This window comes from Chelon labrosus (assembly GCF_963514085.1).
Source record: "Chelon labrosus genome assembly, chromosome: 5".
Lineage (NCBI taxonomy): Eukaryota > Metazoa > Chordata > Actinopteri > Mugiliformes > Mugilidae > Chelon > Chelon labrosus.
In genome coordinates this window covers 26,501,684-26,631,349 of record NC_140341.1, presented here as the reverse complement: position 1 = coordinate 26,631,349, position 129,666 = coordinate 26,501,684, and the positions used below count along the sequence as shown (strand labels likewise).

At 41.9% G+C, this 129,666-nt stretch overlaps 1 protein-coding gene across 1 annotated transcript; it reads right to left on the bottom strand.

Moving 5' to 3' along the window:
* Positions 1–13,684: 13,684 nt before the first annotated feature.
* On the bottom strand, positions 13,685–126,146 carry tmeff2a (transmembrane protein with EGF-like and two follistatin-like domains 2a; the record flags this gene model as incomplete). The annotated part of the gene is made up of 10 exons (XM_084545054.1): positions 13,685–14,249; positions 17,649–17,807; positions 23,809–23,935; positions 24,146–24,202; positions 25,906–26,054; positions 35,559–35,655; positions 68,993–69,019; positions 81,632–81,761; positions 114,737–114,846; positions 125,957–126,146. 10 exons carry the CDS (start codon positions 126,144–126,146, stop codon positions 14,153–14,155), a joined length of 1,143 nt encoding a protein of 380 aa, XP_084401180.1. The 3' UTR covers positions 13,685–14,152.
* Positions 126,147–129,666: the final 3,520 nt, after the last annotated feature.

The following is a 129,666-nucleotide window of genomic DNA, read 5'->3' as shown; positions in this document are numbered from 1 at the left end:
CCATTCCACTCTGAGCATGCCTGGGTGCATTTGCAAACAATGTGTGAAAGCTACTCTTGTTCACTGCGCTCGCTGCTGGTGTGTGTTTGTTTCGTGCCAAATTACGCTGGACTCTCTACTGAACTGGACAAAACACTAAAAGGACAATTAAACTGTGCTACACATCATTTGGGGCCGCTTCCTGTGTTTTCTCACACGCTGTAGGCTGCGACAGGCGCTGCTTTCTTTAAGCCAGGGACCAGGCCACGTGTGTTTTTTTTTCGTGGTGCCTGTGCTCACATGTTGTATGTGGCGCATTGGGGTGTGTTGCGTGTCCCATGTGTGCCCCCTTTTCCTCCCCGCTCTTGTTTTCGAGCTGTGTGTCGTGGCATGGGGCACACAGACATGGAAATGTGGAAATCCCTGTTTCAACAATGAGCTCATCGGTGCCCTGGCATGCAGCCCCGGCCTCTCTCTTTCTCTCACTGTAAATCTTTTATTCACAGTCGCTTTCTTAGCCTAATTTTAAAGTAAATATGGCGTTTACCTGGAATTTGTCACTGTGACGCAGTAAAAGTTCCTGGGTGTCTGCACATTTTACATAATGTGTTTTTTTTTTGTGAGCGATTCAGAAAGCACAGTGCATTAGTGGTATGACAAGTTTTTTTTCTACTTAACTCACTTGCACCACAGACCATGAAGAACATTCAAGCCTTAATAAATGATCTGGATTCCTCGTCCATTGTCTCATCTAAGATCTGGAAAGAGTAGCCACACCCCTAAACCCAGAGAAGACTGTTTACAAGGCCTACAAGTGGCACACACAGAAACGCCACACCTTAGAACAATATTAAAACATGTCAGTAGAGGCCACAGTCCTCCTCAGATCCAAATCACCAGCCTGGAAGCCAGACTAACTCCCCCAGTTTCTTTTTTGTGGCGGAAAGTTGGTCTGGAACCGCTCCGTTGGGAGCTGATTATGAATTTGATTCGTTTGGGTGGGCTTAATTGGGTGAAGGAAAGGAGAGTGACACCAACATATGTGCCATATTTTTTTCTTTGTATCAATTGAAACATGTCCTATTATGAAATTCAAATGGAGTGTTACCAGACTCATATTTGAATGAGAACTGAGTCTGGCTACACCTGGCGACCCAATCACACCCATCAATAAGAACCAGTGCTTTGATGTGATGTGATTTTGTTTTGCTGGCCTCAGCGGTAGCAGCTCATACTGTACATTCCTGCCAATTTAAACAAAATGTCTATTCTTTTCAAACAGACCAACGCCTAGGGGATTGTCAGCTTCTCTTAGTGCATGCAAAGACTGCAAACAATTGTCACTTCTACAATATGTTAATAAAAACACACAGAGTTATGGGAATATGTTTTCACAACTACACAAGATCATGAATGTATTTATAAAAACTGTACAAACAGTACAGACAGTAGTGGAATATTTGTCATGCAAGTTCCTTCTTGGCTAAAAGTGGCTTGTGCAGTGTTTGGGGAGTTTGTGGTCATATGGGAGGCTATTTTGGGGAGGTTAGTGAGTCTTTGGAGCAGGGACAGTGGTGAGAGTGTTCAGGGTTCTGATTGACCTGGGGGAGGAAGCTGTTGCTAAGTCTGAGACTCAACTCATAGAGCAATACCAGCAGCAACCACTAGAGGACAACACGACACAGCAACTTCTCCTTAAACTACTAACTTTACAGTATTTGTAAACAGCTACATCCCAGTATTAATGGTCACTGTCCATAATGAGTTTGAATCTGCAGTAAACATTCCACAGTTATCACAGATGGGTCGAACATTTATCAGTTCAGCGCCTGGATGTAAACGCAACTACTTTAGTATTAATCACAAATAAAACATGGTCCTTACACTCGGTACATCACATTTCATGATAGGTGCAGCAAATCTTAAATAAAGAACAGCAACATTGGGGTTGATAACATCCAACAGAATAAAACATCAAAACATTTACAACTGAATCAGGCACACGACTATTTAAATTAGAGTACTCGCATTCAAACGTTGGTTGTCTCTGCTTCAAATCAGGCTGCTCCTGGCTAGTTCCCTCTCCATGGAAAGCGTGACCAGTGCATCACACACTTTCTGTGGACAGGAATGTCTTGATCACTAGTTAACAAACAAACAAAAAAAATGTATGATCAAAGCATGTTAGGGCAAGCCCTCCTGGAACCCAATCAGATTGTATCCCAGCATCTGTAATTAAAAAAGAACTTCCGCAATATAGGAGTCTGTGGGAATAATCTGGGCAGTTTACAACCACACTGAAATCCTTTAAAAGAGGCAGGCCTGTAGTACTCCATGGAACGCTGCTTTACCCTGATTGCACTGTATTTAAAGGCATGAGGACAAAATGCCTGCAGTGACAGTCACAGTGACAGCTAGCCAGACACTGTGGTTTAACGTGTTTGGGAAAAAATTCCTTTCTTTCCATCTTTGATGGTGCATCGCCTGAGGGGCAAGCCACTCATGCTTGTTCGTTAGTCTAATGAAATCACTGTGTAAAAAAGACACCATGAGGTTTTATGGGGGAGGTTGTGGGCCTACATTTGGCGGGTTTAGTAGCCTCCTTTTTTTACACTAGGTCTTATATAGACTGCATGCGATGTGCTAATTAAGAAGCTTTAAAGGCACTCTTTGAAGTATTATGTTATATTTGGTTCTACCAGGTTAGCTCTTTCCATCTTGCTGCTGTTTATGCTAAGCTAAGCTAATTATGCTGGCAGTCTTTAAATGTATCTGAAACAATGGAACTGTAGAGTTTCCAAAATGTTTCTTCTTTCTTTTCATATCAGTTTGGGTGACTTCATCAGGAAGTGGCTGAATCTGGGCATTCACTTTTAACTGTACGTCTATTGAAAGGTTTCAGCATCAGCCATGGTGGTTATAGGCCTATGTTATGCTATTTTAGCAAATCCTATTATACTCAGATTTAAAAGAGTATCATAACAGCGTATAATGTTAGATTTCCACTGGTAAAATATACTAATAGGATCCCATTAATTTACTTGGCTGAAAATGTGAAGAAAGTAATATAGTAATGTAATGTAATGTAGTTGGAAGTGGCCATGGCTACGGCTTGATACCAAAATTGAGGTGAAATCAGAAAGGCAAACAATCCCACTGTCTGACTTCTAGCATGTGCTCAGTGCACTCTGTGCACAAAAGGAATCAGTGAAGGCAGCAGTGTTGTTAATGCCCTGCTGGCACACTGTCAGGCAGACATATGCAAACAGAAAGTGGCCACAATCATCACAACACAAAGTGTCTCATAGTTGGGCAGAAAGGAGAACCTAGTCGCAGCAAACCCCAAAGCAGCTGAAGATCGAGGAACATGCTACATCGGAGCTGCCTACCTGCTGTGTGTGTGATTGGATATCCAATACACAGGAGGATACCTTTGTGTGTGGACCAAAAACAAATCAGCAAATCTTCACTTCAGCAACAACATCCAGCAGGTGTTTGACACTGTGTCTTGAAAAATACATTTAAACATTAAACAACACAGTTGCAGATTTGCAAATGTGAAGTTTAATCAATAACTGTAAATCATTTTATCCAGTCCAATGGTGAAACTGATGTTATATTACATTCCATGTGTCAGGAACTATTCTCAAAATATCTTCACATGAAAGCTGACAGCTTTCACAGCGAGAAGCACTTTTATTTTCTTAAATTAAAACATAAAAGCGTGTGCTAGTTAACACCTGTTTGTCTATTATTATCTGTAGAATTTCTTAGCACAGGCCTTCATCTCATGGTGGCGCTGTATTACATGCTTCCATTTAGTGTTTGTTCTTTCCGACTTAGGGCAGCTCTCTGTTTTTTCACCTCGGACTCTTTCTGATAGGGGCTGATATCTTTATTGACATAAGTTTACTGCTCTGCCTTTCCACCACCAGTGTAAATGCCCCTGACCAACTTGCCCCTGTCAACATCCAAGGCTAACACCTCTTCTTGAAGTTACTCGCCCAATAAGCTTCAAAGCTGGAGTGGAAGTGTCAGGCATGCGCTCGCCCAAATGTCCCTTCCTCTGTCTGAAAACCCCAGTGTTTCTAACCTCTCTTTCTCTCTGGAGACACTTTTGTCAACATAAAAGTGTGACCTCTTGTTCCTAGCTTTTGACCTCCAACTTTTCCCACTTTCACCCTTGGGTTAGAGTGGCACTCCCATCCTGTCGTTTTTCCAACTGTCCCCCTCTGTTCCTTTGCCGTCCTTTCCTCTGTCCCCCTTTCTCGCCGTTCCTCCTTCCCCCATCTTCCTCTCTCTGTAACTTATCTTACGCTTTCCTGAATTCTTGCAGTGCTCCTGATGGCCTGGTGCATGTTCCACATATTCCCAGTGTTATGTCAAGGAATGCTGCCTTCCCCCTGCCTATTTTGTAACAACACTGTCTGTTTAGTTAAGGATCCTTTCTGCTGTTAACTTTCCTACAGTATTATAGAATATGCTGCAAAAACAATTATGTCATGGACACCTGCTGCTATAGAGAAGTGTTTAAAAGGCAGCCTGGTCGATGGACATCTTTTTAAGTCAGCTGTAAGACACAGATCTATTTGCCCTCTGGAGGCTATGAACTGCAAGTGCATGACTCTATGCTGAGAGTTAAATGTGCCTCTGCTAAAGAGGCCGTTATCGTATTTTTTTTTTTTTCTTTTCACTGAAAGGAAGAGGCACAGTTTCAGTTTGTTATTTTCTCAACTTACTAAAGAAAGCTTGGTCAAATCTTCTACTGTTAAAAAACAGGAAACAAGTTGTGGCTGAAACTGCAGCAGCATGCAGAAACAACAACCATCATATTCCATCATTTCATCAAACGTGCCAGCGCAAGTTGCTTCTATTGAATGAGCTTTGTTTCCTGGGAAACCCACCTGGGGTTACTTCAGAACCTTCAGCAGGAGGTGTGGCGTTGCTGCAACCGTTGGCTGTTGGCACGGTCTCTGGGTGGTTGAGTGATTTTCCAAAAACAGTTGATGAACAGGTTTGTTGAATATGAAATGCAATCTCTTGCACTGGAGGGTTAATTAAAGTAATTTTGCATAAAACTAAGTTATTTCTGTTGTCCTTCCCGTCTCCAAAGGCAGCCCAACCAGTTTATTTTAATGCATTTTAGATGTAGTGTTAGTCACCAGCACAGCTCCTACATGTCCTGGTCATTACTCACACGGGTGCCATCCTCTTCTATGTTGATCCTGCGTGTGTGTTTATCCAAGTGCGTGCTTGATGTGGATACAAGAATGCAAATGAGACACCCCGGGGCAGGCTTCACAGCGACTTTAATGATGGCTTCACACACGGGCGGAGACATCAGGCTCTAATGTCAAAGAGGAAATACTCGTGTGGAAAACTGACGTCTGCAGTTTCGCTTATAATTCCTTCTCTGAAGCTCCTGCTTTATTGTACTCTGTGTTACGGGTTGTTACATTCACAGTTTAGTCCCATTTAAAGGTGAATGAATGGATTTGTTTTTTTTGGGGGGGAACTTTGGCAACAGATTAGGCACAAAACAAAACACTAAGCCCTGTTCAGACTGGGTATTAACATGCATTCTGAGTGAACAGATCACGAGTATCCGGCTTTTAGTACGTGTGTTGACACTTGGCTTGAACATGTGAATCCACGTTTCGAGCTAACACTTGAGATCTCAGTTTGACGCTGTATGCAAATAAACAACATTCACATCACTGTTATTTATTTATTTATTTCTCTGACGTGAGTTATTTTAGGCAGCAGTGGCTACCTACTGCTCCAAGTGTGCTCATTGTGTGTACAACTACACGAGTGAAATGCATTGAAAAATCTTCCCATTGTGGGGTCAAAAATACCTCTGCACTTAATTTGATAGCCCTCCAGCTAATCAGAGCTATTTTGTTGTGAATGAATACAACTGCACGGTCCTCGGATGATGTGTATGTCTATGTCACTGTTACTCTTCTGCCCATCATACAGTATCTGCACCCAAACAATTTGATTGGCAGATATTTGCCAGAGGTTCCAGACCAACTCTCCATCACAAAAAGATAGGGAAGTTCATCTGACTACCAGGCTATAGCTTACACATATTCAGGTTTTTAATTTGCTAATTTGCTAATTGTAAAAAATGCATGCAAATGGGGTCAGCTGAGGAGGAGGTCCATCAATGTGACCATCTCCAAATGTGGCCTGAGTGAAATAATTTTTACAAGCATCCTCCATAAATCACAGATCACTCAGGAAGCGCGTTAGTAACTGGTTTGACCAGGGCCTGATTCATCAACTTATAAACGTGTCAGCACCAGCAACATGGGCTAAGGCCAAGATTCAAGCTTCTATTAGCTCAGTGTTTGGTCTCTACATGATGGAGATATCTGGTTCAGTGGCTCTTAATGTGATGCAGGGCATTTTGCTGTGCCTCCCGCTGATGAGAGTGACAGGCCTCATCAGACAGGCATGAAAATCAAAACGACATCAAACGTAAAAAATGTCCATGTGCTGCAAGCCAATTAAGAGCCAATTAATTTTGGGTGTTTATTTATTTATTTGTTTTGAAAGCACAAGTGAGCGTGTATAAATCAAACTCAGAAACTCCAAGGTAGTATTTCTGAACTAATCACCCACCTGCTTCCTCGTGCCTCCTGGTTTAATAGTGTCATCTGTTAATGTGATATCTGCAAGAGACACAACAAACAGGCTCCCTGATCAGTGTTTAAATGGGATCCCTAAGGTTTGTGATTACCGGCAACAGCCCCGCACAGGTGGTCATATGTATGATGATACAATAGATGCCCGGCAGCGTTTGATTTGTATAACCAGCTCAGGCCGGATGTCTGGTCGCACAGTGCGAAGGAAGGAAGCAGTGGCGCCCTTTTGTTGCTAAATCAAAGGCCCCCACAGAGAAGAAAATGGCATGCTGGGACCAAAACAGATGGCGATGGATCTTTAAATGACCCTTTTTCACAGCCCAGCGTGTGTTAGACACACGCTCACTTAAAGGTGGCCTTGTACGTTGCTGCAGTGTGTGCGCGCGCGCGTGTTTTCTGTGGTGTGTCATTTCTGTGACGCTATCAATTCTGGAGCTAATGGACCAATTTTTGAGGTGTTGAGCTTTTCCACACGCGCGCTCAGAATGTGAGGAAGTGCCTAGTGTGTGAGCACTTGTTTGTCGGTGAGAGTGTGTATGTTTTGATGTGCACCGCACCATCAATTTTCCAACCAATGGGCCAATTCTTCCCTGTGAGAAGAGCCGAGGTGCAGTTTGCTGATTGTAAAATCAATGCGAGGGTTCTCCTGGCCAGTCATTCAGTTTGATGGTTCCCAAAGTGAGGATTCCTGAAAGACAGCTACGTGCCTCCCAGCAAAATGGTTTGATTGTTGCTATTATTCATCCCTTGTACTGTTCTGCACACCCTAAGTAGTTTCTCAGAGGTGACGGATTAAGTGCCAGAAGTTTTTATTATGTAGTGGCATGTACATTATCTATACTTGAATGCCTTGGAAAACAAGCCCGCACGTTCAAACATGCTTCAATAATGAGGAGCTAGATAAGGTAAGCGATGCAGTTCTAGGAAAAGTGTCAGATTTCTGTGCTGAGTGTGTACCAGCTGGGTTCGGTAGTTCTTGAGTTGGGAGCGAAAAACTGAAGCTGCATCCATGTATATATGATATTAGCATGGCGTGTTCCTCCTCCACTGTTACCTCCCTGGCTCAGGGGAAAGTAGATAGATAGATAGATAGATAGATAGATACTTTATTAATCCCGAGGGAAATTCAAGTAGCATGAAGCAGCAGTCATGACTTGGAGTGAGACAGAAAAAGAGAGAGAATATGGAGGGTGGTCCTTTTAAAGCCCTGTTGGTAGTGAACAAGCAGCTATCCTCTGGGCTGAAAAATAAAATGAAGTCAATGCGCTAGCGCCAGAAAGGGCAGTTTCTCAAATCGCCACTGGAGGCAAATCCTAAAAGTAAATCAGTCCTCTTAGACTTCCGTGTTTAAATGACCAACTTTACAGCAGCAGAGGCACGTTTGCAAGGCTGCTACCCATTCGAGACAACTGTACAAGGGGATCATTTTAACTGAAGCTTCAGTTTTATTGTTGTGCGTCGCTTCTGTGTGGGTATGGCATAGATCCAGACCCTACCCTGTAGCCTACAGCGCAACCTTACGTGCACCTCCCCAGAAAGGTTAACGAGCACAGCAAGTTCTCCTGTGTTCAGCCTCCTACACACCATCTACTCAGATGTTCTATGTTGCAGTGATCTCAGGGAGATTAACTGTTGATTCACATTTATTAACTTGAACTCCAACATAAGCCCACTTTTGAACTTCAGTCTGTACTTCACTTGTGTGAAGTACAGACTGAAACTCAGTGAATTGTTGCCCAGTAAGGTTTTAGTGGCAGAATGATGCAGACACACCAGCACACAGGTATACATGCTTTCACTGGCTTAGCCCCCTTCGCTGTAGGCCAGTAGGCCATAGAGCGGTACAAACCTAGCTTAACTTATTTCATTTAATTATGACAAGGAGTAAAGTTATCCATGATTAAGTACGTGGCCAGTTTGGGTGACTGTGTGGGTTGTTTGCAGGGGTGCACCCTCTGGAGAGGTAAACCAAGCAATTATTTGAGGACTCTGCGAACAAAATGAGAAACGGGCCCCCAAATGGCTATCTTTAGCATATTGTGCAATTCATTCATTCATTCATTCATTCATCTTCTGTAACCGCTTGTCCTGTGAAGGGTCGCGGGGGGCTGGAGCCTATCCCAGCTGTCATCGGGCGAGAGGCGGGGTACACCCTGGACAGGTCGCTAGTCTATCATAGGGCTCATTATGTGCAATGACAAACATAAAGCCCCTTAAACATAAGAAGGTGTTGCTTAAAAATGTTTGCGCCCAAAAGTACTGGCTTATTTTCCTGAATAAACTAATCCACAAGTAGCATCCACAAGCTTTTAAGTGGAACACTGTACTTCTTTGCCTGGGGCCTCCCAGAAACTGGGATTGCTAGCTGTCTGCCAAGGTACCACACATCGCCTCAGCTCCACTCACGCTCCACTTCTTAAGCAGTCAGGAACGGCAAAGATGGCTGCAGCCCCACTGAGCTTGAAAATTGCTCTTCAGGAATCCTGTGTGTGACGTCACAGAGGGTTTGTCTATTTTCATAAACAGACCACGGTTGTTAATAGTTAGCTTGATCTTACACATGCAGCAGAACTATTCTTCTACTACTGAATGTTTGTGAATAGAATCCAGCACCAGTTTCATTAAATAATCTTAAAGGTTTACTGACAGTCAAATGGGATTTTTGGGGACTGCTCAACTAGCAAAATTTATACAAAACTCTCTGCAGTATCCTGCCAAAAGGAATCGTTTCAAGTCTCGCTTGGCTGACGGTGCAGTAAAATTCAGGACAGTGCTCACTCAAGCTTTGCCTGACTCTGTTTAAACATGATCCTCCCAGTAAATGTTACACCCACTGATGGCAGACATAAGAATATGGCATGCTTACTGAAATCTTTCATTTCTGCAAACAAAGGTTGCACTTCCTATTTTAGCAGCAGATTATAGCCTCGTTGACAATGCGTGTTTTTTTCACAGCTTTAAGTGAAGTATCTGCGCATGACTAAACACAAAACCAGCACTAAGAGTGTGAACTTGTCTTGGAATAAGTAAAAGTATAACAAAGTTTAATCATTGTGAGGTGACCTTGTCGTTATCAGTGATTGGATTCACGGCATTCCAAGGACTCGGACGAGAGCAGATACTCAGACATTCACAGAAATTTCCTTCCTGCTCCTCCCTGGCCTCGAGCCCACTGGATTTGAACTGAAACCAGCAGGAGAAGACAGGAAACTGATAGGATTACACTCAGTGGGTCTGCTGGGTGCTGTGCAGACACACAACTACGTATACAAATATGGGTGTGCCCCGTAGTTAAACTGCAGGGGGCTGCGGATCCTTCATTTTTTTCTAATTTGGGGGAGGAATGAAAGTTAAAATATGCACTGTGGGAACAGACATTCACCAGTGGAGATGTCAGCTCAAACAACCTCACAAGCTCTTCCGTGGTGGTGTAAAGAGGTCAGGTACAAGGCTGTTGTGTCAAGTGAGAATTTGGAGGAAAAGAAAAATGTGTTATGCATTTCTAAATCGTCACTCACTGACTTAATATAAATGAATACTTTATATTCATTTATATTTCTTTAGTGCATGCAGGTGGACAGTAATTATTGAATGTGCACCATTTCCTGAAGGTTCTTAGTTAACCATTGCAAAGTCCTCTCATTAGGGTTAATAAACGTTGTGCCCTTCAGACACATACCTGTGCATTATGCCTAGGTCCTTTAAAGAGGCTGGGAACATTTTTACGTCTGCCAGACTGACCCATGCGTGAACCTGAGCACAATTCCAGAAACATGAACTTTTCCTTAATTATGATACTCTTGTGGTATTTCCCATTGTAATGCATCTTTGAAGTTGTTGCTGCACTGGGTGGCTGCAGGATGAAATGGTGAGCACTCTGGTACTTTGCATATTACTTGCTTAAGTCTTCAAATAATACAATCAACTCATTCCTTAAAGAGTAGCTTTAGGGTGGGTTTTATTAGTGCGTAACTGAGCAACATTCATTCATTTACTTCTGTGATAGAGCAGAATAACAGTACATGATCGGTACTTATTATGCACAAGGACCTCTTTTACATTTTTATGTAAATGCGTTCTTATTTTACTACTGACAAATGAATCCGTAGATAGTTGAATCTACAGGTACAGCTAGCTACTATCCATCCAGCCATTATCTTTAACCACTTATTCTTAGAGGGTGGTCAGGTTGCCAGTATATCAGAGAGCTAACACAGTAACATCAGTAGTTCAGTAGTAATTTGAAGTAAATATACCTATTGATCAATATTAAAAGTACTCAAAAGTTCAAGAAAGAGTGAAAATGCTTCTCATACAGCACATTCTCATACATTACTATATATTACTGGATTACGGGTGGTTGCATCCGGTGCTTTTATACTGTTAATATGAATGAGCCTCAGATTGTGCTGAAATAACTGCATATAGTTACAATGGAGTACTGAGTAAGAAAACTAAGACTGCAGGCTCAGCTCATTCTAAAAGCTCTACTGTTCTTAGCTTATATGAATATAAAAGAAGTGGAGGACTAAAATACATTTTATACCCAAAAGCGAAAATTCGTTGTCGGCAGGATTCGAACCTGCGCGGGGAGACCCCAATGGATTTCTAGTCCATCGCCTTAACCACTCGGCCACGACAACTGATGACGATGTTCCGGTGAATCTGTGACTGCAATTGTGTGATCGTAGAGAACACAGCACCACCTTGTGGCGGTTGATACCTGTTGCTGTGATCGACACACTGTGTCTCTATACTTGAACTAGTATATGGAGTATAAAGATGGTTAAAATGTGAGATCAAAAGTAGTCAATGCAGAAAATGTGTGTGTAGTCATGGATACATACATAATTCTGATGTGCTCAGCAGGTGTAGTGCAGTACAACCACTGTTTTAGCAGGTGAAACTCACCCCCAGAGTTGGTTATTTGATTTTTATTTGACTGTAGTTTTGAGACACTGATAAACATTAGTCACTGGCAAATCTTGGACTGATCAGTAAACATGATTCTTTTCTGTCATTCACTGTCACTCGTGTCTGATTTTACTCACATCAAGTGTTTGGCCTCGTTTCCCCTCCCGAGACGAGAATCTCTCAGTATCTGAGACACTACTAGACAGTCTCTTTGAATTTTGCTGTTTTTTTTTTCTTTTTTTTAAAAAAAAAATCTGATTCTGTATGAGCGATGAAGTGCATGTTTCAATCAGTCATGGAACAGAGTTTGATGTATTGATGTCTTGATGGGGCGGCCTCTTCTACCTGATCCAGCTCGGAATACAGCTGATGCCATGCACTGCCCTCTTAGAAACCTTCTGTCTAGCAGTGATTTGAGGCTGAGCAAGCTCCTCTTTACTTAGAATAACAATGTGACCTCAGATAGTCAGTTTTGCTGTCATGTGTTCCACTATCACAACACTACACAGTAAACAATGCTCTGCTGGAAACCTGAGGAAAGGTCATACATTTATTGCAGGTGATCAATGGCTCCAAGTTGATTTATTGAACAAGCCTCTGCTGCTGCAATGGGAGGGTCCAGTTGAAGGAAACCTGACCTATCATACAAAGGAGTTAACATGGCCAGCTGCTCATATTTGCATGGCAAAAACTCAAATGCTTCTTCATTTCGCATGTCAGAAATTCCTGTATTTCGAAATTAATTGTAAAGCATACGGTAAGATAAGATCATCCTTTAATTTATCCCACAGTGGGGAAGGAACGGTGCACAAGACAAGAAAAAGTGACCATTAAATAAAATAGCTTGGAAGCTGGGCGAACTTACCTGCTCACATTTCTTTTTTTTTTTTTTTTTTTTTTTCTGGTGGAAACTGGGGAACTGATTATAGTCCTGCAAAGATCTGCCAGGCCAATTAAGTCATTTGAGCAGGCTTTATGGAGTGACCTTTTCCTCAAAGAAAAATCACTACTAATGAGCAGAAAACAGACCACAAGTGTTGTCATTAGTAGGGAGAGCCTTTTAAGATATTTTGTCCTTTATATAGCTGTTATCTATACAATAAATATACCGATCAGGCATAACATTATAACCACCTTCCTAATATTGTGTAGGTCTCCCTTGTGCCTCCAAAACAGTTGTGACTCATCAGAGAATGGACATGGGCCTTCTGAGGGTGTCCTGTGGTGTCTGGCAACACAATGTTGTTAGTGGGGGCGTTTGGGTCCTATGGGTTGAGGGGAGGGGCCTCTGTGGATCATCCCACAGATACTTGATCAGTTTGGGATCTAGTGAATTTAGAGGCCAGGTCAACACCTTGTGCTGTTCTTCATGTTTTCTGAGTTGAGTTTTGTGTGTCTGTGTCAGGCTGCATCCTGCTGGGGATGGCTGCTGCCATCAAGGAGTGTCATTGCTATGGGGTGGGGATGCCTGGTCTGGTCGAGGTGGGTGCTACATGTCTAAGTAACATCCACATGAATGAAAGGTCCAGAGGTTTCCCAGAGGAACATTGGATTGTCACAAGATGGTCAATGTTATTTACTTGACATCACACTTCTCTGTTTCAGATGAAACTCTGCCAGTAAAGAAATCCAAATGGACAGTTTTTGTCCATCTCAAGTAATGGACTGTTTTTGTCCATCATTAAATTAGTGACATCCATTGTCCTTAAGATAAAGAATAAAATATAAGAGTTACAGATATATCTCATGGTACTGACATTTAAATTCTGTGTGATACAAACCAACACGACTGTGACATTGCTGAATATTAAGAGTCATTGTGGCAGCACAAACAAAGGCAGACGCAGCATGTTACACTTGGTGATATAAATTATTTATTTACATTTACAGAAAAATGACCCCATCAAGACAACGTAGTAATAACTATTGGAAATAGAACCCAAGATACAGTAGCTGACGTTATCGTCGTAACCGAACAGAGAGCTCTATAATAACATTGTGCCCTCTGTCAAAAGGTCTCCTATAACACAAGGTGCAAGGCATCACGTGTAGCCCCAAAACCCCACCCCACCCCCCTCCCAGACTGAACACACACCTCATTTAAAGCCCGTTACCCTGCTTTGCACTACCCCGATTTGCTCGCACCCCTCATCTACAAACGACAGACACCGGCTAGCCCGCCTCTACCATATAAGCGCACACATCTAATACACATTCACGCACGCACACATTCAGTGTCCTCAACGTCTCCCCCTCCTCCCAAGACCTCATGGTTCAGTTTTTCAGAAAGACCTTCAGAAAAAGGTGCAAGGAGACACATCGGCAGCTGGAAGTCGTGTGGGAAGGGGGGCTGGTGGCTGTGGTGACCGATGACAACGTTACCCCGAGTCCCACCACTGACTGGCGTGCCGGCTCTGTCTTTGCTACGCCACCGTCCTCCGTGGGCATTCTTCAAGTTCTTACTGGGAGAGAGGGCGAGGAGTGAGGGGAAGCAGATGCTAATTTTTCAGGGTTGGCCTACTAGGGGGGAGAACATCTAACGCCACAGCGCTCCGTAACGAGGACAAGGGGGGGTGGGTGGGGGACTCTGTCCGGTGTGTCTGGGCTCAGATAAGTCGAGTGGAGGCGCGCATCGTATTTTCCGTACTGAAGTGGACATTGTTCTGCTTCTGCCGGTTGATCCTGTTGGTCCGTGGGCACTTCCTGCACAGAGACAAAAAATAAAATGAGGCGAAAGCTAGCCAGAAAACATCACTTTAGATTGTGCTTCCATAATTGATGATTATACAAGAAAAACAGAAAGAAAAACATTACCATGAAAACCATGGTGGTGATAGTCTGAGGTACCTGTGCTTGTACTTGAGTATTTCCATTTATATTTTATACTCCACTACATTCCAGAGGGAAATATCACACTCTCTACTCCACTATATTTATCTGACAGCTTTGGTTAGTTTTAAGTTGAAGATTGCACCGGATGAATAATAAAACGAGTTTTGAAAATACACGTTAAAGTTTAAACTAGCGGCTTCTGGCAGTGATTTTTTCACCCCTAAAATTCCCACATGGTTTCATTTCAGCTGAAGTTCAAATGACCCCGTATCTCTGCAAAAAAAAAAAAAAAAAAGAAAAAAAAAAGAATATCAAAGAAAATCAAAGATTACCGTAACAGACACAAAACTAAAAGCAGATTTCTTCTTTCTCCTCTCATTAATCAGCTTGCAAAGCCTCAGGTTTATCTGCTGTCCCTGTGCATAAACCATTATTCAGTACTTTAAATTTGCTCCACTTGCAGCAGCTACAACACTAACATGCTGCGTAAACACTGACGCCTCAGTGTTAACTATCTAAAGATGCTATATATCACGATATATCAGTTAGATGGAGCAAACCAGCACTTTACTCTAATTCTTTAGCTCCATTTTAGCTGCTAATGCTTATTTACGTATAATTAAGTAAGATATTTCCTTACAATTAAGTATTTTTTTTACACTGCTTTTTGTGCACTGTTACCGAAGTACAGGACCTCAATAGTTCTTCCATCATTGTATGTAAATGATGCACTGGTAAAGCACAAGTCTTACTTAAAATCTTAAAAGCCTTTTAAAAGATGTTTTAAGATCCATAACCTGTACATGTAGGGATGTGAATTATATTTGTATATTTGTAATTATATTTGTATATATTTATTTTTGTATTTTAATACGTAATCCCATTTGTTCATGTAACATTTGTTAGCAAATTACAGAGCAATTTTTTTTACGAAGGAACCAGTGGGTTTAGATTCTGTTGCGAGCTGCACAACCAAATCATCCCCGTTAGCGTTTTGATATATTTTTTGAACCCTTGATGGCAGAAGGAGGAGAGGCTATCGATTTGTTTGCACATCTTCTTACAAAGCCATTTTCACGGCGTACTTTCCAGGAAAACCTGGATATTGTGAGGAAAGGCCAAGAGCTAGCTAGCCTGACCCAGCTGGGGAAACGTTCAGGACAGCGACTATGAGCGCTACCCTTGGTTGACAGGCTCAGAGGAGAACTCTAAATTATTCCTTAAGTTCTGCTAAGTAAATTGAATTATATCTACATCTATTATGTATATTTTTACCATTTTATTGGGTCAACAGTGATGCGTCTGCTGGATTTCATGGTGCTGGTGTGCAGTCGTAGCGTGGCTGTGGCTGTAGTGAGTGAGAGGAGTCTCTGTGAATTGTTCTAAGTGAGTTTCTGTAATAGTGGCATTCATCTTGCTATGAGACAAAACATCCTGTTTTAATGCGTATCCGTATGATGTTGATGGTTTCTATAGCAGTGGCGTCATAATGATTGTATTAAGAGGTGTTTTGAATAAGGTTGGAGGTCATTGAAGGCCTAGGTGGAAAATGCACGGCCCACCACTAGTTTTAAAATACAAATACTTGTCCCATTCCTTTTATACTGTATGGTAGCAGAGTATAAAAATAAGGAATAATGTGTTAACGACATGGTGCGATGCAGGCCGGTCCTTTCAAACGGACCGTTTCCCAGATGTGACAGAACGCCACACGCGCGAAGCAAAGCATACAGATGGCATTTTCCACTCCCACCTGTTTGTCCTTTGAGTGAACGGTAAATCTATGTAATATAAGCAGCGATCTGTATGAGCAAACTCCAGCAGTGTTTATAAAACGCATTATATCAACAACAAGTTCACCATGTTCAGTGGAGGTGGAGCACAAAGGGGAGTGAGTCACTAGTAACTGAAATGCACGTCTGTGTAGATTTATTCTAATACAAGTACCTTCAGGTGTAAGATCAGGGACAAGAAAGGGACGGGGACAACACAAAGGATACAAAGGATCAGGGAAATTATAAACATCTATATACTAAAGGCGGGGGGTTGTAGGTGGTGTGTATAAGTGTGTACCTGGTTTGAAAGAAAGTATATGGAAGAGTGAGAGAGAAGAAATGGTTATTTAGAGATATTAATGCTCATAATACTATTCAGGAAGACTACGATCAGGGCAATGGATGTGGTGGAAAAGGTAAAATCCATAATAATGTGTAAGCGTTTAGTAATATACCTGTGTAACATGAGAGCAGTTAGCAATACAATTGTAGTGTAATATTACAGTGATGTAGACCAACTCCACCCGTCCACAGGGAGTCTGGAACAGCTCTGTAGGGAACTGATTATGCTCTGGCCAAGATCTGTCGTACCGGTCATATAGTTTGGGGGCTTTATGCAACACACTATGACTCTTACTTTAAGACTATGCAGTGGCGTGCAGAGGTGTTTTTTATTTTTTTTGTATCTGGTGAAACACGTGTTATCAGACTAGGTCAAGCTAAGAATGACAGGTCTTGTTAAAATAATAATACCAATAGGTGGTGATGGCATATGTGGTGTGTGACTGCATGAACAGACACACTCATTCAACACACTTCTGAACTGGAGGTCGTGTCTTGTGGAGTCAACTCCAACAAGGTTTTTTTTTTCTCCCTGTATTTTCAGTGTTAAATGGATATCGCTGAGCTGCAGGACACATTAGTGCTACTGTAGCTGTTATAAATCCTCCATCCTTCTTTATCTTCTCTCCTTACCCTCTCACTCTGCCCCTTTATAACCGCTCGCTCTCTCATTTCGTCCCTCCTCCTCCCTTCCTTTGCTCCAAGGAGCAGTTTTGTCTCGGCCAAAACTCTTTTAAAATCTTTTATTAAATGTCATAAATTGCTTAGGTCAGCCAGAGGCAGACAAGCTGCGGGCTAGATATGTCTCCGTGTGCGTGTGCTTGGGGTTTTGTGTGTGGGCGGGTTTTTACCGCGAATGCAAAATGCCTGTTAAAACACAAGAGTGTACGCTTGCCTACACAGATATCTCTGCGTATCTGTGCTTGCACTCGCACGCTGCGTGTTTCCAGACGCGTGTGCGTGCCCTCTGGGAAAGTGACAGTGCTTTCTCTCTCTGGTGGAAAGCTAGGTGACCTTTCAGCTGTTTCCTCGGGGCTCAGGAGACTGTGACTCCCAGATACACACAACATGGAAAATACAGCCCCGGGATCATTAGTAGGCTGTGTTTGTGTGTGTGTGCGTGTGCGTGTGTGTGTGTTAGGGCATGACTCACCGGGTAATGCAGAGCACCACCACACAGATGATGACCACCTGGAGTGCTCCAATGATAGAGGCGATGAGGACATAGTGCATTTTGCCAGAGCCAGGCACCACGTAGAGCACGTTGTACTCTTTGATGTCACACTGGGGACCCCTAAAACCAGTGTGACATCTGAGATCACACACACAGACACAGACACACACACACACACACACACACAAGGAGAAAGAGAGAGAAGGCGAGTCATTTCTCTGCACTGAGCGACAGGCTCATTATTTCCTGCGTTTCTAATTGAAACATCAGTACCTGCTTCATAAAGACATAGCGGTGGAACTCTGTATTTCTGTGACAGTGTGGTGACACTGCTTTCTCTTTGCTGTGACTGTTGAGACGAACATGACCGATACGGCTTGCAGTGGGAAACAGACAGAGGGAGAGTACGTTCGCTTAAAGCGGTTACAAAAGCATGATTTTCTCTCCGTTCTGGGCCTCTGGCTACACTAACGCTGCAATTATAGATGTGTGCTAAGTTGCTACAATGAACCTGTTCATGTAGCTGCCACAACCACACTGCAGGCCACCGCTGTGATAGTTCCGCTTGCCCCACAAGCTTCTGGGAAGAGGAGATTGTTAATAGTGACGTGGACAAGGAAATAAAGGGATGCAATGAGAGATACTGCAGGGACTATAATTAGAGCACAATGCAGCCTTATCATGCGTGATGCATCCATCTTGTGTTGCAGTGGCGCTAGCTATCAAAGGCTGAAATCCTACACTGAACTATAAATCAAACCGTATCGGTAAGGGTAGCTGTGGTGGAGCTGTCCCTATCAGCGGTAAGAATCCAGTGTTTTTGGCATTCACACACAGAGCTCTTTTGGAAACACTTTTCAGAGTGGGCACTGGAATTAAAACATAATAGCACAGATCAGTCAGAAACGTATTTAGAAGTAGTCTGTTAATGACGCATTCATCTCTCTCATGATACCCTCCTCTCCCAAACATGGTATTAAATGAGCTGCTTTCACTATTAAGTATTTGTATTCGGTGTGTTCATATTTGGCCAGCTTAGAGTGGATGTACTCAGAGAACGCGCGCACGTACGCACTCATGCACACATACACGCACGGACACAGAAAGAGAGACTAATGGAGATGATCTTTGTCCTCAGAGACGAGCTAAAATGGTCTCCCTTTTAATCTCCCTCTCTTCGTCTCTTTTTCTTTACCTGCTTTTCCTCTCTGGGGAGGTTGTTACCCACCAACACCTGCACATCCTTGTTTGGTACAAACACGCACACATAAACACACACACACACACACAGCCTCCTTCACGTGCTCTATTCCTTCGACCTGACAGTGTGGGAGATGAACGCCTCAACCTGGTTCTGTTTGGGGTTTGTGCTCTGTTTCCACACTTATGTGCACACACACACACGCGCGCGCGCGCGCAAACGATGAGAGACATACACCGCTCCCACAGAGACCATTGAGCTTCCCCTGCTCATTAGTGCGCAGCTTCTGATTCCCACAACCAGCAGGGGGCAGCAGAGACCCTCCACACGCCCTGTCTGATCGGCACTGCTCTGTATGCAAGGAGAACGCCTGACTGGGTGAGCTGGGACGATCGAGGTGAGAGAAAGGGGAGCGACGGAGGGAGGGAGAGACACCAAGACCCCCTGGCTGCTACACTATCAGGCTGTCAAAGACAGCAGACCTAAGCAGCACAAGTGCATATTCATTGTGTGTGTGGGCGGTGGGTTTTAATATCATCCCTCATTGCGCCTTTATGTAAATGTGTGTCTGTGCTGACTGTGTTCGAGTGTATTCTGTGTGTCTATGTGAATATATAGGGGCTATGTATGTGTTGCACATGTTTGGCTGCTCCTCAGTAAGTATAGCTGTGTGCATATATGTGAAGCGCATTTGTAAAACGTAAGGGCACTGTGAAGCTCCTGGCTTCCTTATAGCAGTGGTCCACAGCCACTGGGCCGTGGACCATACCGGCCCATGGGTTATTTGGCACTGGGCTGCACAGAAAGACTTCGTAATCTGTTATTTTCTTTTAATTGAATTTACTATTGGAGTCTGTAGAATGTTTTATTTTGAAAAGTGCCCTAAGATCAACACTCTGTGCCGTCTGTGCCTCTTTTTTTCCGGACTTCACCCTTTCGTGGTTTTCATGCCCGTTAGATTAAACTGTCAACCTAACCTCAGCCAAAATGAACAAAAAACAAACATCCCCGGAGAGCCTCTTGGAAAACATGGAAAGAACCAATGATGAGACAGCAGTAGACTGCAGCAAACACGATTAAGATTTGCTATGTGCACGATGACCATGGAAAATTGTTTTGCTTCAAATGCACGGTACATGGCGCAAAAAAAAGGGTTGGCGACCGCTGCCTTATAGGATTATCATCTTTTAAAGCTGATATGGCACATGTGTTAGCAGTTACATGCTGCACACAGCTCCAGCAGGCACAATGCGTCTTTCTTTTAGCATCAGGTTGAGTACTAGGTGGGGTTTTTCAGAACTGAAAACCATGCTGATGAGAGCAGTGTGTGAGAACGAACGGAATCAGTCACGATGTTTGTTAAGAAACCAAAATGATGAGCTCAAAGAGGCTAAAATGCTAAAAACCACAGAGAGAAACTCCAGTCAGTCGGGCTCACTACGTCTCGATGTAACGTACACTAGCCTCCAGCTTGCTGATATAAAAATGGCAATTACCGCAGACAGGAGGGTTTTTCAAATCAGGCAGCACAAAGTGACTTGTCGGCATTTCGTGCTGACGTCTCTGAAACATGCCTGTCACTCCTCTGCCACTTTTATCAACAGGAGCAAAACTAAATACTGGGAGCAAACATGCAGCAGTAAATCATTCAAACTAATCACTCTCCAGCCACTAGGTGCACTTAAGTCAGCGTCAGAAATAGACATTTGATGTAAACGCTGGGGCAGGAAAGTCTGTAAATCAGTCTGCATTTATCTATAATTGAATATGAGTGATTCTTACAGTATCTGCTTTAAGTTTCTGCTTCAGTTCATCAAAACCCTGCAGCCATCTGAAGGCAGCAGGACAGATATGTTGATAAATCTGTAGTCTCTGATTTGAGAGGAGGAACACCAGACTTGTGCAGCCATCACACACGCTTGTCCACAGTGTTTGCCTGTGTTACATCACATGCAAATGACATCAAATCCACACGCACAGGACGGTTAGGAGACGATGGATTAACTGGAAGGTTATTGCGGAGACGCTGGATTACAGCCTCCTTTCCGACATCTTTTGAGCAAGACTACCGCTATTTTCTTGAAATGTATCACGAAGCAAATGCCGCCGTGTTCACTCGTCACGATATGATACAGCAAATATAACGTGGGATACGGTACAATTAAACTGGAAACATTGATTAAATCATTATCTTTAAGCGCTTATCGTCTAGAGCAGAGATGTCAAACCCCTGTTCAACAGTTAATATAGTTCATTAAATGTAAACATTTTCATGGTGTATTTGTTCTTCTTTGCACTAAAACAAAGGGATAAATCTGGAGCTGTTGTTATTTATAGGTTATTATGCTATTATTTTACTGGTCCGACCCGCTTGAGATCAAGTTGGGTTGTGTGTGGCCCCTGAATTAAAATAAATTGGACACCTCTGCTGTAGAGGGTCGCGGGGGAGCTGGAGACAATCCTAGGTATCACTGGGCGAGAGGTGGGATACACCAGTCTATCATAGGTCTAACAAGCTCACGTTGTAGTGGAGTGTGTGGTGACCTGTAGAAAAATAGGCATCTCCACTTCTAGAATTCCAGGGATACAGTGGCGCCATCTTGTGAGTTCCGAGAGTTTGTGCAGCACTGGAGAAGCGTAATTGGTCACACTTCCTCTAGACACACCCGCATTTAATTACCTTAACTAAAACTGCTCTACCTCTGCCAGTTCCAAAGAAAAAAACTTTAGTGTTTTAGTTTGGTCTCAGTCTCATCCCCTAACACAGAGAAGGCGGAGCTTATGACCTATACTTCAGCCAGCCACCAGGGGGAGCTCCACGTGCTTTGGCTTCACTTTTAAGAAGCTCTCCTTGTGTCTACTTTTTTTTTTACAGTCTATTGTTCTAACTGTGCTTCCCAGCTATGACCCTCTCCCTGCATGGGTTTGCTCCGGCTTCCTCCCACAGTCTGAAAAACATGCTTGTTAGTTTAATTGGTGATTCTAAACTGGCCATAGTTTTTTTTATATATTTTAAGTTTCTGTCATCATTGTACCATCTCAATAATCCGCGCAATCCGCAGATAAGAGCCGCTGTGTGTTCACGGCCGCTCCGCACCAGCCAGCCAACAATAAGAGAAGTGTCTCGTTCTATTTGTTGAGCTGTTGTCATGCCTCTCAGTGACTGGCACAGTTGTTTCGGAGGAATGAAACAATGGCGGAGACTATTCATTCATTGCCGCTCTGATGTGAATGTATATTACACCTCACACTAGCCCTCTTTCTCTTGGTGAATGCACATGCAGTACAAAAACTACAACAGGACTTGTGACTGGAGACGCCCAGTCAGTGTGACACAGGCCCAAGATCGTAACGCGTGGGGATGACGCTCCAGCATCCACGTTAAGAACAGAGAAGACCAACATGAGATTAATTTGAAGCAGAGCAGAATATTTTTCCATTAAAAGAGGGAACCCCTTGCTTAGCACACTGACTTACATTTATTCAAGATAAACAAGCCCGATTAAGAAATAAATGGGACCCAGCACTTCTCTGGCTAAATTTTACAGCTGATTAGCAGCTTACACATTTTCTTTCAGTGTGAGATCACAGATAGAGAGGATCTACAAATTCTGTGGTCTTGCTATATTAGGTAAGGGTTGTTTTATTTTCAGTCTGCAGTGTGTTACACTGTAAAAAAAACTGTAACCTCGTGTTTAACAGGATTTACTATAGTTTCACTGCTACATAAGAACTGCCTATAATAGCTAAAATTAGTTATAAGTTACTGCTTAGTGCTAGTTATTTAAAATCCATGAAACCCTTCAGATCCTGCATCCGTTGGAAAGGACGTGGCGGGTTGTTGCCAGTAAACCAGTCGCTTTATTTACTGACAGTATCACAGATGTCCCAAATGGCTGAGACATCTGTGGACGTATTTTACTGCAAAAATGTGATTCCACCACATGTTTATTACTATAAATTTCAAATCAATCAAATAATATAAAAATAAATACTGTCAAAAAATGGTGAACTATCTAATAATACTGCTTGTATTTAGGAGTTGATGCAGATCATGAGACAAGGAGAGAGATATATGGTGCGTTTAGAAGTTCAAACTGCAATTGCCAAGAATTGCAATTCATGTAGTCGGAAGCTGGAATGGATACGAGCACTTCTGACCTTTTAGAAAAGTGGCAAACTCTAACCATGGGGAATATACTTGCTGTGTGGCAAAAGTGGGACATCCTGTGACTTCCTGATGCACCAAGGTGATACTATGGGGCTGTCAGAATGTTACAAGGAGCAACTGGGACTTGAAACTGCAGTCGTGTGCCACCTCAGCCGCTGCATCACCACATACAGTACAATGAGTTAGAGGTAACAGCAGAGAAGAAAAAATCCACAGCAAGAGACTGCTGTTCTGCAAAGCCACTACTAATGACTGATAAAGACATGTTAAGAGAGGCGCAGGATGATAGAATGGTCTGGTGATAGATCAGTCTTCATGGCTTCCAACTTTGTCGGTGCAAGTCATGCGAACGGGGTACAACCCTGGGACAAGAGGCAGAGCACGTATGTGGATGTCACCCTGTGAGATCTGGTAAGGCTCTCCAAAGAAGCAGTGGAGGGTGTAAACCTTCTGGATCAACTCCTCAATCTGTACAAAACTGCAGTTTCTGAATTAAGACTCAGTAGGCCATGTAGCTAGAGTATCATGATACAATTACACCATATTTAGGAGGGTTGGCTATTGTGCTTTTTTTCTTTTTTTTTCTTCAAACACTGCGGCATTTAACTTTACATAGTGTGTAACCATGGGATCTTTGGACTTATGAGGTTAGGATGTGACTGCACTGACCTCAGTTAAACTCTGGTTGGAAACCTTCACCTTGTAACATCAGTGTCATTTTCTGATTCGATTTTTTACTACATAGTTGTGTGTGTTTGCGTATTCACCTGCAGGAAGGCTGGGCCAGCATGCTGGGGAACTGACACTCTCCATGGATGCAGTAGTTTTTGTAGTGATCTGGACATGGGATGTACAAGCCGCGGGCCAATCCGTTCCTCGGGTCCTCTTTTTCCCCTACACACATGCAGGAACACACAAAACAAATAGTAACTGAGCATATGCTTGTGGCCACTTTTGCACAGCCATTGCTGCAGAATGAATTATAAAAAGTAAAAAGAACTAAGGAAAAATTGATAGAGACAAAAGCCTCTCTGAGGCTAGATTCAGCTTTGAGTGACAGCACACGTTATTTGCTAAACTGCCGCTATCACAGAAAGCACTCACCTGTGAGTTCGGTCCGTGCGAAGTGTCCATCTCCGCCTCTGTTCCCATTGGTGTCGCCTGGAAAGGCCAAAGACACATTAAAGCTGATCTCAGGGCAGCACATCCTCTCCTACTGCCCCAGCCTCCCTCCATTACGGGTCACACGTTCAAACAGATGCCAGCACAGGTAAAGACGGGTTGCCTGTGAATCATCATTTCAACAAAGGTTTCATGTGGTGTGTGCACCTGTGTGCCTAATGCGTATAAATGCGAACCATTCTCCGCAAGAGTCAGAACCCGTCTCCCCTCATGTATTATACCGCACGAGGAGCAGAGCGGAGCACAGGCGGGTGGGAGAGATCAGAGGGAATAATGTGTTTGCGCTCACCCTATTGACGCCGCATCGAATTCCTCTTTTCACAATGGCTAGACAAAATCTCCTTCAAATCATTAGCATTTTATTGCAATGGATTTTTCAGTGGATTTATCCCCCCCTGACTGCGAAGGCATTTACTAGATTTATGATGCAAGAACTGTGTCAAGAAATGTGCCAGAATACGCACCTTCCAGTTTATTATTAAATATGTTTCCTTTCTTTATTTAATAGCTTGTACAACACCTGAGGCGCAGTGAAAAAAGGAACAAAGGATCTTTTCAGGAAGGTCTGAAGCTTGTGTGTATGACAGCCACTTAAAACAGAAGGAATTTTTAAAACCATCCAGAGGTGAGAGGCTCCAAACTGAATTGCTTATGTTAAAAAAAAAATAAATAAATAAAATGTTTCATAATTGTGTAAAACAAATGACAAAAAAAATAGCAATCTAAGGTGTCCCTCTGAGTCCTGCCTTTAATGAGGTTTGCCTTTCTCTCAAATCCCTCATTTCAATGACATTTATCTCTCTCTCCACTTTCCATGATTGAAACAGAACGCACAGAAGAGTGATCAAATCGATCTGAGGTGGTCTGACCCACCGCCTATAACATGGGGGAATACAGATTTCTTTTCGTGTTCCAGAGCTAGTTAGCCCTGATTGCTCTACTCCCCACTGCTTCTTTAAAGACCCATTTGTCCCGTGTGGATGCAGAGCTGGCTAAATGCTTTCAAACGTAGTATTGGACAAGAAAGGCCACTAACAATTGAGAATTAGACATGTCCCTGAACTGAATGTCTGCTCCCCTCTCCACCAGATGAGCTTCGTTCAGACCGTAAAGCAGAATGAATGAAAAGGAGGAGAAGTTAAATTGCATGTGGAATAGACCTTAAACTAAATAAAATAAAGTAAAATTAAATGTAAAAAAAGAAGAAATCTTCTGCGCTTTTTTTCTCCTCCCACATGGATTAGCAATATGACTCAGTTTGGGGATTTAAGCGCAGAGATTAATAAAACAACGTTATCCTCGGAAATACTGCGCCATAATAAAAGATACCACACTAAAAAGAGGGGATTACCATTCAGTGAAATTATCAATATACATAGTTGTGAAGGCCAGTTTTGAGGATTATCTTTGTACACTACTCCAAAATATGACTGAGCGAAACTTTCTGCAGCTACATGATGTGGCTGGAAGTGCAGCAGGAGAGAGACATAGAATCCTAGACTCATGCTGTCTGCGTTTAGCTCCACAAGATGCCTCATTTGCCTCCGTGTATTCACTTCGCAGCGAAGCGAGCACCTGCTCAGACAGACAGACGGATTGACGGCTTCCGCTGTGCCCGTGAAAGGTGTTGATGTGCCTTTTGGAAGTGAACGCATGCGTGCGTGTGTGCTGGAGTGTCTGACCTTGGCAGTGGCCCAGGTATTTGACCTCGATGCGCTCCTGCTTCTGACAGGATGCCTCCTTCACCTGGCAGGGGTTGTCGTAGGAGCGGCCGTCCGAGGCGCACACCGGGTTGAAGCTTATGTGGGAACAGTCGATGTTGCAAACACACCTGAAGCAGAAGAAGAAATTACATGAGAGTGGATCATGGAATATGAGGCATAAATGAAAATGAGCACCTTTATGCGCGTGTTTGACTCTGAGAGATCAAAATTCATTCAGGGATTAAAAGTGCGACACAGGTTGCACCCAGTCAGAATGTTGGACCATGCACGGTAATCCTGTTCAAACCGGATTTTGGCTCATTCAGTTTCACACAATTGCGAATGGATTTAACTGTGCAAAAAGAGGAAGAGCTGCACCGAGGGCTTGATTGACAAACGATGTGCTCTTACAATGGCAGGAAGCAATTAATAATGAAATAACTGCAGATAACAATGCATTTTTGTGTTACAGGGGAAATAGCACATTTGTGGCAAAAACGCCATTCAAGCTGTCAGATGTGAAATCTATTTTTGATAAGATTGAAAATAGCCTAAATGGAAATAATAACTTTCAAGCTAATGCCATTATAGCGAACACTGATATAACAGCTTATTTCCGGTGTTAAACCATGCATTTATGGTGTCATCTAACAAAAACACCACATGGCTGAGAAATAAAAATGATCTCAATGAGCTACAGAAATCAGACCTTGAAGAAATAGTCAGGTTTTGGGGTCTTGGTGTACCTGCATTACGTTTAAATGTAAATTCTTTGTTATTGCAGTAAACATTTTACATCCACTGAGCTTGATAAACGTCAAGATTACAAATTTCAACAGATGCTTTCTTTAAGTGAGTTGTTATATTAGAAAACTGAGTGCAAGTCAAATTAAATCCGTGTTGTTCTGTTTTGGTAGCTGCCTCCATCAAGAACACTAAATTAGTCAGGTTTAGTCTTCTCTGTGTAATGAATCTGCTGCTGCCGCTGAGTTTTAGTGGCGAACTGTAATGCATTCATTTCTGAGCGAATCGGGAGCTGGCTTGATGCTCTCAGTTCTCGCAAATTAACCGGGCAATTTGCTGTCGCACCACAAATTTGCGATGAAATTTCAGAGAGAGGCATGCAGCGTTTGTGTGGCTGGGTGGGTTCCTGCATGCGTGACATCTGCATAAATGGCAGTGACGCTTAAAGACCATGAACACTTGCGTGCGCGTGAATATTTGTGTATGCGCTTTGCCATATGTGTAGTCTGACCCCATGGCAAGCCTGATCAGCAGAAATTACGCCCAGATTGCCTTCCCCAGACAGTTGCTGCTGAGTAGCACTGAACGCAAGATTCTGTAATTATAAATCTGTCATTATTCTCCAGGTCTTTTCATTTTTCCCCTGGTGCCAAGCGCTCGGTAATGCACGGGCATTCAGCTGTCTCACAGCTGCATCTGCATTCACGCCCACGTGGGCGCCCGCCAACACACAAACGTGGGGCCCCACACACACCTTAACAATCAGCCACGATGATTCGTACTGCTGACATTGATGTTGATTGAAATGCCGCGCAGCAAAGCGTAGCAGGCCTCAGCTACTGTTGTAATGATGGATCAGCAAAGTAAAAATTATGTGAAGAAAGGCTTCGTTATGCATCAGAGCGGACGCGGTTGTGTAAAGGCAGGCAATATCCAAAATCCCACATGACACTGAAGGTGAGCCGCCACAGTCATGAATGACCTGCCACTGCAGAAGGTTACGCAATAAGACTAACACTAACACCGTGACTTAGAACGTCATTGCACTCAGACAGGTAAACTTTTTTCCCCCCTTTCCAATTAGAGATGCAAAAATAACAGACCCGACAGAAAGTCTGTCAAAAAACTGTATTTTCTGGCGCGCTCTCAGTCTGCCGTTCCTGTGTGTGTGTATGTGTGCGTGTGTGTGTCTCTCAGTGCGCACCATCTAGCCCTCTCTTTTTTTTTTTATATATACGCAGAGTTTCCCGCTATAAATAAACTCTTAAACTGAAAGAAATGTCAGACTGCACCATTTAAAATAATGCTCCTCACACTGAATTAACTGTCAAAAATACACTGTGGCTTTATAAAATGCTCTGCGGAGTTTTATTCCTGACTATAATGTATTGTTAAAAGCACCAACGTTTAGGACATACACCGAGGAGGTAGACAAAACCCTGTTAGCAGCATTCGTATTTGAATACAGATGAAATAACAACCACTTTAAACTACCAAAAGTTCAGTCTTTACATTCTTGAAAACTATAGTATATACGATATAGCGGGGTATTCAACTAACCTTTAAAGAGGTCCAGTTAGAGAAGATTAGGACTAGTGAGCATCAAGGCCACTATCCAGAATGAAACATCAAAAATCCAAGATCCATGGCACGTACCACCGTCAAACTGAAGAAGTGGCTGATATCGAGAAGACCTACTAGTGGCTGGAAAAGGCTGGACTCAGAGACAGCACAGGGGCACTGATCATGGCAGCACAAGAACAGGCCCCAGGCACAAGAGCCATAGAGGCCAAGATCTACGAGAGTAGATCAGACCCAAGGTGCAGACTGTGCAAAGATGCCCCTGAGACAGTCCAGCACATAGTGGCGGATGCTAGCCGGGTCAGCGTACATGGAGAGGCACAACTAAGTGGCTGGAATAGTGTACAGGAACATCTGTACCCAGTATGTAACAGAAGTACCCAATTCCCAATGGGCCGCACCACAGAAGGTGGCTGAGAACAACAGGGCCAAGGTGCTGTGGGACTTCAGCTTCCAGACTGACAAACAGCTCCTGGCTAACCAACCGGACATAGTGGTGGTAGACAAAGAGCAGAAGAAGGCGGTGGTGATAGATGTGGCGATACCAGCTGACGCCAACATTAGAAAGAAGGAACACGAAAAGGTTGAAATGTACCAAGGGTTGAAAGAACAGCTGGAGCAGATGTGGAAGGTCAAGGCGAGCGTGGTCCCCGTGGTAGTAGGAGCACTCGGGGCAGTGAACCCCAAACTGGGAGAGTATATATATATGTATAGCATGCAATCAATACATGACTGTCAAATCAAATTAATTCAGTACAATAAGAAAACTTTTTGACAATATTTATTGTCACCTAACATTAGAACTGAATGTGTGTGTATATACTACCGACAGCTGTAATGGTTAATACAGAAGCGCCTCGTTTTAAACCGTAGCCTTCTGTTTTGGCTATAGGTCCGTATGTGACGGCTTCTGGGTCCGCCTGTTACGTGACCTACGCTATATAGTATAAAATAGTTTTACCTGTGTATCTAGTGTCAAATCCTCTAAACAGAAAACACAAGCCGTAACTCCCAATGAGTCAGTGGTTCCACAAACAGGCCTTTCGAAAGCCCATCAGAATTATCAGCATAGCGTAGACACCACTTGAGGCAAGTGAGAAGTTTTTATTTTTTTTGTAATTTGGGTTAACCTTTAAAGATTATACAACACGCACGCTTCAATTTTGCAAAAGCTACCCCGAAGACAAGATTAGGCGTACAATTAAAGTGTCTGCGTTATCATAAAAAGGATCTAAATGGGAACAGTTTTAGCATGAAAGGAGGCAGCGAGCAGAACTGAGGAACTGAGAATCAAAGCAAAAGCTTCGGAACCAAAAAGCAAATTTCCACGCACTGAAAGGAATATGATATAGGCCTTAACGTCACGTGTGTTCAAGCGTGCAAGGCGACGCCAATCTCTGATCATAGGAGAGCTTCTAGAGGCTTGTCCATCCCGCGAGGCCGCCGTTGGTCGCGGCTCCATTAATTTTTAATGAGGCCTCTCACTTTCTCCACAACAGGCACTATAGCACCGGGCTGCAGTGCGTCAACACATCCTGGTGCTACCCGCAGACGCGTGCGCTAACACCCGTATTGCCCTGTGATAATCCTTGTTTCCCCCCTTCTCTTCTCACACACTCACCTAATCATTCCTTCACACATTCTGCTGAGACGTACAGAGGGGTAGAGAAGTGCTAAATGAAAGTTAGCGGTGTGTGCGCGCGCACATGGGTGTACAACACCGGAGTGTGCGCGCGTGAGAATACTTTCTTAGCAGGATGTGTCGTATTGATTAGTTCCCTGCGATTTCCCTCCCATCAAAGCCTCCCCACCTCCAGACTGTCTGCGTGCTCCCAACTGAAAAGGCCACTTTACACACGTTTCAACACTTACACGCTCACACACATCGCAGCTGAGGCCAGCATATCCACTGACTGCCTCGCGTTGTGTACAAATCCTTAGCAGCAAACCTCATTGCAACTGAACATAGCATTGATTTTCATAATCCTTAGCCTCAAATTTCACTGTAATCCTTTGAAAAACTGAGTGAGAGGAAAAGAGACAAACAGGGAGAGGGGGGTAGAAGCATGGTGACACAGAGCACAAAACAACAACACTACTGTAGCAGGAAGAGAAGAAGGAGAGAGGAGAAATATATATAAAAAAAAAATAAAAATAAAAATAAAAATACACATAATGACCCATAATATTATAGCATCCGAAAAGTTCAGCAAAAAATCAGAAACCTTGTACACCAAGTCTGTCACATTTTATTATCGTGTTCACTGTGAAAATGGGTTTGTCAGGCAGTGAAGATGATTTTGTGGTCCTCTCACTTCTTGAAAGTAGAATTCATTGGGTTAATTGAAACCTGAGACAATATCAACTCTCCCTACAAGTAAGGAGAGCTGTAGCTCCCTTTAAAGGAGCTGTGGAATTATCTGGTTGGTTTCCAGGTCAATCTCAGGACAGCAGTGGTTCAGTTCAGTCGTAATACTACACATGAAAAAAAATACCACCAATTTCTGCAATTCAGTTGAAGGATGTGTCTTAAACTACTGTAGGTGTGCAAACATCACTGACGCAATGTAATGTTCTATTTATTCCTAAACGTGCTGCAGTTCCACGCAATAAATGTGGACTTGCTATGAAAACTCCTTCAGACTGCTGTCTGAGCAGAGCAGGATATCAGAGCCTGATACGCCCACAAAGGACAAAATATCGATGTATGAAAATAGCAAAAATACAGGTCGATAAATGAAAACACAGCTCCGTCCTATGGATTTTCGCCGGAGCTATCAGTACAGTGCAGAGACGGTTTCTCTGATCTTTACATAATAGGAGACAGGCACAGGGCCCCTGGGCCAGAGGCTCTTTTGACCTTCTCGAAAGGGGTGCAAAACAACTATAAAAGGAAAAAATGACTACAAATGCAAAACACACAGTTATATCTATCCAGGAAACCAAATGAAACTAATCAGCCGCTTAAACTCCAAGCATGCCTTAAAGACGTAAAGGCCAATACCACTACTACTACTACTATTACAATACTAGCTCCACACCACTACTCTGTGGTCCCGGTCTCGTCAACCTGCCCAGTCTTCATGGCCTGCAGTTACCCACTCCTACCTCAATGTATCATTCTCCAACCTCTAATATTCAATCATTATAGCAGCTAACTCAACTGTGATAGAAGAACTGCTGCCACAGCTTCATTTACATTAATTATCAAACTCTAATGCTATAGCTTGCATTTGTATCATGATTAGATTCTACATGTATGCTTTAGTCAGATGTATGTATGGTCTCATTGCTCCTCTCCACTCTTTGTCTGTCTCTACCTGGCTGGCCTCAAGCAGACTGGTCCCCATATATGAGCTGGGTTCTGCTCAAGGTTTCTTCCAGTTAAAAGGGAGTTTTTCCTTGTCACTTGTCACGTTCCTGCTTGCACTGGGGGTTTCAGGCCGGGTTTTGTAAAGCTCAAAACATCCACAAAAAGTGACAAAATAACTACAAGCAAATGCAAAACGAACACAAAGACTCAAAACCTTAGCAAAGACTTCCAAGACAACTACAAAGCTAACTATTCCCCTACCTTTCCCATGTAAAAGAACCACAGTGAGACAAATCAGCTACAAAGAGGCACACAGCAACCACAAAGACTACAAAGAACCACAAAGCCCTGGAAAACTACAAAGCCAGATAGTCTCCCATTCAGTTTCCAGTTTAAAATAACCAGAAAGAGACAAAACAACTGCAAAGAGACTCAAAATGGCCACAAAGAATAATAAGATGACTGCAAAAAATGGGAAACGACGACAAAAATGGAACACTTCTACCATGAGATGCAAAACAATGACCTGAATGCTGCAAAATGACTGCAAAGAGACATGAAGCAATTACAAAGAGATGCAAAAGCTCTGTAAACCCAGACGAACAAGTGCAGAACAGCTACAAAAGAAGTCAATCAGCAGAACGGCCATAAAGAAAAGCAGATGTACACGTTAATAATGATAATAGTGTGTCTTGTTCCCATGCTGAAAGAGTGTCGTGGGGACTGGCGTGTCCGATGGCTCACTGTTACATAAGCTGGCGTGAAAGGCTTCCATCGGATATTGTGTGTGTGTACAGTACGTGTGCGTGCATTGACTCAGTTTAAGGACATAAAGGCCGTCTCCGTCCTTGGTTGTTGGCCTTTGCCTTGCCATTTGTCTGGCTTTGCCTTTTGCTCTCCACAGACTGGGCCTCAATAAGGACACGAGTGCTGGCTTTGAAAAGCCCCTCACTCCTTTCTCACGAGGTCTAACCCCAGCGAATACACAGCAAGTGTCTGCGCTCCTCCTCTCCCCTAATTCTATCAACACCGACGGTGCTGTTGATGGGTTTGAAAGCATGGACTTTTGTGGGTAATTACAGTTTTACACCACAAATGGATCTAAATGGGTTTTTGTGACACTCTATTGATCCATCAAGGCCAAATTGGTCTTTCTGCTTGCTGCCAGCCTCCAGAGTACAGAGATGCTACAGCAGAGTGGAGGAGGCATACCAGGAATCTTTGCTGTAGTAGGGTCAATAGCAGTACAGTTCAACCAAAACAGGTTTACACGGCATCTCAGCATACATTATTTTGACCACACAGCTCCTCATGTGGACCCCTAAGAAGAGGAAAATGATTCATTCATGCTGAGTGGTAAATGATGGCAAATAGAATCAATGGGTCTTTGTCTGGGGAGAAAATGGGCTGAAATAGCAATTTTCTCCTGACTGCGGTGTTCTGAAAAAGTCAGAACCTCATTTCTGAGCACATTATGAAAATAACCCTTCATTGTGACACTGGAATGCATCCTTTGTGTGGCTAAATTATATAAAAATAATAATTAGCTTTTAAAAACAAATACATCAAAATTTAAAGAGCGTACCGATTATTATTTTTTTTTCAGTAGGTAACATCAAATATTATTGTCACTTTCAGTAGTTACAGTCTGTGTGTATTGAAGAGGTTTTTTAGAATCCTTTCAGTCTAGCCTGATTCCAGACCTCTGAATTGCCTCCCACATCTCAGATGTTTTCAGTGATTCACATAGCTTTAGTTTTGTATGTGATATCTGTCATTCATGAATGGTGTGGGTCATCTCGTCTGAACCTCATCAGAGAATGGACATGGGCCTTCTGAGGGTGTCCTGTGGTGTCTGGCAATATAATGTTATTAGTTGAGGTCTTTGGGTCCTATGGGTTGAGGGGAGGGGCCTCTGTGGATCACCCCACAGATACTTGATCAGTTTGGGATCTAGTGAATTTGGAGGCCAGGTCAACACCTTGTGCTGTTCTTCATGTTTTTTTGAGTTGTTCCTAAAGCGTTTTTGTGTGTATGCCTGTGTCAGGCTGTGTCCTGCTGGGGATGGCTGCTGCCATCAAGGAGTGTCATTGCTATGGGGTGGGGTGCCTGGTCTGGTCTAGGTGGGTGGTACAACTCTAAGTAACATCCACACGGATGCCAGGTCCAATGGGTCCTGGGTCAACTTAAACTGGAGGAAGAAAGTATACTGCCAGCCTGGCTCCGTCTAAAGATAAGAAAATCTGCCTAATAGCAATCTAAAGCTCACTATTTAACATGACAGTTTATTTTGTTCTTAAGTGTAAAAATGATGTCTAAAAGATGACAGACATGTGGATTTCACCAAATGTTGAACTACTCTGACGACCTGACAAACAGTCTTTGTTGAACATTCCACAGCAGCTTATGTTGGTTAAAAATAACACGGGCAGGGTGAAAAAGTCCAACATGTTAGCACAGCTACACGTCACATAGTGGCTAACAATTTACAGAAGAGCAGGATTCATTAATGCGCATTGTTTGTGTGACAATAAGAATAATGCTTAATTACAAACACACCACTTTGCGGTCACCTGGTCTTTGATTACAGTCAGCCCTCCACTCATTGTTTGATTAACTGACGGTTTGTTTGATTAAAAGTCAGCCGCCGCCTGATTGGAATAACCTGTCATTTTAATCAAAGTGATCCTAATGCTTCGCCAGTTGTTGGCTGCTGTTTGATGAAAATTACCTGCTGTTGCTTTGCAATTACCTCTCTGATTATTCGCCAGAACATTCTTATCAAAACACCTTGGGGCTTCTGAAAGATTAAAGGGTGCTTGTGGGTTCCGTTTTACAAGAAAGGACACTGAAATATTCATGTCTCTGTTTATGTCAACGACTATTTAAATGAGATGCATTATTGACTCTGGCTGCCTCTCTTGTCCACTGTCTCCTTATGCACTGTGCAACTGCCTCTATTTAAAGCTAAATAAGCTTCAGGCTCTATTTTCTGACCTGTCTTGTGCACAAACCATCGACAATGCTTTGTTGTGACCTTATGAATTTTCCCTTTGGTATTATAAAATTGAAAATGAATCCATTTCTGTGTTTTAGCAGAATGTGAAGGCGCATTTGTGGAAGTGGGTGGCATCGGGAGAAGAGGACTCCAGCTGTTTAGTATTTGCAACAAGGCTCAGAATCCATCATGAAGCCGTTCCTTGGCATTACGGTTATTGCACACCAGGGTACATTATCTTTCCATTACATCAAGCAGTTTGATAGAGTCATACTCTCAGGGCACTTCTAATTTCCAGCAGTGCGTCTGGGATTTCTTAGAAGTGCTGCCTTGCTTTTGCTGATATCGGCCAATGGTGTTCCAAACCAAATAAGCAGCGCCGGTTCATTTAAGCATCATTCATGCTGTTCAAAGCAAATACACCAATATTGGTGCTGGTTCACCAGTTGAGCCACCATCTAATTGGGTTCTGCGCACGCACATGTTTTTATGTACCCCCCGAGGATGTTTTTAGTGCTGCTTCCTTGCTAATGCACGTGGGCGAGCCAAAAACCCATTACCCGCATCCGTCTCATCTGCAATAAATGGTTAAATCTATGACAAACGTTATTTCATCACTGAACTAGTTTTTCTTGTGTGAGTCAAAGTCATTTTTGGCCTGACATTGCAGAGTCCTGTAAGGATTGTAATTGGATTTCCAGAATAAGCGAAAATCTCCTTTCTCTCCTGGCCCTGCTCTAGTAATTGAGGTTAAATGAAATGGTCAGCCATGCACCAAACCTCAGTGGGTGTTCAGCAGTGGGTGGGCGCAGGATAAAGAAGAGCTGTAATTTGAATTCTTTGTGTTCAAACAAAGTTGCAAAATGACAAATACGGGGAGCATTTTTTTTTGTATGAATTTTTTTTTTTAAATGTGTTGAAAGAAGATGAGAAGTCGCCGGACAAATAATGGCATGTTCGAGCATTCGGAGGGTGCGTCTGTGTGTGGAAACTAACCAAACATCCTCTGCGTCCACATCGCACTCCGCCCCAAACTGGCAGATGTCGCAGGTGGACGTCTCCTTCTGCCCAGTCTCTGCTGACCCCTCTCCACCTAAAAGTGACAGAAAGAGACACACGGAAAACATGTGAAGCCCGTTTCACCCGAGACTAGTTTGAAAATTGTTGTGTAAAATCCAACAGGTTCATAAGAAAGCCCACCTCTAGAACCCCACGCCTCACAAAGCAATGTGACCGTGAGAACTCGGACAGCTTAAGTGCATTTACATTCTGCCATATCCCGCCATAATCCCACCAAAGCTATCTCCTTCATCCATCCACTCTTACCCCCTTTCTCCACCTTCTTCTACTCCCTCGCCTGACTCTCATCTATCACTCTCAAATCCCTGCTGATCTTTTCCGAGTCCCTCTTTTATTTCACCGTGCTGATTTTCTCACACTGTGAGTGCGACGGCTCCTTGGCGGCGGTGTGGGTACTGGCGTCAGGCTTATTGCGGCTTAGGGACCCCACCGGTGCATATCACGCCTCATGAGCGGCCGAGGGGGAGAAGGAAGGGAAGAAAAAAAAAAAGAAGCAATCTGGCCAATCTCAAATTGCATTCTCCTACCACAGAGGACTCCTCCAGTCTCTGCACGCTTTCTCTCTTCTTCTACTTCCCCCCTCGGCCTGCTTCTCCATTAGACAAGCTCTATTTTTAAACTTACCAGGGCTCATGAGGACAACTTTAGAAAAGAAGACAAAGAGGTGGAACTTGGCATGATTTCCCCATGTCATATCTTTAATCTCCTCAACACACACACACACATGCATGGACACCCACATTGCTTCCACCATCCATTGCTCCCCTGTGTCGCGTCTTTCATTTTCCCTTCTGAAACTTTTGTTATTTCTTGTGATCCCTTGCGACACGCTGGATTGAATTGGAGGGGACTCCGCTAGAGAGGTTTAACCTGATTTTCCACTGCCGGGCTTACGTTGGGTTTTACTCTTGTTGTAAGGTCAAAGTCAGTCAAGTTTACTTTGCTTTTCTCGACTGTTTCAGTTAGCATGTGACCCGCCTCATCCGTAACTCTCGTAACAGATGAATTTGTCTCTTTTGCTTGTGTCTGAAACTACAACGCAGCCCACAGGAGTGAAAAGGTCCTTAGCTGAGGGTGTTAAGCTCCCTTCAAACATCCTGCCTTTTGCTTTCAGGGATTTATTTATTTTTTTCATTTTGAAGATGCGTCTGAGGCTGCAGGTGTTAGCCGTGATGGGGAGGCAGCCCGTCCACTGAATGCTGAACATTTGCAGCCACGTGAAAAGATATGCATTCTGTATTCACACTTTTACCTTCAGGGCGCAGGACTGGCAGGACTACAACGTGTGAAGCAGCTCTGGCACAGGGCCAGCCGGTGGAGGGCGAATGCTAAATCACATCAGTGCACATTTAGAAAATCTTTACAGCAATATTCCTAAATAGATTATAATCTAATCCATTTTAAAGGTCCACTGGAGCCAAATTTGGACCAAAAATTGGTAAAAATGTAATGTTATTACTAAAAGCATGCTGTAAAACATCATAAGTGGAATTCAGTAGATAAGCCTTTTTCTGTTTGTGACACAATGTATGATATGTGTACATTTATAAGTTTTGTTATTTTCTAGTTAAACTCGACTTACAATGTCTTATTTCTATTTTCAGACCTCTTAAGAAACTCTAACATGAGACATTTCAGCTGAATGAGGAGATGAATGAATGAAGTTCACCCAATATAAGAAAGAAACAGAAGAAGCCAGGGTGCATTGTTAGAGACTCTCTCTTTCTTTTCTTTTCAGAATGATGCAAACTGTTCTAACCACTATGAAATCTGGAGAATTCAGCCCCCACACCCACAGAGGCGATTCTAGAGTCTGTTGGGACCTTAGGCAAAATTTTTCAGCTAACTAATGTTAACCATCAAAGAAAGCACAAACTAAATAATGTGATAGTAGGGGAAGTTATTTTATACAAAATGTCTCTCCTCCATAATTAAGGCTAAACTAGCAGCTTTCAGTTCACTGTTTAGTATCAAGTATTATTTGATACTTGTCATACTAAACTAATTTAAAGAGTGATGCACATGGCATAGAATGGGAAACAGTGTGCAGAGTTGCATCAGCTGAGGGTCCCAGTTGAGGTCTCCTACTGTCTATTGAAAACTCAGCACATTGCCGCTGTAGTTTAAAGTTTGTCAGCCCTAGGGGGCCCCTTAATGGCCCCAAGCAGTTGTTGCACCTCAGTACACCTGTAGAAAACACGCTAACTGATCTCACTGTCACTGGGTGCACACTAGAAGGTTGTCTTTATACTGCTTAACAGTTTCTTTAAAAGAGGAAGGACAAGACTTTCAGGCAGTAAAATTGTAAGTTCAATAAACCAAAAAAAATATATATGTAAAAGAAATGATAAATATACAGAACAATCCTGTAGAACTCAAGACTATAAGCCAATTCTGTCCCACAATCTAGATTCTTCAAAGTAGTCACTGTCTGCCCTGAAGAGAACTTCCTGGAGGTCGTTCCCTGGAATGGTTTTCAGTTAACAGCCTTGTCAAACTAGATGAACAGATTCTTAAGGCCAGAAACAGAAGCACAGTAGATCAGGTGAAATCTGGACGAGTCCAAATGGGAGATTTTTAGGTCTGTCTGTCTTTGTCTTTGTCTTTGTGAGACACAGGGAAGACGAACGGACGGAACTTGAATGTCGGGTTATAGCGGCTTTGCAAAATTCAAGGAGACAGTTAATGAGCATTGCTACCATGCCACCCCATCAGTTTTAAGCTTAGTGGGGACACTTTTAAACAGGACAATGAGCCAAATCACACAGCCAGCCAATAATAAGGGCTGTTTGACAATTTGACAAGAAGCAGAGTAAAGGAAAACTGCGTCAGATGACTTGATATGTACAAACACCCAACTTAAACCCAGATGAGATGCTTTGGGATGAGTCAGACTACAGCATGAAGTAAAAAACAGTCAACAAGTAGAGATGTGAAAACTCCTGTAAGGCTTGAAAAAATCAGGTAACAACCTTACACCAATCAGCCACACAATTAAAACCACTGACAGGAGAAGTGAATAACTTTGACCATCTTGTGACAATCCAATGTTCTGCTGGGAAACTTTTGGATCTGGCATTCATGTGGATGGTACTTAGACATGAACCACCCACCTAGACCAGACCAGACACCCCCACCTCATAGCAATGACACTCCTTGATGGCAGCAGCCATCCCCAGCAGGATGCAGCCTGACACAGACACACACACAAAAACGCTTTAGGAACAACTAAAAAAACATGAAGAACAGCACAAGGTGTTGACCTGGCCTCCAAATTCACTAAATCCCAAACTGATCAAGTATCTGTGGGATGATCCACAGAGGCTCCTCTCTCCAACCCATAAGACTCCCACTAACAACATTCTGTTGCCAGACACCATAGGGTGAGACCTACACAATATTAAGCAGGTGGTCATAATGTTATGCCTGATCGGTGTATGAAGTTGTCATCAAAACAAAAGGGTGATACTTAAAACTGATTTTTCTTCCTGCATTAATTCAAATGTGTCATTTAATAGTGTTGATGTCGTACAATAAAAGGAATAATGAAACCTCTCGCATGAGTAGGCGTGTAGACTGGCTGAAACAGACAGTCCTGAAATAAGTCATTTACAGCGCCCGTGTTCAGTTTTAGTTGATACCGTTGTAGAGGGGTGTCGATTAAACCTCGTGATCTTTCCGGAGGCTGCAGTCTGTGCTCCTGTTCAACTGTACTGCATTGGATAGAGGGCTCTTTCTGTGGTTTAGTCTGTTCTCACCGATGCAAAAAGGTTGGTCAAAATATTTCTGTTGTGTTTTTCATCAGAATTATATTTGAGGTTACTCACATCGTCTTGCTTTCAGTTATTAGCATTGACTGTTATTTTGTCGTACAACAATACTTTTATCCTGTATTATCAGTCGAGGTCCAAATAATAATGAGGCTCAACAGCACATTTTAATTAGACCATCCTTTCCTTTGTAAATGCCATGTTTTCTGAACTCTATGTCATCCAGTTCGTAAGGCAGGCCGCATATACGGTTATTATTTCAGACTTTCCTCCTTAGCCACGGAGGAATTCTTGCAACGTACAGTTCTAGCTGAACACTCCAAGACTGGTGATGTAAAAATCTTAATATAAAAAAAATCTGCAATGTTTCCCCTTAAAACTCATTAACGCAGGCAGTTCTTGCAAATCCACGTCAAGTAAATCATACAATTCCAAGGACCGTCGTCTGTGTTGTTCTCATGCGTTCAACGGCGCATGACAGTTCAATTATATGGACATGTCCCCGATCAGAGTTTAGAGTACTGTCGGTGCCTGGATTGCAGCAGATTAAATTAGCCACTTGTGACTCTTTGACCAATGACGTAAATGTCATGTTTTTTTCTTACTTCCACCTGTCCTGTGTGTTGTGGTGTGTGAAATCCTCTCTGTCGCACGCACACACACACACACACACACACCCACACACGCTTGCACCTCACCAGTTCTCAGTTCTCTAAGGCATCAGAGCTAGCCAGCTACTCTGGCCTCTCAGCACTCTGTCAAATGATCAGCTGCACATAAAGGCTTGTGGGCAGGCAAGCATGTAAGCTCTCCCATGACTCTACTCTCCCACAATTGTACACGAGAGGAGGAGAGGGAGACAGTGAGGACCATGCACGTTCCTGTGTTGCGCGCCTGTAATTCCTTCGTGTGTGCGTGCACATGCCAAATGCCAACATTGTCTCCTCTCCCTGTTCTTTCTGTCCTTCTCTCCCTCACGCTGCAGCCGGCGCGTCGCGCACACACACCCAGATCTCCATTCACAGTATACTGCAGACACAAGTACCAAACGTGACTGGGGACAAGGCGGTGTTTTCCCCTCCTCAAATCCCCGATAGAGTCTCCCGTGGAACACTAACACAACATCTCCCCTGTTTCTATGTCTGCTAATCCCTGGAATCAGGAGACACGGCTGGGTAATGACTGAAATGATTAGCCCCTCTGCTGCCCCCACAATCACCCCCCGCCAGCTCCTACATCACCCAGTATCGATCCACGCCTGGGCCAAAGCGGTCGACCGGTCTCCTTCACAAGTACGGCTCTAGCCTCACCTTTATCTCTGACAAATCCTGTCCTCCCTCTGTTCTTTTTGCTTCAGTCAGTAACAGTTTGATAAACGCAACGTAACTTTGGGCGACTAGGGTAGTGAAGAAGAAGAAGAAAAAAGCGAGAGCAAAGGCATGTGGAATTTGGGATTAAGTTACTTGGCAGAAAAGAAGAGATTATAGTGAAATGGTGAGTTAAAGGGGAGATAAGCAGGATAAGAGCTTAAATGACAGAGGAGTGAAGAAGTGCTATGGACCTTCATCTGAGGTTAAAGACCACCTCTAATCCCCTCGCTGGCGTCTGGAGCCTGTTCACGCAATCACACAGATTCACACAGAGCACGACCGCATTCAAACGCGCGGTTCCGCTGCTTGCCATGCGTTCACATGGCTGCCGTAGAAAATGGAAAAGGGTTTGCAGCAGGGGAGGGAATAAAATAAAGAGAGGGCTCGCTTAACTGCAGCAGCTGGCTGAGGCACTACCGAGAGCAGGAGCTGGTCGTTTGACTCCTGTAACTCGTGAAACAGAACCTGTACGCAGCAAGCTGGAAAAATATTTTTGTTAGGATTTTGCAAATAACTTCAGGGAAGAGATTTGAGGTTGTGCACCTTTGAGGTTTGGCAAAAAAAATGCAACTTAATGAGCACATTATGACAAAAGATATATTACGGTGACCGCAATTAAGCAGATTTTCACTATTTGCTTATTCACCCTCAACAGCAAATGAATCAACAGTACAGATGCTGGATCCAGCTGTTAGCTAGCCACCAACCGAGCAGAGAGCTGCTTTGTGTGTGTGTTTCTGTGACTGCACCGACTCCTATTGATCGCTAATAACACTTTTCCTCCAGTTCACTCTCATTTTGTTTTTAGTTTTTTTGTTTTTTGTCTGCAGGCATCCATGAATCGGGGTCATAAAGCCTCGGCAAAAACACAACATTCAATCATTCCAGTTAAAACATTCTCAGTTCAATTCTATTCAAACCATTCACCGCAAATGGAAGTATGTTTATATCTGTCTGTGTTTTGTTTTTTTGCGCAAGAGTACCCCCTCCACAGTCAACTTTGCATTCAGGCTAAACACACTGATCATTTTGTTTCTCATCAGTTCTCTGATGCATGCATTCAGAGGGAAGGCTGAAATTGAGCTACACACCAGACGGCCTTTTAGGGTATGATAAGATAAGATAAGATAATCCTTTATTTATCCCACAGTGGGGAAATTTGCAGTGTTGCACCAGCACACAGTTTAAAGGACTGTGCACATAAGAGATAAAAAAAAAAAAGTAAACATTAAATAAATAAAAAAAAAACAGAACATGAAATACAATAGAGGTTAAATGTGTGTGGTCTATTGGGAGCAGGCTTGGTTGTACAGCCTCACAGCAGCAGGAAGGAAGGAAGGAAGGAAGGAAGGAGCTGTGGTAACACTCCTTCACACAGCGTGAGCGAAGAAGGAGGCAGCTGCTGAAGTCGCTGCCCAGTGCCGTTATAGCGCCATGAAGGGGGTGGGACTGGCTTTCCATCAAGGATGACAGGTTTGCTATCATTCTCCGATCACCGACCACCTCCACAGGCTCAAGAGGGCAGCCCAAAACGACAACGTTGCATTGGAGTGGAGAAAATTACAAGTATGCTGAATATTCTAAGGCCAAAGATTGAAAAAAGAAAAAGATATGCGACAAAGAACTTGCCTGAAAAACTATCAGCGCAAGAAGGGCACGGGTGAGGAGCCCATAACAAGTCCTTTGAGTGATTGAGTGAGCTACAAGGTTTCGTGGCTGAGTAGGGAGACGCTGATGCTGGCTGATACAGCCACTGAAAAAAAACCTCCCTTGACATCTGGGCTAGTATTTGGCAGAAGGCCGAGCTGGAGAGGGTTCTATAGTCTAGAGATCTATACTGATCTAAACAGGCCGGATAATGGTGGTCACAGTGTGACTGTAATGGATTAAAACAACCACCTCGGTCTCAATCCGATCAAGATTTCACAGTACTTCCTGCAACCTGACAGAGTTTAAGTCCTTTTCCAGAAAGGAATGGAGGGCAAACTGCAGTGACCAGATGTGCCAAGCAGATACAGACCTATCGATGTTGGCCAAAGGCGACAACTGCTGTCAAATGTGCATGTACTAACTATTGACTTGACTGGAGTGAATCTTCCTCCTTTTTTTTCCCAACACTATCACTTTCACACTCTCCCCCCATCTTGTGTATAACCGTAACAATGTTTTTTTTTTCTCTGCATGAGCATATAATGCACTGTACTGTTTGTACAAGGACACAAGCACTGTGCTGTTCTTTACGTAGATCCGTCAGTGAAATAAAAAGGAGTTTAAGAGAGAATAGAGACACAGGATCATTCTTTTGAGCGAGCATGTGGAGGAAACAAGAGACCATTTCTTTTCGGCGAGCACACACCAACATGCACGCACAAGGACACACACCCAAACACAGGCGGGAGATTTAGGGCACTCTGGTGCGCGGCTATCACACGGATGATGAATGAAGCCCACACACCCCTGGAAAACAGAGCAGGACCACTCCGACCTTGCTCGCAAACACACTGGGGAGAGGCGTAAAGGAGCGGAGAGGGATGAGAGAGGCGCGGCCTGACATATCCTACATATGGCTGCGTGTGGTTCGCTGAAACGGATACAGCGTAAAAACCCCGCACGGTTCACCACTGCTACTGAATCACCCTTCAGAAGGTTTTCACTTGGGGTGCTTATAGAGATTTATTCAAACTCCCTGGAGCGTTCTGCTAATTTGTTTGGCTAATATGGAAAAGTGTGTTGGCCATGTGCTGTATTACATAATTCAACATGCATGTAGTGCACATTGCACACTGATAAGGATGTTACACTCAATCAGAAGCAGTTAATTATTTGAAAAAAGGGCTCCTAACTTGCAGATTAACACGTATAGAAAGTTCTTATATGGTAGAATATGACGCTGAAATGACGATTTGCCGCACCGTCCTCATTAATAAATGAGCTGGACAAAATATCAAGAACATCTCTCAGCACTGGAAGCTGCTGCCTCCAAATACTTTATGTCGTGCAGTTGAATCAGCACTCTCTCAGGCTGAACATTACAACGTTCCTGAGGGGTGCATGGCTGTTATATTAGGCTGCATTAGCTTTAGCTGCGTGTATTTAATAAATTACTACATATAAATACACCCAGTTGAGTCGGAGTCATAAAGCCTTGGCAAAAACACAACATTCAATCATTCCAGTTAAAACATTCTCATTTCACTTCTATTCAAGCCCTTCAATGCCAATGGAAATCTGTTCATACCGGTCTGTATTTGTGTTTTTTGTGCAAGAGTAGCCGATCCAGAGTTAATTCTGCATGCAGGCTAAACACATTGATCATTTTCTTTAAAGAACCTATCAGTTCTCTGATGAAGGCTGAAATGGAGCTGCCCAACAGACGACCTTTTGCTATAGAGCATTCCTTTGGAATGGAAAAAAATTACAAACATGCTGAATATTCTCAGACCAAACACTAAAAGAAAAAAGAAATAGAAGAATTTGCCTGAAAAACTGTGAAGAGGCCATGAGTTCAATCAGCACTCTCTCTCAGGCTGAACATTACAACATCCATGAGGTTGCAAGGTTGTTATATTGGGCTGCATTAGTTTTAGCTGCTTGTATCTGATAAATTACTCCATGTAAATATCCTCAGTTGCACTGAGTCTTGTAAACAGAAGAGAAAATAAATGCACCACACCAGCAAAGCAAAATTATGCCTATTGGCAGGTGTGATAAATCTTACCGAAGGCTGTTTTCTTCCTGTAAAAGGACATGCGATCCATGAAAGGTGATACAGGAAGCAATGAACATGAGCCAAGTAGCTGATAATGGCCTGAGATGATGATACAGAATCTATCCTACAGTCACACTGTATCAGCATCACAGTGCAGCCGGCGCACACAGTTTGAACTCCGACTCATCTAAGATATAATCTCTCAGTTGTGTGGGGAGCGCCATTAAAATAAGGCCACGCTGACAATTAAACCATGAAAGCCATCAATCAAAATGACATTATCAACAGGCCGCTGCCCCGAGTGGCCGATCCGACAGGGTGAGCAGAGCCAGGGAACAGAAGACAGCCAAATAATCCATAAACATAATGGACATCAATATTGAAAAGATGACAGATGAGACTGCCGACAGAGGCCAGGATTCAATTTCTATTCTTTCTTTCTCTCTCTTTTTTTTTTTTTTTGCTGCAGGAGACCATATCACTTTTCACAAAGTCATTTGTCAGCCATAAGACCAACGAGGAGAAGCCAAGCTCCTCCAACATGTGAGCCAAGGGCGGTTGTTCCAGTGACGCAAATGACGAAATCAGTCAGGCCTGGGACAATAATGTCTACGCATAAATAATGACGCTATTGAAATGCTGAGGGAACACGAGTCACACATGGCATGTGGTAGTCGTACAGTTAACTAACTTAAGCACACACATAACTTATCATTTATCCTTCATATATGGATAGTGTATATTTCTGCAATTTCTTGCAGATTTGTACATATGCAAATCTTATATATATCGTATATATTCTGCTTTTTCTATTGTATTTGATCTATCTATCTATCTAACTATCTTATACCTATTTTACTTTTTATTAGTATTTATTTATTTATATGTGCAACAGCAACTGTGACCAAGCAATTTCCCTTGTGGATCAATAAAGTCTATCTAAGTCTATCAAGAGAGAGGTGGAAAATGAAGACATAGTGTTTTAATTAAAAGTACACAACAAACTTTACTGAAGGTGCCGTCTGGCTACAATTAGCTTTATAATAACTTAAATAACACATTTACTTTCAGTCACCTATTAATCCCCAGAGTACAAAATTCTTTATACCCCAGCCTGAGAAATGTGTACAAACTGACCTCTCATTCAGAAAAGACGGTTAATATTCTTGTTTATCCCCCATAGACAAAAAGCACACGCAGCAAAGAAGGCCCGATGTGTGTTTTACCACAATAAATGTTGCTTTGCCAAGTTTGGCTCAGACAAACTCAGACAGGGAGGATTTAATGCTGGCTGGCTCCCATGTTCTTACACGATCCAATTAGAAATGACAGCTATCATTTGTAACCGAGGAGATGATTGACATGCGTGGACATGATCCCAGCCGTTTGCGAGGAGATGGAAAATGACTTGTGATACTGCATTACTGCGATGACTCGACGAGCTCGGCGAAGGACCAGAGCTCCAAGTGTTTGGCAGTCTAGTCGTGTAGCCGGAGTTCTGACTGTTTATGTCTTCTACCTACTTCCTTTCTGATGCAACAAACCCAAATATTTCTGCAAATATGCACCTGTCAATAAGCGACGAAGTGGTCGGCCAATAGACTGGATCCTTTGGGGATGACTGATTGCGTTGTTTGTTGAGCTGAGAGCTCAGTGTGAGGCCGGACTAATTTGAAAGTAATTCAGTGGAACTTGCACAGGAGTAAATTCAGCAGAAAATTTTAATGTCTCAGAGGGACTGAATGAGTACCTGACAGCAGCTCATGCATTCTTACGCACAGTAGCCTAACCAACTTTGAAGAAGTTTGGGAAAATGTAGTTATTTAATTTCAAAGATATCTGCTGTCTCGGCAGGTAAGCCATGCAGCCACGTTTATTTCTTAAAAGGAACGCTATTAGTATTGAGAGGACAGGGGCAGGCAATTAAAACAACAGGGGATGGGTGAAGATAGATGACTAGCACGGCAAATTTTTGTTGCGTCAATAAATGTGTGCACAAACTCCCCCGTGGCGTGCACCAAATCAGCAAGCCGATATTCTAATTCAGACCTTACACGCGGTGACCTCTGCCTCAAATCCAACGAGAACGGGGGACCGCTTCAGCCAGGTACAACTATCATCATCAGTGGCAGTGCAGCTGTAACATAATCCATAAACAAGGTCTCCAACTGGGTCAGAGCCTTTCTGAATGGATTAAAAGGAGGAATTATGGCTCTAAAATTTCATCTTTTCCCGCTTTGAGAGGATTAGACTTGGCATTCTGTTCTCCTCTCGCCCCGGCGCTTCAGTGACTGTCACTTGCAGTATCTGCAGTCAACCACAACTCAGGAAAAGTGCATTCAGTTTGTTAAAAATAAATAAATAAAACTTCAGGGAAAGTGATCCGCAAAGAACACAGGTTATTTCTTCTCTAGCTCGTTCTTTCTCGCATACGCAACAGATTTAATTTTAAATCCAACAAAACTGCCTTTGGCACTCTGGTAGTCTGGTACTCTACATAAAACACAGTAAAAAATGAGTATTTAAGGAGAACAAAACCCAGACAGATGTCCTGTGCTGACTGGACTACAAAAGGTTAAAGACAGACACACACACACAGCAAAGGGCAGACCGAGGTGAGCTCCAATAAACATCCATCTACAGTCTCTTGACTGAGCCATGCAATCGTCCTGTTTTCTGCCGTATTCCGTTTATCAAAGTGGTCTCTGGGGTTGCTTCTTTATATAGTCCCTGGATTAGTCACAAGGCTTTACATGTGAAGCATACCATAAAGATTAGAATTCATACAGTAATGGAACTAGGAATAAAAAGCCTTTCACAGTGCACTGCCTTGCCAACAACAGGGCAGGGGAATGAGCTTTTGTGTCTTTTTTCCTCCGTATCTGCAATGGTTTCCGCAGAGCTTTTTCTTTTTTATTTGTGCATCACTTTCCTGTGTCGTGTCCCAGGCGAGGTTCTTGTGTTAATCCGGAAATACACTGAACTCGCCTAAAGCAAGTCACATTGGACACAGGGAGGAAACAGTGCAGGCTATTCCTCTCTAAAGAGGACACCCATCTATTTTAAGTCTGATTTTACTAATGCATCATGACAAAGCCACCGCTCTGGCCCACAGCACTCACTGTCTAATAAGCTGTAAAAAGATTTTTTTTTTTTTTTAAATCAACCACACTAAATCACTCTCGCTTATTGTTTCTGCTTAATTTCAAGTCCATTACATTTCATACAGATGTGGCATCCAAGCACCACCAAGACGAAGCGAAAGTGATTGTCATTATTAGGCCAACGTTTTTTTTTTCTTTGTCTATCTTTCCTTTACTCCATTACTTTATCCTCGTACACACGGCGCACAAGGATTTAAAATTTCCTATCCATATCTCGCATCAGCATGTTCGTTGGAAATTCAATTAATTTCCCCTCTCTGCTCACACTAGCAGCTGGGCCTCTCTAACCTTGCATATTTACTCTCCAAGCCCCAGCACAATGTGGAGAATATACAGGATTGAGCTGGCAGCAAGAAACAAACGCCGTCTCTTTCACCGTCTCTTTTTTTTCCTAGCCACTCTTGTGGAAAATTTTGATACGCTGTTGTTCGTGGAGTGGTCCTTATGCTCTTATGGAAAAAAACGTCCTGTCCCATGTGCCTTTCACGGGCCACAATGAGCCCACTTGGACCTATGCTACAGTGTGGATCCTCAGACACGATTTATAGCACTGTGAATTTATAGAAGCAACCATTTTCCAACATAGAGGTAAAATGAATAGGCACGTAAGTTGCTGTAAAAGTGTTAAAGGAACACCTACATGAGTCTTTTGATTATTCTGAGCCTCTGCTCAGGTTGATGTTGGGAATTACTGTATATCACTGCGAATTACACTACACGAATACATGTGTGAGTTCTCTTGGCTTGACAGGCAACAGAAAAAGAAAATCTAACAGGTCAAGTCAGGGAGATGTCCATCAAGCACAGTCGGTGCACTGGGAGGTGGTCAGATCAGGCGTGTTAAGTAAAAACACCTGTGGCTACAACGTCCGGCAGCAATACCAGTGAATGCAGTGACAGATGTTTTCTCAACATGTCATGTAACATGCAGGCAGCCTTCAGATGGAACTCATGACACTGACGTGGGAATTCGTGCACACAAAATGTTTCGTACTAAAGTGGGAACGTCAGGTGTAACTCATTAGAGAACGCCACTGCTAGGCAACTGCTGCTTTCTAGAAGCCACTGAGGCTAATAGTTTATACAGAGGTAACGACCGGGTAATTTAATACAGGAGATGCTTATAATGAAAAGATGTGGCCCTGGAAATATCATCAGTTTCCCCGCACGTATTCTAAAATTATGAAAACAACTCTATGTAAGTGAATTACCATATCCATCCATCTCGTTCATCTAACGCGTCAGAACTCGCGAACCCTGCCCTCACTTCAGCTGTGAGGTTGTGAACACCATAAGAGGAGGCTGGTCACATGCTGCTTTCAAACGGAACTTGCGAACTCGTGGTTATGACACGGGGAGGTCGTGTTCAAATAAAGGTTGGCACTCAAATGATAACACTGACCGTGTGTGCACACTAGGAGAGATTATCCGATTCAAGTAGAGCTATGCATTCATAAAATAAAAAAGATTATTTTTTTAAATACACGCCATTTCCTGCATTCCCTGGTTAGAAATCTCGTTGCAGTCTTGCAAGATGGGTTTTGCATGTTTTGCCAAAACATGACAGGAGCTGCAACACTGAGAGCACCACCAGGCCTGAAAACTTATTGGATTTAAAAAGTATCACAACAGAGAAGAGGTGCACAAAATCAAAGCCATACGCAAGATGTAAAATAATGTGGAAACGAAACAAATTCTGACACCAATAACAACAAAAACATTAGAGAAAGGCAACGGGACTTGTAGAGTTTCTTGAAGACGTTTCGCCACTCATCCTAGTAGCTTCTTCAGTTCTAAAGGACTGGTGGGGAGCTGGGGTTGAAACAGGAACATTTGTGGGTGTTAGCCATCAGAAACTTGCTTGACTAGATGATGGGTTATCAGTATCGATACCCAGACCTAGTTCACACTATGCTGCTGCGTCGACTGTGCTATTTGGAATGGGCTTTATATGTCCAATTTTTGCACGAGGCTGTGAACACCACAAAAGAGAGCCATTCATACACATTCCTAAACACATTAAACACAACGTAAACAGTATGTACATTTTAATTAACCTTAGATTCAATAGGTCAATTAGTACCTATTTTCAGGCTCGATGAAAAATATTCTACTTTAAAAAAAAAGTCACAAATTAAATTAAAAAACAAATACAAATCCAATTTTGTTTTACTAAAGTGGCAGCTGTAATATGTCAACGTTAAAAGAGATTTCTGTCATCAGGAAGCACTGCTGCTGTCGCTTTCACAAAATGCGAAGCCTTATCTGAAACCTGAGACAAACCCATATCCGTGTCCTGGCATTCAGCTGGCAACACACCAGACTGCTCTCCTTGCAAGACATGAGCCCACATGGCAAACCAACAAGACACCAGCTGACTAATGACAGCTTCTGTAAGCTAATGCTGGTTTGATCAGCAGAGTAATTACATGCCGTGTCACTTGTTGTACCTATTTCTGAAAGCCAGCCTTGGTGCAGCAACACAAGCGGCCTTTTTTGGTTGTTGATTAGCTAATAGTAGCAACGGCACATGATAAAAAGTCTGTTTTGCCCACATGCTTGCGTATATATATTGGCTTTTAACTATGATCTTGCAGCAAAGATGACTGCTTTAAGACATCTTTCCGGCGCTCAGTGCAATTTTCTGGATGTTTTATGCCTTTCGTTAAGCACTTGCCATAGACAAATAATTATATGATTCATGTTACAAAGCAGCAAAATGGCTCTGTAAACTGCCTACATGTATCCCTCAGACAAGAAAAGAAAGTGAGAGAAACCACACAAAATTACAGAGAGGGAGAAAGGAAAATGAAATGTGTGCTTTTGTTTTGTATGAATATCACAGCTAAAAACGAGATGACAGTAATCAATATGATTGAATGAATGATACCCCGGGTCTTATAACTGAGCTATACTGTTAAAGTTTGCATTGTGAGATTAGCATTATTTTCACTGCAGGTTGAATAAAACTGTTTTTACATGTGAATGTGATAGTTTGCATCTGCAAAGCAACACAAATACAGCCATGGATATAACTTAAAGGCACAGAATTAAAGACTCCAAAGAGGAAAACAAACAAACCAACATTATTATCCAGTCTGGAAATTCATTTATATGAACTATCATATATATAGAGAGATACATACTATGTGAATGTCAATGTTGCCAGTAGCTCTGGAGAAGATACACTGAATGCAGCTCTATAGGCCACTTGATAAAACATTTAGTCGTCCTAGTTAATTGTTAAAAAAAAACAACACCTTGTTCAACATCCACTGAACAAATTGAAACAGACTCTGTTAAAGGCCCGTGTGTAATAGCTGGTATGTTAATGACACCTGCTTTGACATTTTACTGGCATCTGTTCAGGATGATCAGCTAAAAAACTCAAAAATAAAAAAACACTCTTGTTGGCAGATGCCACTATTTTTTTGCTCACTTTCAGTATTTCACATTTTTTTTCCATTTTCATTTCATTACGAAAAACTCTAAAAACCTCTATCAGTCACTGGTATTATAACATCAATTTGCTGTGCGTATCCCTGAGAAATTAAATCATGCATTCACCAGGGCTTTACTGAGACAGAAAATATCTATAGGATCACTTTGGTGCACAGAGCTGCAACATTTTGGCTTGAGTACTTGGGAAATATTTGTATTGCATGATGTCTCTGACACACTGTCAGTAAGGCCCTTTGCTTGACAGGCCCAAGCAGATAATCACATCACCAGTGATGCTATTCTAAGCAAGTCATATGACAGTCATGTAGAAATGAAAGGCTCCTTCCAAATAAAATGCCCAAAACAAATGTGCTGCTGTTAGGGCATTAAGAGTAGGGTAGACGAGACAGTGAAGATGAGCATTCCTTTAGAAATGGAGGAAAGTACTGATGCTGAAAGTATACTCGACTGAATAAAACAGAATTAAATCTATGCTTATCTATGCTATTGACTCATTATTTTTTCATACGTATACTTTGCGATGCAACCTGACTCTCGTTAAAGTTGTCAGAGCACCAAGTAACAGCAGTCCAGCTTGGTAGGCTTCAAGATCCACAGAGGTGCATTGCAATCAGAATCCAATGGGCAGCTAAGAGTGATGTCTAGGCATAAATCTTTTCTGAAAAAGACTGTACAATTGTATCCAAATGTCAGCTGCACAGAATGCTTGCAAGCTTTCAGATCTCCTCAGACTGCAGACGGTTGGGTTTTTAGGTTCGGTGCTCCCAACAACTTCTGGATCATTGACCTGATTGGATGAAGTTAGTCAGCGATACACAGTGATAGACTGATAACGCATCACCGTACCCATATCCAGAAACTTCCAGAGACGTGCTAGCCCTTTTTGATCGACATGTCTTTCTGTGTAACTAACCGGACTGGAGCTTACAGTCCGAAATACCAGTTATATTAATGTTATCTCGTGCAAAGCGGCAATGACAAACATCTTCATATTAGATTTTGTAATACCTGTATAGACTGTAGCTCAACTTAGCTTTACAGAATGTTTCAAGGTTTCTCAGCTAAATCTTTTACATCCTCTGCCTTAAATTTTACCGGTTTACTTGGCAGCTGTTCTCTATGAGGTATGTATAATAAACTCCATGCACACTACCTGTCCAGTAACAGACAACATTAGCCACAGACAAGTGACCCAATATTTCCCTCAGGGACAAAGTTAGAAGCTGACTCATTATTGAACTTTTCTCAAGTGGAAAAAACAAGTGTACAACATCAAATTGATTATAATGCAACTCTCTCTGGATGTGCGAATAGGCAACAGTTAAAAGCTGATGCTGTAGAACAGTATGCAGTAAGTATGGATGACCAACACTGCCAAAATCAAACACTAAGAAACTAAAACTACTCAATAAATAAAGGAATACATCATTTAATGATCCAAGATGAGATTAAAGTCAAATGCAGACATTAGTTCATTTCTAAAATTTGCCATTGTTTAGCACTGTATTTTTATTTGTGGATTGCAGGTATTATTTCTCCAAACTTACATAATAAATAGGTAGAAGACTAAAACTAACTTTGGATGAGATTCACTTGACGTTATTACAGTGTAAACTGAAATGCAAATAATGTCAGGTAAATTATTTTTGGCAGCGGAGAGCATATGCACCCACACAAACACCTCTGAGCATGCATGCGGCTGACATTCTCCATCTAGTGACCCATCTTGCCTTGGGCAAAGACAGACATTGGTGATTTTGGCATGGCAGCGTCCCTTCTGTCCCCATCACCTGCTTGCTCCATTATGCAGCAGTGACAGATAATCTCAGGAAATGTCAGCTTTCAGCCTGCAACTACTCTGTGCCGATTTTACCGATGTCAGCTGGCTGCCCACAGAGCCCCGCCGTGCCACGTCTAATCTCGCCCCCAGCCTGTGGGGCCAATCTCGCACCGCTGAATGTTGGAGTGGAGCCTTGGACAGCCGGGTGGCGGGTGAGTGGTGGCAGGGTTTGGTCTCAGGGGCAGAGGAGGAAGAGCTAATGACTAATCTTGTGTGCACAAGACCACCACAGAGGATTGGCCAGGGCTAAAGAGAGAGATGCAGGGAATAGAGAACTGGGAACCAGACCAGGTGAGAGCTGGAACAAAATGGAGGAAGAGTCAGGTCGGGGTGTGGAGGATATCGAGGGTGGGAGACGGAGGACAAGAGCTGATGGACACTGGCTGATCTGACTGCACGAATTGCATGAAACTATGCAAACTATAGCAAACTATGTCTTATTCATATGCACAGCACATTGCGGACAACATTACCATTCATTTTGGGACGTGCTTCTTTGTGAGACATTGTGAAATGAACTCAGTGACCAAATGATGAAGCCCTCAGACAGACAGTTGTTCCCATTTTAAACTCTCTCTCTCTCTCTCTCTCTATATATATATATATATATATATATATATATATATATATATATATATATATATATATAAATATATATATAACTTAGTCACCAAGCTCAGATTTATAATCAATCTGACACTAGATGCCAGTCTGTCTATTCTCCTTGAACCAGTGCGTTACTCACAACTGGGACACACAACAGACCAGCATGAGGAGCTGATCAGATCCACTAGCAGAGAAAAACACTTTCAGCGCCTTTCACAGTGCTCACCTACACCACATGCAGAAGAAAAACAGCAGCAGAATTGATGGTATTTCTATGTTACCTTGTGACAGAAAATATCAACACAGTACAACAGAGGTTGCACACCACATTCAGACAAAGACGTAATTGTTTCAAGTTCCTAGTGAATGTTTTACCTTGAGACACATGGAGTTAAATATTCTATTTCCTATTCAATAGTTTCTGTAACTGTTCCTTCAGGTACAGGTTTGTTATTCGGCTTTAAAAAGTGATATGTTGTACGAGTTCAGTTTAATTCTTGACTGCATTTCGTAGAATACTATATTGCTTATTGACTGACTGAGTCGTCCATCAGCAAAGCACAATGAAAGGAACAACGTGCCGGCTTAAGTGCCAGGTTTTATGAACTTCTCGTGGAGCTTGCTTTTATGCGTTTTATTGCAACACGGGTTAATCACAGTAGAAGAAGCTGATGGAAGTAGTTCCAGGGGAGATGAGAATGTATTAATTGTGGCTTTACAGAAAGACTACTCAACACTTCCTCTCTCTGTGTTCCCTTCTCCTACTTTCTGAAACCCTGAAGGAAAAAAGATGAGGAAGTCAATGCTAATGTGTCACCTACAGTATGCAGCTTAAGCTGTGAAGCTTGTCCTGCAAAATGGCTATTAGTTCAAAAGTAAACAAATCAGCCGTTGCAAGTTTGTTTCTCAACCTCACTTCTCAAAGATCCAGACATTGTATCCAGTATATCTTTGTCAGTCAGTTTAATGTTAGCTTGTGAATGTAACCTGTGCACAGCTTGTGATTTTGTGTGGGAATATCTCCACAGACACCAAGTTCCAAATGCGGTTAATGCAAAGACGCTCATATAATTTCACCAGAGGGTCATACTACCTGCTCGGTCACCACTGTACCACTGTTACAGCCCAGTATTTCTGCCTCTGTGTGTGTCTAACCTGTCTGTCTATTAATGACGGCAGTGCGACACTGAAGCTTCGACACATGCTTCAAACAATGACCTACAATTTCATAGAAACCGCTGCTTCAAAACTTGCTTTGGCATAAAAACAAATCAAGTGACATCAAATGCTCACTGAGGTGTGTGTGTGTAATTAAAAGCCTCCTGTCCACCAACTGGCCTGCCTAATTTGACTGCAGCCTTGCACTTTGCCAGGAGAGGTCACTAATATTACTGAAGCTTCGAATAATGAACCGAAACAACTGGCTCAAGTGGTTCATTGTTTCACAAAAGCTTCATTTGCCCATCACTACCGTTTACGGCAATGGACCTGGGCAACTTCCTGTTCCGGATTGCTTTACTCTACTGAGTTGCTGCTTTTCCCCCTGATCCGCTGCCAACCTTTACTCATTTGTGTCAACAGCCACCAGTCGGACCGCCACCATCATCAGGACACCTGCTTGAAAGCCCTGTTCGTTTGCCATTTGAGACAGCTGTGTTGTGAATAGCTCACTTTGGTGTACCTTTGTCTTTGAGAATCTGGTTTTTAGTAGTGTTTTGATTAGAGCCTTTGTGCACATTTGTAAAAGCTAGTATTATTCTGTGCCTGTGCCACATTTGCTGTGCCAGGGCAAGGTTGCAGTTGTTCATTTGTTTTTTTTCAATACACCCGTCATTTTTTAAATCGTTTCACTTTGTAGCATTCACGTTGTGATTTAACATCTAGATACACTAGTTTTGGGGTGCTACCTTCTCCTCTTTTATGTTTGGGTCATTTTTAGGAGCTTAGACAGGGAACTTGGATTTTACTTTAGCTTAGAGAGCAGACACTTCTGTGAAGATCTTGTTTCATTTGTGCTATATTTATTCTTCTTGAATATTTTTTCTGTTTGTTAAATCTGCTCATATTAAACAATGAATCAACCATTTTAAGAATAAGTTGCCATCTGGTTCATTAACCACTAGCAAGCTGGGTCATAACATAAATTGGCACCTTGTCCAGGAGTCATTAGGTGACAGTGAATTCACAGACATTTATTTAAATGAAAAGGAAAAAACTACTTTAATACATGATTTAAGTTTTACTTTACTGTCAATTCTTGTAGTATTTACACAAGAAACTAAATGATGTTCCTCAGTGGATCCACTGAAGTGCAATAAACATCGATGTTTACATAAATACATAGACAGAATAGATAATAAAGATTGGCAACCAGCTTCTCCCTTTCTCTTTAAAAATTTACCATTATACATTTAGACTGAAAAGTTCATTTATTACCAGGTTGTCAAAGACGTGTTAAAAAGACAACGTCCTGACAGAACTGGAGTGTTGAGCTATGCAACACACTGAATGCTGAAGAACACTAAAGCCCGAAGGCCTCCTCTTCAAATGAAGAGCGCATTTTGAGTGTACATTATACACATCCTGCGGGAAGAGATGCAACAGAGCAGAGATACCGGATGCTCCAAAGAGAGAAATCTAAATAGATGTCTTTTAGGACTTGATCAAATGCTCACCGCCAAACTGTACGTATATGCAAATTACAGCTGAACACGCACCCTCTGGAGGTTTCTGAAATGTGTTTTGGAAAAGCATAAAAAAGCTAGACTGATTTTCCTTCCAAAAAATGTTTTTTCAGATGGCATGTAACTCGTGTAAGTGAGCCTTTTCTTACAATGCACTGAAGTATTTGTGAATAACATCTTTTCTTTGTTAGCCCTCACTTCATCATGCAGCACAAGCACTTTCTCACTGCTTCTGCAGATGTAATTTCAGTGAGAGAATAAACAAGGCTACTGTCCTTCTGCCAATCCACCATTACAACCCTCACAATCAGCTGTTTCTCTGATGTAAACAAACCGCCAGTCACGCTGGGCTTTGCCAAAGCACAACATATATAAGTTCTGCTCTCAAACACAGAGCCTTCAGCACGCACCAAGTCCCTCCCCCATCCCCCTTTTTCATTGCCACAAGGGATTCACCCAGCACCCATGAGACGAGTACCGAAGCCCACAAATAAACAGCCCTTAGATGTTTACATATGGAGTACAACGCTGTCGAAGGCCTCCAGGGAGTGAGTGGAAAGCTCATTTGCACTGTCAATTGGAAGAATCAGAAGTGGCTGCTTCGGTTTTATGATTAAGAGGTAAATATAACAGATGGGGAGGCAAAGGAAATGTTGAAGTGTGCTGGATTAACTGAATATTTACTTGATTTTTGAATGGCAACACTTTATATCCAAAAATTTTAACCACAATCCTGAGAATTTTTGACATTTCTACTCAAAAATGACTCAAATGTTCACCAGATTTTCACATAAGTCCTGAGAGTAGACAAAAGAAAACTCAAACTCAACAAATGAATTAGAAATAATATGCTTTTTTAGTTGTTTATCCAAGAAAATGAAAGATTTGTACATATATGTCAAGTGAAAAAGTGAGCGAACCCTGGATTGACCCTATGTGCAGTAATAACATCAACTAAACGTCTCCAGTAACTTCAGTCTTTACAGGGAGGGAATTTAGCCCATTCATTGGTAGAGATGTTGGTTGGTTTCCTCACATGAATTGCTTGCTTCAGGTCTTTCCACAACATTTCCAGTGGATTAAGGTCAGGACTTTGACTTGGCCATTACAAAATGTTAATTTTGTTCTTCTTTATCTATTCTTTTGTAGAACAATTTGTGTTCTTGGTGTTATCATCTTGCTGCATGACCCAGCTTCTCTTCATTTTCAGCTCACGGACAGATGTCCTGACATTTTTTGCTGGTATAATTCAAAATTCTTTGGTCCATCAATCACTGGCAAGCCTGTTCTGGCCCAGATGCAGCAAAACAGGCCCAAACAAGGACAATCCCACCCCCATGTTTCACTGACAGGATGAGGTTCAGATGCTGGGATGCAGTGTTATTTCATCTTTAGACATGACACCTCTTATTTAAATCAAATAATTCTATTTTCGTCTCATCAGTCCACAAAACATTTTCCCAATAGTCTTCTGGCTTGTCCACATGATGTTGATCAAACTGCAGAGGAGCAGAAATGTTCTTTTTTGAGAGCAGTGGCTTTGTCCTTCCCACTCTGTCATGTACACCATGGTACAAGATACCACAAATACAAAAGAATAATATTTCTGTTTCCTTTGTTTGACTGGGTTCTCTCTGTCTACTGTCAGGACTTATGTGACAATCTGCTAATGTTTTGACAAATTTTTATGCAGATATGTAGAAAATTCTGAGGGGCGGAAATACTTGTATGTGGCGCTGTAGCTGCAAAGCAGATATTACACCTTAGCTGTGAACATATGAGCAACTCCTTTTATAAAATTACCTGCTCTGGTTTACTGCTTAGCTGAGAACTGCTGCAATTATCTCCAAGCAAATAAGACAATCTTCTAGTCCCTGATAGAATGGCCCATAAAAGAAACCAATATTGTTACATTTCTTTCTTTCTTTTTTTCTTTCTTGACCTGAAATCGAGGCCAGCTTAGCTCCGTGAGCTCAAATTGCTTCGCTGGCATCATCCAAGCACACGCAGTCTCTAATGAGCTGTGCTCGCTTGCTGGTGACAAAGGAAATGACAGCTGGCGTGATTACAGAAATCTGGGACTTGACCAAACTGTAACTTGTGGAAAATGTTCTTGGGGAACTCAAAAAAGGGATGCCTATTGAGCTGCTCTGGCCACTATCTAGAAAAGGAAAGGAATAATAAATCTTACAATCATATCACCATAGTGACTGTAGAGCTTTGAAGTTAATGCCATTATAGTGGTAACGGTGCTAAAAAAAAACAAAAAAAAACAGTATTCTTTCAATCCAGACACAGAGGAGAGCAGAAAAGTGTTACTATATGATTACAAAGGTTTTTATCGGGCTTACATAAGAAGGCTTGACCTAAAATCCCCAGGGAAGGGCCAAAAGGGTGTGTGGATGTCTCCACTGCTGCTGCATGAAGGATTATGAGCCTTCACTTATCTCGGACATACTATGTTTCTCAGTCTTTACAGCCATGACAGTTACACTGTATGTCTGTGTGTACAGCAGATGGTTATGGCACAATATAACAGAATATCACTGAGCTGATGTATAGTATGCCAGGTTTCTGTGGAAGTTGGCGATACAAACTGTCATGTGGTTTTATCATCCACTGTGTTTTGATGTTATGAGATACGGCTGCTATATGTGCACTTTTACAATCTATTTTTCTCCAGTCAGACATGAATGTTCACAACTGCTGACTGTTGACTTACACACAAGCTGGAAGAGGCGGTTCACAACAGCAGCCATTCTAAATCCACGCCGCCTCGCACACACACGACACTGCTCACATTCTTTCCTAAAAGTGGCCGCCTGATTCCCCTGTTCCCTCTCTTAATCCCAGTCAAATCCTACCATTACAGAAAAAACCTCCAATCCTCCCATTTCTCTAACCCGATATCTGCCTATCCCTCCCCTTTTCCACGGGACTCAACTTGGCACAATCCTTCTCCCCTCCCGCGCCGCTCTCCGTCAGAGCTCCGTTCCATTATTTTCAGTGACAAAAAATATATGACAATAAAATCCCTGATGCCGGTGAGAGAGAGGGAGGGCTGGCCCAAAGGTGACCCTGCTATTCTCATCAGCCTCCGTCCCACTTTTCTCCCACCTCCGCTGATGGCTCTGACACACGGCGGCTGCCACTCGGCGTTTACATTCACTCCTCACATCAGATACTGTCTGGATCTCACTGCCGACCCAATCCAATTCATCTCGTTCAGAGCCCCCCGCTGTGCACATGAACGAACGCACGCACAATCACAATCACACTGGCAAAGGAAATTTCAATAATAATTTCAGAGTGGTATGATTGGATACGTTTCCATGGAGAGACGAACGAAGGAAAAGCAAACCAGCAGAGGTGAGAGATGGAAAAGGAGAGCCAGGGGGTGAGAGAGCGAGCGTGTGTGGATGAAGGGATATAACGACTTTGCCTCTATCTCATTTGCAGATCCTATCCCTCTAGGTCTAGATTACGTTGTTATCCCCATGCCAAAATAAAGGCTTATCGGCCGGCCTTTCTTATGTGCTCTGCCTGAGCGTATGCTCTGTGAGACCTGGAGATACTGTAGATGTGTTTTAATGTAGGCGCTATCTTGAACTGCATTACAGTGAACTCTTCCTTTCATGTACTGTACTCAATGAGAAATGAGCCTGTTTGTGCATGCAATGCGTTACCCTGAATAAAGAGTGTGATAGGCTGCTGTTTTAAATACATCATTTAAGGCTAAGGAATCTTTTGCACAAACTACGTCTATTGTTGACGATACCAGTTTTATTTTGAAATTGCATGGTCCATTTTTAGCAACTGTGTCCACAGCAAATAACAGATTATTCAGCATATTTATACACTGTAAATCATCAAACATGAAAGAGAACCAAAAACACAATCCTAAATCATGTAAGTACAGAATAGCGTTAAATTAGCAATTTTATGCTTTATGTCATTTTGAGATTGTCTTGCTGTGTTTGCAGTTTATCCAGTGTTTGAGGGTTTCCCCATCCTCAACTGTTCTAGACCAATAAACTGCATGAACACACACCTTTGCACCGAATTTTCAGCTGATCCCATTTTTATTGAGGTCATGAGAGGGTTCTGTGCTGTCCAGCTGTCCATTAAGACAGGCCACCAGTCAATCGCAGAGCTGACTCCAACCCAGAACTCTCTTGTGTAACAGTGCTAACCACTCTTGTGTACAGTAAACTGACCTGTAACTTAAATGTTAATTATATCAGTGTCAAAAATACAATACAATGTTGTGCTTTAGCTAGACTTTTTTTTTTTAAGTATTTAGTATGGAATCAAAGACTAAGAAAATAAAGACGAAGTTTTTTTTCTTTCATTTTTAACACCCTATAAGTTTGTACAGTAAATATGTTCCAAGGAACAATATAAATATCATTTGCCAGACAGCTTCTTTGATATTAAAACTGGACAACAGTGGGACTCGTAGTAGGAATCCGATGGCCGCATCTTGCCAAGAAACTATTATCTAGTAAAACAAAGTTTAGCATAGCAAGGCTGCTGAAGATTGATATGTAATTTTTGCAAGAAACAATGACTGCATTCCAGGCAAAAACCCCACTACCTATCTTGACATACATACAGTATGAATACATCACTATTGACCTCATGGGTGTCAACAAGGACGTTTGCCTTGTTTTGTAGTCACAGTTAGATGCATAGCTATAAGTACTATACTGTACATCATAATAAAAGTCAACCAGTGTTTTTCCCGTTAAATGATTTTAACATGAAGCTGCAAAAGTTCAGTTTGCATCTGCAGCCGTCACTGAAGCCATTGGCTATTTATCATTATCCAGACATATTAAGATATGTGTTCAGTGAGATTAAAGTCGCAACTACATTTTTTTTTCCTCCTCAAGAATGTTGCCATTTGTTGGCCATAGGCTCAGTCAGTCATTGTGTTACCTCATTTAACAACAGATAGTGACGGAACCAGGATTTATTTAAACTAGTCTTCAAGACTGTGCTTTTTGAGGTTTGTTAAGATGAAAGCTCTGGGAATCAAACCAGTGTGCTGCAGAAAGGCGGTAAAGTATACACCTATCTATAATTTTAACCTTCAGTGCCTTACTTTCTGATTTGCTACATAGGGGACACACCGACCCCTGCGGTGGCACTGGCACTGGACTTTAATCACAGAATGTGGAATGTGTTGTGTACAATATACTGAGCAGCAAATTTTCACTGTAGACTTTTATGTTGGCTATTTTTCTTTCAACATAGCATGTGTGACACCTGACTTTATTGGAAACAAAAGCCACCATGAATGCTAACCAGGGATCAGTCAGCACATAATGTGTGATCAATCGGTCGGAGGATGGTCAGTTAATATTCAGGTCTTCATTACAATAAAATGTTATCACTTCAATGATTACTTGGTAGACTTGAAAATGTTGACACAAGTCAGACTTTACAGTCCAGATTTACAAAACCCCAGCGACAAATGTTAAGGATCTGTGCGGAATTTCATCTTCAGTAAGGTTCTGACTTTCCTACAATGTTGGAAGACTATCTGCCCTTCGGCTTTCACCTGCCTATTAGGGTGGAACATATTGGCTAGATAGGTTCTGTGGGTCTGTGTGTGTGAGATGTGCAGCATAGAATAACTGAATAGCACACACACGAGCATTGCACACGCTCGGTGGGCTGGCGGTGGCGAGCCTTATCACTGGCCATAAAGTGGGAAGATTAGATTACTCACTTCCCTAAACCTCTAACTTGGTTACCATAGCAATAGCAGTGTGACTGGGGCGGGCAGTCGCTCTTCACTGTGGAGGCTGCTGGAGCAGGAATGGACTGAACAATCACCAGGGGAACTGCAGGTCAGCCAGCTACTTTACCTCCACAAATCACCATTCCATTCTATACTATTATTCTATTCTATTCTATTCTATTCTACTGGCATTGGTCGTGTGCTTCAACATGATAGACTGGACAAAATAGTAGAACGTGATTAACCCCATTACTGGTCTGTGCTGCTGCTACTTTAAGAATCCTTGCATACATTTCAATTGGGTATGTTTCTCCACAATATTTGGAAAGAATAACAGTATGGCATGCTAGCTCACATAAACAATTTTGTGCATTGTTGCATATCGACTAAGGGAGATCAATTGATATTGAATTCATAATTGCACTATAGAGGAGCCTTGGCCTTAATTCAAATTAATGAAGTGCTTGCAGATCTATAGTGTTGGGGGTCTGATCATTAGATTAATTACCCCAATCAGGCTATTGCATTTCAATTAAACCAAGTGCACTGTGTTTATCCTTTCATTAGTCACCACTCAGAAAAACTCAGAGTGGAGACAGGGCGTGGCGCATGTCCATACGCATAGACACATATAAATCTAATTTTGCTATCTACCTATAGATTCATGGCACATAATTAATTAATATTCTTGATAGCGGTGAAGGACGAGTGTTTAAAGAGTCTCAGCCTAAACAAAGCTCGGGGAATAATTAGAGACACACAAAGGAAATCACATTGGAGGAAAGACTGAGAGAGACGCTCAGAAGAATGCCCCATAAATACTGGTAATTAGACTGTAGACAGTGCTGATGCTCCCCTCCTGCTGCTCAGGATTCATAATGGAGTCATTTTTTACCATTCAAACGGAGAAATGGCTCTGATAAGTTACGGGACACTGTTTTGACCTTGACAAAGCACTTCATTTAGATAAGAGTTACCCTCCAAACGGCAGTTAAATTAGGTCACTTCAATGCCGGTAGCTCATGGAGCATGACAGAGTTTAAGTCTTTGACTTTAGCACTAGAGGCAGAGTTCCATTGAACTCTCCTAACCAGTGTTCCAGCTGGTTGTGTTGGGACTAACATAGCTCTACTAGAAGATGCTTTAAAATGCAGATATTTAATATTGAATTGAAAAAGCCACAGAGAAAGCACATTTGGTACTTTAAGTACATTGGGTCTTTTAAAAAGAGAGTCAATTATTAAAGTTATGTGTTGGCAAACTCATCTTTCTACAGTCTGGATTCTCTCTATGAAGATGTTTTAGATGTATGTAGGGACTGACTAAATGGACTGTCTTTGAGCCATGGATTATGGAAGGAATCCAAAAAACAAGCTGAAACAAGGGCAACTGAGCTTATGGGATTCCTTGACGTTTCATCACACATTCACGTAGCTTCTACATTTGTAAAAGACTGCTGGGGAGTAGGGCTTTAAATAGTAACATTGATGGGTGTTTTCTCACCTGACATTCACATGACTAGGGTCTGTTAATGATATTTACCTGGATGACTGAGATGCTTCACAGACACATTACAGAGGGAAATGGATGATCAGTCTTTTGACCCACCAGTCTCAAGGAATGTATATTTTTATTTTATTCATGTTATTATTTTTAAACTACCTAATTTGGTCACAGCTTTTCTTCCAGCACCACATTTGTTGGGTTGTAGGATCAAATTTGTTGCATTATTCACACTCACTATAAGCTGAATCTGAATCTGCCTGAGTGATTACCTAAATTGTACCTTGGCCCTCTACAGTAAATTTAATTTCGCTATAAGAAAGCCCAAGTTCAAATTAATGCATACGAGTAAACAACTTGCGTCAAACTCTCATTTAAACCTGTACACAGAAGTTGTACTGTTTTGTGTTAGAGAAACAACATGTCATAAACATAATGTTACCACTATGCTGGCAATGTTAGTATGGTTACTGTCATTACAGTTCAATTTAAGTATATTTCGTATTTAATTTGTTATTGACCGTCACAAATTTTCACTGGCACTCTCTAGCATCGTGACACCTGTAGTTGTTGTTGCTATCGTAACCTTTCTAAAAAGAGAACCATCTCCCTATTCTCTTACTGGATGCACCCTCCTGACAGTGAGAATGACAGTCTTCCTGCTCCTTATGCCGAAGAATATTTTAGAATAGATCCTCCACTAACAATCATCCCACAGAAGTCTGTGGTCATGAGGCAGCAATAGCCTCTCTGTCTTCCTTCCCAGTGGAAGCTGTCCATGGTTCTGACGTGTATTTTATGACTAGCTGCTGCCTGCACAAGACTTCATGCAATCCATCCAAAATTTGCTGAGATATTTGAGTCCGGAAGGAAATGGTGAGCTGACAGATGTGGAATTTTTATTTTATTTTTTATTTTACTGCAACTCATTTTTATTTTTTTTTATATCGATGTGATATCGCAGACTAAAAAAATCCCTCTCTCGGCTTTTATCTCTCCCAGACTTTGGCTTTCTAACAAATGACTACTATTGCTTCAAAGAGCTTCTAGCATGGCCAAATGCTCCGTCTCCTTTAAAAAATACACATGGACAGGAATTGTTGAGACGTGTGGAAATCTTCTGGCTTTTGGCCGTCCTTTGTCCTTCCACGATCATGTGAGCGCAATTCAATTTCTCCACTGCACAATTTGATTTGGACAAACGTCTGACTCGGACTAAAGGGGCCATGTGACTAGACTCATGTCCAAAGGGCTTCTCCCTGCACAGTTGACTTGTGTTCTCACTTATCAGATAAAAAAAAAAAAAAAATAAAAATAAAACTGAAAACACACAAGAGAACATGCTCTCTCAAGCATGAATGCACCCAATGCATTTGCTGCTAGCCTGCACTCGGTGCGCACACACACACACACACACACACACACACACACACACACACACACACACATTCACACATGTACAGCCAAGGAAACTTCCAGGTTGAGGTTTTATGTGTGTAGATTTATCAGTGGCCATTAAAATATATTTGATTTCCACCAGGAAGGTTCTCCTCTGCTGCCTTCCTCAATAGAAGTCCAACCTGCCTTTTACAACCACTTGCTTTAACCTTCTCCCCTGCTCATAAAACACCGGCAGCTTCTTCCACCTCTGCCAGATCCCGTCCTCTTTCCCTTCCCTCTCTTCTCTACTGTATCTCTCCATCTATTTTGACCTCTGCTATGATTCTATCTTTATAGGATGTGTTTGTGTTTCTCCTCCTCTTTGTCCTTGCCCTCGTCTTTTTAACTCCCCACCCTCTACTGCACAAATACCCTCTTTGCCCCTGAGCTATTTTTTTTTCTTAATTGTCTCTTTTCCTCTTGAATGATCGATTTGTCAGATTTATCTGACACTTCGAGAATAAGGACAAGTCTCATGCTTCTACTTTAAACCCAGCTGTCTCAGAAGGAAAGCGAAGAGCTTTCATGTGCATATTTAAAGGATAAAGGGGCGTACTCACAAGAAAAGATGAACAGTTGTAATGATGGTGATAAAACCTACTGCAGCACAAATTAGGACGCTACCAAGTCATCTCAACTTTGGGGCAACGCAATCGAAGAAACAACCAACGACAGGAACTAATATAGTATATTGACATACGACTCAAACACTTGGAGTTCCCCAAATGTTTACTGCAGGGAAACTCTTCCACGGCTTTGGTTCCTACATCCAAATTCACCACGCTGACTGCAGGCTTGGAGCACAGGTGAATGCAGATGGAGCAGCAGCATCACTGACAATATTCGCATCTCACATATAGAGTGGTGATAGCAACAAGACCTAGCTCCGTCTACACGCTATACGCACTCTGAAACATTTGTGATGGGAAGAGTCTGATGTGTGTATGGGTTTTTAAATTATTTCATGCTGCTAATTGGAGTGGTGCTGCAAATGCAGTTTTGTTGTGTTATTATATGCAATGATAATAAACTATCTGTCTATTTAAAGAGGGTTACCTAAGCAACCAAAGCCCGGGACGTACACTAGCACACAGCTGTCACCTGCAAAGTGATGGGTCATGAGCTCCGTATGAGGATGAGGGTAAAGTGTCTATTTTAATTTGCACAGTGACTCTAAATGTTTCACCTTTTCTATCCTTCATGCACCACTGTCCATTTCTGCTTCCTCTGACTTTTTCTCCTTGATGATACATGCCTTTTATAATCATTTTATGTAAAGCATGTTCTGTAGTGTGGTTTTACATGAACAGGAAATACACGGGAAATATCTCTCTTCCTCAGATTTCTGCTTATAGAGAGTAAACATACTAATGTATGTAATCTGGTTTGGCTTTTTTTTTCTTTTAATGCAACATGCATTTTTGGAATAATGGATTCTTGTCGTTTACTAATTCTGTACTGAAACATTAACTTCATGAGCTGCTTGCAAACTCTCCCGGTAGCTGGCTGACTCAATACACAGGAGGAATGCTGTGAAATAGATTCTGTCAATATGCACTTCATGAATGAGGGAAAAGAAGTCGGCCTCACCAGTTCATTACCCATGTAGAACGTATGGAAATACAGAAAAAAATCATTGCTTTGCTCGCGTTTTATATGCGGTATATGATGTGCTTAACTTGAACACTACCCTGTCCGACTGCGAATCAGATTTGATTTGCAAAAGAAAATGATTTTTAAAAAAAACAGACGTTAACATCAGTCAACTATTTCACGACGTTAGGCTCGACATGTTGTTAAATCAAAAGTCTGTAATTTCTGAATCGGATGAGAACAGTATTTCTCTTTGGTGTGATGTCGGTGCATAAAATGCTCTCTTACTTGACCTTGTGAGCCACAGAGAGCATTAATGGAAGACAGCAACCTGGGGATGCTCTACAGTTGCAGAGAATTTATGCTGCTATTCTGCAGTAAAATGCTGAAAAACAGCCCCAGGAAGAGTGATCCTTGTCTATAATACAACAAAGCAGAGGGTTAGACCCAGCACACATGGAATTACAAACAAAGCATGATGATGCTCATGTTTTTAGAATCCGTGTGTGAACACACAACGCTAGTTTGCGCCCTCTTATTAATGCACATGTTCAGTAGACAAAATTGTGCACTTCTTTTCGCTCCCATTTCTGCACGCTTCTTTCCGCTGTCTGCCCTCCTTCTCTCCCTCCATCTCTGTATCACTCGCCTTGTTTCCTCTGTTATGTTATCTACTTTGTGACTCTCCTCAGGCGATTTCTTTGTCCAACCCCCCCACCCTGTCTTTCGCTCCGTCTTTCTCTCTCTTTCTCTCTCGCTCCGTGGCTGACCTAGCATCAGTTTCATTTCCGTTCGTTCATCCGTCGGTCTGCCATCTTTTTTTTTTTTTTTTTGGCGGGACTAATCTCTCCTTCAATCTCTCTTGCTCATATATGCTTGGTGAAGCCCCATGAATGTGAGTTAATGAAGGAACTGCATGGGTAAACACACGAGAGGATTGGGCTAGTGTAAATATATGCATGCGTACAAACATGCGCTGACAGATGAGCTTGACTACTGTCTGTGTACTATCCACGCTGATGTTAGTACTGAGGCTTGTTAGTCAATTAGGCAACAAATTAGAGGCTTAGCTGAGAGACACATTATTAATCCACTGGAGGTTTTACATGATTAGTTACTCACACAAAAGTTATTCATAAAAAGTCACTCACAGCCATAAGCTCCTCCATCTCAATACAATCAACCCTCACACACGCATCACTCCCTCCCAGCTCCCGTCTTCTTTTAGCCCAACAGTTTATCAATTGCAGTCTTGTCCACACAGCCAGCGTTGCCCCTCCCTTCATTTAGCAGCATGAGAAGGAGATTCTGTGACTCTTGTTCGATCCTAAATGACAAAGTTGAAGAGAACAAGGTCCCACTGACACGCGGCGCTGTCTTTGAAACAAACTAGAATCTTTTCAGATGTGGTGCACGTGTTGTTCATGGGAATTTTCAGTTTCTTTTTAGTCAAACGAATCCTTTTAAACTTTGAATTCTGAAGAGACTGTGTTAATATGGGTTAGGGTTATTTTAGTGAAAAGCATCACTATAAATTGTGTAACACAATGCTTGTATAATTTCTAAAGCATATCTTTATGTGTTTCAACAATTTCTTGCTTTCTGGGTCCTATGTTTTAAGACAACATTTAAATTATTTAGCCTTGGAAATAATTTGAGGCTGAAAAGCCTTTATTTTGTTTTTGTGATGTTGCTGCCTCAGTGTTAATTCACAACAGCAGCTGTGAGCAAAGATCACTTGGCCTTGCGATGCAATAAAAGATGCTGGATTTTCTTCTCTGTTCTGCATTGCCATGCAAAGCTAACTGAGCTTGAGGAACAAAAAGTGATCATGATATTAAAGCTCCTTTACTGTTTGACAGCTACCATTTATGAAAATCATAAAGACCAACACTGTCTGTTTCTTGTATGTGTAAAGGCGAGGCACTCAGCACGACTGTAATCAGACAGTTAATACAAACATTATATGTCATTATTAAAATGTTGCTATGGTGACCACCTTCCTATTTACACATATTCACGGGAGTGCTGAGCCTCAACTGAAGCAGCAAACCAAAACAATGAGCTGAAAGATGCTAAAACACAGATGCTAAAACACAGTGTAAAACTAGAGGCAGCTGCATACACTAGTGACTCCTTTTGCAAAATGAAAGTAGTAGAACTAATCCGTGTAAATTATTCAGTGTAGCATATGATGATCTTTTTTATGATTCCATGATATCAAGAACCAAAAAGTTCACTGAAGTAAAACATGTTCCTTTGCTCAGCAACCGCATATTTCCGCAATGCTTTCTTAGTCAACTGAACTCACGTGGGTTTAGAGTTCACCGCGTCGGTTTATTACAGCAAAACACTTCCAGTGGTGGAAGACAGCGAGTGCAGACAGACATATTAAAAAGCCATGCATATGTGTGGAGTTGGTACAGCGGAGGTGCAGGAGGAAGAGGTGAGTAATCTTACCATCGTCTCCTGATCCTGAGCCGGCATCTGCAAAGAAGAACAAACACAATTATTAACCAGGGGATCGCACAGCCACAGACATTGGCGAGTCTGCATATATAAGTGCGTGTCAGGGCCTATTTAAATATCTGCTTCGTACAGTGTGCGTGCACAAGGGAGACACACACTTCGTAAGCTCGTGGGCATGTTTGAGATGAGATTTTGCTAAAGATGGTGCGGAAAGTGACACTGAGAGTCAGATTTATAAGGAAAAAAATGCAGGATATAAAAAAAAAAAAAAAGGAGAGGAGGGTGATAGCGAGAGGGAGGACGCACTGAGGCTTTGAGCATCATGCATCTTCACCATTCAGCAGCAGAATATTGACGATAACACCTCCAACTGTGGGTTTTTCAGTGGTCGGATTATAAGAAGGCACAATACTTTCAGTTGCAAATGTATTTGCGTGTCTGCAAATCTTTCTCCATGGCCTTCCCACTGAATCTGTGCAAAGCCCCCTCAAACACACCGGGTTCACTGAACTGTTCTACAATACAGCTGTGGAACAGATATTCATGAGCACTTCTCCATGTAACTTGAGCTGCGGCGTAAAGTGATCCGCTAAAATGAACAGAGCCAGAGACCATGCGTGTGCAGGCCCTCAGAGGACTATATGGGGGATAATTGCCCAGCTCCATATGAATACCCATGTGAGAAGCAGTAGAGCAGTGAGGCCATCATAGCCCCGGAACACAGAGTCTGACCGGCGAGCTGATGCAGATACTTTCAAGACATAAGGTTTGGATCGATAAAATCCATTTTTCATGGTATAAAAACATGCCTGCACCATGTGGATTCTTTGAGGGCAGAGCAGCAGATGGTCAGATGTGCCAGGGGGAAAAGGAACCAGTTACGATTCAATTAAAATATTGGAAAATACACAATGGATTTATTGAGTTTGACTTGATATTGTAATATACAATTACTGTGATTTGGTTTGAATTGGTGTGGGGGTAGGTAGTGGCAGAATCTACCTATCTACCTTCCCCCCATAACCTGAGAAGACTGATGTACATCAATGGGGTCTGCATTGCAGGTGATCCCACCCACCCGTCACACAACTTCCTCAGTCTGCTCCCATCAGGGAGGAGACTGAGCCCCCTCTCCCCGTTCTGCTCCCTGCACACACTAACTCAGGACTCTGACCTGCACCGTAGGCCTTTGAGGAAAGAAATTTCAATCCTGTGAATCTGTTGAACATGTCAGATTTGACAATAAAGCTGACTTTGACTTGACTCTGAACAGCAATAAATACACTGCATGCATTTTCCTCATAGTTGTTCGATTTGTATACAATAAAACAAGTCCAAAGCATGATAACTACAAGAGTCAGGAGATGGTGTCTGGGTCTTGGGACTACTGTAGCATCATCAACTCAAAGCAGTTTTACAGTGTAGCTAACTAGACTGAAGAATGGGAATTGTGGTTAGTCATTTGTTCCTGTGAGGACAGACAATATTTACAGTGAGGGGATAAAGATTTTCCCATAAATATTTTAAAGTGACTATCTGAAACAAAGGACTGGTTTTAGGGGGAAAGCCATCGTAAGAACATTTTTTGGAGGAACCGCAACCTTATGAATGGAAGATAAATATCGTTACGATAGAAACCCTTGTTGTAGGGACCTATTGTGCAAGGTCATCCCTCGTCTGGGTTCCAGGTCAGATTAATTGAAAACTTATAGATGTACACTACACACAGTGTAGTGGTACATGGATGCATTTATTAAACAAAATGTAAAATTAAAAATACAGACTCTGCATGTGTTTCATCAGGGAGGAAATATAGTGGGGTCCAAAAGTCTGACAACCCATCAAAGATCTGTCATATTTCCATGTGAATTTGGAAATAATTAGAAGGTTGGAATACTGAGAAACACTGAATTTAAAAAAAGACGTTACAGCATGTATAATGAAGAAGAAATGCCAGCAATTAAATTCAAGCAAATTATTGACAATGGCCATGTTAACTAGTTATAAAAAAGGTCGAATTTCCAACAGTGGAAACCACCGAAGCCGTGTCCAGATGCCACTCAGGTGGATTTGACTGACACGCAGCCACTGATTATCTGTTATATAATGATGCGGTTCAAGTTTCCAGCAGGACATAGCAGAACATAGCCCAAGTTTCAGATATCAGATTGTGTTTCCAAGCAAAGAGCTGGCTTCTCTTTACTTGGATTAGCTTTATCAGAAATACCAAAAGCCACCACACTATCAGAAGATCAACACATAAAGCTTTGTTTGCTAAGAGATAAACAAGAAACTTCATCGCAGACTCATAATTTGCTAAATAAAGACCACAAGCCTCATAACAGTAAAGGTCCTGTCAGAGGAAAGGCTGCCTGGTAGAGTCTCAGAGGACCAATCACTGCATGTAACAGCAGGATAATGAACCCAAAAACATCTCAAACCTGTGAAGAGTCAGGGTAAATGTTGACTGTCAGGGACTTTCCTCCACACATCAGAAGCTCTAAAGAATTGCCAGATAATGCTGGAACAACAGGGGTCATCAAGTCTGAAGAAACTCACGGAATCCAAGCAGTTCAAGTGCAACTGTCATTAAAGTAAAGGGCATGGGTGGAGACAAATAAAATATTCTGAAATTCATGTGTATTATTCTGAGATCTGACAATCAGATGTGGTCTTTAGAATGAAAAACCATGCCTAATTTGAAACACAAGCACGACAGGAGCAGTGTCTTCACTAGCAGTCTGAGGTGTTTGAACACCAGTGTATATACAGTACAAAACCTTTGTTAGATGTCAAGGGCATACCGAATTCAGTAACACCGAATGTTATTTGTTTACAAGAAAACTCCACAGGACTCCTTTAATGTTGGAAAACCTCAGGGAACGCCCTCTGCAAAAACTCCCCACCTAAGCCTTTCTCCCTTTTAAATCTGCACAATGTCAGTGACCCTGGATCATGTGGGACACCGAATGTGCAGTGTTTCATGAAACGTCTTAGCTTGAAGGATCAGGCTTGAAGTCAGAGAGGGTTCATGGGAGATCAATAAAAACCTTTAGTATCTGTGCAAGATGCCAAATGTTTGAGGAGAGAAAGACTGGCATTAGGAAATTGCCCAAAATGGCAAGGGAGATAGGCACAAGCCTGCATTTTTCTTTCTTCCCTGCCAAATGAAGGGTCAGAAAGAAGGGATACCACGCAATTTTATTTTGTGAGAGGTACTGGAGGGTGAATAAGAGAGCAGAGAGTAGAAAAGACTACATCAATAGATGACTGCTTTTTTTTAAGTTTAAAAGCAATTGATTAGAAGAGGATAGAAGTAGGAAGAAAAGAAGAACCTTTGAGAGTGACTGTTATTAACCTTACTGAGCTGCTGAGTCTACACTAGATTATACTCGAACTGTACACACACTATCACATACCCCTACCTACATGACACTGTTCCACCTTCTGCTGTGAATAACGTCTGGAAGCTAGGGGGAAGCAGGAAATATGATAGCTGCGTGGTAGGCAGTTTTGTGTGTAACCAACTGTGCGCGGATCCTGGTTCAAATGATACATCTTCACTGTGAACACTTGTGATTGATTTTCCTGCGATAAACACAGCCTGTGATGCAGATCAGTAGGCTGGCAGTACCGCTCCATTCTTTGGAGAGCTTCAAATCACTCAAATGTATTACAGCACATCCGCAAAGACAACTCGTGTTGACTGTTTTTTTTTTTTTTTTTATCATCTTTGAACAAGCAATCTCTAGATCCTGTTTGAAAAAATAAAAACAAACTGTCTGGTCACGAATATGGAATACCCTACATTTATCACACCTTCAAATGCATAAAATCTAAATCAGAACCTCCCTAGAGAGTAAAAAAAAAAAAAAGAACCTGTCTTATTTAAACCTCTGACATATTGGCTCTGGTGTTCTCATTGCTATTGAAGTGTGTGGTGTCATCATACTATGACCCTAAGAGCTCTCAAAGGCCTTCAATAAAAAAAGGAAATTGTGGATGGCTATGAATCTGCCTCAGGGACCAGGCAACTTGCAGTCATTGATTCAATTATGAGTTCTGCATCATATCAAAGAGTACTTGAAGATAATTTGAGGCCATCTGTCCAAAAGCTGAAGTTGAACTGGAAATGAACCTTTCAACAAGATAATGATCGTAAGCGCACTAGCTAATCCTCCAAGGAATGGCTCTAAAAGAAGAAATGGAGGGTTATGGAGTGGTCGAGTCAAAGCCCAAGATTTGAATTGAAATGCTGTGGTAGGATACGGAACGGGCTGCAAGAAACCCCTCAGACGTCTTGCAACTGAAGGAACATTGCATGGAAGAGCGGACAACAATTTCAGTAAGCCGATGTCAGAGACTGATAGAGGATGAAAGAAAATTCCCACAACAACTTTTTTCTGTTGAAATGGGCGATTCTAGTGTTTGAGGCAAAGGGTGCACATCTTTTTTTCTATAGAACCCCCCCCCCCCCCCATTCAAGAAGACCAAATGTTGGTAGATCTAGAGCAAGTTACCAAGTTGTTGCACATTTGAAATTAGGCTGCGGCAAAGCTGAACTTGAGGGAAACATTTTCAACTCAGCGGGAAATGCAGGGTTTTTAATCTCGTGACCACAGGGCTTGGCGAATGCCAGGACTCAGAGTGAGCTTTTACTACGGTACTGGCCAAACAGCTTTCTAAATGGAACAGTAGCGTGGAGAGTGAGGGTGAGGAGGCTGACTGACAGATGGGCACGGAGGCTGTCAAGTGTCCATTGACAAGCTTACAGTTTTCTTAACAGCTAATATGTTTTAGTGTCTAACACTAAACACACCGTACCCACAATGACCATTCATTTAGTTACATTTCCTCAGTACTCAGTTCTCTGTAGTAAATATTCATCATGGATTAAGTTAGACATATTACAGGAAGTTATATATTCACCGTCCAATTGACAGAGCTCAGACGAGAAAAAAAAAAAAAGATATCCCAACTTTGATATAAAAAGAAATGTTCACTCAGCCCACTGTCACTCATAGCAAGGAAATGAGGGAGGAAATAGATTTTCATCTTACTCGGTCTAATTCTAGTAAAGAGCAGGAATTAAAAAGAATATTGGTTTTGAAACGTAATGTAAGAAATGTGGACATTATTCAGAGATATTGCAGAATCATCTCATATTAACATTCCAGAGAGAGATTGATCTGATCCGGCCTAAAATTACTTTGCTGCTCTGTAACTCTGACCTCCATGGAGGACAACAAGCTGAAAGATATCCAGTGATCAATAATGAATGTGATTATCTTTACTCAATGTAATTACTTTTAATGCTGAGAGACTTTTTAAATAATTAGAAATGACACGTTCTTTGTTTTTTTTAGCACGGGCTATGGGTGCTGTTTTGATGACTGCTCCTGGGCTATGTGTCACATCCTAGTGACTGCATTCTTACTGATTCTAATGATCTACTGTGAAACCCAGAGAGAGCTTCTTCAATCACCGGCGTTATAACATATGGCTCCTGTCATCTGTCAGTGCTCAGGCAATGCAGTCACACAAAACGGTGATTAAACATGCCATCAACATTTTAACAGTCTCTCAGTTAAACCCCCCTCTCACCTTCCCATTTAATGACTTCCTGAAAGTTATGTGGTTCACTCTATGAAGCGAGTTGGAAAATGCCATGTTAGCGCTTGCCTTAGCTTAACTCTCTCCTTTGGGGAAAATAGACTGCTGGGTTTGTTTCGCTTCGCTAAGCTAATGCTTAACCGCTCCTCACTGAGCTGGGCTAGCACCCGATGTGATAGGGAAGTGGTACCATCTTGTGCTAATCAGCTTTCACTGGCTTTGTACTGCTGAGAGCTCTTCCTTTTATCGACTTCTAAATTGGAACTACCAGATAAGGTAGGTGGCTAGATGAAGATAATAAAGACGGGAGAGAACTAAAATATTCAATAATAGGTAAACACACCTCAGTTTGTAAGATGTCAGAATACTAAATCTGTTTGATATAACGTTGTGAATAATGTCCACATTTTTCTATGCCGGCGCTAAATAAAGATATTCCTTTGGGACAAAAAAATAAAAGACAATGGTCTCAAATGATGTTCTACTATATGCTTCAGTGTCATCTCTTAGTGTGAATCTGGCACCTCAGCAGGCCTCCTGTTTACTGTTTGGAATGACAGCAGACTCTAACGTCTGGCCTCTTGGCCTCGGCAGCATCTAAGAGGTTTAATGAGAGCATCAGAAACTGTGAGGTGGCTGAGGAATGATCCCGGGCGTCTGTCGCGCACAATACACACAAGAAGAGATGGATCAGCCACAAGTACCTCCGGATTATAATTTATTAGGGAACGAGGATAGCTAACAGACTTGCACTCCTCGTAAACCCATTTTGAATCCAGTTCAAAACATTTTTAAAATCGTTGGCAACCTCTAAGTAGCTGCATGGAAACCCAGATATTTATTCAAATTCAGAAACAGAACATTACAACAATACTGCTCCGATCAGCTTGACCTCCCCGGGCTCGCCAGTATCACTTCCAGGACCGGCAGATGGCTGCTTTCAGTCATAAAGCTCTGTTATAAACGCTCTGCTGACTACGTGGCATTTAGCGGCTATAGATCCCGATGTTTCGCTTTGAACTTGCTGGAGGCCAAAACCAGAGCTGAGACATACAGAAGAACCAAATTAATGCTCGTGTTCCTCTGTGTCTGCTGAATATTTACGAACATGACACCAGTGTAAACTCTGATGAAGATCTTGTGACATGATTAAAAGTTACAAAAACCATTAAATGGGTGAGGCGCTGAGGTTATTTTCTCCAAAACAACATTACTCTGTAAATGCTATGTCTAGGTTTTCTTTCACCATTTTCCCTCAGAGTTGTCTGTTTCACAATATCTCACACCTCAGCGAGGGAAACAAGTATTGGCACAGGCAAGCTGACATATATCCATTACACTGTGTACTGTTGCTGCTAATGGGATTTCGGAAGCTGGAAATAGAGAAGAGGGCAGGGAGAGACAGAGAGAGAAGCAGAAAAGGAGCGAGAAATAGGGATTGGTTGCGGTCACTATAGTAAAATAGCTGCGCAGCCTGGATTCTTTACTATTAGTTGCTCATATCGCTGGTGTTCATGGCATTTTAACATGCTCGCACCGCTGCACTCGTTCTAACTTAGCTTAGTGGAGAGTATCGGCTAAATGACTAAGTGCTGAAGAGAGTAGAGAGGAAACACTTCAGAAGTAGCTGCCTACCGTACTTTTCCGCATGAAAGGCTTGTGTGCAACATTTTGTTATATAAGAAAGCTCCCACACAGCCAGGGGCGTCTTAGTGGAACTAAGTTACCAAGGACACTGGCACAAAAGCTTAAAGTGAAACCTTGTTTGAACAATAAATTTGAAATTTAACATTGCTATTACAGGTGCGAGTGGATAGTTGACTACTGCAGAAGGGCAGACAAAGATGCGTCTACCAACACAGTAATGGTGCCGATATTGACTGAGAAGTTCACTTCCAAGCTACCAGGTGGGGAGGGAAAGCAGCAAAACTGCAATATTAATGGGAAATAAAACAGGCTGAAATAAACTGGAATTATGCTTTAACCCTTTCCATCCCTGAGTGTTACACATTCTTATTGTTTTACTTTGACAGTTTCTCCTGTTTCTTTGAAAAGTTCCTTCTGCCTGCGTTCTTGCCCGGATGTCATTTTCCTCATGATTCCTTGCCTGTGTTCCCTTGCTGTTTCTTGTGTTTTCCGGTCCTCTGTGTTTTGACTTCTTTTTGTTTTTTGATTTTCTGGATTGCTTTTGTTGGACTACTTTAAATTGGATTAAAACTTGTTGAACTCTGCGTGGACTAACCTGACTTGACTGCAGTGCTTTTTGTTCATCACAGTAAACCACATTAAAATGAACTTTCATTCTGACTTGCCTCCATGTTCGTGTCCTGTGACTGGGTCCTTCTCCCATTTCCTGCTAAAACGTGACATGATCAGGCTGCATCCGTTATTAAAATTGAACCCAGTGCTAATTTTTTAAGATTGCTGAGTGAAAAGGTTTAATAACACCAGTTTTAGACTATTTCAGTGAGTATTTCAATCCAGGTTTGCCATGACCTGCACGACCGAGAACCTTCACAGACATGAGTATTGCAATATTCCAAAGTGTCTCTCAAGTGTAGAGCCCAAGGTTGTTCATTTTGGCCGCATAGTTGTGGGAATGTTTCTCAATATTGCAAAAATAAAATGCTGAAGGGGTTAACAGGGAATGGGGCTCAATAATTCTGCATATTATACATGTAATACCTAACTATACCGTATGACTGTACAACAGTGGCTCATACACAACAACCACTGCACAAGTTCATTTATTCTGAGAGCTAGTCTAGGTTTGCATCCCCTTTGCCCACGGCTGAGCTGCCTTGAGCAAGAACTCAACCCCCGAACTGCTTCGAGTGTACACACTGCTATGTGAATGAATGGATGGGTTACATGCAGAAAAAGAATCCAAAAATCTATGAAGGAAACAAAATAAAATAACTTTCAAATCAACAGCAGAGTATTTATAAATGTGTAAATGAGTATATGTTTACCAAATCTATAACTCTCATATACATCATTCCATGCCTTAAATTAGCTTTAGAGTGAGTCTTGGTTTTTATATACAAGGTTCATGGAAAGGTTCACTAATTGTGTTGCATTTTCCCTTAATATGTCATTTTTATGATTTGAATTTTTACTTGTTATGACATCCACACAACATGTGTCAGATCACAACCTCTCAGATCTTTCATGGTATCCGTGCAGAAGCACAAAGGTGGTTCTCGCTTCATTTCCCCTATTATTCATGCCACTGCTGAGAAAATGTCGGATTTTTACACGGTCAAATTTCTGTCAAAACATTTTTTATTTACTTGTTTCCCTCAAGAGGTCACTGAAACATTTGAATACCGACTGAGAGTGCACCTTATTCAGTCCTTTCTTTTTACCCACTTCATCACTTGTTCATTAAAATGTCAATCTAGACTGGAATTACTTCGAGTAACAAAATAACTCAAATGTGAGAGGAATGTGAAAATGAAGGAAGCAAAATCATTAACGCTACTGCGTTAGGTAAGTGCAATTTTGTAATAACTCAGACTGAAATGCCTAAGTAGAAAGCATCACACCTCTGTACCCCATCATTACATTTCCAGAGATGGCAGATTTGTTTACTCTGACCTTGTTCTTATTGATGCCAGGATTAATGTAACACAAACTCCTGAAGGGAGAATACACTGTAGAACCATCGTTCTGGTCTGTCAGAAGACTACACCACAACAACTTCCTTGTTTCAATTCTGAATTAAGTTTTGAAAAGTATATTCTTTTGTATGAAAGAAAAGGGCCTTTATCTGTTTCCCCTTCAAAAGATACAGAAATTCATATCACACACACTGGCTTTCACTCATCACATGCCTTGAAAAGAAGGACATCACACACAAACAACAAACCCAACAAATCAGAGCGAAGCTAGAAATTTCATGTGACTGCGTGCGGCCCCGCTCGCTGCCACACAGACACGGCGACTGTTCCTGCTTTCCACCTCAAACTCCACATGTTCCCTCTGTTGAGCTGTGCCCATTCAAGGGGCCCTTTAATGGACTTCTGCTGGCTGCCTGTCAGTGGGGGTAACTGAGTCAGCGACTGCTTGACTTGAGCCAGCATTACTATCTTGGCTTGAGCCGTGATTCACACATGCCTAAAAAACAGCCAGCCGTCACCTTGCCAGCGGAGTCGCTCATTCACAAGGAAGCACGTTATTCAGACCATGACTCAGTGAATGGTGGGTTCCTCTGTGGGCGTTTTTTTCAAGTTTATGTTCATCCACTTAAATCTGTCATTTTAGGATTTAACACGTCACACAGGCTAAACCTAATTTATTGTCGTATTCTGAAGTTACATAAATATGAACAAGTAATGAAGTGTTAAATCACCCTACAGGGTTGTACAGTGAACCTTTCACAAAAAGAATGGCACTATTTATAGGTTTTAAAGGGATAACAAATGATATACATTTTTTATCGGCACGGAAATATAATCTTTTAATATGGATCTTTTAGAGCTGTAGGAATCCTAAACCTTGTGTAAGCAAAAATATTGCATTTTCGATCCAACTATCGTCCAAGAAGTGTGATGGAAATCCGTGCCGCAGCTCTACTGGTCTGAGCAACGCGGCTAATGAAGTGCCTGACCTTTTCCAGCCGAAGACACCCACTCAGCAGCTTCAGCACCAAATTATATCAGCAAACAGTTAATCCCAATTATGTTCGATAATTATACCAAACACTTTTTTCTTTCCCGCCAGCGGAAAGATGCAAACAATTAGGGATGCCATTTAAGAAAAGGCCATCAAAGAGGAAACAATACTTAAAAAAATAATAATTATATTACCCCTATACTGGGGATTATCTACAACAAGACATGCTAAATTTTTTTAAGCTTCCAAACAACGCAGGGCCTTGAAGTGAAGCCGAGGGAGTGCTCCCTGACGAATATTTTATTGAATCAGATGTGCCGAATGTTATCCCTCGCTGACCAGAATCAGCCAAGTCAATTGTTATTTCTAAAACCAACACATTAAATCTGGATTTATGCATTACAGCCGAGGAGTTCCAGAGTGTCGAGGATATGCCCTGCACCTGTTCTAACAACAGGAAAGATTTCAGTGGATGTGCCCTTGATAAAATAATAATAATAATTTTAAAAAAAAAGCTTCAGACAGCTATGATGCAACCATCCTATTGCCGAAGTAATTCTGTTTACATTCTGCCCTTCTCTTGGACTGACAGTTGCGGTGTTTGCACCAAAAATGGCTTTTTAGATATTAAATATTGAGTCTGCGAAAAAAGAGAAAAACCAGTCAGAACTGCCCAATCACATGAGCTAAAGAAATGAGTACAAACAATACACACACCAGAGACTAGTGGAGGTAGGAGTGTGTGGGGCGCATACAGCTGGATACCGTGTTTAACCTGAAGCAACCAACTGGACAGCGGGCTTGCCCCACATGCTTGTCAAACGCTGCAGGACGTACATGCACACTGCTTCGGCTGGAGCCCCTCACACAGGACACATGCACACGTAGTTTTTTAGTGTCTCTCTATTCTGTTTCTGTTGTGTCACTTTCACCTATGGGGAATCAATAAAGGTACACACTGCGATCTTATCTAAAACGAACCAAATACTATCTGAAAACTGGATTTATTACTAAAAGTTGACATGTCTACCAGATGCATAGTATCAATCCTAATTATTTAGAAATATATAATTAATTTAATGTATTTAATTTTATGTAGCCATTCTTATCTTGATAATATAAAGGAGACAATCATAGACACAAGATATCCTTAACACTGACAAGAAACATGCTTTTCCTGGTTAAATAAAGGTTAAATAAAAAAATAAAAATAAAATGCAAGTACACCCCACAAGGAGAAGACTCACTACCAACCCATGTTGCACTGTTTAGTACATTAACAACTTTTCATCAAACAATAATCCACCTCAGACTTTGTTTCACCACAGGTTGTGAGCTAAAAGTTAAAAACAAAAAGCAGTTTAAAAGTTGTTTTTTTTTTTAAGTCCATCACGTTTCTTTTTTTTAATACATCAACAATTCAATTACAATTCCGCAATATTAAAATTTAAAAAATGATTGGCAGCATCGAACACATACGCAAACATTTACAAAATAAACTAATTTAAAAACAGAAGAGAAATTTCCCAGCCAAGTGCACAACAAGAGTACACCCATCAGACCTGCGCCACCTTCTGACAACTCCTTATTTTGTCTCTGTTGTGCATTCACTCTGCTGATTCAAATATTTGAGCACGTAAAATGTCTACACAATGCCTAAAAAAAGATGAAATGACCATCAAAGTGATGTGCGATTCGGTCATTCAATTTTCTGCTTTGCCGAGCATGCCTCGTGGCAACGGCGTTACAGTAACAACCTGTGACAATTTGGCCAGTGTTTCTATTCTATGCCTTTTGACATTTATCCAAACATTACATAACTAAAGGTCACAGCTGTCCGGATTCCTTTCACCATCGGTTAAACACGCCAAATTTCAATAAACTGTATAATTAACACTCTGCTTGCTTTACAGGGCTCGTGGCCATGCGCCGGCTTCATTTTCTCGCGAGGACATGGTGTGACTGTAATTAAATCTTCATCTTTTCGCTGTCATTGTTTTTGTACTTGTTACATGAAACTTGGGAAAATTACATCAGTCTGTCACTGCCAGATTTTTTTTCGCTATAGTTTGTGTAATTCCTTTGAAGTAAAGCATCGCCCAGAAATGATTCATTTCCATCTCCTGCACGCATATGCATTCACTAAGCGTGCAGACTGAACATTTTACTATGTATATGTATTGTTAAAACTGACTGGATTTACATTTTTCGCATCTAACCTTCATATTTGCTATCAGATGCAAGCTTACAGACAGATGTGCAGCAGGGAGCAGGAGTGTTACCTCTCTCTGACTGTGTATATTCAGTGTGCACTGTAGATGTGTGTCGATATCATGGCTCATCTGCAAATCTGTGTTTATGCATGTGTCTGTGCAGGTGCCATAATGTAAATATACATACCGGCAGGACAGTCGCCTTCTGACATAATAAGCACTTCAGACTGCTGCTTGCAGGCATCCCTGCGCAGGAAACACTCGTTCTGGTAGTTCTTATTGTTGGAGCCACACACTGGGGCATAGTCATTGTTGCACTGCAGGGAGGACAAGAGAAAACACAGGGAAGTAAGAGGAGAGCAGAAAGGAAGGACGCACAGAGCCTGGGCCCTCAAATAAACTTCAACATTCAGAATTCTGGACAGATGCCCACAGCCTTGAGTCTCAATACTGTTCAAGCTCAGCATTAACTAAAACACTGAAATTATCAACAAACGCCCACATTTCTTACATCACTCATTTCTGCCTACAGTTATGTAGTCAAGTGAAACTGACCAACACCTACAGAAGCACAGTGAGCAGTCACTCTGGGAGAAAAGATTAGACTTGTAGATATTTAAAACAAACTTTCTAAAACCAGTGCATCCGTTTGGAACACCCAATAATATCAGTGTCTAGAGAACTGTTCATTTAATAGGGTTTGTTTTGTTGTAAGATGCAAATGAAATGCTAGGTCTATGGCAATTAAGCAGTAAGCTGGAAACTTACAGTCAGTCTTTAACAGAACTAAACCAACTTTAGAACCAAATGAGGAACAAATGAATGGTTTCTGTAAGTGAGAACAGAAAATATAATTCCTGTTTAACCCAATCCCAATTTAACCGCTTTAAAGATTATACACGTCAGACTTAAGTACATTATTCGGACAACACATGCTGTATGACCAGAAATGGTACACCATAGCCTAGCCGTCTTATAACCATCATGTCCTTGAACTACGTAAAACCGCTAGCTAGCCCGCAACGGCCCGCAACGAGCGAATTTAGCGAGTAAGCTAATTAGCACATTTAGCCTAAGAGAGCGGCTCAAAATCCACAGAAAGTTGCAAAACACTTAACATAACGTAATGTGGACTTCCGCCAATGCTTATGTTACATAACAAATCGATAAATATGCTCCTTAACTTATTCTTTAGGAACACATTCTCTGTAAACATAGCGCAGCAGTCTCTGTGCAACAGCTAGCAGTAGGACCCAACAGTGCACCTGTCTGAGCTGCCCAAGGGGACGCCCGACTGAAAACAACAACAAATAGCACAATGCTAGGGAATTTACAACAATAAGGTCCTGGTCCAAGGAAAAACAATGGGTGGTTTATTACCACAGAGACAGTATAACGAACAACTAATGTTTTTATAATGTCAATGAAAAAAACAAACAAAAAAACAATATGAATAAATATGAATACCGTACTTGTTTTGTGCAACTGCAAATGTACTGGTGACATACACAGCCACAAAACATTAAAACCACTGACAGGAGAAGTAAACAACATTGACCATCTTGTGTCAATTCAATGTTCTGCTGGGAAACTGTTGGACCTGGCATTCATGTGGATGTTAGTTGTACCACCCACCAAGACCAGACCAGGCACCCCCACCCCATAGCAATGACACTCCTTGATGGCAACAGCCATCCCCAGCAGGATGCAGCCTGACACAGGTACACACACACTAAAACGGTTTAGGAACAACTCAGAAAACATGAAAAACAGCACAAGGTGTTGATCTGGCCTCCAAATTCACTAGATCCCAAACTGATCAAGTATCTGTGGGATGATCCACAGAGGCCCCTCCCCTCAACCCATAGGACCCAAAGGCCCCCACTAACAACATTCGGTTGCCAGACACCACAGGACACCCTCAGAAGGCCCATGTCCATTTTCTGATGAGTCACAACTGTTTTGGGGACACAAGGGAGACATACACAGTATTAAGCAGGGAGTAGGTATATACAGTCAATGGTTATGCCTGATCAGTATGGGGAAAAAAAGTCTGGACTGCAAACAAGGTGTGGAGGGCAGTTCTGGAGCTGGTTTCTGTGAGAGAGTAGTCCCCTCTTTCCAGAACTTTGGACTTTATAACTTTGCACCTTTTACATGAATAGAAATCTAAGCCAAGACACCGTCAGTCAAGTGGAAATTTTCAAGTCGCAACAGATTAGGGCCCACATCCTGAGATCAATGTAGCAGACATATATCTGGATCACGCTGCTCCTCAATATTCTCTAGAGATTTGACCATGATTTGTTTTCTCTACAGGACAATGAGCCAAAACACATATCCAGGCTGTGTGAGGGCTGCTTGACCAGAAAGCAGAGTGATGGAGCGCTGCTGACCTGGCCTCCACAATCACCCAACCTAAACCCAACTGAGACCAGTTGGACCACACAGTGAAGGAAAAGCAGCCAACAAGTGCTTAGCATATGTGGGAACGCCTTCAAGACTGTTGGAGAAGTATTTCAGGTGATGACCTCACAGAGCTGTCTGAAAGAATAAAGCGTGTGAAAAGCTGTGCAAAGCGGAAGGTGGCTATATTAAGGAATCTGAACTATAAAGCACATGTTGATGTGTTAACACTGTTTTTTGGCTTGCTACACAAACCCAAATGTGTAATTTAATAGTTTAGGTGTCTTCAGTATTGTTCTTCACAACAGAAAAAGGAACAATAATGTAATGCTGTGCATGCTGCTATAAAAATATACTGTACATTATTACAGTCTGACAAATTATATATATACTATATATTATGGTATAAATAGATTTTTAAATATATGGAGATTGACAGAATTGCAGTCCAGATCAGGTATATGGTGCATAAATACAGCTGGAAATTACAAATTTAAGACAAATTTAAAACATGCATGTTGCTCATTTTCTAGTGAATATTTAATGTTCACGCTCACATGGCCTTCAGCTTTAAGCTGATAATTGCAAAGCCTGAAAATAATTATTATTTTAATGTGTTTTTCTTCACATATTTTTTTTACATTTTAATTGTTCATATTCAAAAAAATGGGCCACCATTTGCTGCCATTCACCTATTGTTGCTCCAATGAAGCAGTAGGAGGTTAAGTGACTTGCTCAAGGGCACTCAGCAAAATAGCTGTTGAGGTACATGAGAACGTTACTCATTCATTTCCCCACATGGTTTGTTGGCTACGGAGCAAGTCAAGATTTTTCAAATGAATGATGGCACTGGAGGGCTGAGTCTTTTTTCTTTTTTTTTTTTTGGTTGTAGAGGAGGGATATTCATTTGATTTGATATTGATTTGCTGCTGCTACACTGCAGGCATAACAAACGTGATTATTCAATTGAGAAATATTACCCACTGTTCCCTGGGAAGAAGGAATGGCTATCGGAGGGTCCAGGGAAATTGTTGCTGTGTAGTCACAGCCAGTAACATGATTTAATGTAAAAGTGCAGAAAAATGGGGAATGTGTGAGAATGGGTGTGACATCACAAGGACAAGGGGCTCACCGGGTAGCCCCCACAGGAATGAGGCTAAGGAGCTCATGGGGCTTTGTCTACGCCTCTTTTCTCCTTTAAGTCTCTAATGGATTGACCTGGAATCTGTTCTGTCAGGCTAAATCATCTGTCTGTGCCCTCATGGAGCACTACATGGCCAGAGAGGCATTAACACATGAAAGCCTGTGTGTTTACAGGCACATGACATGCCAACTTCTTATCATCGTTCGAGTAGGAGAAACTTTTTCGGCCTTTTTTCCCCACTCCTTTTTTAGAAACAGATTTAGTCTGTTTGTGTTATCAAAGGGCGAACAACACATTGTTGTAGCTTTTAACTTCAAGTTCCACTGATGCAGTCTGGCAGATGGCGATAACATGACAAAAAGGGAGAGGTCAAGAGCAAGATGCCATGGTCCGTTAACTGGCAGCTTTTATCACTATAAGTGTTGGTTATATGCAGAATAGCTGTAACTATCAGAGGATCATTAGGCCTTTAAGAGAAGAAAATTACAACCAACTGAAAAAAAAAAAAGATTTTTCATATTCACGTTTAGATATTGTATGGTTCTGTAAAGGATCTTTCTAAGAAAACAGGTGTTGGCAAGCTTGTTGAGGAAGCTTAACTTCGTTTAGCTGAGCTTTGCATCAAGCCAGAGAACGGCTTTCTTAAATACAAGCAGTTGGTGCATTAGTCTAGCCTGGTGTAACAACACTCAATTCTTATCAGAAAATGCGTCAATCTGGATTTCATTATCACGCATGTCTCAAGAGAAAATACTTCTGTGCGCAATTGGCTAGTCCTGTAGTCAAAGGCATTTTGTTGAAAAAATTATTCAACTCCACGCCGCTCAGATGATGTGTATGACTACGCCACTGTTACTCTTCTGTCCATCACCACACAAATCCAACCCAAATGCCATGCAGATGTTTGCAGGGGCAAAATCAGTTCCCAACAGAGCTGTTCTACCACCTTTCTGCCGCAAAAAAAAAAAAACTTTGTGAAGGCAGAAACTATGTTCCTGCTCATCGGCAGTTTAGGCTTCTGCGCCAGTTTGACGCAGTAGCTACGTACGGTGTCAGCCCAGACCCTGCACAGTCCCTAACACTGTAGCCTGATGTGCACCTCCCCAGAAATGTAACTACGTGTTGTGGCGATGCAGACTGCAAGCGCTATGATTGGTCCGTGTGATAGCAGCGTATTTCTGCTTTAGCATTTCCGGCTGCTTCTCCATCTCCTTGGATCAATAAAGATGGAACGCATCGAGGAAAGGTTAACTGAGAAAGTTCAAACATTTATATGACTTATCTTCTGCGAAATTTCGGCGAAAGTTTCTGTCGCCATTGTTGAAAGTGACGCAGGAAGTGGAAACAAAAATTAACCCAACTAGGAAAAAACGTTTGGGTGTTGTTGTTACAGAGCAAGGCAGACTGACGAGCGCACAAGTGGAAAGGGCTCGCACCAGTGTTGGCTATGTGTGGCATCTAGTCCCGCAGTACTTTAAATGAGCCTTCACTCAGATTAATGATCATTGAACGGATTCTGCCATGCTGGAGCAGGATGAAAATACTTAACTCATATCTAAATAAGTCCAAGAAGTTAACTTTTGCGAAAAAGTCACCTCTTTAAGAGTGTGTTAAAAATCTTTTCAAGAAATAAACAACATTTAATGGCAGCGAGTTGGGATGTTCACCTTGAGGCTGTTTTAAAAAACACAGTATATGCAGAGGATTAACCATCTGGGAACAAAGAGAGAAACCCAGGCTGTCCCTTTTGTTATATTCTGTTGTTTTGTTGTCTGGGCACAAAGAAGAAGAGATTCAGCAATTCTCCGTCCGGGTTGTTTGACTGTGAAATTCGGAAAACACTAGTGAGCACGTAAACTGCATTTTGAATTTAGCTGGCTCAATGAGGACGACATTTGATACACACACACACACACACACACACACAAAAGGTCTGATAGCCACGAGGAGAAGTGCAAAAATAACCACTGCATCGATTCAGGAACCCAGGAGCATCATGACGATCAAGCCTGAACACTGTTTTTAACAAGCAGAGGGGAAAAAGAGATTGCAGAATACACACAACAGACAGCAAAAGGAGGAGGAGTAGAGGAGGGAAAGAGAAACTGCACACTGGCTTTTGATCAAAGGGACTAGGATGCAGGAAGGGATGAGGCTGAAGAGAGGCAAAAACGCTGAGTGAAATTGGGCTAACGGGGAGAAAGAAGCCAGTGGAAATGGACGAGCCCGAGACAGGAGACCGAGGGGTAATGAAAGTAAAGGGAAATACAGAAGTCAGATGCAGACGGACAGAAACACAAAGTGGGAGGGAGAGACGGAGCCCTGGCTCAAAAGACTTGGCACGATAAAAAAGAACCAGAGTGCCTGAAGAAACCGAGGCGTACTGGGGGGAAAAGAAGAACATCATAAAATAAAAACGAAAGAGAAGAAGAAATGGGGACACAGACAGAGAGAGGGAGAAGGATAGAAAATCCCCTCAAAGGAGCGCGGGAGAGAATGAAAAAATGGCAACCCCACAAAGGCGCTCGGAATAGCTTACTGCAGGGCCTGCGCTTTTTTTATTTATTTTTTTGCCATCCCCTATCATTCCCCTCTGCCTCCCCCCCTCACTCTCACACTCTCTTCCATCTGGCTCGGGATGTCCTTAACCTGGGGATTCTCACTTCATGCCAGGCGTGATGCAACAGAAGGGAAAGCTGCCCGGCGGAACCCTGCGGGTGTCTTTTAAGAGTGCCTTCTTTTCCGTAAAAACTGCCCCAAACCATCTCTTGATCTTTCCCTGTATTTGGCTCTCACCCCTGCGGAAAGGAGAGGAGCGATGAGAGGATGGAGGATTTAAAACCTCCGCCTCTCAGAGAGGAGGTGAAACGTGGAGGCTGCAGCTGCGTGCATATCACAGTCTCGCCCAGAAACACACTCATATGTGGACTTAGAGGAGCGTCTTAAGTGTCTTACGGTCCCTCAGAGCATGCTTGATGCAGCCCTTTGTATCTCAGGTGAGGCAGTCTTTATCTAAGACCGACAGGGAGCAGAAATAGATTGCCAAACATAAAATCAGACCGTCAGAAAAGATGTGAAACACTGATTTTCTTCATCTCGACCGAATCTTGCAACTGATTTTCAGCTGTTCTTATTGACACTTGTCTGCCAGCTTCTTTTTATTCATCTGGTGCGTCTCTTGATATGACAGCGAGGAAGAGAGTGAGCTGAGGTTACCAATTTCAAACTTTTCCCTCACTCACATTTCTTCACATGACTGTAATAGAGACAAAGGCGTTCTTGTTATGGCTCTTGACAGGGTGCTGCAGCTTTGAATTCCTTCAGCTCCTTGAATTCCTTGATAACCCGAAGCGTGTGATGCTGGCAGTCTGCAAATATATGCAGCTGTTGCACGACTGTAAGTCAGCTGACTGTCAGCTAAATGGAAACGAAGAAGACAAGGGTGTCAAGATCAATCTGAGATATATGTTTGATAGAGATGGGAACATTTGAGGGAAGATGCTGGAAAAAAATAATAAAATAAGCACGTTAATGAGAAGTGGTGAACGAGACAGGAGGTGAGAAAATTTGATCCTCCACAGTTCTCTGTAGACAGGCTAGTGGGGGCAAAGTGGCCACGGCCATATGGCACAACCTTATGTGCCCGCTGGCTCAGGCTCTGCAGGTCGCAGACACTCCCCCGCAGCTCTGCTCTGACAACACAACAGACAGTTGTGCTGCATCTTGACCAAGAATACAACGATAGGAAAGGTGGTAATGGTTTGCTAAGAGTGCAAGTGAAAGAACTTTTACGTCTGAGTAGGATGGTTTTAGTGACAGGACATATAGGAATAATGCATATTCTTTTTCAGATTTACATTTGCAGCCTGTTTCTGGTGCATTTACTTGTGTATTTAATCAGGTCTCTATTCTTCTTCAGTCTTATATTCCTTTCCACCCATCCTCCTTTTTGTCAAAGGAATCTAGTTTCCACAGACCACCTACAGGGGTGTTTTGTGGAAAGGTAATGGTTTGCTATGAGTCCGAGAGAGAATTTTTATGTGCGAGTAGGATGGCTTAGCAACAGGACATATAGGAATAATGCATATTCATACAAGTGATTCCAGTCCAGCACTAGACCATGCATTTCCAATTTTCAGATTTACATTAGCAGCCTGTTTCCGATGCATTTACTTGTGTATTTAAGCCGGTCTCTATTCTTCTTCAATCTTATATTCCTTTCCACCCATTCTCCTTTTTGTCAAAGGAATCTCGTTTCCACAAACCACCTGCAGGGGCTGCTGTGGCTCTGCCTACCTGAACCCTCTTCATCTGAGTTCCAAAAGCTAAGCTTTGGGACCGCAGCCAGGACCTGTTGTCTCCCTACCTGCCTGAGATCCTGCACATACACACAGAGGCGAAGCAACCGATGCATCCGCCACCATCAGAGCACTTTGTACAAAAAAAAAAAAAAAAAAGGCATCTGCTCCTTACCAGGTCACAACACACAACAACCCAGCAAAACAAGCAGAAACATCATCATTCATTCTATGCCCCCATAACAGCTCCCAATGTTCACTTCACCAAGCGTCCGACATAACTGCTTGTTGACAGGGGTGGAACAAAGACAGGTGCTGGGGGGAGGAAGGGAGGCACAGGAGTAGGCAGGATGCCGAGGGAAAAAGCAGGTATGAGGGGAAAGAATGGGGGAAGAAAGAAATAGAGGAGATGGAAATAAATGCAGCACGGACAGAGGGGCAAAGGGGAAAAAGAAGAAGCAGGATAAGATAAGAAAGGTCAAAAAGTGCTCGTGATGGGAGCGGAGGGATGATAGAAGTGATAGAAATGTGGGAAGGAGGAGGACAATGTGCAGGATTGGAGAGGGACACGCACAGCCGAAACCACACGAGCGAACGGCGCGAGTGGGAGACAAAGCGAGAGATGCAAAGTGAAGGTGGGTGCAGGCACCAGTGCGTGACTATGTAGCGGAGGGAAGGAGCGTGCCAATTTGACGGGTAGAGCTTTGCGAAATGCAGCAAGAACAAACATGACAGAATATCAGCATCGATAAGCGAGAAAACAAATGACACATCCATCCGCCCAGCGGAGCTCACCTCCGCTTCCAAACACTGCAACATCCATATGCAAAAACGATCATCATTTCAAGCAACAATTAGTCACATATTGCAAATCGTGCTCACAGGAGCCACACTGAGGTATGCACGGACAGCAGCATGACAGGGGGGCGTTAGTCTGAATTGAAACACAGTGTGTGTGGGAATCAGATGATTAGTGATACTGAAGTTAAACTGAGGAGAATCACAGGTTTTCTGAAATATACTGACGTTTTAAACAATGCACATTTACATTTGAAAAACATCTAGATGTGATAGGGCGGAATGTAGAACTGTTGGTCAAAATTAACAATCAGTGCCTGTAGCAGAATTTCTGCATCGGCAAGCTGGTCAAAGTCGTGCGTATCTCTTAGACTGTGTTGTTGTGCTTTACTACCTAGGATTCATTGTGAAATTGTGCTGCACACTGCATCTAGTAGTAGAGAGTTAAGTTAAATATGAGAATAACATGGAGTAGTCAGACTCAAACGTTATCACAATATGAGGCTGGTAACACGAGATTATGGGGCGTGTTCCAACAATAAAAAAAACAAAAAACAACAACAACTAAAAAAAGAAAACTCTGCACACCATTGGATAGTCTCACAGCCAATCAGAGCCATTTTGTTGTAAACTATTACATCTCCACAGTGTCTGGGGACGCGTATGACTAAATCGCAGTTATTCTTCTGTCCATCACTGCACTGACTGACCCGGAGCGTACTCACTTCCCAGCGAAGTGGTGACAAACCAATTCTCCGCCACAAAAGCTATTTGGACAGGGAAGATGGTATGGCTTCCACACTAGGAATTAAATTGCAAGAGAGGAGACAGCGAATAGATAAAGATATGATAAAAGTGTTCAAACCCTTCGTGTGAGAATAAAGATTTTATCCTTTAATTTTTACATGGTTTTCACTCTCTTTATGTCGTAAGCAGTCCTGTCTGTTCACTGGGTTCCAACACACCTGGACAGTGTGTGTGTTGTGCCCTGGGAAGGCATATCCCTAGGAAGAAGTGTGCATTTATAAAATTAGTGAGTAAGTACTGCTTTTCATATCAAAACGTTTTATTGTACTGAAACAAAGGGATTGATTCAAGTCAGCCTGATAGCATCAGCAAACCCAGTTTATTTTCTTTATCATCTACGTATATCATTTTCATTAGTTTCACTCCCCACAGCAGGAGGGCTTCACACTAGTGGAAGAACCACTGATTTTTTTCAGTGTCATAAACAAATAAAATAAACAACTTTAAATGTTTTAATATGAAATAATACACAGTAAACGGATGGCTGCTCTTTGTAACTCCCACCAGCCTACAGTCGGGAGTTTTTCCGTTGTACCGGGAGTTCTCGCGAGCCGTCCTTACCCTCTATTGTAGATTCATAATGGAACTTAAAGTACATTACCCAGAGGGCACTAAGTGCTGCTCATTTTTATTTTTATTTTTTGTTCTCGCAAAAGTGTACCTTCATGCAGTAACTCCTGACTCAAAACAACTTCAGATAAATAGGGAAAAGCAAAAGACTAAGAACATGTAAGGGATGTCGGTCTGGCTTCAAAAAGGCTCAAAGAGAACATGGACCAGAACAAAATTGGATGATGGTGTAGTTCTTTACACAGGTAAATAAGTGATACAGTCATTATTCTGTTAATATCTCAACTGGAAACACATTTGGCCTCAACCATACAGATATCTACTGACCAATAAAATGAGAGAAAGCTAACCTAAAGTCCTACGTATAGCAAACAGCAAATGAACTTAGAACAATCATGTTCTAAGTTTTGGAAGTATGTCCTCAAAACCCTTGCTGCAAACCCTCATAATATTTGATTAAAAGAGTTATGTACCCTGTAGTCACCGTGGGTCTGATGCCAGGTTACTGGACGGGTCTTTAAATACTGTCCCTTCAATGGGAGGAACCCAGGAATACAACTCTGATTAACATCTGTTGCAAGCGTTTGACAATTTAGTGGTGCAGATTCCATAATACGCTCAAGACCATATGGTTGATGAGGTGATTCGCTTTCATTGTCACGTGTCTGTTTGCTCCTGTGACGTCACAAGGGAGTGGCAAACCCCTCAAAAAAAAAAAAATCCCAAATAGCGAATCTAAACGAGGTTGCTGTTGCGAAAATGTGCGTACGCCTAATAATACGATGGGGCAAATTCACTGTGTTTTGCATCAAATTTGATTGTACATGCAGTCTCATTCGCAATTGCAGCTAAGGCTCCCTCCCTGTTCATTTACCTCGTCTTGTTAACCTCAAATAACCACTGGAGGGCAATGCCAACATGGCTGCCGAGTGGCTTGCCTGTAAGGACTTTTAGGACGTACGCATAATTGCATTTATTGATCTAGCTGGAGTTTACTAACGTGATCCTTTTTTTTACCATCAATTATTAAAACCTTTAATTCAGCCACAACGTGTGACAATGACATGCGGAAATCTCTCCTTTTTCCACTTTGGTCTGACCACCACACAGCACAGTCTCGTTCTGAGTATCATAACGTACATACCACGATTGCTATGTGCTGATATCAAGTAAGCTGATTGTCTAAACATTACACAGGGATTTTTGTCATTTGTCTTAAAAAATAATGAATTTAAAAAGGGGATGGCATTATAATGAGTTGAACCATTTGGATAACTAGCCCACCAGTGACCAAACGACTGCCCCTCATGTTAAATCTGCGTTAACCAAGCTAGCAGGGGCTGCACTGGGACTCTGTTGCAGGTAAGCAAAAGTCGACATGCATGGCTAATTTTCAATGCACAAATACAAGATTAGCAGCTAAGCCGCTTAAGAGGTTTCTCTCTCTGATGATTACATAAAAAAAGTTATCAGTATTAATATGCATGGGAGAAATTTCAAGGAGCAACTGGAAACTGTGGGAAGATTTGGTATTCAGTGATGGGAGAGACCTCCATGAGCCGCCATCCACCAATTTTCCCCAGCATCAGTAGATTTAAGGCCTGTTAAACGTTGTTATTGATTCTGCAAGGACAATTTAACATCAGAAACATCAGCAAAAGACCAGACATCACTGAGCTGTCTATATGTTAACCCTACAGGGGAGGGTACCAGAAGAAGCTCCACATTCAGTAATCACCATTTATACTGTATACTAATAAGCTGCACTCATTCTCATTCTCTCTACATTTGTGGTCAATTATGAGCTCCCAGCAGGTGCTAAGCACTCAAGACGACGGCCCTACGCAGTAAACCAAAGGTCTGAGAAGATCCTGGTGTTTATGTGAACTTCAAAAGAAGAAGGTTTTCCTGAGAAACTGTAACATCAAGAATATCACAATTGTAAATATAATACATTTCTGAATAAATGAAGGTCAATTTAAGTTTCCAGACTATGACATAACATTATCAGATCTTGGAAAACATGAAACCTCCCCTGATTGGAAGGAACAACAGATTCCCATTCCTGTAAAGACACTTGATGTTCAAACTGCCCCTGCCAATTTGCCTCAAATTTAGAGAGCAGCTGCACCAGTATCAACAGAGACTGTACCGCAAGCTAATGATATGACGAGCTCAGTTGAGCAAATTTAGAGTGCAGCTATGCTAGCACAGCAAGAGACTGCTGTGCATGCAGGAAATCTGGCAGATGCTATTCCCCGAGAAGGCCTTAACTAAAATGGACTTAAAGTGGCAGCCTTACTGTCAGCGGCTCTAAGTCCCGGGACGGCTTGCGAGCTTACAGCTAGGCAGAATGCCTCCAATCCCGATGCATAACTCCAAAGACTAATGTCTAACGGAGACCACTTTCTCACACGTAGGAACTTTAACTTGTTTTGTAAACAGGTGCAAAACCCTTGCTGATGTAGAGGGAATGCATTCCCAGTCACCAAAGAGAACAGGGCCTGCTAATACTACAGCTAAAAGCAATCCCCTTGTTACTTCATACATGGTCAGACTCACAGATGATGGGCACTCTAGGCTACTTTTAGGCTTTGTCCAAAACCACACAACTTCAAATAATGTGGTTTGTATGCATGAACAAAACTGTGTTTTATAAAGTGGCAAATATCTGACATTTCCTTCTTTCTAATCCATATTTAATGCTACACCACAAACACTTGTAATTTATTCCTTATATCCAAGCCTTATTTGAAATATATTTTTCTAGTGTTGTTGTTCATCATTACAATTATTATTTTATTTCAAGCAAAGTTAACACCGTGTAACAATGATTATTACAAAGAACTATTTTCAGCAACAAGAAAAGCACGTGCTACATCACTGAGTGCGTCTGGGATTACAAGAGGAGGAAGACAGAGGCAATTGAGACAGTATCAGATTCAAAAAGCGAATATTGATTAGGTTTTACTTTATTTATAGTTACTCCTACTCCCCTTAACTTGTTGGAGACCGCCCTTCCAGTTATGAAAGCTCTGCTAGAAGAAGGGAGAGGGGGTAGGAGGAGGTCCAGTGCATGACCCTCTGCAGCAGTGCCAGCCACTACAACCACACAAATGTTAGCCCCGGGACGCTGCCACTTTCTCATGCATTATTTTAACAATCACATTATCAAGATATCTCTGGAGGTTCGCCTTGGCAAATTAGCCGTGGGAGACAGCATTCAAAGATGCATCAAGGCAAAAAAAAGAAACAAACAACAGTCTACACTGAACTTTGAGTATCCTAGCAAAACATTTTTACTCATGTGCCCACGTCTCAAGAGAATGACTGTGCTTGTGGGCCTGTTCACTATCCTCCTAAATACAGAGTCAGTGGTTCAGAACTGCTGAAAAGGGATTTCATTCAGCTGAAGGACACTCTTGGGAACTTTTCCGAGCAAGGATCTCAGGCGCTACACCAACATAAAACGGGAGGTATGAAATGCTTCAGTGCACTGCTCTGCCTTCATCAGCATGTGAGGCATATAGAATGAATTTCAATGACAACTTTGACATTTTCTGCAGAGCAGAAAACTGTTTCAAGAGGATGGAGTCCACTGATCCTAGCTGGGAGTTAAGGTGCTATGCAACAATTAATTACGTGGCCTTCAGAAACTTCCTTTGAAATGTCTGAGTGTGTCTGAAGCTGTCTGAGGGGAGACACTGAGATTCGCAGCAGAGAGGAAGTCTGTAACTGTTTGCGCATCAATGAAATACACCTGAAGAAAGTGACATAGAACGAGACCCCTCCTTTTCTGTGTGCTGTGAACCCTTACTGAGTCTCGAGATTATGGAGGAGCACAACACGTTAAGAGATCTTTGAGCTCATAGTCTTCTATTCTCCTCTGCAAACCTTCCTAAACCCAGCCTAGGTCTTAACTGTTATTTTGCTTATCCATAAAGCGAATTAGATCAGAATCGAAAGCCAGGATAAACCTTAGTCTGCCAACCAACTTTTACCCGTAAAGTCTCTCCTCATAATAAGGCAATTTCCAATCATTTTACTAGAGATTTGTTCTACAGAGTAAGTCCACATGTTCTGGGAGATCCTCCAAAGATATAATAATAAAAAAAAGGAAGCAAATTCCCATCCCATACTGTATTTACACGTAACACATTTCCACATTCAAGGGGGAAAAAACCTTAAGCAGTCAAACAAATATAAGCTATGACAATTGGCAGCGAAGGGGAAATAAGTGTGTTATAGAGAAGGTCATGGTAGATGGATGGGCCAACAAAATGTTGACACTAGAGATCACTGCAATTTCCCATTTACTTCTGGCGCTCACGTTGGTTTCTTTTAACTATGACAAGGACGAGCGTTCTCCAACCTCAGTGCCACCATCACTGTGACCGCGATGACGAATGTTTTCCCCAACCCTTCTCCTAACAACACATCCATCCATTAGCTGTACCCATGATCCAGTGGAGGTTCAAGGGGGGGTCAGGGGCACCCTGGACAGGTTGCCAGTCCATCACAGGCCAATATACTCACGTTCAGGAAGAACACGCAAACTCCACACAGAAAGGCCTGACCTTTACAGCAGGTTCAAACCCACGACCTTCATCCTGTGAGGCGCAGTGCACTACCATGCTTTCTTTCAGTGCGCATTTGCAATGGTTTTGGAAGACGTGGAGAAATTATATACCCTGGTGATAGTCACCATCTCAGTAAATCACCCTTTTATGTGTCATTCAGGTGAGAAGTTAAACATTATCTAGTTTGTTGTGTTTCAGACAACTTTATCTTTTTAGTTATACAGTGGTTATGGGCCTATATGCCATCCAAATTGTCAAGTGTACTCTTTTCCTGCGGCGCTGATGATTAATAGAGATGCCTTTTGGATTTGATGGCTATTTTTAGAATAGTACATAAAGTAATTGCTTCCAGTAAAGAGGAAGAGAAGGATAAGCCTCCACAGCCGCCACTACAGTATCAGGCATTTATTGTTTTGACCCTTTTTTTGCACTTCTGCAGAAAGCTCTTATGTAGTACTTATGTTAACAGCTTCACATTTTTATTTATTTATTTTTTTGTTCTGTTCAAGCATTTTATCTCTGAAGTAATACATCCACACCAAATATATGCACATGGTGGGTTAAATTTATAGAGAGATATGGGAAGATTATAAAAAGGATGCAACATGTCTGGTTACCAACAGTTTTTTTTTTTGGTTTTTTTTGTAAATTCATAAATAATTTTTATAATCATTAACTTGAACCACATAAACACAGATAGTGGGATACTTTGGGATACTTTGGGATTAAGTGGCTAACCATGCTCACAAGAAATGCTTTGGGTGGGCTGAAATCACTGAACACAGTACAGTACTTATCCCTCAAGGCTCAAGTGCATCAAACTAGCTATCTAGACAGTAATGCATTAGGGCAGATGATGCAGAGACATCAGGAGAGAGATGAGGTTTGTACAAAATGCTACATTAAAGCTCAAAGCTGTTCCATTTGGCCCATCTTTTTTAAAAGGTGGCAAAGGACAGCTGGACTGGTAACTGGGCGAGAAAGGCAGGAGAGAGTTTAAGTGTCCGTCAAAACACAGCCTAATACGCCATTACCAGTTGGTTTTCACAATATACTAGGACAGAAGCGGAGACCTCTGCAGACAGTGGAGAGACACAGACACATGGAAACACAGAATCGTGGAAAGAAAGACGGGCTGTCCACAAATTGCTTTAGCACATTAAAAAAGGAGACAAAGAGGTGTAACGACGTGTCTGTTTGTATCGAACCATTTGGTACGTGACATTCTCAGGTGTCATCTCAAACTGAATGTCAGCTGACACTCCCTCAGTTTGGTAAGAAATCTATTCATGCCGAGATACTCACACTCCTGGAACAATTCTCGAGCGCTGTCTAAAGATGTTGTCATGTTTTGAAACTAAAGGAAACGGACAATTCGCCAAGTATACAAGTACAAGTAAGACTTTGCTGGTACAGCAGTTTTGTTGCTGTAAACTTGTGCGTTCAGATGTTAAAGAAACCAAGCCTGTAAATGTTTCCATGCCATTCAGTCAGCTATTTGGCATGGCAATTAATATTTCAGCAAACTTCAAATGGTGATAATGGTGGAAGTTACTGCGGAGGGATCCCTAGTTGATGCTAGACTGGATTGTAGAAGTTGCAGGAAAGCATATTTTGACAATTTGTCTTTTTATCACAAGGGATGTTGTTTAATTGCCCAGACAAGGAAGTGAATGATAACAACTCTACCCTGCTCATTCAGAGCAACAAAAAACCTTTAAAGGGGCTGTTTCCCATTAACGCAGACAGTCTCAACAACTAAAAGTGACCACAGCTCGCACCAAACCACAAATTATGTTGAATTAGAGCCTTTTCAATTAAGTAAGTTGTCGTGATTTTGAATATAATAGCGTTTGCTAGTAATTAAAACCAACTGCCTTATTTAATCCACCTGGAATGAACGTATGAACAAACTTCCCCACCTAGAAGTTTCTCAGTTTCTCGGTCAATCTATCAATTTCCAGCAGAGCCAGAGACGCTGCCTATTCTGGTGTTCTTTCTTTCTTTCTTTTTTTTTCATGATCACTTTCTGCAAGGCCGCTGCACCGGCTTCAGCTCTCAAATTATTTTACTCATTACTTCAGCTCACGCTCACGATTTAGAGCATCGTCACCATTACCTCGGCGGAAAATTGCAGCGGGTAACTGTATCCCCTCATCGTCTCCATCCGACTTTTAAACTGTATTTCTAGCGTAGCTCTTAAAAAAATGATGAATGCGCTAAAACTGGATTTTGGTCCCGGTGCCTTCAGGACAGCAGAAGCGAAATCCCTCATTTGAAAAACAGAGAAAATACTGCCATGAATTCAGCCTGCCATTTTCACTGTACTTGAGGAGGTTTTAATAAAATCACTTATGTCCTAGTTGGAAATAATATCAAAGTATTGTTCTTCGGTCAGGTCACGGACCTAATCGCAGCTCACACACTGCCCCGAGCAAAATAATTAGTCGTCTGACATTTAACACAGACTCAGAAGAAAAAAAAATCACACGACAGAAATGCTTGGGTACCGTATGTTTTTCTGGCACTAACTAAAAGAACAGTATTGGTTAGCCAGAAAGTATATAGTTGTGTTGTTGAGGGAGATGCTTCAGTCTCCCTGTATATTTTCATGTGAAAACATTATATATAATTCTCAGCAGTTCAGTAGAAACCACTTTTGCTTCCTTACGTATTAATCTTGAGAAGAAATTTTCCCCAAAGACCCCACACAGCCGTAGTCCACCTACACATGTATTCATTCAGATCCCTTCTGAGGAATTTCTTACTCTCCTGCCAAGTGCTATTGCACCTGTTTAGGTGGGAGAATTTCATCTTTTTCATTCCTATTGCTTCATGTAGTTCCACCTGATCTCCTACTAAGTTGACCCCAGCATGAGTAGACTATGGATGTTTAGGGTCTTGAGCTGTAACTGCTTTTTTCTTAAAGTGTACTAATCTCACCTCCTAACAAGCAAATATGACTGCTTATGTTACAGTTTTGCTTACAGGCACTTCTCAGGACTAACACACTCAGCACACCGGCAGTGTTACGTGGAGTAAACCGTGGATACCTTTTCCTGGCTTTGACACAAAATGCATTTAGCAAACACCGTCTGTCAAAATCCACGGCTCAACCGCCAGCAAAACACAAAACTGTGCGGCGCGTTTTGCTAATGCTTACACTTTATTTGGAAAACTGTTAAACAAAAGTTCAGACACATCATAAAAGTATTTCAGACTGCAGTTTAGTCCATTTTATTTAGTCCGCCCTTCCATTGCTCAAAAACAACAGTCCATGTGGGACCATGTCATAAATCATTCATTTCTCATGTAAAACATTCTATGGTACCATCTGCAGGAATGTAATTGCTGCTTTTCCTTTCCGTAGTGTATTTTTAATCATTTGTAATAATTATTATATTCACTGTTGGACTGTTGGTTGCAAAAACAGGCATTGTGAAAGTGTGGGTGAAACTGGGTGACTGTGGAAGCATTTGTCTCTGTATTCAGATTTTTTTTCTTTACAAATTATCAATCAATTAATCCAGAAACTATTCTAATTGTTGCATTATTATTATATTTCTTTTTTTAAATTTTTTTTTTATTTATTTTAATTTGTCATGAAAGAGGTTTGTAGCTCTTCTCAAATCCAATCAGTTATTTTTTGTTTTTTTATGACTGTGCTCTCAGGGTTGTTGTCTCTGTCATGTTTTGGATCTCCCTCACATCCCGTTGCACGCTCTCGGGAGACCTGTCATGTGAAACCAGCCTCGCAAGACCGCGGTGAGATTTGTAATCAGAGGATGCAGGAAATGGCATGTATTTAAAAAAATAAAAAAATAAAAAAAAAAATGATCCAAGGATATCATGAATGAATATCGGATCTTTAAAATGAAGATTGATTTGAACTGGAGAGTCCATTGTTTAAACCCAGCCATACTGTTTTTACCTGAATGCAGGAGGTAATAATCTAATGATATATAATAGGATACCAGTCTCCTGATTACATTTACATACGTTCATTTCAGTAATGTTTTAAAGGCAGGACTTCTAAGTGCATTTTTTTTAAATTTATTTATTTTTTTGTAGTGTAGTATTAGTACTTTCACCTAAGTAAAGAATCCAAATCCTTCCTCCACTGCCTATGGCCTACATGAACTGAAGATGAAACTACTCTTTATTAATCCACTGCTGTTATTATTAGAATCAACAACTCTCTTTTGTTGTGTGTGTGTGTGCTTACTGTAATGTTAGCATGTATCAATGCCTACTACTGGCCATCCATCAAATGCCAAAGCCAGCTGTGTCATTCGTTTATGCTATGACCGTCTCGGGCTCCAGCTTAAAACACCCCAACTGCATCACAGGCAGGGCAATCCAATGAAAACCATTCATGTTTAATGAAGGGAGTAGCGTTATCATTATGTAGCCTTGCAATTTTTCTGCTGCAGCGTAAGCAGGCTGTAGCGCACGGCTATATAATTTGTCATCTTGTTTCTTAGGAAAATCAAAGTAGGAGTCGGAGAGGGAAGCCTCTTGCCTGTTTAAACGGCTCTGTACATCTGAGCTGAGACTGCATCACGGAAAAAACGTAATAGCACGCATCAAGCATTTTCAAGTCAAAAGGCTCAAGCCTAAGTCGGATTGTTCAGGTCGAGTCCACATTCATCATTACAGGACAGTCCGCTGTGAAAATTGATCAGTTCACTGGGTACACTAGTGAAAACGAACGCATTCTACTATTCTACGCTTTGTGAAGCTTATAGTGTTCAGCCTTTGTTTAAAATAGCTGAGAGAGCTGCTGATTCAACTGTGTTTTCATTTCAGAGGCTGTGGTTTGTCGTATTGAATTGTACAAACATGTTTCTATTATTTTGATGACCCCATTTTAGTCAGTGGTCTAGGCTGAACAGAAACACTTTAGTATTTAATTCAATCCAGTTTAACAGCACCACAAACTAAATCCTCCAAAATAATCATCCAGATGAACTGACACTGACACACTGTTTGAACATCAACTGAACATGAGAACAAAAGACAACTTAGTGCAGGACTGATATATTAGAATAAATTCCTTTTCAGTGTAGTGTACCTAATGAACTGGCAAGTGAATGTGCACCTATGTGCTGTATAGTGTTCACCGATCAGGCATAACATTATGACCACCTTCCTAATATTGTCTAGGTCTCCCTTGTGCCTCCCAAACAGTTGTGATCATCAGAGGGTGTCCTGTGGTGTCTGGTAACAGAATGTTGTTATTGGGCTCCTTTGGGTCCTATGGGTTGAGGGGAGGGGCCTCTGTGGATCATCCCACAGATACTTGATCAGTTTGGGATCTAGTGAATTTGGAGGCCAGGTCAACACCTTGTGCTGTTCTTCATGTTTTTTTTTTAGTTGTTCCTAAAGCGTTTTTGTGTGTGTGTCTGTGTCAGGCTGCATCCTGCTGGGGATGGCTGCTGCCATCAAGGAGTGTCATTGCTATGGGGTGGGGGTGCCTGGTCTGGTCTAGGTGGGTGCTACATGTCTAAGTAACATCCACATGAATGCCAGATCCAAAAGTTTCCCAGCAGAACACTGTACCGTCACAATATGATCAATGTTGTTTACTTCAACTGTCAGTGGTCATAATGTTATGCCTGATCCGTGCATATAATATTTCATTTTGATTTGCTGTGGTTATTTTAATTATATTCTGGGACAGCACCAATTGGAAGTTTATATTTTCATCACTGTAATGGCCTTTACAGTTTATACAATGTAAACCAATGTGTAAATCAATGTGTTATCTAACAACTGCATTTCAGTAATGACCTCCACATTGAGTGTGCTGATCACTGACAGTACTATACTGCTGCCCAGGCTAACTATGCAGACAGAAACATACGCACACACTCTCATGCATGCATACAGAAAGACAGACACATACAATCACAGACACATCTTTCATCCACAGAGACCTGACTGATAGCCTGATCCATTTCCTGTATCCATTAGAGGCGGCCCTAGATTATGCAATTCATCCCAAGGCTATCATCTACCTCTATCAATAATAAACATCTCCGCAAAACTAGGGCTAGCCTCAGAGGATGGAAACGGCACCGCCCAGCACGTTCTACTTCTGATGAAACCCTCTGCCTGCTCGGCCTGAGCTGTGCACCGCGTTTGCTTTCAACGCGGCTCCTCTTCAGTTGCTGTGAACCCCAGGCGCGATTTTTACTCATGCCTTCACACACTTATCAAAGCTGCAGCTTTATCAGTTCTGACAGAGACGTCTCAGTGCCCATGGTGGTGGCAGAGAGCACCTGTGGCTCATGACAAGAGACAGACGCTCTCGTCCAAGATTCCTCTGCGTCTGGGATGCAGCCTCTTTCTTTCCATCGGCTAGCCCTATTGTTAAGTGACTGATGTCTGGTGATGTGACCTGGTGGTGGGTCGGTGTGGGAAGGGAGCTCTGAAATGGGGATAGATTACTCAGTAGATACCAGGTATGAATTTTGTGACTGTATTTACTTTAAGCTGTTGTTGAGATTTAGGTGTATGGTCCCATCACAGTACTACTAAACACAGAATTATACATCTAAAAGAAATAAGGGCAACTGAACTTTCTTGATGACATTTCACCACTCATCCAAGTCACTTCTTTATTTCTAAGACTAGTTGGGAGGTGGGGTTTCAATAGGAACATCTGTGGGTGTTGTCCAAATCAAACTTGCATCGTCTGTTAGTTACTAAATACATACCTGTAATCAAGTAAGTCGACTTGTAGATTTGTGTCTTGAGGTGTGGATGAAACCTCCTGGGGGCAGGCTGTGTTGTAAATCAATGGCAGATTATATCTCAGTCCACCTCCCCTGTTCAGAGAGGGGTTTTCCAATTTGACACACATGGCTTATTTTACTCCTCTTTCAAACCATCTGTCTTGTCTGGCTAAAATGCGGATGCTGTTGTCTTTCAGGTGTAGGTGGAATGCTAAATCCTGGCCCGAAGAGCCGTCTCTCCTGTGCTGAGCCGTGCAGGGGTTATTAACAAATCCTAGTCATGTGAGTTTCGAATGGACAACACCCACATACGTTCCTATTAACACTCCAACTCTCCACCAGTCTTAGAGCTGAACAAGTGACTTGGATGAGTGGCGAAACACGAAAAATTCTACAAGCCCATTTGACCTTGTTTCAGCTTGTTTTTTGGACATCCCATGACCTGGATGACCGGGGACCTTCACATGAAAGAATTAAATGTTTCTGCTGATTTATCTGTCCTAGTAAAAGCGTAGAACCAAAATATACTATATATTTATATGATAAGGACATGTGGAAAGGTTAGCCCTGTGATAGACTGTCCAGGGTGTATCCTGCCTCTCGCCCAATGACAGCCAGGATAGGCTCCAGCCCTCCACAACCCTCCAGAGGACAAGTGGTTACAAAATGAATGAATGAATGTAAAAAGGTCGAGCTGTAATTTCTGCCCAAGCTCAGTACACAGATGTTATCACTAATACAGGGTTTGCTTTTATGCATTTTATGGGTTTCTATAAACCTTTCAAGTTGAGCAGAATTATTGCGTTTCTTTTTTTCCACCGATTTGTGAAGTCATTTGTGAAATAATGCAAAATAACAACGGAGAAATTCTGACTAAGAGCATTATTTACTGATTCAGATAACGTAAAGCACCAAGGACAACTCAAATGTTATTTAAAAGAATACTAATTTATGCCACAAAATGTATTTTTTTTTAAAAAGCTTGTGTCAATGAATTACTGCATTTGCATAACCATTAATGATCAGTCTATTATTTGGCCAGAGGTTGATCGAGGTAATTGCTGAAGATTTCTTTCCTCTAAGGCATTTAATCTCACTCAGCATTCAAAACATCTTCTTGCTGTTCATTTTATACGTTCTCAGTGCCGTTTCCCTTGAAAAATTAAGACACTTCAGGTGTGTTTTTGCACATTTTAAGCTTTTTTACATTCCACAGCATTAAATGACGTGCAAGATGGTTTGGATTAGGCCCCCAAATGTTACAAAGCACAGAAATAATACGCCAAAATCAATCAATTTCGTACTGATAGCAAGCAGCATGAATTAGTCCAACACTGCTGGATGATACCAGGCTGTACAATGACATCAAAACTGTAACGATGGCTCTACAAGGAAGACAAAGCCCGGAGTGGCTGGTGTGTCTGTTAATGGTCACTGACAGAGTTGGCGTCGGTTTCCTTTCACTTGAAGTTACATCAGACTTGGTTTCCCAGGGAGAATGGACTCCACTGCAGTTAGTACCCACCAGGAAAAAAAAAAAAAAAAAAGAGCTGTAGACAAATGCAATGTTGCACAGGCACGGCAAAGTTTTATTTTGCTGCAGATAAACTTTAGCAAACCCATGGCACACTACCCTGGACACTTAGAAGCAGTCGATGTCAGAGAAGGTGAATGGAACAACCAACAAACCAACAATAAATCCCGGAGGAGTGCCGTCAGAGTGACAAATCTGTTCTGTGCCTGACACTGTGTTGTATTCCACAGACCTCCTGGACAGGGGAGTGTCAAGTGCTGTCTGGGTAAGTGACAAACTCTTTTCCCATGATGCCTTGCCATGTTTATGCACACTGGTCAAGTCCTCAGAATGGAGGGGAAAGACAAAGAGAGAGTAGTAGAGGACAGGAACAAGGGAACGTGAGCTATATAGACAAGCGAGAGGGGGGAGGAAGAGACAGAGAGTAATGGAAGAGGCTGGAGTTACTGTGACAACGGGAAGATGGAGAGAGATCGAGGGAGACTGGGAGGTGGCTGGCTCGTGCTTCTGCTCTTTAACCGCTTGGCAGTCTTCTCTTGATTAGGGCCTAGCCCGCCGGTCCCCATGGAGTCTCCTCAGCCTCAGAGTCACTAGAGACAGGCTCCTCTGTAATAGTGTCTGACAGGCCAGCCAGAGTCACAGAGGAGCTGACACAGATGCTCCGTTTTTCAGGAGACGCCTGACACAATTCCTTCCCAAGTCCAAGGTCTTCCTCCTCTGCCTTCACAATGTAACTGGCAACCCCGAGTCCAAATGGGATATATCTAGACTGTATATTAGTGATGGGGTTTATAGAGAAGTAGCCTGGCTTGGTGAATACCCTCAGCACAGAAGTTGCAGCAGAAATGGATTGTACAAGGAACAGAGAAAATATTTGTCAGTAGACTTAGTGGCTTCACACAGTCAACGCAAACTCAGATCAGTGTAGTCATTCTTTATAGCTCCATCTCCCAAAGCTTTGCGTGCATTTGCATAGCCTATACATGCGTACACATGCCTTTTAGGGCTTATTAAAAAAAAAAGAAAAGAAAAGAAAAGAAAATCTGTAAATAGTACATAACAGCACATGTGCCACCAATATAATTGTGTCGACCGCGTGTACAGCCCACAGTTTCTTCCTTACCACATTTAGCTGCATGCTCTCGCATGTTCAGACACACAAATGTGGCTCAGAAACTCCCAGGCCAACTTGTCTTGCTGATTTTAATTGGTATATTAATCTTGCAAAAACATGAGGTGGCTGTGCTCCACACAGATCCTCTGACGGGTGACTTGCAAGAACCTGAAAAATTAATTGACCCAAATAAAAAAAAAATATATATATATAAAAAAACATCTTAGAGGTGGTGTTTGGCTCCACCGGTCATTTCTGGTTTACGTCCGCAGGGTGTTGAAATAAGTGGAAGAGGATTGAATTTCCTCTTTGCTTCTCGAAGCCTGCTCCGCGAATCAAACGATTCTGAAAATCCTGTAAGATCTTCATACAACTATGAAGTATTTTCAAGCATTTAGAAGCACAGGATGCTTAGAATACAAAATTCCACTCTGCTGTTGCAGCAAATACCTCAGATGGATATCTCAAAACCTTAGTAGAAAAAGATGAATCTATCATGCATGGTAAAAAGCCACTTGAGGCAAATAGTTCAAAGTGTATTTTCATGATTTGAATGAACCAGACCTTTTACACTTCAAGGGCTCACAACTCCTACAAGGAGAGAGAAACTACAAGAAAACCACACATAGTAAGTGAGCGGAATAACAGATGAAAGGATGAGTGTAATGACAGGTGGAGGTGTGGAGTTTGGGAGATGAAAGGATTTGAAAGCAGAGGAATATCAGGCCATACAAAATGTCAGTGAGTCCATATAGAATACAATAAATGTGCTCAGGTGGAACACCACAGAGAACTGCCTTTATATACCATCCACCACCATCAAAAATTTAGCAAAGAAAAACCTTATTTTTGGTCAGATTTCTTTCTTTCACTTTGACCATGGAACAGTGTGAGAAAACCCCACAGTAAGGTGTAGGGATTTGAACTTTAAACAGTAGCAGCAACCGGTACTCTGCCATGTTAACAATCACAAATCCAATAGGACCATCAGAGTAAGTAAAAATAAATAAATAAATAAGTACAATGTATAATCCAACATTTCCTTGTAACTGGCAGAGGTAGAACAGAGTGCAGTATTACTAAAAAGAAAGCGGCGATAACGTGGCTCCCCTCTTGGACGAGACGTGCTGTTCGTATCCCCGGGAAAATAACGTCAGTTCGGCCAGTGCAAGGAAGTGGGGATGCATGCTCCATATTTATATACAGTCTATGATTAAACCTAACATCTAGTTATTATATTTTTATTTGATTAACCTGCCTCTTGCCCGTTGACAGCTGGGATAGGTGCCAGTCCCCCCACAACCTCTCACAGGACAAGCAGTTGCAGAAGATGAATAAACGAACGAATGCTTAACAATGTGTCGGAGCAATACCTAATAAGGGCGTAACAAATGCATACACTGCTTCAATCTTCTTGAGTTTGATGTATGTTGCATACTTAAAACTAACTGGCTAACAGGACTTTGTAACCTCTGATCTAATGTGCTGATCGACCTGGCCCACCAGAAGCAGTTAATGGAGAACTTAAAATTCATTAAAATTATGCAAAGAATATGGGTACTTATGCATATATTGACCACACATGATAGGAGTGAATTGTTCATTGTTATATTTTGTTAACCTTAGTCCAGCTGCTGAAAGCATCTGCTCAGCTAGAGCAGATGTCCACAAATACAATCGCGCTAACATTAACAGTCAAGAAAAATCCTTCAGTATTTACTGGCACTGCCAAAAAGTCCTTATAATTCAAGCAGGGGAGTGCAGCTCATGTAGTTCATCAAAGCTCAGTTCTTGTGTAATTAGCAGCCTGTGTCGGCCAAGCGGCTGCTCGATGCTTCTTTTCAGCGCGCTAGTTTAACTTTAGCATTAGCCTCAGATGCTTTCTGAAATGGAACGGTCCCTAGACAATAAACATGGACAACTTTCACATGGGTTCATCAATAGGAATGCCACAGTTAGCAGAGCCTGACAGGCACAGATTTTTCCTTTATTACCCAAGGGGAAGAGTGCTTGTTGTGTGCAAGTTGTGCAGCTGTTACAGGTGGTCTGCTAACACACCTGTAATTCCATCCTAAAAGCTCCACATACTGGCATACAATACATTTTCTAGCAGTCTACGCTGAGCCTATGCCAGTGAAAGCATTTAAAGCACCACGGATTAATTAGCTGTGTTTCACTCCGTACTTCATATGATGACGAGTGAAACTGAGCAGCTAATGTACAGTTGATGTTAACAAATGTGGAACATGGTAGATGGTCTGTAGGAGGGGGCTGAACATGGGACACGTGAACAAGGAAATGTATTTTGAACCAGTCACAGCCAATGCATAGTTATATTTCTGGGGAGGCGCTCATCAGTATACGCCATTGGAAATTACGCTTTCCACAGCATATAATAGCATAAAATGATTAAAGTTAATCAACTTTAACTCTAATTATCATCACTATGCCTAATAAGAATGGATCAAATGCATGCAATGTATTCACATTTTGGAGTTTGATGCATGTTGCATGGTTTAAATGCAGACATAAACTATGTATATGTGTACAAAAGTCAACTAGGAGAGTTTGCAATTTAGCTATTTGTTCAATCAAATGTGAATATTACTAAGTAGATCAATGACTTATGCATATGCACCAGAAAAGCACCTTGCTTTTTTAATATTTACATTTACCCTGACGCCCTTCCATTTGAACAAAAACATCTGTAGTCCCAATCAATTCATTTTACGGTTAAGGTTTTCAAAAATGTATTTTCAAAGAGCAGAACGCATCTGATCACGTTTGGTCTTTAGCTGTGACTTAATCATTTGAGAGCTCATTACCGGCTGCTATCAGTTTCCCCTAAACTGATTATGTACAGTCTGAGAACCAGGCTGCATTCAGCTTCATAGAAAGTCTGATCATTAGCACTGAGACCAGGTTGGCATTTAACGTTCTGTCACCTTAGTCATTATCATCGTCTTTGTCGAGGTCCCTGCTGTTACAGTGCCCGAGCGCGATCATTTATAGCGGCCTGCATCTGGAAAACTCAGCCCCACTCCGTTCACATGGCCCCAGATAAAAGCGTGATAAATGAATGCAAATATATGGAATGGGGTCTGAATCCGAAGCCTGTGTCAGTACCACCTGGGCCTGTGTGAATATGTGTGTCTCCGTATAATCATAGGCATTTCATTATTCTACATTCCATGTGAGCGAACGTGAAGATGTGAGAGTAAAGGGAGAGTTAAAGAGAGGACGGGTCAGCTTCTGCATTTTGAGGAGCACAGTGGCATTTGTGGCCGCGTGTATGTGTGTGCGCGCGCGCGTGCGTGCGTGTTTGAAAGGTGTGCATCAAAAAAACGTTTTCACAGGTTCTTGTTCGGCGCAATATGAAGGACGCGCTGCCCTTCCACACCCTCCCATCAGCATCGTATGAACCCACATTAGCTCTCATCCCTCTTTGAAGTGCTGCGAGCTTCGGCGGTCCAGCCATCTCAACCCAAACATTAGACAGTTTCCGGGAGTGAAAAGTGGGAGAGCAATTTGAGGTCAGGCATTACAGCGAATAGTGGCCACATCCAACAAGCAGCAGGGAGCATATTGGAGACCAAATGTGCTGTCAACATTATGCTAAATTCTTTTATATAAAGTCAATAAATATGCTTTGCAGGGTAAATGTACAGTGTGATGTTGTATGTGTCTGAGGAGGTCAGACCATATTGTCTGCGTGCCGATGAATAGCTATAGCAGTATTTTTGCCAGTAAACATTATGTGCATAATCTGGCATTGGATATAGCTCTATATAGAGTATATTACTGTAATTCTAATTTATTACATAATCTTTCCAATTTTTTTTGTTTTAATTAAAAGGCATCTACTTTCTGCACTGCAATCATAATCCATTAGAGGACAGTTAACATGCCCTTGATTGCATAGCCTGGTGTAGCCCGACTGAATTCTTATTGGAATATGAGTCTGGTGACACGCCATTTGGATATCATTATGGGGCGCGTTTCAACAGATACAAAGAAGAAAAAAAAAAACTCTGCACCCGAGTGGATAATTCTACAACCAATGAGAGCCATTTTGTTGTGAACAAATAAAACTCCATGGCGCTCAGGTGACTTTGTCAATGACTAGGTGACTATGTATGACTACATTGCTGTTACTCTTCTGTCCATCAATGCATGAAGCCCACCCAAACGACTGGACTGATCAGAGCATTATCAATGGACCCTAATGGACACAAAAAAAGTTGGTCTTGCATCCAGGCAAGAAATGACAGATCTAGCCAATGATCAAATATTCAAACTTTATAAGATTAAGAACCTAAACAATATATTATATATTCCATTACATAATCATAAAGCGGAACTACTGTTTTTTAGAACCTGGACCTTGTTTCTGGCATAAAATACGGTCGTTTACTCACCCATATGACTTTTGTGTAATTCGTATTCCTTCGGGAGATAATTAGATCAGCGTATACCCATGTAGTGGGAGTGACTGGGGCACCGAAACACAGCCTCTAAATAACGCATTATCTGCTGTGAAACTCATTAATTACACCAATATTTTGTTATCGTACACTAGTGCTATTCCCTGTTGAGTCCGGAGTTAGCTGTTATCTACAGTTGGAAAAATATAGCCGACATCATCCAGGTCAGAAGACATCATCCGGGGTCTGTAGATTGACCTACAAACCCCGGATAATATCTTCTGGATGATGATAACAGCTAACTCCAGACTCAACGGGGAATGGCTCTAGCGTACGATAACAAAATATTGGTGAAATGAACGAGTTTCGCGGCAGATAATGCGTTATTTAGAGGCTGCGTTTCGGTGCCCCAGTCACTCCCACTACATGGATATACGCAGATCTAAATATCTCCCAAAGGAATACGAATTACACCAAAGTTATATGGATGAGTAAACGAAATAAGGTCCAGGTTGTAAGAAACAGTAGTTCCCCTTTAAAGTAAAATTCTTAAATTAACAGATTTAGCTGAACTAGTTATATCCGGTATATGGGCCATATTGAGAGGGTAGGATTTGTGTAAATGCATAATTAGTTGTGTCTGCGTTAACAAAACAGTGCCATCATACTCTGGATGTAGACAGGCTCCAATGTGCAGCTGCCCATGTTTTGAGCCCAATTAAACAGGATTCTCATCTCGCATTTCTGTTTAATGTGCCAGTATGAACATTTGGACAGCCGGCGCTGCATCTATGTTGAGCTCAAGTAATATCCGGCGAGTTAAACTTCAGCAATCGATTTAAAAAAAAAAAAAATTTTGTGACTGCAACGTCCATTTATTTAGGAACACACACACAGACTGTACGGTGACTATTCGCAGCAGCATTAAGGGAAATGTTTAGAGCCGCTGCATTTCCGAAACAGCCAGAAGGGAGAGACATAAAATTGTCTGTTATGCTGATTCGATTGCCTTTTTATTTAAATGTAACCAAGCACATAAACACCCCTGTACTCTCACATTATGGTGGATATTTTCTGTAACACACTTTGAATGTGGCTGCGGTCCAAACGCTTCCTGCCTGTTGTTTAAGATCGATTTATAGAATGATAGAACTTAAAGGGGCAGTTGGGCACACATGCAGTATTTCTGGTCAACCATCAGTCAGTCACCAATCCAACTAGTCATCAGCCACAAACATAAGATGCCATGCAAGTATAGGCTTCTGGACAATTATAATTCTTAGGTTAAAACACTAACTTTCAATTTCATATGACCCATTATTCAATACAGTGTTCTGAACTGAACTATCCCCAGAAAATGCCACTCCTCTCCGTGAGCCCGTAGTCTGTGCAGAAACAGGGCTCAAGCAACATCACATCATTTGCCTAAGAACCATTCAGCCAGCTACTTTTCTCGTGCACTTGTACCAAGTCTGACCTACCTGGAACACTAGAAGCTCTTTTTGACTCTTGGCTCAGAGTCAGAAGCGTTGAGCTGTTAGTAATCCTCACATAAATGACCCATCACATTACTTACATCCGCTGTGTTAACATCTGTCTCCCATTCATTTGCAAAATTTTCTGCAGGAGTCGCCTCAAACCTCGGATGCTTTTACAGATACTCCATTCACAGCCCGCTGCCGCACTGTAACTTGTAAACAGACTTTCTGCCTCTACTCAGAGTGCATTCCAGCTCTCTTCCCTATGAGACTAGAATGCCTTTGCAAAATAATTCCTCTATAGAGTCCTTTCTGTCAAGTGAATCTTCAAAAGAAGAGCCTGCACACATTATATCCCAAACTTTAGTTATTATTGATTTTCTAAGTGCATTTCCCTCAAATTTTTGCCATTAATTCTTTTTTACTATTGGCAAATTTATAACGCTTGATTAAATTAAGTCACTCACACGAATAAAGAAAAGTTCAATAAATAATTATAATAATGTGCATTTCGTGTGAGTTTTGAAATGATCTCTGCCAATTAAATGAGAACTAAACCACTGCAGTAGATGACTTTGATGCAAAACACACATTTAATCAATCACAGTGTAAAGGACTGATTCATTATGTAATTATTGCTGTTCACAACCTACACCGATCATGACAATTATGTTCCTGACAGATGAAACACCACCCTCTTCCACACAAAACCCTCCATCTCCTCTGCACTAATTGAATTAAATACTTGACCTGTTGCACTAGTTTGCATTATTCCACTGCCAGCGATATATACTGCAGCCAGCGCTGCCAGTTCTAGATTAAATGCATCCAATGAAAATTGAACAATGCGAAACAAACTGCTTTTACAAACCGCAAAAACAGACAAGATAGCGTGCCAACATGTATTTAAAGGTTAGATAAGATTACCCATACTTCTTCCAAAAAAATATCACAGATTAAATGCTTGACTCAAAAATGAATAAAAAATACATTCAAATCCACCGAAATGCATCTCAGTAATAGAATACTTTCTTGTCAGTCCTGTATTTAAACATCAAACTACACAAATCATGTCTTCTGTACCAAACCATGTGCACAAGACAGTGGTTAAACAGAGACGATGTATTATTTCTGTGTAGTTATGAGCCATTCAAACCCAGCTTTAACAATATATAACGAAGCGCCATTACAGAGCAATGAAATGTGCCATTTATCATTTGGCGGTCGGTTTCAGTTGCGTAGTGTTTCACAGCGCCATGAGCACACATATTTTTAAACTACACGACCACTTTGGGAGCCAGCGCTGTGACCTGACATTAAAGGAAAAAAAAAAAAAAAGAAACGGGCAACAATAGCTTTTCCCGGCAGCTATTGTGAGATGAATTACGAGGAAATGTCGCGAGATTAGTCGGGGTATCGCGTTAGCAACTCGTTCCCAGGTACAAGAGCGCCTGTTTTCTTTGTAGCAGTTTAACTCCGGTCACCGAGAGAAAGTCTTGCTTCTTTCAAGAGTCAGTGTGAGGCGAATCTAATGCATCTTGGCAATGAATAGTGTCCATTGATTCCACCACATCAAACTCACTTCCTCTTCACAGAGCCCCTTGCATGTCTCTTCCTCGGGTGTTCTTGTGTGAGAACGCGTGCGCACGTCCATGGATTCTGTTAGAACAAAGGAAATCCATCCGAGATGAGAATTCATGCTACTTCCACGTCTCCTCTGACAGTCCTGAGTGGACCGCCAGCAAGAGAAAAATCTTGGACCTTTGTATTTGACGCTGATTGGGAGTGACTGATTATTTCAGGGCATGGCAACAGTTGCTATGCTGGGAAGGTCATGTTTACGTTGACTGATGAAATGGAGACAGTGACATCGGGAACCTTCCACACAGACAAACAGAAGATGCATAGCCAAGTTGACGGCCGACTCGTGGTATTAAGCCAGAAATTGTGGTGTGACCTGCTCTTTCCTGAGCGCAAAGAGAGCGCCTCAGTGCTCAGCGACGGCGGTATCAGTGTGGGATCTCCTCAAGAGGAATGGAGCTGTAATGTCATTTATCTACAGGCCTCTGTTAACGTTTGCTCCCAGGGAAGTACAAAATTGAGATAAAAGCTGAAGACCAATCGAGTGTCAGCATACCTAGTGGCTGCTTACGCTGATGACGTCCTGATAAGAGCGACAGATGAGTACAAGCGCCACGTCTTCAGATCTCGGTGGCCTCATTTATCTAGAGCTCTGCACGGCATAATCATCGGCAAAGCTCGCAAACGTTACACCGAAATCAATACTCGGCTGACTGGCTTGCTCCTTTTTTATTATAGGTCTGGTCGTAAAGTTAAGTATGAGTCATTATCAAGAACAGCCTAATTTCCCAGATTTATGCCATTAACGAGGGCCTTTCGGTCTTTGGCCTCATCAGTGGTAGTCTTGTTTATGAATGCGGAGCAGGCAGTGATCCAGGGTAGTGACATGGGGTTACACAAGGAGACATAAACCAGGTTCAAGCTATGCAACCGCCTCCTCTTGGGACCAATAATGTCTAATCCTGACGATGGATTTCGATCCAGATGTTTATATAACCCTTTAAAATATCCTTTCACGCACAAACAATACTTCCTTTCAGCTCGACGCATTTTTCCAGTCGCATGTTTTCATTAACTCATTCCGTGTGATGATGTTTCCGCCATCCGCCATAATCTTGTCTATCACTTGTCTGTCAGTTGAAGTGTGAGCGCTTGACGTCATTTCACAGTTTTCAGGAGACGCTGCAGCGTATGGTCTATCATCATATGTTCTAAAGCTCTTCACTAAACATCCATGGCTGCTATTTCTATACTATGCAGCGCAATGTGGCCATGCCATAAGCCATAACAGTCTGTTCGGTTGTGCAACAGTTACTTGGACATCTGTGTGAATTGTGATGCATTGCATTATGGGATTTTTAGTCACATTTTATTCCGCTTTACACCTCTTCGGGTGCTAAATAATGGAAAAAATTGACACACTGAGTACTTAGACACTTGTAGTGCATCACATACTAAATAGAGAGCAAGTTCAGACAGTCACTAACAGCCTCGAAACCAGACCCACGCTCCCACCCATAAATTCTTCGTGGTGGAAAGTTGGTCTGGAATCACTCCGCTGAGAACTGATTATACTCTGGCAAAGATCTCCAATAAATAAAGGCACTGTTTTCAAGGTTTTATTTTTAATTTTTATCTGTGAGTGTCATGTCATTACACTTTGTAAACTTCTTGAACATATAGAAAGATCCAAAGTTTGACAGGTCTGCCACTCCTATAGATGCTAAGCTAAGCCTGGACAACTTTTGATCAGGGAGGCAGCTAGCATAAAGTTGACATAAAAATAAATAATAATAAGAGAAACATCACAGGCCTTACCTTGAAATCGCAAATGCATGTCACCATGTTCCCAATTCTTAGGCACTCCCCGTCAAACTTGCACGTGTTGGTGTCACACAAGAAGAGGTCTGTGTCCCGGTCATCAAAACCTGGAGGACCAAAGCCAACAAAAGACATTAGTGACTAAGTGTTTCTCTGTTCAGCCCCCAAGCTACTCCAACCTGTGCCCCCACTCAGGGCTGTTCATAATGAGCGTCCACCATTAGTCATGGCTCCCACAGCACGATGACCTCCTTGATCACATCGTGTGCAATTTAAAAAGACAATGCTAGCGCAACCTTTGTCCTTAGCTGCCACATTGATAAAATACAGTTAAAAACATTAGTCTCTAGACTCCACTGGAGGGACGGACAAAAGATTGCCTCTTTCGTTTGGTGTTTTGATGATAGCGGTGATCGCGAACTGGTGGATGGCGCTGTCTGATACGTGGGTCCTAAACCTCCTATGTGATTGATAGAAGTGACATCTGGTGACTGTAGAGGCCACAGCATATGATTCACACAACGGCGTGCCCTGTATGGAAGCATCTGTATTCATCATGCTCTTGACTTTTTCTCTGGTGCTTCCCCTTGAATATTTGTTTATGCACAACGAGGCCGACTCCCGGGGCGTTGTCCTGGTGAGGCGAACCTGGGATATGATCCGATTCAGGCTGTGTTAGGGATCTCAAATGACTCCAACAAAGCATCCTGAATCAAATCAGAGAATCACATGGGCATGAGACTGTAGACTGAGCTCAGGGCTATTAGTCTACCTGAACTGATTGCTTACAAAAAGCAACCCCATGTACATAAAGGCTTTTTGTAAAGCACATAGGTCTACATTTGACTAAATTACAGCTGACATAGAGCTAGAAATTTCATTATTGAAACAAAAAGCATGATGACTTAGATTGGAGAGCCTTTTTGTTACCCAACAATATAATCTAATTTATTTCAAAGTAAAAGAAGCAAAGCTGATGGTTTTTTTTTTTCCCCCAGATTTGCTGCAGATATAAATTCAAATTACACTTCAGAAATGTATCATACTGAGGATATTTGCACAGGCTGCTATGATCCTAACTGATGAGAGGCAAAATAGTTCCAGCAGCATTTATAGTTTTTGCTGAGCCTATTTGGGAGTCAAACCAAAGCCAACATGTTTAATGAAAAAGAATGTGAAAATGAAGTAGGATAACAGGAAAGGTTCAGACTACTCCCCATTTTTGTTATAGCTTCCCAAAGCTGATATTGACATGAGGTTGTATCATATGTAAAAATCCAACATTAATGTGCATCTAAAAAAACTCACGCAACATCAGCCTTAAAGCCTAAAGCATATCACACATATGGCAGAATCTGTATATATATATTGTCTGGCATGTAACATAAAATTGCTGTGCATCACAAGTGACAGACTGCTTAGTGGTGCTAAGGCTGTTGGTATTTAACCTTTCAGTTTTGCTATATTGTTGTTGTTTCCATGTTTCTATTAATAATTGATGTCACTTCCAGTGCAATGTACTGCCTTATGTGATCACAATAATATCGCTTGCACAGTTTAAACTGGCTATAAGTGATATTGTTTAAATAATATAGATAGTTATGGAGCTAAATGAAGATTTAGCTTGACAGAGCAAAAAAGAGGGAATGTGAGAATAAGATTCAGCAAATGGACACACACCACTGAAAGTAAATGAGTGAAAAAATACGGCATCACATCGACAGCTTGTCCCTTTAAAAAAAACAAGGAGACGCACTTTATTTGTGGCTTCTGTGCAGCTTTCAGACTTTGGTCGTTTTAGTTAGAGCATTTATAAAATGTTTAATGAAGCATTAAATAAGACAATACAGTAAGTCAAGCAGAGCAGACGTCCAGAGGGCATAGTAAAATTGGAATTTGAACATCAAAGATTCTCGTCTTTGATGTTCAGAGATGAACAGTGTGGGTTTTGTTTCTTTATTTGTCTCAGTTCATCCGCTGCAGCCTTAAGGAAAATTGTAGTAGAAATCTATGAATGCATTTTATTATTTATTTATTTTTTATTTTTTACGTGTCTTATTCAAATTAGGTAACTATAAACTGAACTTACTGACAGTTGCCACAGTTATACAACACTTACGCACACACTGCCTGTGAGCGTTCTTATTATTAGCGACAAAGAGTTTAAATTCAACCCATCTTCTTCTCTCAGATGGAAGGCCTCATAGAAGTAAAAGAATTAAACTGCAGGTCATTCCAATCAACTTAATCAAATCTTGCACAATCTAATCTTAAAGACATATTCTCCTCTGCAGGATGTTACACTCTTATTGCCACAAAAATGGTTGCAAATAACATCCATCAACCAAACTACTTCAGTGATTGTGAAATGTGCTGTTTGAATGATGACTGCTTCCTCTACTTTTAGATTTTTTTGAGTTTCATGAACCCGCATAGAAAGCTTTTTACAACTGTGAAGTTTTATCACAAAAAAAAAGTAAACAAATTCTCAGTATCCTCACCTTTGCTGTTCAAAATATGAGGCAGGTACTTTCCAACGCTATTCTCTAGTCACACCTTCTGCAGCCGAACTGTAACAACCAATTACGTCTCTTTCCACTTCCAAAAGCCCTCCTTCCTAGGAGCATTCTATCAGACAATGATACCCCATGGAAGAGGAGCCCATGCCAAAGGGAACCTGCTATTTTCCAAGATCCTGGATGACCATAAAATGTAAGCTTTCTTTGCAAATACACAATCATCGACAGCCAACGAGAGTGACATGAGAGATCTCAACACTCGGAGTGCATGGATGGAACAAAGCCCTTAGCCCATAAAGACCATAAAAGGCAGCCAGGAGACAAAAAAAAAAAAAAAATAAATAAAAAAAATTGGCACCCTGGCAACTGGCATGCTGGTGATGCTTGGTGGAGAGATGAATTGTTATGATGACAATCACACTACTGGCTATGTGTATACAAACGACTGGAGAATATCACATCCTTTTCAGGCCAGCTGGTAGAATTTTTGTAGGATGGAAAAATTCCCAGGCTACTAATTTCACAGTTTGATATTTTAGCATGTTTTGAAGGTTCCCTGTGCAGCAGACTATGTAAATAAATAAATACATGTATATTTAAATAAATAACTTGAGAAGCAACTGTTTCTAGTGATGTGTTGTTCGCGAACGAGCCGATTCTTTGTAGCGAACGAGAAGAGCCGATTCCTGGTGGGAAGAGCTGAAGCTTCAGTGGCTCCTGCCAAACCAGGCAGGCAGGGACGGGACTTTATTATGATGGGCACCCCATGTGGCCAATCACAGGGGAGGACAGATTAGGATCGTGCCACTGTGTTAAAAAGGGAAGGGGGTTTTAAATATTTCTTTGGAACCAAAAAAAAAGCATAAAAATAAGGCCAAATTAAAAATTGCTTACCAACACACAAACTAATGATAATCGCTAAATTATGATAAAATAGATGGCTCCGGGTGAAACTAAATGAAGAGCCATTTGGGAGCCAAAAGAGTTGGCACTTCTAAGGGAGCCTAGCCAAAAAAGTTGAATCTTTGAAAAGAGTCTGACTTCCCATCACTAACTGTTTCCAAATGAAAGAAAAAGGAAAATGTGACTCTTTCACGTGCAATTAAACTGTCTTCTTTATCGGGGAACAGATGTGCAGCAAAGGCATATTCAGGAGCCAGGAAGCAAGGGGAATACATGTATCACTTACAAACAATAACTTTGCAGGGATTCATTAGTGTGTGAGACATTCTTATCGCCTCATGAACGACAGCGCAATCAAGACTTACAGATGAACACGCTTTGTCTCCACTGGAATCTCAAAGAAGATTTTCTTCTGTGAACTGTTTACAAGGATGCAAGCTGGATATTGGCATTTGTTATGGATGTAAACCTCTGAAGCTCTGAATGAAACAAGCATGAAACATAACAGAACAGATGTCCCATGATGATCACTTTTCAGACACATCAGGGCCATCAAGTTTAGACGTTAAAGAAAGCACAAATCTCAATTAGCCTTCTGACACTGATTGCCTACAAGTGACGTTTAAAGCATCGGCGCAACCACAGGAATAGCTTTTCATACTTGTGTCTTTGCTCACGCAGTAATTAACAATGTACGACTGTCCTGGCACGAATACAAGTTAATGTTCATCATGCTGTATGTCTTTGCACCGTGAAACTATTTTGTCCATCGCTGCAGTAGCGGTGACAGCTGTTTTGAATTTAAAAAGCTGTCTGCATATGTTTGGAAGACATCAGCCTCACGTTCCAGCACATGGGCTTAGAACTCCAAAATGTTTAAATCATGTCAGAATAGCATTCCTGTGATATGCATTACCACTAAAACTTGATTTAAAGCTTGATTTCAACTTGTGTGAGACTGTATTTTAGAAAAAAAGAAAGTTCCGTGTACAATGTAATGTCCAAACAAAAGAGAGAAAAAATAATTGATATTGGAAACAAAATAGTGCCTCAATCATTCATCCTCCATGAAGTACTCAAATGTTCTGCTCACAATGATCATACTTTTCTCAGTGGTCAAAATGTTAATGATTCAAATGAATCGACTGGTGGTGTGAAGAGTGCGTGCTTTGTAAAGCAATGTGAGAATGCATTCACTGTTTTACAGCTGCTCCTTTACTAATGATTCTGCATGGGACAAAATGCTTTTACAGTAACGTGGCCATTATGCCATTATGTCAAAACCCCAACACAGGCCAGCCCTGTGCTGTGCTGTTCCTAGGGATTACAATAACACCACACCAAGTCAGGTCCAAACACAAATGGAAAATCCAATGCCAGGTTTGACCCTGTGAAGTTTAGACATGACTATATCCACAGTCCAAAAATCATGAAATAATGAGCCATAAAGGTGTCAAAGGACAGGGAACAGAGAATGTCTACCAGAAAAATAATGGCCAGCAGCAAGACACTTGGGTTTTAGTGCGGGGAGAACCAGCAGAGCGAGGAAGGTGTCTTGAATAACCAGTATTTTCTGTCTTTTAGCTAAGCTGAAGAACACTTGTAGTTTAGGGTATCTAATACATTAGTTACTTTACAGGCTTTCATGTGTTACATGACAGAGTTGCAAGGTTTGCTATCACGTGTCAGACAGTGATACTACTACTACTCTTACAAAGAGAGTAATAATGTGAAAGGATCAGATCACTAGCTACAGTATGTTGTCTCGTGGTCAGACAAAGAAAAAAAGAAAGATGAATGAGATTTTTTTTTGCAGCAGCAGCAGGGTATGAAAGCCAGCACTGTTTCTCTTCCTCTGAAGAAAACTGTGTCATGACCAGCTGGAATCTGTGAAGCCTGAACCAGCGCAATCATTTTGCAGTGGTACTAAATACATTTTTTTTATTATTATTATAACCTTTATTTAACCAGATAAAAACCAATTGAGATCAAGACCTCTTTCCCAAGGGTGACCTGGCCAAGAAAGGCAGCAGCACACGTCATGGTGATCAAGACAGACAAACAACAATAACAAACAACCAGTAAAATACACTGATCAGGCATAACATTAAAACCACTGACAGGAGAAGGGAATAACATTGATCATCTTGTGACAAATCCAATGTTCTACTGGGAAACATTTGGACCTGGCATTCATGTGGATGGTACTTAGACATGTAGCACCCACCTAGACCAGACCAGGCACCCCCACCCCATAGCAACGACACTCCTTGATGGCAGCGGCCATCCCCAGCATCCCCACACAAAAACAGTTTAGGAACAACTGAAAAAACATGAAGAACAGCACAAGGTGTTGACCTGGCCTCCAAATTCACTAGATCCCAAACTGATCAAGTATCTGTGGGATGATCCACAGAGGCCCCTCAACCCATAGAACCCACTAACAACATTTCCAAATACCACAGGACACCCTCAGAAGGTCCATGTCCATTCTCTGATGACTCATAACTGTATATTTACAACAATATGGTGGCTTTATTAACATGTGGACACCTCTTACCATACAGTGCACTAAAATAAAAAAAGGAAAGTCACCTTTTCAAATCATAACAAAAACTAAGGGTTAAACTCAATAAGTCTCAGATTAAACCTTCAAAAAGCCCTTTCATACTTTGTGAGATCACAATATTACAAAACCTAATTATAAGATAGGCAACGGTAACAGATCCCAAATAGCACTGTGTTAGAGGAAGGAAATAATAGACACTGTTGCCCATTGAGTGGAAATAAAATATTTTTCTACCTCTTCTCAGAAAACGATTGCGACAATGTGATTTGTATAAATAGAAATAAAAAGAGGAATGTGTCTGAAGAAAAAAATGATTCCAACTTCATCTGCAACAGTGCACTTGTCTTACAATGATAACATTTAATAAAGAAATCTCTAATGTTAAATACGAAATTCCTGATTGAAAATGATTTGAAACGTCATTGTTCACTGTCCAACCTTGACGTGGCGCGCTTGTTTGTTTCACGTCCCTCTCACGTGCCGTCTGCCACCAAATGTTAATGGGCGCTGGTTGATACAGGTTCGGTTTGCACTGTGTCAGGGGCCAGGGAAACGTATACTTCCTGCCCCTGCCTCGCCATCGCAGGAGGAGATTACAGTGAGCTGAATAATTAACGAAAACAAGCTGGCAAACATCAAATATTGAAAGGTAATGTTTATATGCTAACGATTAAGATGGCAAGTGAAGCACTTACTTGTCTAAAAGAGAGAGCTTGTCAGCCAAATGCATCTCCTCCTATCTACCTGGAATTTCGCTACACTAAGAAGAACAAGGAGTCCTCCCCCCCCCCTGTTTTAAGCATTGTGCTGATCAATAATTAAGCAGACTAAATTAATCATGAACCCCTGAACAACCACAGTGGTGAGACATCCTCTCTTGACCTCATGCTGGGGGCCTGGTTTATGTACACTTTGCAACAGGTTTTCAAAGTTCACACTCTATGCACTCTTAGCATTAAAAACACCCAACTTATCACAAGACCGGGCTGCTTTAATTACAACAAGTCTTCAAGGTTGTGTTTTTTGTTTCCACATGGGAAAATAAAACCTTTTTAGTCAAACAACTTTATAAAACTCCCTTAATGCAGGCAATTGCCAATTAGTAACTTTAGATCCCTTTCTGATTAGACCGAGCCAGCGCCGCCTTGTCCTCTAATTCATTTTCCATTACTGTTTACTGTCAGAGGTGCAGACCTGCATGCAAGAAAAGTGCTTTTGACCGCTGCGTTGACAAATCTTGGAAGCAGATGGCCAATTCTCTCCAGACTACTGGTAATTCACTCCACTTGATGGGATTTACTGCAGGATTTGCATATCCCCCCGTCACTCCAACTATCAAAGCGTCGCATGAACTTTCCGAGCTAACAATAGGAGGGGAATTCACTGAAGAATGGATTGTGACTTCTTCACGTCTCCATGCGGGAAATGTAAGGTGTTTATCGCTGGAGTGTTAATCTGTGGCAAAACACTCATGCAGTACAATCCTGCAATATGTGATAAAGATGAACTGGGCTGACCGGCCATCAGCAAGAGATAAATGACCTCTTGTTTTTAATATAAATGTCTAAAAGATGCTATCTGACTGCTGGCAAAAGTCCGCAAATCAAATGCATCTACTTAAGCTATCCCAGACTTGCTCATTTATTTAAGTAATCCATGTCAAAAGATTTGACAGACGGTTTGATAATTACACACAAACACAGTGAACGGTGCTGTATTTTCGGCTGACTCACATCATGCAGGAAAATTAGCACTATAAAGAGACATCAACATCTGCATTATAGAGACGGATTCCGCTGCAGTAGTCCATATTTTATACATACTATACCTCACATAACTATGAGAATGTAAATGGTGTCACGTGATTCTACAGCTCCACTCAGCAGCAGGGAGCATTTTAGCATCTTTTAGCTCATTGTTTTGGTTGACTAGTTACACGTGCATTGTTCTACTACTAGGCAGCTGTTTACAGCAGTAAATGTTTGATAAACCATGACAGGCATAGCTAGTAACTGATGGGTAATAACAGTGAAACGGTTGGCTTACAAAAACCTATATATTTGCTTCAGGGCAAAAACAGACCTAAAGGAAAGCAGATAGTGGACATACAGTTGTTTCAGTAAGGAATCAGACTCCTCAGTCTTTGCATGTCTTTGTTCATGCAACTTTATTCAGAATCCAAATTCTAAATTCAAACATTTATAAAAGTCCGGTGTGACAGTAACAACTGCACAAATGACATTTCCAGCACAACTTTTAGACAGATGTTTGCCAGTCGTGGCAATGCTGAGCATGTGGAAGAATACAGCGTTTTATGTTTTAAGACGGGCACAGACTAAAGCAGTTTCAGAATCGTGACCGATTTTGAATTTGTGCGGTGAAAGTGAGATTTAGACTGTTAGTTTTAGTCTCTGTCAACAGTAGCATGCTAGCTAAGGTTACAATCTAGACTAAATTTGAAATTCTAAACATTAAGCATCTTCGATATTAATTTCGATCTGTTAACCCCTCATGTTAGCAGAGTATCTGCCATAACTGCCATAATCATAAACTAATAAATCAAGTAAAAATGCATTGATTTATTATTTTTTATTTCCGTTTTAATTTTCTTGTATACTTATTCAACTTTGCATATTGACGTACTTTGTCATTTAATCATCTATTTTATTAACTAATTGCTTGTTATTATTATCATTCGAAAATCATTACAGATGCAAGACTTTACAAAATAACACTCTTCTACAGGATTACTCCTTCAATGGCAGGCGAGAGAAATGTTTCACAGTTCAGTCATTATTTTAAAGTCTTGTCACATACGTGTTGATTACAGCTTCCCACACCCTTTAAACAATCACCCAGATAGCACTGATTTGTTACTTACAGCATGCTGAGTAGTGGGGAGAGTGTTCTTTACTGTTACTTGACTCATATGTACAGATATATATGTCACAAAATCCGACTCGTCCAACTTTCCACATTACCCAGAGACACACAGCAGAACAAAGATTCACTTGGTTTGAAGATCTTTCTGTGATCCTCTGTTCCCTCTGCCAAAGTCAAGTCTTTTCTGGCAGTTCTTCAAGCTAACCAAACAGAATGACAATCTTTGGTGAAAACAAATGATGGTCTTTATTTAACTTCTCTTTAGTCCATGGAAATGGTGCCTAATTTTCTTGACACTATAATGTGTCTTAGGACTGAAAGCACACTGAATTCCTCCCCGAACTCAGAGCTGTCACACATTAGCATAAACGAGGACCGTCTGTTTATTTTTCATCTGAGTTTATTGCTATTATCTGATGGTGTGACTGCATGTCACTTGTTGTGCTATTTTAATTCTAACTGATCCTGGGTGCATGGGCTTCTGTGTGCATTCTCCTCAGCGTATGCACTTAAAGTCTCCTGAAGGCGTGCTGGATAAAAGCCTCCGCCGAAAGCCGTACACGAGAGTGTCAGGAAATGGGGAGAAGTGTGTGCTTGGACAGGATGTGTACCATTATCGCTCATTACACGCAAATCATCGCCGCCATCGACGGAAGCACAAAGACAATCATCCACTACAGTACGATGCATCGTGTGGTATGGAGATATGTGAGGTTGAATCGGAATAAAGATCAGCAGCAGGCTAAATAAGATGAGCTCAATCATTGATGCTATGGGAATTTTCTGCAGATTTCGGGAAGAATAATTGTAAACGCTGACTGTTGATGTAAAAAGAAAAAGATAACTATCCAACAGATCACCATGGAAAAGTAATGTGACTGAAAAGACATTTAAAATAAATGAAAATATAAATGACTCAATGTTTAGAATGATGATAACAATCTTACAAATGTAACAATAATAAAATATATTTCTAATATTTTTAAGCCTGACTTGAAATAATCTAATTTATATATATGTATATATATATATATATATATATATATATATATAAAGAAATATTGAAATAAAAATGTGTCAAATGTAAATGTATGATGAGATGTATGTTGTTGTTTTTTTTGGATATCCTCTCAGCTACCTGTGTGGTATTTAGAAGTCTCTATCATGGGGATCTTTCCCTCTTTCTTTTCATCAAGACATCATTCCAGTGTAGTGATGCTCCTTGTTCAGGCTGCAAACGGCAGTCATGACTCCATATTGATGTCTGGCTGTTGTGAGCTATAATATCAATACTCCTACTGCCCGTGAGTGTGTGTGGAATCGGCTTGGAGCTATTTTAAGGGTTCAGACTTGGACAGGCGACAGGGGAAATATATGGCGGCACAGTCGGCTGATTTACAAAGGGAGGCGAGGCGCTGCTCTGCTCTGCAGCCCGGTTCGCTCCTTTTATCGTTTCGGGGCACCGAGGAGAGAAAACAAGTCCACAGCTCAGTGGTCTATAAAAAAATAAAATTAAAAATACGACAGCGTTTGTTGTTGTTGTTGTTGTTGTTGTTGTTGTTTTTTTAAATTAACACTTGATGATACAGTTTGCATACCAACTGCGCAAATGAAGCACATTTCTGCTGTCAGTTGTTACTAAAATGTATTGATTTAGAAGGATTAAAGTTCTTACTAAACCTGGGCTGTATAAAACCAGCTCATTAAATATCCACCAAGCGAGCTGAACCTTTAACCTTCAAGTTTCACAGAAACAACACGAAGTAGGCTCATTTTCACTGAACTCTCCGCTGCCTCCAACTAACACTGTTGATGTTATTGTGGCGCACTTCGCGCTATTCTGGTGACTGTCACCCCTCCTCGCTGGGGTTCCTGTTAAAATGATCCTCAATGTTACCGTTTCCACTTTGTCTCGGATCGACCCCTCGCCTGCCAGGTGACATGATCTGCGATGCATGCTTTGCTGTCACGCTCCGAGACCAACTCAACGACCAGGCGGAATACACATCAAGCGAATCCCCCCAAAAAACTCTGCATCACGGGGCTTTGCAGTCTTCTGTAGACTGTGGGCAGTCTGAGTGCTCCACAGCACCAGCAACAAACCCAGGCATGGCTACAGGGGCACACTCACACAGCCACAATAAGAAGAACGAGCTTTTCTAAACTTTGATTCGGTCACGCTGCTTTTAGTCCTGACGGTCTGCTTGTCTTACATGGGCTTAACTTGGACAGTGGATGCGCAATTATATAAGCCAAGACATATAATGAGAGAGAGGTAGAGGGAGAGGGAGAGAGAGAGCCTGGAGCGAGGCTGCAACTCTGCCTTAGAGGAATGACTCTCACCAGAGCAGTTCCAGCCGGTCGGCGTCTGGCAGTCGCTGAGGGAGGAAGGGAAGGCGCGCAGCTGCTCCACAGGTAAAGTGGCGAGAAACGAGACGAGGGTGATCCTGAGCCAGCCTCCCGCTGTCCCGCTCCACTGGCGCAGCCGTCGGGGCTCCTCGAACGGTGCCTGCGCCGCCGCGGACAGACCCATCTCTCACTGGCCCCGGCCGCACTGGCGAGGTGGGAAAGAGACGCAGATGCGCACCGACAACTCCAATCCCGACAGGTTCAGCGGGGTGCCTAGAGACCGACAGCAGACCATTTTCCGAGCGAGACCGTGCGCCCCATGTAGCAGTGCCCCGTGTGGACTAACCAAATGGGTTCCGCCCGATCCAAGGCAGTGCCGCTGCAATAAAAAGGGAATTCGGAGGGGGGTGAAACTGCCGGGAGGGAGGTTGGTGAGCGATGGAGGAGGTTGTGTGGGATGGAGTCGGGTGAAAAAAGTTAGCGAGGCAAGCGAGAAGACTTGCGAGCAGGAGAGGATGCTCAAGGATGAGGAGAAGGGAGAAAAGATGGGAAAGAAATAAAAAGGGGGTGATACAAAAGGAGACAATAATATTGGTAGAACTGAGAGGATGTAGCCAGAGTATCCCACGGGCAAGATTTGGAGAGGAAGGCAGTTGTGTAATAAATCCACGGGTGAAACGAGCAGCGGTCCTCCCGTTTACTTTGTATGTGCGGTGCGTTCAGAGTCGCAGCGAGTTGATGTTTCTCTCTCTCTCTCTCTCTCTCTCTCTTTCCCTCTCTCTCTTTCTTTCTCTCTCCCCGTCACCAGCAGCTGGTTATGATCACGTGGAGTATGATGCGAAGAGGAAGGGGGCGCCCCTCAGTTGCAATCAGAATGTCTTACTGGTGGAGGAGGCACAAGAGAAGACATGGATAAGAGGAATAACAAGGACATTTATATTTATATATATAAAAAATAAAATTATAGAGGAAGATGAAAAAGAAAACGAGCCCACCAGCTGGTGATGGCTACACCACAGATAGGCAGTGTAAGGGAGGATACACTCCCTTTATAATTGGCCAGAAGCATTTAAAAGTCTGCAGGAATCGATTCGTCCAGCCTGGCCTGGGATAATTGCTCTGCTTTGAAACAGCACATACACTATTCCTGGGTCTCTGCCTCCCGGCAACCCAAGACCTCCGGATTATTCACATATTTTTAAATGTAAGCGGCTGCCGTGTCACGCGGGGCAGGATGTGGCTCGTAATTGACATGCTTTCAGCTACAAAAGCCCTAGATGGCGTACAGTATGTGCGGCAGTTAAAGAGGTCAAGTTCAGCGCCAGGTTGCGAACACTCATCCTCTTTGAACCGCGGAAAGTGGAAGCCACAGGCACGGAAAAGCCCCATTGAGGAAACAAAGGGGTTGCTGTTGAGCCCTGTCACGGCTGTGAAGGCACTTGACCCCATGATATCAAGGAAGAAAAGCTGCAGTTGCATGTAAACAAATAAACCCTTTAATGCCCGTTTAATGATCATTACATGGTTTTCATGACATGCATCTGCACCATAAACACCAACACGCCACATAGAAATACATACGCACAGAGGTCTTCTGGGTCATCGCAATGGATAAAACATATAAATTAGCCCACCTGACAGGGACACAGAGAAGGAGACAAATAGCAGACGTCAACCCATTGACATTTTTGTTTGCAAATATTCTGATGGCAAGGCAACCTGTGTTAATATATTTGTTAATGAATCTACAGGTGTGGAAGCTATTGGTTGCTGAAGTACTGCTCCTGCATGTACAATATTTGTGCGATGCTTTCTTTAACTCCTGCAGGAGTCCATTTTGTCTCAAAACATATTGCGATAAAGCCGGGAAGCCAGCCTGAACGTCCCACAATCTCAACATTTTTGTGGGAGAAAGCTGGTCTGGGGTCGCCGCCGTTGGGAACTGATTATGCCCTGGGTGTGGCCTGAAAGCCAGGCCATTTTCAACGCCCACAAAAAAAAATAAAATCATGGGAGAAAGTTGGTCTGAAACAGTTCCAACTGGGAACTGCTTGTGCTCTGGAAAAGATCTAGTCCAATCAAATAGTTTGGGCAGGGCTTTATGCGGTGATGGACAGAAGAGTAACATCATCTGAGCACAGTGAAATTAAATTTGTTTGCAACTAAATGGCAGCGATCAGAGAAGCGAGATGTTTAGAGTCCACTATCTCATTGTTGTAAAAGATATCGACATCTAAGGTATCTGTTAAGTGTCAGATTTCAGATTTGACAAACTCTGAATCTACATGACTGGCTTCCAAGCAGCTGACTGGCAAAGATTCCAGTTACCTAACAGCATGAGTCAGTTAAAGTATATTTCTCAGCCGTTGACGATGAGCTAACAGGGAAAGTAAAACCACACTCCAAATTAATGCTAACACGTTGTCACCTGGATGTTCAAACCAGCGTGACCCTTCTGGGCCACTTGGGGGCAGCTTAAACAAGCTGCAAATAAAACCCTGATATTTTATATCACCTTTCAGGCTGACACTGAAAACTCATCAGCGATCAGCCATTACAAAGCCATACTCCAGTCTGCCTGTGATTGTGTTGCCGTGCACAGCAGCATCCCAGGCTATGAAGCTTATCCAGGTTCGGATCGTATTCGGGTTATGGCGTTTCTGTAGAACACAGATAAATGTGTTCAGTCTGTACATGATAAATTCTTGTGACACAGTTACCGTGTGCTGTTGGCGCAGGTGCCAGTGATATTTACAGAACAGATGTGTAATGAATGATTGAAAAATACTGAGGGTACATGGAGCTAACATTAGCTTAGCAACTTACCTTCAATTGTTGTGTCTGTCTGTGGGGGCTCAGTTCTTTGCACAAGGGAATCTGACGTCAACGCCAACAACTATTGCTTAGTAGAGAGAGACTCAAGCCGCTTCTTTGGCCTCTGTTACCGGATTTCTCCACTGTACCTGCTGGGAAGCTGGTGTCCAGTAGCCCCATTAATCAGACTTGAATAGGTCAGCAGTTTTTCCCATCCAAACTGGCAAGTATACAAAGTGGCAATAGACAAAACTTTTTTACTGCCGTAGAAGAGGGACAATTTGATTGCTTCCATTGTTTGTGTTTATGTTATGTCCCTGATTGTGGCTTGTTTTGGGTCATTTTATTGTGGTTGATTTATTATTTGCAAGAAGATACTAAGTAAATTACTGTGTAATCGTTGAATCATTTGTACATGAGTTTAGTTTTGGCGTAAATCCATCTTTCATGTTCGTAGTTCGACAATGAAAATCTTAGAAGTTCCATTTCCTGTAATTTTTCTTGGATATTCAAGCCTCACCCCATGGTCTTCATCTGCAGATGGAGCTAAATGAAGATGGTGAAGCCGTTAATAAAGGAGATAAGTATGAAATTGCGGTCATGAGGTTGTTTAGGAGTCTCTAGGAGTAAGATGCTAAACTCTTAATTGCTCCAGATGCGCCTGCTTGTGACAGAATATGCATTTTGCTTTACAAAAAGGCAGCTAAAAAATGAATGAAATGTTCATTAAAATGTAAAGACGCACAGTCTTTGTACAACAGCAGCAGCAGAAGTTGAATTAATAAGTGTAGCGTGAGCCTATGACAAGGAAGTGGGAAAAAGAAAGCTAACTAGTGGAGTGGTGGCAAGGCAACCCAAGGCTGCCTTTGTACTGTGCTAATTTGGTTTTC